We start from the raw sequence: 144179 nt of genomic DNA on the forward strand, positions 1-144179 counted from the left end.
GTTAGTAAGCAAATAGACAAACTAAAGCCTAATAAGTCACCTGGTCCCGATGAGATATTTGCCAGAGTATTAAAGTAAGGAAAGGAAGAGCTTAGTATGCCCTTAGCAAAGTTGTTTAACATGTCATTAAAAACAGGTGTAGTACCAGAATCCTGGAGGATAGCGAATGTAATACCGATTTTCAAGAAGGATAGTCACTATCCTCTAACTACCATAATCAGTCTAACATCAATAGTAGGCAAATTACTGGAAGCAATCATTTCAGCTCTATTCAGAAAGAATCACCTGGAGAAGCATCGATTGATCAATGATTTAGCATGACTTCACAAGCGGACGTTCTTGCCTAACTAATCTATTAACATTCTTTTCATCAGTTTTCGAATCGGTGGACGAGGGCACAATTATGATGTGGTATATCTCGACTTTAGCAAAGCCTTCAACAGAGTCCCCCACGAAAGACTAATTAGAAAGGTAGAAGCACATGGCATCAAAGGTAATATCCTTAAATGGATTAGGGCGTGGTTACAGGACAGGAAACAGAGAGTGAGCATTAATGGCACTAAGTCCCATTGGAGCAACGTCACAAGTGGAGTTCCCCAAGGCTCAGTACTTGGACCATTATTATTTATTATATGCATAAACGACATAGATATCGGCATAGACAGCAACATAAGTAAATTTGCTGATGACACTAAAATAGGGCGTGTTATCAAATCTGACGAGGACTCGGCAAAACTACAGGAAGATCTAAACAAATTTTTCGAATGGTCTGAAAAATGGCAGATGAAATTCAACGTCGACAAATGTAAAGTACTCAGTATAGGAGATGTAAACAGGAAAACCAGATACCAGATGAACAACGATGCCATAGAGAAATCCGACTGCGAGAGAGATTTAGGAGTAATGATAAAGTGAACCCAAAAGCCAAGTAAACAATGTGTTTTAACGTAACAATGCTTTAATAAAAGTGCGGGTTCATACAAAAGGAGTGTTAGTTACAAGACTAGCGAGTCATCCTAAAAGCATATCTTGCTCTTGTGAGAGACCACACCTGGATTACGCCAGTTCAGTTCTGGTCACCGTATTACAGAATGGATATAGAATCCTTGGGAAAGAATTCAGAGAATGACAAAGACTAATCCCGGGCATTAGGAACCTTGAGTATAGAGACAGGTTAAAGCATCTTCAATTTGCACTCCTTGAGAGACGTAGAGCGAGGGGCGACCTGATAGGGGTGTATAAGTGGAAGGTAGGGCTAAACAAAGGGAGGCATTACAAAAGGTACTCAAACTATCCAACCAGGAGCGAACTCGTAACAATGATTTTAAATTAGAAAATAGGTAAATTTTGGTTTGGAAATAGAGTAGTGGATGAATGGAACAAGTTACCAAACATCACCATTAAATCGAACACGCTGGATAGTTTCAAACATAGGTTGGATGGATATAGGAGCAATAAGGTTGGATGCAAATGGGACTGCCCAGTATGGGCCAATAGGCGTGCTGCAGTTTCCTCCATTCTTATATTCTAATGTTCTTATGATGAATGGGACGGTTATACTCCGATAACCCCATCATATACATACAAAAAATAATCAATGCACCTACCGTGTGAGGGGGCAGGACAGGCCTACCCCACCAATGTGAGGGGGCGGTTTCTTTCTCTGTTTCTACACCACCCTCATCTTACTTACTTCTCTTAGTTCTTACTCTTACTCAGTTCCGTCACCTATTCTTGGGTAGCATGGACATTCTTTTGGTAGTATGGTCATTCTTTTCGTAACATGGTCGAGGGTCTAGGCACGTGAGTATGGTAATTTTGGTATCAGGTCACTTGGATGGAAATAAAGGTAAAATACTGTGGGAGAAATGAATACACCTAAAGTACTTCTAAAAACAAATTTATTAATATGCAATCAATGGGGGAAAGATATTGTATTAATCATATAATTACCCGCTCACCTCCTGGGCTTAGTGCAAACTCAGTTCCTTCTTCTTTATCTCCTCACAACATTACTGGTGTTACATTACATGGCACTCATCGTAGATTACACTGGGCTGCATTTGAAAAAAAAATTCATGAGGTGCGGGGTTTCTTAGCTGATTCTTTATGTATTTTGCGTGCTGATTCCAAAAATGCCATTCATTTTGCCCAATCAGGTCAGATTTTTATGCTATGGGAATTAGGAAAAAATCGAAATTCTTAAATATGATGTCAAAATTTTTATGCAAAATATATCATAAGAAATGTAACCACAACACATAGGACCAAAATATGTCAACTACATAGATGCCTTTACAGTTAGACATGCATAAATGGCTGTCGCAGAGAATTTCTTTGGTGGTTGGTGTCTGGGGCGTCCCGTTTCAGACACCAACAGTAGTCGGCGAGCATGTTGATATCCCAGCGACCCTGGTACCGCTCCTCCATTACACGGATATCTTGATGGAAGCGTTCTCCTTGTTCCTCACTCACATCACCACAGTTCTCTGGAAAGTAGTCCAAGTGGGAGCTGAGGAAGTGCATCTTGATGGACATGCGTGCACCAAGAACTTTGTAGCTCAGAAGTAGGTCCTCAACAACTCGTCCATACTCTGGACTTCTGTAGTTGCCAAGAAAATTGGAGACAATAGACTTAAAGGCATGCCAGGCTTTCTTCTCATTTACATCCATGCTGCAATCAAACTTGGGATCTTTGAAAAGCTCTCTGATCTGAGGGCCATCAAAAATTCCTGCATTCAGCTTTGCCTCACTGACTTTTGGAAATTTTTCTTTCAGAAAATTGAAAGCCTGGCTTTTTTTGTCCAGTGCCTTTACAAAGTTTTTGAACAGACCGAGCTTGATGTGCAGTGGCGGAAGAAGAATGTTCTGCGGATTCACCAGAGCATGGGCAACAACATTGTGAGAACCTGGAGTAAGTCCACTTCTTGCAGGCCAGTCACATTGCATGTAGTGCTGCTTGTCTGCTCGACTATCCCACAGACAGAGGAAACATGGAAACTTGGTGTAACCACCTTGTAGGCCCAGCACCATGGACACAACCTGTGGAAAAAACAGATTAAAAATATGTTTAGCTGAATAGTTTTATTATTAAAAATATTAACACTTCATAATATGACAGTATGTCGGCAGACATAATTACCTATTAGAAAAACTGTCAACAAAATATCAATTTTTGAAAGCAACTGTTTTTGGTGTATTAAATTACCTTCAAGTCTCCACAGATCTTCCAATTGTGGTCTTTATACTTCAGAGCAGTTAACAGATACTCCATGTTGTTGTAGTTCTCATCCATCTGCACTGAATGCCCCACCGGAACAGACGCGACCTGGTTTCCATTGAACAACAACACAGCTTTCAAGCTTCTTTTTGATGAGTCAATGAAGAGCCGCCACTCTGATATATTGTATGATATTCCCATAGCTGCAATGAGTCCACTGATATTGTTGCAATACACCAATGAAGTTTCCTTGTCAAAACTGAAGAACTTGCGAAATTCCTTGTCACGGTTACGGTACCAGGCAAATGTTGTTCCTGGTGCTAAGACATTGTGTTCGCAAAGCCGTGATCCTAGTAGTTGAGCTGACTCCTTAGACAAGCCATGTACCACCAGATGAAAAAGAAATTTAATTGTGAAAAAAATATGTAAAAAAAACACGGACATACTGTATACTCTTTTCCTTTGCGTCACGGCGGACATTTAAATGGCTGGCGAGCACGTGGGTGTATTTAAATGCATCGTAAGGGCATTAAAACTGACCGAAATCTTTTCTGTGAGGCTTGCCAATGTCTCGGATGATTTTTTTAATGAACGAATATGAGGACCCCATTTTGAGCGAAAAATGCCAATATTTTACCTGAATCTCCGCTTAAAATGCTATAGCACAAAATTCTGACCTGATTGAGCAAAATGGATAACATTTTTGAGATCAGCATGCAAAATACACCCAGAAAAGCTTAATAATACACAAACCTCAAAAACTATGCAGGGCAGTGTTATTCAACATATCAGTAAACAATGACACTAGTATATGCAGGGTCCACTACCCAACATGGGATAATTATTTCCAACTAATTATCCCTAACATATCTTCTAACACTCTCTGGACATTCACTTCCAAGGAGTAACCCAGGGCAGAACACTAGGGCCCAGACCTTTGTTATTGTGGGGTAGCCAGACACATGGCGGGTCTGGGGTCTGGCCCAACGAACCTGGGGCACATTAATCAGGCATCCGTGCCATCTTTTCATATATGATCCTGGCTGGCCATCTACTACATCCGAGGCCGTTGTTGGATGGTAGAGAGGATTCAAGAATCACAAGGATCTGGAGACAAACGGGAAGCAGCGTCAGGGGACTGAGAAACATGACAACGCCAACAAACTCTCTTGTCTAGACGACAGACGTATTTACGTTATATTACTTCTACACTGGGTGAATGACAATTCAACTGTTAAATCATGAACACTGGTGAACACTGATATTCACTACAATTGACTGAATTAACTGAATGGCTAGGAACACAGAACATACCTGGAGACAAACGGAAGCGCGTCAGGGGCGCTCTCCTGGCCATCTTGAGTTTCCCTGAGTTGCCAGTGATCGCTACTCACAATGACAATAATTACAAACAAACTAACTGTTACTCATTCAAAATGACCCTCAGTTGACAAAGGTCTGGCATTACTTGGGTTGATTTACAGACTAATTCAAGATTGAGCTTCCCAGGAGAAAGTGGAATAAACAACGTATTGACAACTGTGTCGAGGCGGGACTTACTGGGAGGGATCGCGAGGTAAACACGCTCCTTCTAGGGGTCGCTAACTCACTCATGTTTTGCAGGCGTGGAGTTTAATAAGAATCATTAGTTAAATAGATCAGCAGTCAACGTGACCATGACAACCGGATGAGTTACAGGCTTACTTCCATTGTATTCAAAACATTGTCGGACGTTTACTTTACGAAGAAGTGGCAAAGCTCCGGGCTAAGCGATCACAGAGGTCTACGAATGTGCAGCTGGGTGCCCCCTCCTCGATTTTAATTCCAGTTTATTAATGGCATCCTGCACCAGACATCTTGCCTGCAGTTAGCTACCGATTCTCGGCAGTGGCAACAACACATACAGTGCCTGGTAGACGAGGAAGAGCAATGAAGTCACATGAAATTCAAACACAAATTTCACAAAATACATCTGGCAAGGAAACAGATGGTACTCAACGCATTGGATACTCGGTTACGTTACGGGATTACTTGACACATGATAAGATATTGAACTATGTTAAAACAGGAACACTTATATATTTAACAAAGTTCAATTGGGTTAAATACTTAACATGATGGTGAGACACTGTACATACCGATAGACGAGGAAGAGCGGTAGAAATGAGCTCCCTCACTCGTACATCAGTATATTATATGCAATGATACCGTAACAGAGACATATCCATTGTCTCATTCACAGTACTTATCAGGTTGTGAGAATGAGGCTATAGGTGTACATTAATTTCTTAAGACTATTTTTTTAATTTAATCAGCGTTTGAGTTTGTAATGCATCAATAAAATTGATATCACAACTGAGACTGGCAATCACATTTCGTGTTGACTAGGTTCGGATATGAACAAGTTCCATTCATGCCCAGCCGTTACATTTCAGAGAATTTGAGCAACTGACAGTACAGTAATTTCAATACAGTCATCCGCCTCTCTAATGACTGTGAATCAAAGCAATTTAGCTTCATTGTTGAATAGACAGCTCATCGTCTCTCAAGAACGGAAGAAGGATTCTGACAAACCTCACTCCCACTCAAAATATGACAATTTCACTGCAAGTTAATGTACTTGTATAAGGGCAGAATTTTCTTCTTCTCCCTTATATTCTTATTCTTCTCTCTTTGTCTTAGTTCCTTCATTTGTTCTGTCTAAATATTTCATTTCAAGGTTACTTCATAACCTCAGTCCTTTGGTAGCATGGCGAGGTTAGGGCACATGGCTGTAATTCTGGCATCAAATCATTGGATAAAAATAAGGTGGATACTGAGGAAAATGATACCCTAATATACTCTAAGAAATGGTTTATTAATATGAAATTAAATTAGGTAAAGACGTCATTAACATGCAACTACAAGGTTCAACTCCTTGCCTTTACTCATCTGCAATTCCAATTAGATACTCTTGCTTCTCACAACATTACTGGTGGTACATTTCACTACATACAGCTACAAGGATCAACTCCTGGCTTCTCATCTGCAATTCCAAGTGGATACTCTTACTTCTTAGACATTACTGGTGGTACATTACATAGACTACACCATGACAAACTTACATATGGTACCTTCACTAGAACTGTTGGCAGTACATATGGAGGATGCACTCATAACACATAACACGTTATTACTATTCTAAAAATTTTATGGTTCACTACCCAACGTGGGATAATTATATTTCGATTAATTATCTCCAACCATATATAACAAATACTGTGGACCAAATAACTGCAGGTGTCCCAGGGCATAACACTGGCGTCTCAACAAATAAAGATCGCTGTTTTGGTCGGTTGAAGTCTGACACGGGGCGAGAGTCTGGGGTCTAGTTCCCAAGATGAGGACTGGAGCAGTTTAATCCTGCCGAATCAGCGACATCGTCCAAGACAGCTAACTGTTAGGTATCCACCGAACCCGGGCAGCCGGTGGGGTGTTCAAATAACCACACACTGGACCTGGGATAATTTGGAGACGTCAAGGAAGGTTGTTTCGCCTTCTCGCACAAGTTTATATACGGCCTGAGTTGCCAGAGATGTCCTCACGCAATGACAGAAATTATATTCAAATCAACTGCTACACATAAGATGACCCTCAGTTGATACGGGTCTGGAGAATTTCTAAGGTTGATTTACACAAACTAATTAGAATTGAGCTTGCCAGGAAAAGTGGAATATATACGTTGACAACTGCTAGTTCCCCAAATGGGCGGGACTTATGGACAAGGACCTCTGTGTATATACGTTGAGATCTTTGAGAAAATGGCCGGCACCTAAGAGAGGGAAAACGCGTTTCTTCCTCGGATAGCTCACATTATCTACATGTTTGGGCGTGGAGCATAATATGAATCATCAGGTTTCAAACAGACCAGCCGTCATTGTGACCATGACAGTTGAAACGTTTAACATCACTCTCAATGAATCTTGAATGTTTCAGAGTTAAGCAGGTATAGATATCTTACGATAATATGCATTCCTTCGAAATTTAAATTATACAAACATCAACATGGGATTCTTCAGATTCCTGAAACGAAGGATGAAGAAAATGTACGTCTCAGGAGGAGTCAAGAAACAAGTTATCTACATGTTTGTATTATTGAATGCAATATGAATCTTCTGATTATAAGCTAACTAACATGTATGACTGTGGTCAGTACTTGCAGACGATGTAACTCAAATAAGCAGATACACCGGAAAATCAATACAAATTATGGTCATACGAACAATCCAAGAAATAGAATTACTAAACATGTATGAAAAGGAAGGAAATAAAACCAACATTGAAAAACTAAATCATACATAGCAAAACAAACCCTTACCCCATAGTTAATAACTAAAATACCATATGCTGCCAACAGAAAAATACTATGAATCAAAGTAACAATAAGGAATAATCCCCCTCATCAAGAAAAAATGGCTATAGAAAGGCACAACTTACAAAGCTCAGAAGATTCTGAAAATCAAACTTTAAAACACAACTGCACCTCTACAAAGCTCTGGTCAGACCTCATCTACATTACCCTCCGGTACCACTATAAGAGCTTGGACTCTTATAACCTACTTACTTTAATACTCAACCTCTGCTGTGAATACTGCAGGTGAACAATAGACTCAACATACAAATACAATGTTTATTAAAGACACAAAATGGTTATTAAAATGACGTTATATGCACGAAATAGGAACTCTTTGTACTAGCCCTCAGGCTCAATTTGCTTACACCATGACTGGGTGTACATACACAATAACATTCATAAGCTCTCACAGCACCATTAAAACGGCAGTTCCAGTACAGCACTCAACAGCCCCAGGTGATACTCAAACGGCCGCCATGGGAGTCTCATCATCACGTGGCACCTTCCAACAAACTCTGATAATTCCGGAAGAATACAACCACAAAAGAGCTCAACTGAGCCATGGACTCGTCCACCAATGATGGGGCTGGTAGTTGTTTGTGGGGCCTGCTGATTCGGTGTCACCACGTGGGCAGAGCGTTAGGGGAAGGCTGGCCAGCTAAGGGGCCCATAGGTGGTAGTGGAGCTTCTGGCGGTCAGGATTCACAGAGATAACCGATTCTACTGGTCTTCAGACATCTCCCCAGACTAGTGGATGCGTCATCCACGCTACAGACAACCTAGGCTGTGATAGGGACCTGTGGGTGAGGATCGTGGTGGCTTACTGATGGTTGAAAGCAAACTACAACGTTCCAAAGGGACGTTAAGGACGTAAAACACTTCACTAAGCACATCAACTACGTTACTGTAACACTTGCACAATCAAACTATTAATTAGGTCAAATCACTTAAAATGGCGAGTACAATACGGAGAAGGGTGGAATGACTTACCTGTGGGTGAGGATCGTGTTGGCTTACTGACGGTTTGAAAACGAACCACCACCCTCTCCCCACGCCAGGTCACAGATTCCTTACTCTAATTCACTGTATTACGTTACTATACACTCTGACGTTTGAAACTGAGACTACGAACTCAGTTTCATTCCCTATATTCTCTTTGCAAACAATGCTCTGACTGAGCTATCAAAGGCAAAATTAAATTGATCACAAAGGTCTTGGATGGTAATCCCGGTGAGCAAGTTCAAACACGCAGCGTCTGAATGTTCCTATCAGGAAAATTAACTAATTCCATAGTTAACATCACAACAATTTCACTATGATTATCAGGGTCTCTGATAGTCATAGGTGAAAAAAGTTACAGGTCTCGATGAAAGAGTTTACAAACTCGGTCAACACAAACACGACATCTCGATGACGTCATCAAAACAGAAAGAGGACGTTTCCACTGGGGGACTCAGAAGGTTTTGTGGACGTTTAGTGTAGCCCTAAGAAGAGCAGCAAAACACAGACCAACATATACAAACAGTCCAGACAAACACACAGAACATAACATAACCACTATCAACATATCAACATCAGAACACACAATCAAGCAATAGAAATGCGGGAAAAACTACAAGAATCAGTGGACCCCATATTACAACAACGAATACAATAACATAATAACACAACACACAGCTGGTGGCCCAAAACAAAAAAAATATGATATGGAACCAAAACTATTGTGCAAACACTGAAAATTAAAATACACAACCTAATCAACGAAAATTCAATTACCCCCTCCAAAATGGTAAATGAAAAGATGGCGATATCTCTTCAGATACACATGGCTCTGGGAAGCTCCAAACAAAAATATAAGGCCCTTGTCAACAGTACAAAATTAGCTTTACTTAGCTTAGATTAGCATGCTTACTCTTGCCAAAGTGGACCTGTGGAGTGCTATCGTGGCAGGTAAAAACCCCGTCCCCACAAAGTGTGTATATCCTTATCAATCTTCCACTCTATTTCCTAACTTTACCTTCTCTTACACCTCTTGCATCTTCAGAGCCTACAGCTCTCTTTTATACATATCTGCTACTATTACAGTACTTACTGTTTTCTCTGAAGGTGAGTTCTGTGCAACGAAACGTTAGAAAAAATCAACTTCGCCTTTGTTTCCCTCCCACCCATCAAATATATATCTATATATATATATATATATATATATATATATATATATATATATATATATATATATATATATATATATATATATATATATATATATATATATATATATATATATATATATATATATATATATATATATAAAACAAAGAAGTCTGTCTGCCTGTTTGTATATTTTTGTGTGTCACGAGAATCTCGACTACTTACGATCTGCAGTAATGATGGATGGTGTTATATGTACTGTAGTGATGGATGATGTTATATGTAGTGATGATGGGTGGAGTTATATGTAGTGATGATGGATGGTGTTATATATAGTAATGATAGATGGTGTTATATGTAGTGATGATGGATGATGTTATATGTAGTGATGATGGATGGTGTTATATGTAGTGATGATGGATGATGTTATATGTAGTGTTATATGAAAAGTATCCTCTGTTGTCATTGGTAACATGGATAAGAAATGTGAATACTGCGGTGCAAAAAAGTACAAAGGAGAATCTGCTGGACTGTCCTGCTCTAATGGGAAAGTACGACTTCAATTTGGAAAAACACCACAACCATTGAAGACTCTCATGCTGGGAACAACACCAGAGTCAAAACACTTCTTGGAAAATATACGGAAGTACAATTCATGCTTCCAGATGACATCCTTTGGAGCTACCAGAGTAGTTCGTGAGCACGGATACATGCCCACATTCAAAGTCCAGGGTCAAGTCTATCACAGCACGATCCATCTTACCACTGGAAGATGAGCAGGCAAAGTTCCTCCAAATCTACTTCATGGGAGATCATGAAAAGCAGACTACCATCAGGTGTGGCAACGTTCAAGGTGTCAGACATGACATTGTCCTATCTTTCCAAGAAATGTTGCATGAGCGCAACACGTATGGAAAACATGCCTTCTGACGAGTACAAAGTCAGGATCAGCAGACACCTAATGCACTACAAAAGCCCTGAGGTGGCGCACTGTCAGCCTATATATATATATATATATATATATATATATATATATATATATATATATAGCAGAATCGCTGCCTCCGGGCTGCCTACTTACGCCATAGTAGGGACGACCTCCGGGAGGCTCCACATTATCTCACTGTTCAGTCCCCAAAACGTCTTCTTCCATCAATAGTTCATTAACGGTGTATGTATCACCATGTTTTCACTACAACGGTACAGCAAAGTATGTTTTTTAGCATTAAACTGTTATTATTTTATTGTCTAATCATCACTACATATAGCACCACCCAGCATCACTACTTATAACATCATCAATCATCACTACATGTAACATCATCCATCATCACTAGATATAACACCATCCATCATCACTACATATAACACCACCCATCATCACTATATATATAACACACACAAACATACAAACAGACATACTTCTTTATTTTATATAGATAGATCATCACTACATAAACACCATCCATCATCACTAAGATATAACATCATCCATCATCAATACATACAACACCATCCATCATCACTCTTCGGTAGGTTACGGTAGAACGCCACCCTTCGAGGCTCCACATTGTCTCACTGTACATTAAGGTAGACCACATTTTTGGTTTTGCCATTAGCAGCAAGTATGCACAGATTTTTACGGTTCCCACTCTGGAGCATCCAACATAGAAATGTCCATGAGAGAAGCAAGGAAACACCAGGTTTAGGCCAACCATCTTTAGAGACTGTCCCTGGCTTTTTGTAGATGGTCAGTGGAAAAGCCTACCTAACTGAACTGAAGTTGCTTTCTGAACTCAAATGGCAGGTCAGTGGTGATGAGAGGTATCCTTTGTTAAACGTCCTCCTTTTGCTTTTCCTGTCAGTATTGTAGCTTCAAGTACATGTGGTGATCATGTTCTTCACCACCAGTCTTGTGCCATTGCAGAGCATTTCAGGATCAAGATTTCTTAAGAGCATTATAGAGTTCTAATCTTGAGAGTGAGGTGGTGAGGAGGTATTCCAGAAGTGGACTCCAAAGAATTAAGCACCGCAGGGTACTGGACTGCTTGGTCCTGGTCGATTATTGTATCAACAGATTTGAAATTATGGCCCCACTGCCTGGAAGCTGTCTGAGAGAGCTTCAATGCTTGATTTCAGCCACTGTTTTATTCTTTGGTGCCAGAATTGCGCGTTCACATAGCCACTTTTGCGGATCCCCTTTGTAGTGTGACAACATTTAGTGACCATGCTTCTGTGAGCTCAGTCGAGACTTACAACATTTCCACATCCTGAGAAATGATTATTTATCCTTCTGAATCAACAGGGAAAGTTCCATTCCCAATCTGTAGTAGAAGGTTTGCAAACCGCCCAGCATCCTGATCTCCTTTGTAGATGTACTCTCATGGTTGTGGGATAGGGTGAATGTCTGAACTTCTCCAAAGGTATGATGCCTTGAGGCACGCATTCACAGTTCATCAGCTGGAGTGCTTCTTGGAATGACAGGTAGGGTCTGGCGAAAGTCTCCAGCAATGACCATTGTAATTCCACCCATGAGCTGGTCATTTTCTCGTATGTCTTGCAAGGTCCTGCCCAATGCTTCAAACACTAAATCTCAGAGACATAGGCATTCATCCCATCATGAGGCTGCATTTGTCTAAGAGTTTTCGGCTTTGCCGATCCTTTTTCGACGTTGCACACCGGATTCTCACAGAGCGAGTTGAGAAGCAGTTTAAAAGTTGAAAAGTGCAGTACGTCCTTTTCAGTAGTGTTTACGCTCAGCATGCCAGCAAGAGCAATCTTCCCCTGATAACGTAATTTGGCTACAACAGAAAGTTGATCAGAATGTTTTTCCTGTCCCGCCAGGTGCATCAAGAAAGATCATACCTCCCTCACCTGCTTGTATCGTTTGCACGATCTGTTCATAAGCATTTTTTAATCATATTCAGGTGAGGCTCATTTTCTTTTAAGAAAAATTACCAGAACTTCAACTGAGTAGTCTGTCTCTCTGAGCAACTCCCTGTTTGCAGATACTAGCTCTCAGTTTGCAAGCAATCCAAAAATCAGATTTTTTCCCACATAGCTCCATCACTTTGTCCTCCAGCATGATCAGAACCCCGTTGAACATGTCATCCATGAACTCAATCTCTGACCAGGATGCCCTTCTTGCTTGATGGTAGTTGTGATCCTCTGAAAGACCTTCTTGGTGGTTTTTTTCCAGAGCTGACTTTAAATTGGAAAGTCCACATGTGGCAATCATGATGGCAACAAGTTCCTCATTCTCATTGGCGTAATGAGTAGCTGCTGCCTCTTGTAATGTGCTTGGCTCCAGTGACCATCATCTTCCAGTAGGTCAGGCTGAGATTACACGCCTCCTCATAGGTTCTGCAGACAATGTCCATTCACTCTTCAGTGCTGCATATGATGTTGGGCCACGGATGTGGTAAAAAGTAGTCTCCAAACAAGTATTCAAAGTTGTTGGGGTGGAACCGTGTAAACACGTCCCAAAGCATTGGGTTTCAAAGGACTTTATCCCTGGATATCCTTCAACATCGGATCCTTGAGCTCTTCTCTGGAACCTTTTTCATTGAAGTCTGCCATATATGTAGAACTTGGGTACGTCAACACATTGGTAGTTTTGAGCAAACTCATCTCCCTGTGAAAGCTTGAAGAATGCAGTGAGGGTCGTATCAGCAGGATTTTGCCATTTGATTTTTGAGGGGCTCTGTGAAGTATATACTCTTTTGTCCATTTTGTGCGAACAGCCATGAACTACTGTTGATATCGTTCGTGTATGAAAAATTATAAATTCTCCATAGGGCTTCATTGCTGCATATATAACGGCCCTGCAGAAACTGTGTCACCATCATGATTTCCATCCTTTCCAATGCAAAGATCGCTTGGTCAGAGCCTTTGTTACCATATTTGCAGACATTCTTGGATGGACTTGACTGAATTGCAGAACTCCACATTGATGTGCGCATTGAATTTTAGTCAAAAGAGGATTGTGAACCCATTTGTTGTCTATTGTTATTTCACTGTCTGTTCCAGGTCGCAACACTCAAAACAATGCTTGGCGCTCTCTTCTTCCTGTACTGAGGATAGCCATTCCTCGAGCATCTCTTTCAGGTCTTTTTAGGAAGTTTTGGGTGCAAATCGTCCATCTTCCATGCAGGGAGAGTGTCTGCTGAATGGTCCACATGGCCCATGAATCCATTTGCTTTTTGATAACTTGCAGAGAACGGATTTTCTTTCTGGATCAAGAAACTCTGCTCGTATGCAGTTGTCAATCATGGTCGGTCGAGGTTTCTCTTTCAGCCAAATCAAGATATGGGCATGTGGTAGATCTCGTTTCTGCCACTCAATGGAGTACATGTAGCACCGTGTAGGGCCAAAGATTGATGCTTTTGTAAGCAAGTCCATGAGTTTGATCACTTTCTGACGAAATAATCTCGCTATAATGTCATGCCGATCTTGTCCTTTCTGGCCTTCCATTAGAGCTTCTGTTATGTCAATCCATACAGGGTTGCATGTAAAAGTAATGAAGAGATCTGGTCGTCCATAGTTTCTGACGTAGGTCATGGCATCCTAAGTCTTTTCATGCATGTATTGCGGACCTCCAGTGAAGGAAGAGGGGATAATCACCAGCTATCCAACATTGCCCACATGTCCATCCCTTGCTATCGCATCTCTCAGATGAATGTAGTCATCAACCCTGAGCTCCTTTTGGTTGAGTCGTATGAAGGTGAGTCTTTCTGTTTCAATTTTGGCATACATGTCCACTACAAACTGGTGAAAGAGGTTCCTTGATCTTAGTATCTGGTTGAAACTGTCTTCTGTAATTATGAATCTGTATGAATAAAAGTCATTGGATGAGACTTTCGTACTTACTTTTGCCGCACCAGTCACTGGATCTGTGTGAGGAATATTGAAGTGATATCCGCCTTCACCTTTCCAGAAGATGACAGGATACTGCAGTGCATCATAAGATCGATGTGTCTCTGATATTCTTGTGAGCGACTCGTCTCTCATTTTGAGTATGATGTCTCGTTTCTCAAACTCTTGACAGACAATCAGGATGGCTACTTCATCAACTACAGGAACATTGAATCTTCTTTCATGTTCTCCCTTAGGGGTCGTGTCTGCTTTGATCCTGACTTTGTATACGACAGGAGGCATGTTCCAGGGCATTTTAAAATGACTGTACATACTTGTTGCGCTCATGCAGCATTTCTTGGCTAGAGAGGATAATATGTTTGACACCTTGAATGTTGCCACACCTGGTAGTAGCCTACTTTTCATGATCTCCCATGAAGTAGATTTGGAGGAACCTTGCCTGCTCATCTTCCAGTAGTAAGAGGGATCCTGTTTTATGATAGACTTGACCCTGCAGTGTCAAATGGTATAGCATTAAACTATTATTATTTTATTGTCTAATCATCACTACATATAACACCACCCATCATCACTACATATAACAACATCCATCATCACTACATATAACATCATCCATCATCACTACATATAACACCATCCATCATCACTACATATAACACCATCCATCGTCACTACAGATCTGTAATGTAGTTTCCGAGATTCTCGTGCGGACACACAAACAAACACACAGACATACTTCTTTATATATATATATATATATATATATATATATATATATATATATATATATATATATATATATATATATATATATATATATATATATATATATATATATATATATATGGGTGCGCGTGATACATGTAAATGCTGATAACCACACAGAAAACAAGTAAACACAGTTCCTAAGCCTTTTCGTGTAATTCACATCTTCGGGGTGAGTACAGACTAAGGAGTAATTATTAACAAGGTTAATATATACAGTAAAGGAGAGCGAGTTCAAGTCCTAGGGACAGCAGGTGTCCACCATACTCAGGTCATAAGGTAGTGAGTGATCCACCCCTTTCACCTGGTTATAAATATTGTTAATCACAAAATTGTCCAATTTGTACAAGCCATTACTGAAATTCATGTTGACAGATTCGGTATGTTTAATGAGACTACTGCCATACATGTAAGGTCTTATCAAGACTCACAAGCCAAATAACCCAGCAAGACCCATTATTAACTCAGTTGGTCAATCATTTATAAGTTGTCTAAATGGCTAGTTCTAAACTAAACCCCCTAGTTGGCAACATATCAAACTCTAATATTAAGAATGATATGGATTTAGTTGATAAACTCAATAACACATATATATAATTGACGGGTGGACAATATCATTTCTGGTAATGGGAACAAACCATTTTCTGCCTCGGTGCAGGAGGCAATGATATTGGCCGGTGTAGGAGTGAGGGCTTTTGTTAAGTTCAAGACGGCTATTGACCGTATTAGGGTGAGGAGGGTCCTTATCATAATTGTTGTCAAGGGCAGTTGGTGTCACAACGGCCGTCTAGACAGATATTGCAAGTCAATATCAGTCCCATTCGTTGACAACTGGGACAACTTTTACGGCAGAAGGGACCGTTATGCTAGTGATTGGGTGGCAGCCTTGGCAGCTCTCGAAAGGGCAGTTCAAAAGATGTCGAAGTTTTTAAATTGCTGGGAACATAATTCTCACTGTTCCTTCATCGGTATCAATGTTCCCAGAATGATGATGTCATTTCCTTAGATGTGCTAGATCGTATGGGTTGAACCCCATTTACCCATGGTGTCGACACAATACTCCCTCATATCGATCCTGATGCCTTTCTACAAAACTCACTGGGTTACACCAACCCAAACTGTAACTATTACTTTCTGACTCTCGAGTTTAGTTCTAGTCTCCTACTACCTCATTCCTTCTCCTTGATTAGCCATAACATCAGCAGTATTCCCTTCATCTAGAGACCTTTTAGATCAGTGTTCATCTTCTATTGCCCACAATTAGATGTACTTGGGTTCTGTGACACCAAACTCACTAACGATATTGAAAAATTCCTAATTATAATACGTCAACACGACAGTGGTGGTGTCGCCCGATATGTTAATATCAAGTATAACACTTCTGTAGAGATGATTTAAGGTTTAGGAGGAGTATATGGAGAGTGTTTTCAATGAATTACGTAACGACACACGAAATATCTAATATCTGAAGACCCCCCTAATATCACTTTCATAAGTTCAGAGAGAAACATTGCTACATAACAGGAGATTGCAACTTTGATCTATTAAAATCAGAATCCGACACCTCAGTATTAGACCTTCTTGGTACCTGTCATTCTAAACTCTTCTTCAACACTATAACAAACCCACTAGAGTAACTGCCACCTCTGCCACTGTGATAGATCATATCTGGACTAACAACACTCCAAACAATCTTGCAAGTGGAATTATTTATAACAATATCTCAGATCACTTCCAGTTTTACCTGATAAAACAGCCACAAGACCTGAAAGGTCGAGTAGAGTCTCAATCAAATAACGAGATTACTGCACCGACAACATGCTCTTTTATTAAAACAACCTAATGAATGCTAACTGGGATCTTGTCTATGCCTCCGACAACCCTAACGTGAACAGCTGCAATTTCTCTTCCATCTTCAATGCTTTGCTTCCTCAAGACAAAGTCAGTGAAAACTGTATCCATTTCCAAACTAGATCACAAGCGAAATTAAGATAATAAAAGAAAAACACAAACTCAAGGGAATTTGAAAAGACCCATAACTTTCAGTGATGCTAACCGAAGTATCAGAATTAACGGGACAAATTCATTGCGATAGGGCAGTCAAAATATTCTTAAGTGTAGGAATTTGCGTTTGAGTAGAATGAAAGATTTTTTAGCCCTTTTAAAACAATGATCAACAAACACAGAAGGGTACCCAAGTTTTGTAATGGATTGAATGTGTTTCAATTCTTCATCAATAAATCAGCGTCACAAATACGCAAACATCTCGAGAACATAGCAGAAAAACTGACGTTTTGGTAGGCAAATTCCTACACTTAAGAATATTTTGACTCTGCCTATCCCAATGAATTTGTCCCGTTAGTTCTGTCCCTATATTACTAAATATTAATGTTGTTTTCAAGTATGACTCTCGCTCTTTCTTTACCAGTAGTGGTGTCCCACAGAGTACTGTTCTTTCTTACTCTCTTCCTTCTTTTATCAATGATTTACTTCACACTATAATTCTATCCATTCTTACGCTGATGATTCTATTACTCTTCTTCACATTTTCTCCTTCCTCTTAAGTCTCAAACTAGATCTGTTTCTAGAACTGATATCATTACTTCTATCAATGCGGATCTGTGCAGCATCTCTGAATGGAGGTACAAACTTGGTTAAGTTCAATAGTAATAAAACTCAATATTTACCAATTACACTTTGTAAATTAGACGATCTCCCATCAATTACATTTGGACGCTATCATCCTGCAAATTCTGAAATAAATATGTTAGGCCTCACCATTTCCTCCAATATGTCCTGAAATCACACTTCCTTAGTATAACTAAAGCTGCCTCGAGTTGGGAATGCTGTACAGGTGCCGCAGCTACTTCACTCCTGAGCAGTTGCTCCAAGTATATAAGGGATTCATTCGTCCTAAATTGGAGTACTGCTCTCATATCTGGGGTGGCTCTTCTTCTGTCCAACTATTAGATAGGGTGGAATCAAAGGCATTTCGTCTTATTAACTCCTCCTTTAGTCGACAATCCCTCTTCCCTTTCTCTTCGCCTAATGTTGCTTCACTCTCTCCAGGTACTTTAACGGGCAATGTTCGGTGTGATTAGCCTGTGTCGCCGGCAAGGCCGTGGGCTCACGTCTTGCCAGCGGTGCACCGTTCTCTGTGGATGTCGGTCACACGAGAATATCCGTTATAGTACCTCCTTCTTTCCTCACACAGGCAAACTGTGGAATGCTTTGCCTTCTTCTGTGTTCCATACTTTTACAATCTGTCTCACTTTAAAAAGCTCGTTGTCCGGCATCTTCGTGGTGTAGATTAACACAGGATAACCTTTTCTTATTTTCAATTTCTTTCCGTTCTTTTTTTTTCGTCCCCAAGGCTCCGTTGTGGGTCGTTTGACCTGTGCCCGGGTGGGCTAATTCCGTAAAAAAAAAATATGTAATCAAAATAGCCCAAGTCTGAATGTAAATAGAAGTGTTTATTGTATTCCATGTAGCAAATTTAATGGTAATTATGTAGGACAGATAGGAAAAATATTGCAGCTCAGAATCAAACAACGTAAGTACAAGATCAGAACATCATCTGAAAGCGAATCCAGGTAAAAAGTCACGGAAAAAGTCAAGAAAAAATCACAGAAAAAAAAGTCAAAGAAAAAGTCACAGAAAAAAGTCACAGAAAAATGTCACAGGAAAAAGTCGCCCCACACCTATGGAATGTGCATGGCCTACCATGAACAACAATGCTCGTACCAACAACATTTGTGAAGGGTGGAATAAGTTCTTCAACCTCGTCGGTCACTACCATCCCTCAATCTGGCGCGTCATTGAATGGTTTCAGCTTGAAGAAGCGACAGTGAGCACCATTATCAAGCAGGATGCTGTTGACAACCCACCTCAAGAAAAGAGTCCGTCAACGCTATGTGCACTGTGCAGCTACTAAGAAAGCCTTCGCAACATGTATGTTGCTCGACGAAAGGATCACAAAACAGTAACAGATTTTCTTCGTGGCGTCGGTTGGAATATTCGTCTTAATCATCAACACTAAATATACATGTAATGCCATGCTATTATGATTGTTTTCAATGTGTACATGTCATGTAAGTACTTCAATAAATGACTGTTTTAAAGGTTTCTAATAAACTGTGATTTGTTTCATTGCCTTGTATTGTCAGTACTTCAATAAATGACTGTTTTAAAGGTTTTAATAAACTCTGATTGTTTTCAGAGTATTTATAATGCTATGACATTATGTATGTTGTTTTCAATGTGTACATGTTATACAGTATATTGCCAATAAACGACTGACATAAATGTTTTTGTTTTATTGCCTTGTATTGTCAGTTAATAAGTGACTTAAAATACTATTTGTTTAATAACTTATTAGTATCTATGGTGTTTAAACAACTATAGAACAAAGGTCAGACAAAGTTGGGCCTTTAAAGTCAGGAGGAGAAAGTGATAAATGGCAGTGAAGAAATAAGCAAAGCATTGAACAGCTACTTCTTATCAGTTTTACAGAAGAAATTCGAGATGAAATTCCAAGGTGGAACTGATATTTAGAAGGAAAAAGTTAAAAATATCACTATCAGAAAAGGATGTTCTTAAGAAGATAATAAACTAAAGAAGACAAAATCCCCAGGGCAGGATGAAATTTTACCTCGATTCTTGAAGAGTGTAGGGAACAGATTGCGGACCCTTCGTAAACTTATTTACAAAATCATTAGACACAGGAGTTCTGCCAGACTTGTGGAAACAGGCAATGTTGTATATTCACAAGAGACAGAGCATCAGCGTCAAATTACCGGCAGATCAGTTTGACGTCAGTAGTGGATTTCTTGAATCAATTATAGCAGATAACATCCGATCGCATTTGGAGAAAAGCAAATTAATCTAAGACTCTCAACATGGGTTTACAAAGGGAAAATCTTGTCTAACAAATCTGCTGACATTTTTAGGAAAGTCTTGAGGTAGTAGATAATGACGAAAATTACGATGTTTTACTTAGACTTTGCAAAGCATTTGACAGAGTACAGCATCAGAGGCTTCTGAGAAAAATTAAGGCTCATAGTATCGAGGGAAAGTTTTAAATTGGATAAAATCATGGCTCACCGATAGGCAGAGAGGGTCAGCGTGATGGTGTTAAATCTGAGTGGGGTCGTGTAACAGTGGGGTTCCCCATGGGTCAGTACTAGGCCCACTCTTGTTCATAATCTACATAAATGATCTAGATACTGGGATCAGCAGTGACATAAGCAAGTTTGCAGATGACACCAAAATAGGGCGGCAGATTAATTCAGGGCAGGATGCAAATGCATTACAGGAGGATCTAAATAAACTGCAGGGGTGGTCTGAAAAATGGCAAATGAAATTCAACACCAGCAAGTGCAGCGTGCTTAATATTGGAAAAAAATACTGTCAATGTATACAACCTAACAACATCAACCTAGAAGTCGACTTTTGAAAGAGTATTATGTTTTATATCTAGAAGTGCAAGTAAAAAAGAGTGCGGAGGTCATATTGCAACTATATCTTGCGCTAGTCAGGCCGCACCTCGATTATGCTGTTCGGTTCTGCTGCCCTTATTATAGAATGGATATAAATTCACTGAGTCAGGTGCAGCAGAAATAAGAAAAAAAATGATTTCAGGACTTAGAGGACTTGCTGAGGCGGTTGTATGTACCGAGAATGTAGACGTCATAGCAATCACCGAAACTTGGATGAATCTGGCGAGCAAAATTTTTTTTTTTGGAGTACCACATAGAAGGGTACAACCTTTGTCACAAGGAATAATTGGAAGGGGAGGGTCGCACTCTTGTCAGGAATACATTAAAATGTTGTATTAATAATACAATAAAGGGTGAAATAGGAACCAAGTCTGTATGGGTAGAAATCACGGAAGGAAGAGAAAACCTAATTATGGGAGTGATTTACAGGCCCCCAAGTCTTGGGAAAGAAGCAGCTCAGCCCATATGGCAGGAAATGAGTAGGGCAGCAAAATATAACAACCTGTGCATTATGGGGGATTTCAACTTCAGAAATATTGACTGGGACAACATTGTAGGTAACTATGAATCTGAAGACTTCCTAGACGCAGTACAGGACAATTTTTTGAAACAACTAATTACAGAACCTACTAGAGGTGACAATATATTAGACCTAGTATTAACAAATAAAGAAAATATTATCAGAGATATCACAGTAGGGGAAGAACTAGGCAACAGTGATCACAGAGAAATCAGGTTCACCCTAAATTGGGAAACGAAAAACAATGACAATATGGTCAGAGTCCCAAACTTTCGGTTGGCGGATTATCAGGGGTTAAGAAGGCACCTAGGTGAGGTCACCTGGGACCAGTCACGTCAGTCCCCAGTAGGAAGGGGTGAGGTCATAGATGACACAACAATTGATCATGACTATAATATATTCACTAGTATACTACATAAAGCACAAGAACAAAATATACCATACAGAAAAATTAGGTCAAATAAGAATGAGCTAAGGTGGATGACCAGAAAACTTAAACATGACATAGGAATAAAGAAAGGAATTTAGTTAAATTAGCGAGGAGGACATCTCAGAAATGTGACGTCATAAGATGGCGGTTATTTTGTTATAAGTATTGCTTCAGTGAGGACTTACAACCCAGGAGAATTCAACTTGCTTAAGCATACATACTGTGTAGTCAGCTGGGAGATACAATATTGTAATTCCCTTGAGTATCTTGGCCCTGGCTCCTTTATTTCTCGATTTTCGTTTTTACGTGTTCTTCTGCAGGCATATATTGTTTTTCGGTTCTGGCTTGTCTGTGTGTTCCTAAATTAATTTGAAAACAGGTAGGTTTGATCTACTTGTATTCAAGGTCTATATGATAAAATTCCTGAAATTGCTCAAAATTGCATAGTAATATTAAGTTTCTGAGAATTAAGGAAAAAACAATGTTTTTGGGGAGATTACAGAAAACGATAGGTTGGGGCTTGAAGAAAGCGATAGGGTTTTTCGAGGTTAAGGAAAACGATTTTTTTTCAGGAGTGACCAGCAATCTTTATTATATCTTTCCGGGTTGTCTGAGGCATGATTATCTGATTTACTTCCGACCAAGTATCTGTATTAGAGTTTTATGAAGATCTTCTGCATCTCATACGGTTCCCTTTGTGATAATAAAACTCAGGATCTAATGCCCCCTGGAATTTGCAGCGAGTTCATTGAACCGTTGTATGGGATGTCTCGACTATGAGCCGTGACTAAGTTTCCTTTGACATGATTTGGTTAGGAAGAGCAAATGGAGAAATAACCACTATCGGAGTTGGTGCACGAGTGAAGGCACACACTGGGAGGACATTAATTTTGAAGAATTCTGGTCTTCCATGACCATTAACCTTTGAGTCAAGGGAATTTGGTCGAAGTCAATTTCAGGGACAAATTTAGAAACTGAAAGGTAACGCCAGACATCTGAAAACAGATCACACTCAAAGTAGACAAGAGCGATATCTGCTGTTTCGCGGAAAGATATATCATGATTGTATGATCACGTGACTACCAGCATAGTTTTTCTCAATACCAGGCAGAGCACTTCTTACCATAAGGCTTTGGGCTGCTGCTGTGACTCTTAAAATGGTTATAAGTTATTGTCTGCCTTTAGGGGTCAAATAAACTCTACCCTTTGATTTAAAAGCTTTAAAAAGATCTGTGTGAGAATTTGGAGACTGGTCGGCGATAGAAAATGCTGGCTTATAATTAATCAGAGTAGGCTACTCTCAATTTTAAATGGGTTTTGATTTTTCCAAAATGAAAAGATTTTTCGACAAAGTGGGTGCCTACACTGGGAAATTGATAACCCTCTTTCTTCCAATATGAACAAGTGACTTTGTTAGGCGAAGGACTAGGAATGATATTTGATCGAGCCCTAGGTACTGGTCTGACAACTGGGCTGATTTCACCTCCCTAGACATCTAAATAAAACATGATCTGCAATGGAATTCGCCCCCTTAACTCCTGACCTACAATCAACTGAACGAGATCATCAAACGTAGAAGTTTTAGTGGTTTCCAACCATTTTTGAACCAACCCAGTTTTTCCGTTACAAACCCAACGTATGTTAGTTAAGGGCCTTTTGTAAGTTTCTAAATTTATGTCGATAGGACTCTGCTGTAAATGAGTATGCGTCGAGGATAGTTGTTTTAGCAAATTGGTAGGAAGTGCAATCTTCAAGGCTGTTAAGGACTCCAGTAGCTCTTTCATTAAGTTTGCTCTGAATGAGCCACACCCACTCACTTTCAGGCCAACTCAGATGCTGAGCATTTCGCTAGAACTGGCGAAAGAAATCATCGGGAAAGAACTCCGGACAATTTGGTACCAAACCAATTTGTTGGGACAACTGAAAAGGTAGTACAGTTGCTCCCATATAAACGTACAGCCTCTTTCATTTCCAGTAGATGAAATCAATGTTGTCAATCCACCCTGGCAGTGTGGTGTGAACCCTAGGAGTATCGACTCTTGAATTCTAAACATTGACCAGCACGGGAGAGAGGGCGGCCAGGGAAGGATTGGAGCCAGAGTATGAGTGGGTGGCGGGTACTACGGGGGTTGAGGAGGTCAGAGTGTAAGGGGACTTGAGGGGTGGGAGAAAGTTAAACAGTTTACCTGTGTAGTTGCAACGCAGGACATATTAAGCAAGGATATATACGTAGGACAAAACACATATTATAGTTAAATGTGTTACCTAACATTAGGATGGTATTCCTAGCTTGTGCCACAGGTCTGAAACATTTATGCACATTTCCTGTCCAGAATTTACGAAATAATAGGCCATTGTGATAACAGAACAACCCCCCCCCCCCAAGTTGCATACACATGCATCAGTCATGCTGTATTCCTCTATGTCCTTCCTCCTCATGCTGAAACCTAAGCAACTGTCACTTACTCCAGGGGTGATGGAGGGATGGGATGGGGCCTCTACATATAGACATATAGAGTCCGTTTATGACGGGGTTACATTTATGACCCAATGAATAGCTGATGCATACCCAGGAAATTGTCAGACACAATTATTTTAAATAACTATACCATGAAAATAATACATCAGTGTACAGGAGGTCCATCTGTATTTCGTGTTTTTGTTGTATTTTTTTTTTTAAATACAGATCACTTATTTATCTGTTGTCTACTGGACGGTGAGGTGAGGTGAGGTGACTTCGGAAGAAAGGAGTAGAGTGGGTGTCAGCGCCTGGCACACTTTAGGGCACAGGTGCACAGTGTTTAGTAGACAGTCCTCATCGTGTGAAAGCAGATACTTAATAATTTCTAGTGTTTGTTTAAGTTGGGAAACACCAACAACACTTTATTATCCGCTGTATTATGTTGACATACAACACTGCTTGTTAACTTTTGCCAATATCTGCATAGGGGATGAGAGTGTGTGCCGTTGTATGGGGAGAAACGTTATTTGTATAAGTTTGTTGTGTGCTAGAATACAATATTAAATCATCTCATAGATTAAATGATATGAGGGTATTGATAAGAGATTATGCAATAGGAATATATGATAAAAAAAGGTAAAATGGTGAGAAAAAAAACCGGCTGGCCACTCAATGGACATCGTGAATGGAGGAAACTGCAACGGGCCTATTGGCCCATACTGGGTAGTCCCATTTACACCCAACTCCTATTGCTCATATGAGCATCCAACCTATGTTTGAAGCTATCCAGCGGATTCGAGTTAATGATGATATTTGGTAACTTGATCCATTCATCCACTAATCTGTTACCAAACCAGTGTTTACCTATTTCGCTCCTAAATCTAAATTTGTCTAATTTAAAACCATTGTTACGAATTCGCTCCTGGTTGGATAGTTTGAGTACCTTTGTAATGTCCCCTTTGTTCAGCCCTGACTTCCATTTATACACCTCTATCATATCGCCTCTCACTGTACGTCTCTCGAGGGAGTGCAAATTAAGATGCTTTAACGGGACTGCCCAGTATGGGCCAATAGGCCCGCTGCAGTTTCCTCCATTCTTATGTTCTTATGTTAACCTGTCTCTTTACTCAGGGTTCCTAATGCCCGGGGACTAGCCTTGTCATTCTCCTCTGAATTCTTTCCAAGGATTCTATATCCATTCTCTAATAAGGTGACCAGAATTGAACTGTGTAATCCAAGTGAGGTCTCACAAACGCAAGATATAGTTTTAGGATGACCTCGCTAGTCTTGTAACTAACACTCCTTTGTGTGTACACAAGTACTTTGTTAGCCTTGTTTCGAGCAAATACACATTGTTTACTTGGCTTAAGGTTCCTACTTATCATTACTCCTAAATCTCTCTCGCAGTCGGATTTCTCAATGGTATCATTGTTCATCTGGTAACTGGTTTCCCTGTTTACATCTCCTATACTGAGTACTTTACATTTGTCCACGTTGAATTTCATCTGCCATTTTTCAGACTATTCGAAACATTTGCTTAGATCTTCCTGTAGTTTTGTGGAGTCCTCGTCAGATTTAATAACATGTCCCATTTTGGTGTCATCAGCAAATTTACTTATGTTGCTGTCTATGCCGTTATCTATGTCGTTTATGTATATAATAAATAATAATGGTCCAAGTACTGAGCCTTGGGGAACGCCACTAGTGACGTTGCTCCAATGGGATTTAGTGCCGTTAATGCTCACTCGCTGTTTCCTGTCCTGTAACCACGCCCTAATCCATTTTAGAATATTACCTTTAATGCCATGTGCTTCTACCTTTCTTATTAGTCTTTCGTGGGGGACTCTGTCGAAGGCTTTGCTAAAGTCGAGATATACCACGTCATAATTGTGCCCCTCGTCCACCGATTCGAAAACTGATGAAAAGAATGTTAATAGATTAGTTAGACAAGAACGCCGCCTGTGAAACCATGCCTCTTCCTTCATCCTCGCCATCTCTTCCTTTAATTTCAGGTTCTCCAACGTGGCCCTCTCTAATTCTTCCTTGGCCCTCTCCAGCTTGGCCAACAAACTCACACACCCCAGACCACACATAGCACTGGCCATATCTGATAATTATCCCTCGGGAGCTAACCCTGCCTTGACCTTTCCCCTAGTGAGGTGAGAACGATTTATTATATTAAATGTGAGTAGGTGGGTATAATGACGTAGGGTAGCTTCCATATGTTATGTCTAAGCCCACCAGGTGACCTAATACAAAGTTTGATATCTGTATGAACGAGACCTGATGGCTCTAAGGTATTTATATGAGCACCACCACCACAATCCCTCACTCAAACTACACTCACACTCCATTCATGATGAAGCCTAAAACTATATACAGAATTTCGAATAAATATTATGGTCTCTTATGCCTCGTAGCTAGTGAGTGGTTTTTGCATGCACTCACTTACAGGGAATCAATAATATTTCCTTCATGTATATAAGACATCCACGGGATATGCTGTATAAGCACGTATGAAAAAGCATTTTTAAGGAGTACACTCATGCATAGGACCAGTCAAATAACACTCATATGATGGTAATATGCTATGTGGTGTAAAATTTTTCATATTTTAATGAAGTAACAATTTGATTAATCAAATATCACAATCTTACAGTTGCTTAGTACTAGGGCCATACTATAAAAAAAATTAATTGCAATTATAATAAAGCATGATACCATTTGCAGGTTGAAACAACTAAGCCACAGCAGAGCAAAGTAGAGGGTGGCTGTAGCCTCGCCCAGGTCATGACGATGGTGTGCAGGTTAGCGATTAGCAAGGCATCACTGAAGTGTCATATTTCAATATTTCAACACATCATCCACGAAGTATACTATATAATTTCATTAGAAATGCCTTTTTAAGAGTAAATATATGTATATACATACATATATATATACATATATATATATATATATATATATATATATATATATATATATATATATATATATATATATATATATATATATATATATATATATATATATATATATATATATACTAGCAGAATCGCAGCCCTCCGGGCGGCTCATCCGCTAGGCAACAGTAGGACGCCACCCTCCGGGAGGCTCCACATTGTCTCACTGTTCAGTCCCCAAAACTTCTTCGTCCATCAATAGTTCATTAATGGTGTATGTAAGTTCCACCATGTTTTTCACTACAACGGTACAGCAAAGTATATTTTTTAGCATTAAATTGTTATTGTTTTATTGTCTAATCATCACTACATATAACACCACCCATCATCACTACATATAACACCATCCATCAATGCAGATCGGTAAAGTAGTTTCTGAGGTTCTCGTATGACACACACACACACACACACACACTCTTTCATCACCTTCGTTTACAAAGACGCGGAGGGGGCGTTGCCCTCTTCTGTCAAGATGACCTACGCCCGTCACGCCTGGATGTTCAAGTCCCAGCAGATGTGGAAGCATTATGGGTACGTGTCGTGCTACGGGCCCACCCACGCAACACTGCTTCCATTATAATCTGTGTGGCATACCATCCGCCTCGATCACCCACCAGAGACACTCTTATCAATCATCTCATCACCACCTCAGACCACCTCAGAGTTAGGTACCCATGTGCCAAGTTAGTATTATGTGGGGATTTAAATGAAATTGACACCACTGATATCCAGGACCAGCTATCACTATCACAAGTTGTGACCTTCCCCACACACGGTCAAAATACCCTTGACCTTATCTTAACTGACTTAGCGGACCAGTACCAACCACCTCAACCAATGCCTCCTATCGGGTGTAGCACACACTTATCAGTGCTCTGGTCCCCAGCTGCCACTCCCACTCAAGTACAGAGACCCTACATCAAGACCTACAGGCCGATTACTGACTCTGCAGTGCGCCTCTTCGGGCAGTGGATAGTTCACCATCCCTGGACTGAAGTACTTAGCGTGGATGACGTGGAAACCAAATGGATAAATTATACCAACACCACCACGGAAGCTCACCACCACTTCTTCCCCGAGAAGTCCGTCAGATCTCACCCAGCTGACTTGCCCTGGATCACATCTCGGATCAAAAGACTTATGCAACAGAGAGACAGAGCCTTTCATCTCAATGACCACATCCGCTACAGGTCACTTCGCAACCGAGTCATCCGCGAAATACGCACTGCAAAGAAGTCCCACTACCCAACCAAATTACAACACCTGAAGCAGACCAACATCAGTCAATGGTATGGTAAGCTTAAAGAACTCTGTGGACTAAACAATAAGACACACCCCCTCCCCTTCCTTAGCCATCTCACTAATGTTGACGCAGCTGAGCAAACAAATAACCATTTCGCTACTATATGCCAGACGCTCCCACGGCTTGACACAACCACTCTCCCTGCTTACCTACCAGCCCCCCTTCCCACTGACTTAGTAGAAGAATTTGACGTAGCAAAACGCCTGGACAAACTAAAATTAAAACGCTCTACCACCCCCATTGACTTACCAATGAAACTCTTCAAGGAGTTCTCCCCGGAGCTTGCTAAACCCCTCTGCTCCATCATCAATGCTTCTCTCAGTCAAGCCAGATGCCCAGCTGACTGGAAGACCTCTTATGTATCACCAGTGCCCAAGTCAACCAGCCCACAATCCTTAAATCAGCTACGACCTATTGCAATCACCCCAATACCCAGCCTAATCTGTGAAAGTTTTGTGTTTGACTGGGCTTATGCTGATATTGCAGGAGTCGTAGACCCTCAGCAATTTGGCAACATGAAAACTTCCTCCACCACTCACTGTCTTGTCAGCTTTCTCGATTACATATACCGCCATCTCGAGAAACGAAAAACGTCTGTAGCTGTCGCCTTCATTGATTTCACTAAAGCGTTCGACCTAGTCGACCACAATATAATCATCAACAAAGCTATTGACCTCGGGCTTCGGAGAAGTCTTATACCATGGCTTACAGACTTCCTCAGTGACCGACGCCAAGCTGTACGCTTCCGGGAGGGCTGTCTCCACCTTTCAGTCACTCACCTGTGGCGTCCCCCAAAGCACCAAGATGGGACCACTTTGCTTCCTTATGCTTATCAATGATGCCCTAAGAGAAACCTCTGCTCGCTGGAAATATGTCGAAGACTCCACCATTGGGATCAGTGTCAACAATTCTGCTCCCGACTATACCGCCCTTCAGGATTTATTGAACAGTCTCCAAAACTGGGCCACCAACAACCACGTCACCATCAACCATACCAAGACCATGGTTATGCACATCAACCTCTCCTCCGACGTTGTCCCACCTCCTTCCATTACTCTAGGTCCGAACACACCCAGGTTGTAGATTCCACGAAGCTTCCTCGGCGTCACCACAGACAACAAACTAAATTGGAAACCACACGTCAGTGAAGTTGTCAAATCTCCACTTCCGCCTCCACCTCCTCCGCGACCAAGTCCCTCGGAGTTCCTGCACGAGCTCCTCAGTGTTTACACAATGACCATACTTCCCAAGCTCACCTATGCCTCCCCCACCTGGTCTTCCTCCCTGAATGCCACACAACGTAAACACCTAGAAAAAGTGCAAAAGAGGGCATGCAAGATTATTCTCTCCCCTTCCTACTCCACATATCAAGAAGAGCTCAACACACTGACCCTTTCGACTCTCACTGACCATCACCACGACCTCATCTGCAAATTTGGTAAGAAGCTTCTACACCATCCCCGACACCGGCTCCTACTACCACCTGAGATCCCTTGTCCGAGAATTGCTGTTCGACACCACAACCGCATCCAGCCCATACGTGCACGAACTGATCGCTATAAGAACAGCCCAGTCCCAACCATTGTAAAAATTATCAATAACTTGTAATAAATCAGTGTATTCACTCCCAGTAAACACTGCTCCTTACACTGTCACTATGTTGAAATGAACTGTAGTTTGAGCTTTTCCCCATCTAGTTATTATATGTCTTATTTGTATCACTTATGTTACTTGTATATTATTTGTAATTCGAAACCCATTCCCCAAATATGTAACTGTATATTTTCAGCCTTCTGGCTGCTGCTCTTTCAATAAACCGTTAATTATTATTATTATTATATTATTATTACAAACACACAGACATACTTTCTTTTTATATATATATATATATATATATATATATATATATATATATATATATATATATATATATATATATATATATATATATAAATATATCATGCTAAGAATTGCTGGGAGCAGCCCAAACAACTCACTCACCCTCCCCCACAGCGCAGGGGTTTGTGCTCCCACTACCATCACCTCCTATCCACCCCCCTTCCCCACATGGTGATTCGACCTCTGCCTTCAAACTCATTATTTACTCTTGTCTATGATCATTAAAAAGTTGTATATAACCAAGTCTCCAGAAACTTTGCATCCGTATATTTCCTACCACTGACACTAATAAACGTTATAGTGGCCAACAAGTATACATTCCTTTTGTCAACTGTTGTCCCAATCTTGGGCATGACCGAATATTCCATTAACCTTATTTTTGGTATGTTTACTTGTTAAAAGGTATTCAACTCTTCAGATTTATAAGTCCACATTTTGTTTTAATAAAATCAAACTTTTGTGTATCTCACAAAGCTCTGTCAGAGTGATCACACAACACCACTGTGCAATGTATATTTTACTCAGGTGTGTATGATTAGCTTATAACTTTGACAATACATTAGTATTTAAATTACAGGTCACATTCAATATCCTGTCTAGCTTCCTTATCCAGCTTCCACAAGGAGAGGGTGAGCTGATAACGCTGATTGTAACAGTTGGAAGTGGAAGAGATTTTACAACGGACTGGGGATGTGTGAGGGCACAGGTACAAGATGTGGCAACGCAGCACCAAAGTCATGGGCGTGAATCCATGGATTAACCTGTTTGCCGGTACCCTGTAGTTCATCCTTGTCACTCAGTTGTAGCTGAACAACAATGCTGCATAACACGTATTACAGGGTTCGTTTATCTGTTTACCTCCTTTATTGTTTGTATCTTATAGCAAATGTTGATGGAATGTATTGAAATGGTGTGAAAGATATTATAAAATAATTTTTATATAAATATAAGGTATAGTTATGGTAAGTGTTCTGCTGTGTTTATTGCCAACAAATGGTTAGAGAACAAGCATTGTCATAATATATTTGTTTGTGAAAATTGTATTTCTAAATAAACACCTGACATATTAACGTACTTATTTACCTAAAGCCGAGGGAAGGGGCCAGTGGCCTGCAAGGGATCCCTCCACTGTTGTTGATAATTTTGTTTCATATGCAGTACGACACTATAAATAATAATAATAATAATAATAATTAACGGTTTATTGAAAGAGCATAGCAGCCAGAAGGCTGAAAATATGCAGTTACATAATTGGGGAATGGGTTTCGATTTTCAAATAATATACAAGTAACATAAGTGATACAAATAAGATATATAATAACTAGATGGGGAACGCTCAAACTACAGGGCATTTCAACATAGTGACAGTACAAGAAGTAGGATTTTCTGGGAGTGAATACACAGGTTTATTACACGTTTTTGATAATTTTTACAATGGTTGGGACTGGGCTGTTCTTATAGCAATCAGTTCGTGCACGTATGGGCTGGATGCGGTTGTGGTGTCGAACAGCAATTCTCGGGCTAGGAATCTCAGGTGGTAGTAGGAGCCGGCGTCGAGGATGGTGCAGAAGCTTCTTACCAAATTTGCAGATGAGGTCGTGGTGATGGTCAGTGAGAGTCGAAAGGGTCAGTGTGTTGAGCGCTTCTTGTTATGTGGAGTAGGAAGGGGAGAGAATAATCTTGCATGCCCTCTTTTGCACTTTTTCTAGGTGTTTACGTTGGGTGGCATTTAGGGAGGAAGACCAGGTAGGGGAGGCATAGGTGAGCTTGGGAAGTATGAATGTTGAGTAAACACTGAGGAACTCGGGTGCAGGAGCTCCGAGGGACTTGAGTCGGCGGAGGAGGTGGAGACGGAAACTGGAGGATTTGACAACTTCACTGACGTGTGGTTTCCAATTTAGTTTGTTGTCTATGGTGACGCCTAGGAGCTTAGTGGAATCTACAACCTTGAGTGTGTTGGGACCTAAAGTAATGGAAGGGGGTGGGACAATGTCGGAGGAGAGGTTGATGTGCATAACCATGGTCTTGGTATGGTTGATGGTGACGTGGTTGTTGGTGGCCCAGTTTTGGAGACTGTTCAATGAATCCTGAAGGGCGGTGTAGTCGGGAGCAGAATTGTTGATGCTGATCCCAATGGTGGAGTCGTCGACATATTTCCAGCGAGCAGGGGTTTCTCTTAGGGCATCATTGATAAGCATAAGGAAGCAGAGTGGTCCCATCTTGGTGCCTTGGGGGACGCCACAGGTGAGTGACTGAAAGGTGGAGACAGCCCCTCGGAAGCGTACAGCTTGGCGTCGGTCACTGAGGAAGTCTTTAAGCCATGGTATAAGACTTCTCCGAAGCCCGAGGTCAATGATGTTTAAATTGTGGTCGACTAGGTCGAATGCTTCAGTGAAGTCAATGAAGGCGACAGCTACAGACGTTTTTCGTTTCTCGAGATGGTGGTATATGTAATCAAGAAAGCTGACAAGACAGTGAGTGGTGGAGGAAGTTTTCATATTGCCAAATTGCTGAGGGTCTACGACTCCTGCAATGTCAGCATAAGCCCAGTCGAACACAAAACTTTCACAGATTAGGCTGGGTATTGGGGTAATTGCAATAGGTCGTAGCTGATTTAAGGATTGTGGGCTGGTTGACTTGGGCACTGGTGATACATAAGTGGTCTTCCAGTCATCTGGGCATCTGGCTTGACTGAGAGAAGCATTGATGATGGGGCATAGGGGTTTAGCAAGCTCCGGGAAAAACTCCTTGAAGAGTTTCATTGGTAAGTCAATGGGGGTGGTAGAGCGTTTTAACTTTAGTTTGTCCAGACGTTTTGCTACTTCAAATTCTTCTACTAAGTCAGTGGGAAAGGGGGCTGGTAGGTAAGCAGGGAGAGTGGTTGTGTCAAGCCGGGGGAGCGTCTGGCATATAGTAGCGAAATAGTTATTTGATTGCTCAGCTGCGTCAACATTAGTGAGATGGCTAAGAAAGAGGAGGGGGTGTGTCTTATTGTTTAGTCCACAGAGTTCTTTAAGCTTACCATACCATTGACTGATGTTGGTCTGCTTCAGGTGCTGCAATTAGGTTGGGTAGTGAGACTTCTTTGCAGTGCATATTTCGCGGATGACTCGGTTGAGAAGGGACCTGTAGCGAATGTGGTCATTGAGATAAAAGGCTCTGTCTCTCTGTTGCATAAGTCTTTTGATCCGAGGTGTGATCCAGGGCAAGTCAGCTGGGTGACATCTGACGGACTTCTCGGGGAAGAAGTGGTGGTGAGCTTCCGTGGTGGTGTTGGTATAATGTTTCCATTTGGTTTCCACGTCATCCACGCTAAGTACTTCAGTCCAGGGATGGTGAACTATCCACTGCCCAAAGAGGCGCACTGCAGAGTCAGTAATCGGCCTGTAGGTCTTGATGTAGGGTCTCTGTACTTGCGTGGTAGTGGCAGCTGGGGACCAGAGCACTGATAAGTGTGTGCTACACCCGATAGGAGGCATTGGTTGAGGTGGTTGGTACTGGTCCGCTAAGTCAGTTAAGATAAGGTCAAGGGTATTTTGTCCGTGTGTGGGGAAGTTCACAACTTGTGATAGTGACAGCTGGTCCTGGATATTAGTAGTGTCATAATACTAACTTGGCACATGGGTACCTAACTCTGAGGTGGTCTGAGGTGGTAATGAGATGATTGATAAGAGTGTCTCTGGTGGGTGAGCGAGGCGGATGGTATGTCACACAGATTATGATGGAAGCAGTGTGGTGCAGGTGGGCCCGTGGCACAACACGTACCCATAATGCTTCCACATCTGCTGGGACTTAAACATCCAGGCATGACGGGCGTAGGTCATGTTGACAGAAGAGGGCAACGCCCCCTCCGCGTCTATGTGAACGAAGGTGATGAAAGAGTTGATATCCCTCAATATGACACGTTTCAGGTACAATTTGCCAAGCCTCACATATGGCAACGACGCTCGCGGCGGCTGACCTGACTGTAGTTGCCAGCTAGTCAAACTTGTTAGCTAGGGAAGTGACGTTGGATAGCAGTAGAGACGGGAGATCATACCATATCCGTGGAACTTCAGTGTAATGGTACGGTCTGTCATGGGTGCGTTTCTCCGGTTTCCTAGTGGAGGTTACGGTCCTAACGGCCCTGTCTACGGCTGCACGCATGGAATATGTTCAGTGACTTGAGTCGCGCTATAACACTGCCATCAGGATAACCGTTCCCACGCTTTAGATGGTACAGAGTGCGTCGGGAGTAAGTGATTGGAGGCCATCTGATGATATCTGCTGTGGACGGACGGAAGTGTTTGTCCCCGGTGGCCATAAACTCACTGGCGGCACTTTGAGGGCCACTGACGCTGGTAGACATCTGTTAATATTTGTCAGTCGTAAAGACCGCGGGTCCTTGTCCCTGGCGCTTGGGGTCGCCGACACAGTTTCCAAGATATATGTAAACACCGCGTGGCTTTTCCTTGGGATGCACTATCGGAGCACTGTATGATAATCACTTATGCACTGATCACTTGAATGTTTTGCTGAGAAAGTCCCGGTGTAGTGAGGCTGGTAGGGCGTTGGGATATACCAGGGTGCAGGGCCAACCGGCTCGGCCTGCACGCTAAAACCCGGAGCCCCTACAGGGCATGTCTTGTCTCACTGGTGGTTGCAGGTGTGTGTCCACGTGGCCAGGACAGTAGCTTGGGGCGATGCAGGTGTGCTCCAGCCTTCAGGTTAGGTCAGACCTCACTCGGTTGTGTTCTGACCTCACTTGGGGAAAGGTCACGGCAGGGTTAGCTCCCGAGGGATAATTATCAGATATGGACAGCGCTATGTGCGGTCTTGGTTGTGCGAGTTTGTTGACCAAACTGGAGTGGTCTATGGAAGAATTGGCGAGGGCCAAGGAAGAAATTGAGAGGGCCACGTTGGAGAACCTGAAATTAAAGGAAGAGCTGGCGAGGTTAAAAGGGGAGGCTGGACAGGGAAAGCCAGTGTCTGACGAAAACTCAAGCGACTGGAAGATTGTGAGGAGTGGGAGGACCAAGCTGGTGGTGAAAAAGTACACCAAGGATCCGACAACAACGACATCAACAGCTAAGTGTACCAACTCGTTCAGTCCCTTGATAGACGAATTGGACGTTAGTACAGTCAGGGACAGGGATGACAAGGAAGGTATAAAAACTTTAATTGTTGGTGACTCACAGGTAAGGTACTTGGACAGGGCCTTTTGTGGTAAAAACAAAAATAGGATGAGGGTGAGTTTGCCAGGAGCTGGGGTGGGGGATATAATTGACAGGATGGACAATATCTTGTCTGGTAATGGGAACAAACCCATTATCTGCCTCAGTGCAGGAGGCAATGAAATTGGCCGGTGTAGGAGCGAGGAGCTTCTTGATAAGTTCAAGGCAGCTATAGATCGTATTAGGTCTAAGGGAGGGATCCCTATCATATGCTGTGTCCTGCCTAGAAGGAGAGTTGGCAATGAATGGTTGTCAAGGGCGGTTGGTGTCAACGACCGTCTTGACAGATATTGCAAGTCAATATCGGTCCCATTCATTGACAACTGGGACAACTTCTACGGCAAAGGGACCTTTATGCTAGGGATGGGGTGCACCTGTCTCAGGATGGGGTGGCAACCCTGGCTGGGTCTCTGCAGGGGGCAGTTCAAAGGATATCGAAATCTTTAAACTGCTAGGGGAACATATGGGCACGGGGGTGGGGGAAACTGCAGTGGGAGCGGGTGAACAAAGTGAAAGATTACAGGGAAGTAGTGTTAGGAATGATGACAAAACTAAATTAAACAGGGAGTTTAAAACTAAAACTAAACGCGGTAAAGGGAGGACTCAGAACACGACTAACTTAAATGTCTACTACGCGAACAGTAGAAGTATGAGAAACAAAATGGAAGATATTTGGGCCTTGGTATGTACCGAAAAAATCGATATAATAGCATTCACTGAAACATGGATCAACCTAGACTCACGTGAGTTGCCGGACGAATACCAAATTGCGGGTTACAAATTGTTCCATACCGATAGGCAGACCAGGAAAGGAGGAGGAGTAGCAATCTATGTTAGGGATAATCTGAAGTGTGAAATAAATAAGGAAATAAAAACTGAGCGGAATACAGAAACAATCTGGATAGAATTAATCGACGGTAGGGAAAAATTAATCACAGGAGTAATATATAGACCTCCCAATCTTGATAGAGTCAATGAGCGACTTATCTGGGATGAAATGCGCAGGGCTTCCATACACAACAAAGTCTGTATAATAGGCGACTTTAACCTTGGCCAAATAGATTGGACTAACCTTACAGGTAACTCAGAATCAGAGGATTTTCTCGAGACGATCCAGGACTGTTTCCTAAGTCAACATATAACCGAACCCACACGGGGTAATAATATACTCGATTTAGTTCTGTCGAACAGAGAAAACCTCATTACCAATGTCGAGGTAGGGAACGAACTTGCAAACAGCGATCACAAAGAAATTAGATTCCAGTTGGATTTTCAGGGCAGACGTAAGGAAAATTCCACTAAAGTACCAGATTTCAGAAGGGCAAACTTTGACAGCTTAAAGAGGCAGCTGAGAGAGGGGGTGTCGCGCTTGGCCGTGAACGTGACAGATGACTCGGACCTGATAACGAGATCTGAGATTGCCGAGTTCCACGACAATTTAAATAATGAGTTACTTAATGCACAAAGGCAGAACATATCATACAAAAAACTCAGATCAAACAACAATGACCCTAAATGGATAAACAATTATTTAAAGAACATCATTGGCCAAAGGAAGGCTATAGGTAGAAGGATAAAGCGGGGCGAAATTTACCTCCACGATTATTACAAGATATTGGCGAGTAGGGTTAAAACCGAGATAAGGAAAGCCAAGAGGAATAATGAGGTAAGGATAGCAAGGGAGGCGAAGACAAACCCCAAAAGATTCTACCAAATGTATCAAACTAAAACACGAGAAAAGATTGGACCAATACGGTCAGATACCGGCGAGCTACCTGATAACGACGGAGAAATAAGCAATAATTTGAATAAATATTTTTCAACAGTTTTCACCACCGAATTTTAAACATGATACCCGAGGCACCGACTCTATTCAGAGATAGAGAAGAAAACAAATTAAGCGAGATAGTAGTGACTAGTAACGGTGTTAGTAAGCAAATAGACAAACTAAAGCCTAATAAGTCACCTGGTCCCGATGAGATATTTGCCAGAGTATTAAAGGAATGTAAAGAAGAGCTTAGTATGCCCTTAGCAAAGTTGTTTAACATGTCCTCAAAAACAGGTGTAGTACCAGAATCCTGGAGGATAGCGAATGTAATACCGATTTTCAAGAAGGGGGATAGATCACTATCCTCTAACTACCGCCCAATCAGTCTAACATCAATAATAGGCAGTGCTGGAAGCAATCATTTCAAACTCTATTCGAAATCACCTGGAGAAGCACGGATTGATCAATGATTCCCAGCATGGCCTCACAAGCGGACGTTCTTGCCTAACTAATCTATTAACATTCTTTTCATCAGTTTTCGAATCGGTGGACGAGGGGCACAATTATGATGTGGTATATCTCGACTTTTAGCAAAGCCTTCGACAGAGTCCCCCACGAAAGACTAATTAGAAAGGTAGAAGCTCATGGCATCAAAGGTAACATCCTTAAATGGATTAGGGCGTGGTTACAGGACAGGAAACAGCGAGTGAGCATTAACGGCACTAAGTCCCATTGGAGCAACGTCACAAGTGGAGTTCCCCAAGGCTCAGTACTTGGACCATTATTATTTATTATATACATAAACGACATAGATATCGGCATAGACAGCAACATAAGTAAATTTGCTGATGACACTAAAATAGGACGTGTTATTAAATCTGACGAGGACTGCAAAACTACAGGAAGATCTAAACAAATTTTTCGAATGGTCTGAAAAATGGCAGATGAAATTCAACGTGGACAAATGTAAAGTACTCAGTATAGGAGATGTAAACAGGGAAACCAGATACCAGATGAACAACGATGCCATAGAGAAATCCGACTGCAAAGAGATTTAGGAGTAATGATAAGTAGGAACCCTTAAGCCAAGTAAACAATGTGTTTTTGCTCGTAACAAGGCTAATAAAGTACTTGGGTTCATACAAAGTGTTAGTTACAAGACTAGCGAGGTCATCCTAAAACTGTATCTTGCTCTTGTGAGAACACCTGGATTACGCAGTTCAGTTCTGGTCACCGTATTACAGAATGGATATAGAATCCTTGGAAAGAATTCAGAGGAGAATGACAAGACTAATCCCGGGCATTAGGAACCTTGAGTATAGAGACGGTTAAAGCATCTTAATTTGCACTCCCTTGAGAGACGTAGAGCGAGGGGCGACCTGATAGAGGTGTATAAGTGGAAGGCAGGGCTAAACAAAGGGGACATTACAAAGGTACTCAAACTATCCAACCAGGAGCGAACTCGTAACAATGGTTTTAAATTAGACAAATTTAGATTTAGGCGTGATATAGGTAAACACTGGTTTGGAAACAGAGTAGTGGATGAATGGAACAAGTTACCAAATATCATCATTAACTCGAATACGCTGAATTGCTTCAAACATAGGTTGGATGCTCATATGAGCAATAGGGGTTGGGTGTAAACGGGACTGCCCAGTATGGGCCAATAGGCCCGCTGCAGTTTCCTCCATTCTTATGTTCTTATGTAGTAGACGCCGTGAGGTGAGGTCAGGTAAAGCCGGGAGGTGAGGTCAGGTTAGGTCGGGTCTAGTCACACTCAGTATTACACTACTGTGCTTTTGTGCTTTTCCTTGAGTGCACTATAGGAACACTGTTCGGTAATCAATCGTTCACTAATCACTTGAATGTTTTGCAGAATAGATCCCGGTGTAGTAAGGCTGGTAGGACGTTAGGATATAGCAGGGGGAGGGGGCAGGGCCAAACAGACTCGGCCTGGCTGCTAAAACCGGGAGCGCCTTCAGGGCACGTCTTGTCTCACCAACGGTTGACATGCGCGCACACTGGGTGTAAACATCTTGGCAGTGGTAAGATACAGTACACATAAGAACATAAGAATGGAGGAAACTGCAGTGCGCCTATTAGCCCATACTGGGCAGTCAAATTTACACCCAACCCCTATTGCTCATAAGTACATAAGAACATAAGAAAATAAGGAGTCTGCAATAGGCCGGTTGGCCTGTGCATGGCAGCTCCTGTCGAGAGTTACTACCACTCTCTATCATCCATGAATCTATCCAGCCTCCCTTTGAAACTTTCCAGCGTTCCAGCACTTACTACAAAGTCGCTAAGCTTGTTCCACTCGTCCACCACCCTATTTGTAAACCAGTTCCTATCATATGAGCATCCAACCTATGTTTGAAGCTATCCAGCGTATTCGAGTTAATGATGATATTTGGTAACTTGTTCCATTCAGCCACTACTCTGTTACCAAACCAGTGTTTACCTATTTCGCTCCTAAATCTAAATTTGTCTAATTTAAAACCATTGTTACGAGTTCACTCCTGGTTGGATAGTTTGAGTACCTTTTTAATGTCCCCTTTGTTCAGCCCTGACTTCCATTTATACACCTCTATCATATCGCCTCTCACTCTACTTCTCTCGAGGGAGTGCAAATTAAGATGCTTTAACCTGTCTCTGTACTCAAGGTTCCTAATGCCCGGGATTATCCTTGTCATTCTCCTCTGGATTCTTTCCAAGGATTCTATATCCATTCTGTAATACGGTGACCAGAATTGAACTGCGTAATTCAAGTGAGGTCTCACAAGCCCAAGATATAGTTTTAGGATGACCTAGCTAGTCTTGTAACTAACACTCCTTTGTATGAACCCAAGTGCTTTATTAGCCTTGTTTCGAGCAAATACACATTGTTTACTTGGCTTAAGGTGTCTACTTATCATTACTCCTAAATCTCTCTCCCAGTCGGATTTCTCAATGGCATCGTTGTTCATCTGGTAACTGGTTTCCCTGTTTACATCTCCTATACTGAGTACTTTACATTTGTCCATGTTGAATTTCATCTGCCATTTTTCCCATTCGAAAAATGTGTTTAAATCTTCCTGTAGTTTGTGGAGTCCTCGTCAGATTTAATAACACGTCCTATTTTGGTGTCATCAGCAAACTTACTTATGTTACTGTCTATGCCGATATCTATGTCGTTTATGTATATAATAAACAATAGTGGTCCAAGTACTGAGTCTTGGGGAACTCCACTAGTGACGTTGCTCCAATGGGATTTAGTGCCGTTAATGGTCACTTGCTGTGTCTTGTCCTGTAACCACGCCCTAATCCATTAAAGGATATTACCTTTGACGCCATGTGCCTCTACCTTTCTAATTAGTCTTTCGTGGGGGACTCTGTCGAATGCTTTGCTAAAGTCGAGATATACCACATCATAATTGTGCCCCTCGTCCACCGATTCGAAAACTGATGAAAAGAATGTTAATAGATTAGTTAGACGAGAACGCCCGCTTGTAAAGCCATGTTGGGAATCATTGATCAATCGGTGCTTCTCCAGGTGATTTCGAATAGAGTTTGAAATGATTGCTTCAAGTAATTTGCCTACTATTGATGTTAGACTGATTGGGCGGTAGTTAGAGGATAGTGATCTATCCCCCTTCTTGAAAATCGTTATTACATTCGCTATCCTCCAGGATTCTGGTACTACACCTGCTTTTAAGGACATGTTAAGCAACTTTGCTAAGGGCATACTAAGCTCTTCCTTACATTCCTTTAATACTCTGGCAAATATCTCATCGGGACCAGGTGACTTATTAGGCTTTAGTTTGTCTATTTGCTTACTAACATCGTTACTAGTCACTACTATCTCGCTTAATTTGTTTTCTTCACTATCTCTGAATAGAGTCGGTGCCTCGGGTATCATGTTTAAATTTTCGGTGGTGAAAACTGTTGAAAAATATTTATTCAGATTATTGCTCATTTCTCCGTCGTTATCAGTTAGCTCGCCGGTATCTGACCGTATTGGTCCAATCTTTTCTCGTGTTTTTGTTTGATACATTTGGTAGAATCCTTTGGGGTTTGTCAAAGCAGTCACAGTGAACCGGTAACACAGTTTGATGAATGTAGAAAAATATTTAATTGTGGTTGGGAAACTTACATCTAGTAGTCTGTATATATATATTTTTTTTTGTATAAGCCTGACAGTAGTCCTGGACTTAGAGGCCACCACCAAACAGTTCTTAAATTATATTTTCCTGTTCCTAGACCAATAGTTCTACAGATATCTTACTCATAGATGGTATGAAATGAAAGATGGTGTAAAAGAAACAGCTTGGGACTAATCTGCAAAAGGTTAATTTGGGAGTAAAATAGCCTACAGTTGAAGAGAGGATACTGTAAAACGCGTTCACTTACCTCCGTAATTACATTCATCTCATAGAAGCCATTGCAGTTCATAATGAGATACACACATCATTAATATCATGTGATTTATGTCTACCACGGATTTAAGTGTATGGGGGTGCAGACACATAGTACTGTACTGCAGTTAAATTGATATTCTCTCAGCTTTGTTGCTTATATAATTCAATTGTCACAAGCACTTTAAACTAAAGTAGACAATCAAATACTATCAAATAATTATGGAAACACTAGATATCTTACCACTAATTAATTATCAACCAACACAGGCGAACAGTTAGACCTTATTATCATAACACAATGAAAATATTAAATGATACATTTCATAAATATTTGCAGTAATATAAAAACAATAATAACATAAGCAAATAACGTATCCACGTGATAAGTGTTCTTCAGCATTTATGTGGAGCCACACAAAACGAGTAATTTCACTGTCCACGCCAATTCATTCAGCCCCGACTAAGGTGCCGCACTGCCACATCTTGCATCTGAACCCTCACACACTCCCTGGTTGTGGTACGTTCAGAGGGAAGCTTTTTTTTTGTGGTAATATTACCTACGCGGACCTTAAGCTAAAATGCTGGTCCACCCACTGCTGGGATAAAACACCAGCATCTTTTTAGTTAACTGTACATCACCACTAGCGTGGGGGTGGATGCTCGGTAAGAAACTGTAGAGTTTCTTGAGAGTGGTTGTTGGTTAGCATTTTGGCAACCTTCTCCACTGTGATAGGGGGTTGTATGTTTCTCCTAGCTAATTGTGTTCCAGGGCATTCTATGAGGTAGTGCTGCAGTGAGTTTTCGGCTCCGCTGTCGCAGGTCTTGCACATGCGCTGCTCTGCTGGTACTTGTACAATGATTTCCCAAATGCATGGGTATCCCAGTCTTAGTCGGTGGAAGTTGACTTCTTCCCTTCTTGTTATATCCTTCATGAGTGGTGGTCTCTCATAATTCGTGATCAGATAGTACCACCTAGCCGATCGTGATACTGGTGTTAATCTTCTATGTTTGCCTTTTTTCCACTGGGCAGTTCGTGTTATTGTGGTCTTCTTTATCTGCTCCTGACTGGGCGGGATGTTCATCTCAATATTTCGCTGTCCTAACGCTGCCTTGGCAGCAGCATCAGCTCGTTCATTCCCTAGGATTCTGATATGACTGGGCACCCAGTAAATGATAACTTGCCGATCTTGTAGTTTTAACCCTTGCAGTAGGCCAACAACGGATGTTATGAGATGAATGTTGTCTCTAGGCTCTCTGCATTATAGTGTTTTAATAGCACATCGAGAGTCAGTGTGTATTACAACGCCTTGTTGACTGTTTATGGAAGCGTGTCTTAGGGCTCCAAGTATGGCAGCTAGCTCAACTTGCAAAGTAGAGCATCCATCCGAGGTTCTCCAAAAGGACGTGTTACCTCCTTTTATGGTGAAGGCTGCACCTGCCTTCGTACTGGTGGGCTCTACGGAACCGTCTGTGTAATACACTGTACTATTGTGTGGTGTTAGAGCCTTCATGTTTCTCTCTGCTACCTGTCGGAGCTCATGTGGGTTACAGTCGGCCTTTCTTGTCCCAGTTTGTAGAATGTTGAAGACTGCTGGCGGGGACTCCCACGGTGCTGGGGTGCTGTAGTCTGGACTCATTGTATCAGGTCCATTGCTGAGGATTGTGTCTTTCAATTTCAGTCGATTTACAGCGTCAGCTGCGCACAATAGCCATGTTTTCTTGTTAAAGACATCTCTGTTAAGGTTCAGTGCTCGTAAGAGTCCATTCTTGATGTCACTTTCCCGAGCCCTGGTAATCAGTTTTGTTGAAAAGCAAGCTGTTAATCGTTCCGCTCTGGTTTGGAGAGATGTGAGACCTCTCTCCATGTGTAAGTTTTAAATTTTTGTTCACATAGGTGCCTTGACAATAACTCTCATAGCGTTATTCTGGGCAACCTCCAATTTCGCCCACTGCCACTCAGACGGTGTGTTAAGAGCCGGTGTCGCATAGTCTGTTAATGATCGAATGGCGTGTATATACAGTGTTCTTAGGACTACATGTCCCGCACCCACTTTGGGTCCTGTCATGGCTCTCATCATGTTGACTCTCTTGCCTATTCGGTCTCTTAGATAGTTTATCTCAGTGTCAAATTTGAGGCCGTTGTCAATCCAGATGCCCAGGTATTTGTATACATTGACCCATTGTAGGGCAATACCTTGTATGTGCAGTTGTGTCACTGGCTCATTGTGTCCAATCCTCATGGCTTTCGATTTTGGGATTGATATCTTGAGCCCGAGACTCATACATTCTTAACTGATGAGTTCTCGTGCTCTTTGGACTTTGCTGATTTGGTTTCTGCCTTTTACTATCAGTGCTAAGTTGTCAGCATAGCATAGCAGTTTGGTACCCTCATGAAAGGGGAGCCGACACAAGTTTTCCATGAGGATGTTGAAGAGAGTTGGACTAAGAACTCCTCCTTGTGGTGTGCCATTTTCCAGTCTTTGGTGATCTGAGACTTGTCCTTGATAGGTAACTCTTTCTGTTCTGTGGTTACAACGGCCTGTGCATTTGCCAGCTCAAATGCTTTCTCTAGATCAAGGAATACTACGATTGCCTTATTTTGACCAATCGACCCCAGGAGAGTGGCCAAGCTGTGTGCACTGGTGAGACTTTTGGTGAATCCAAAGATATTGTGGTGAAATGGTTCAGTTTTCCAGAGGAGTCGTGTAAGGACCATCCTTTCGGCGGATTTGCCGATGCATGCTGTTAGTGATATTGGTCTGAAATTCTGGTGGTCATTGGGTTTGGGAATAGGAACAATGTTTGCTCTTTTCCAAGCTGACGGGAGTTTGTCTGCTGACCATGATGCGATGATAACTATTAGGAGAGCAAGTTCACCAGCAAGTACTGCATTACTGAGCAATGAATAGGTTATACTATCACTGCCAAGAGCGGTGTCTTTGCTTGTTTTCCTGGTCAAAATGATTTCTTCTATAGTAAACAGACAGTCTGTAGTGTCAGTTTGTTCAATTGCATGTCTGACTACTACTTCTCCCTCCAGTTGCACTTGCTGTAGATGAAGTCTTATTTCAGGAGGTAGTTGAGCTGATGACGAGCGTTCTGCAAAGTGCTCTGCCAAGCGATTTGCTTCCTGTAGTGGCTGGGGGTGGGCTGGAGCTCTGGGCAGTTTTCCAGTAGCTATCCTGACTTTTCTCCAGAGTTCACTCAGGCTGGTGTGTGCATTAAAGGTTGCACACCACTAGAGCCATTTGTAATCCCTAATTTTCTGAGTAATTTGACGATCATGTTGGACAGCAGTTCTCAGGAGTTTTACTCCCTCAGGAGAAGGGTACTGTCGGAGGTGTCTTCTGAATGTGTTGATTCTGTGATTCTGTTCTCTGACTTCGTCATTGTAGAACCAGTAGTCTTTGTGGTGTCTATTTGTAGGGTTTGCTTTTGGTATTGCTTTCTGTGCTGCGTGTTGTATGGCATCAGTAAGGTCCTGGTTTAGTTGGTCAATATCTTCTGCGGGTTCATAGTTCGAATACCATTTTTGGAGTTCATCTTGATATAATTTCCAATTTGTTTTCTTGGAATTCCATCTGGGTGGCGGACGTGGGGGAGGAGGGAGTAGCTCCACCCTCAAAGTAGTTGTCGTTGCAAAGTGGTCACTGGAACGAGCCCAGCGGAGATGAATGTGAGGTCCAATGTTTCTCCCAGTATGTGTGTTGTTCCCCACTATTAATGAGCGTTATTTCTGGAACATCTGTCAGCAGTTCCACTAGGTGATGACCATCCTGGTTAATTGTTGTGGTCGGATTGATCGTTGATGGTGGGCATTGAAGTCCCGAGCAATGAGCACAAGTTCCTGTGTTGCTTGTGTCAGTAGTTCACCGGCTTCTAGTCGTTTGGGTGGCGGTTTATAGATATTGTATACTACAATACTGTCGTTTGCCAGGTGTATCCGAACAGCTTTTGCCTCTACTCTACTTCTGAACTGGGGATGGTCGCCCTGACGAGAATCATGCTGCCATGGGAGTTGGGCCCCTTTGGTACAGAGTACTGTTGGTATACAGGCAAGCGGAATTGTTTATCTTTGGACATCAGGGTTTCTTGCAGAGTGAAGACGTCAATATTTTTAGCTATGGCTGCTGCTTGTACAGTATGCCGTTTGTTGGACAGGCCTTGTACATTCCATTGTATTATCTTGAGATGACAAGGAGGTGGCGCTATTCTATCATTATCTCCTCGTCGCTGGTGCTATAGTTGCTCTCGGCGTTCATGGTTAAGTCGCTTTCCTCCTCGTCCGTTAGGAATGGTGGCTGTTTCTTGGGCACTTGCTCTAAGGGAGGAGCAGGAGGTGGAATTCCGCTTGTTTTGGGAGGTATCGCAGGAGTTTTTTCTGCTCTCCTCAAGGTGCTGTCGCTCTTGCCTGTGATCGTGTGTTTGCTGACGGTCTGTGCTTGTTGTTCTATTCCTCGTGATCTGTTGCAAGGGGCTTGAGATTTCACGGTTTTGAGTGATCTCTCGGATGGCAAGTTCTTCTTCTTGTCTGATATCTGACTCAAGGGCGTCGTCTGTTCCACTTGTAGTTGTGGAGTTTTGGGGGTCTGGTCTTCCTGCATCTTTTCTGTGAGCTGTGTCATATCTGCATTTATTATATTTTCGGTGCTGGTATCTTGTTTCTTTATTATAGTAGAGACAGTCACTATCATAATGGTGATCATCTGTTTTATTTATTCTTCGGTGAATGCCGCTTGTAGATTGGCAGGCTGGGGTGTATTCAGTTGGGTGGTCGCCTGAAGGGGCTGCAGTGTCCCAGACAATATGGTGTTCTCCACCAATACTGGAGTGTTCTGTCCTTTTACTGCTATACAGCTCCGGAGCTGCGGTTGTGGAGTCCACTGATTTGTCATGGTTTCCTGCATGGACTGATTTCATCCCGGTGTCTTCAATTTTGTCCTGTCGCCTGGTGGAGGAAGTGCAGGGAAGGAATCCTCTGACAGTTGGGGCGGAGTGGGTGTGGGGTTGACTGTTTTCTCTCGCTGTTGACCCCACACGAATGTGCTCTGAGGTGCTTCTGTTGTGTTTTGTGGTTTAATTTTTGCCATTGCAACTTTCATTCGCTCTCTCCTCTCTGGGCATGATGTGCTCCAAACGTGATGTTTCTTTCCACAATTTGGGCACTTGGCTGTCGTGGTGGATCCTTCCTTGTGTTTTTGAATACACATTTCTGTCTTGTGGCTTCGGCTGCAGTTGCCACATCTCACTTGTTTGTGGCATCTGGATTGGTGATGTCCAAATTTCTGACATTTGTAGCATCGTAGTGGTTCTGGGACAAAAGGATGCAACTTGTAAGTCCCCCAATTGCCTAGGTCTGCCTCCTCTGGGACTGTCCCCTTGATGTCCACTAGCACTTGCTTTGTCTGTGCTTTGTCCCGAGTCGTAACACAACGCTCTGCCTTGGTCACTTTTGAATGTCTTATGATGACTTCTACAGGTAGTTCCAGAAGATATCGTAGTAGAACCATTCTGGTTGTTTTCTCCTCGGGGTATAATGGTATTATCTTGAACGTCTTCCCGCTGAGGTTGGTGACCTCGCTGAGGATCTTGGCTGTGTTGTGGTCTTGGGGGGAAAGTATCAGGTCTCCAACTAGATTGGGCTTCACACTGAACTTGATGTTCTTGTATTCTAGTTCCAGTGCTACCACTACCTCGTATGCATGGTTGAATTCGGTTTCTTTAGAAATCTTGTACTTCATCACAGTCGGAATCGCGAAGGTGGGTGGTTCTGTCACGGGGTGGATTGCTGGGGACATATTGTCTATGTCGGAGATGTTGTTTTCCTTCCGAGGCCTCTTGTGGCATTTTCCTTCCATTGGTTACATCTCTCTCGCTCGTCTTAAATCAATTAAATGACAATGAAGGCTCACTACACCTACCTACTTCCTTGTTGCCCTAGGACCACTGCCGTAGCCAACCCCAACCCCTAACGGGGGTCGTAGGTTGGTGGCTCTGGTTTTGCAACAGGACCCCCCCAAAAAGGTGGAGGTTACTCTACCCTATCAGCTAAACTCACTGGCCCATCTCACACCCCTCTAAGGGGCCTCTTTGTGGCCTGTCGTAACGACAGTTCTCGCAGGGTTCGTTCATACTGGGAGAATCGGTGAGGACACTAAGAAATGTGAGCATAAAACACAGAGCAACAAGCAAGGCAATTCAACAGAGACGAGATATCCACGTCAAAGTGAGAGTGGCGTGTGTGGCGACAGTAAGTCTGGCCAGACGCCGACGTGAGCAAGTGGAAGCACGTGGGTCGGGAGTAACTGCGACATGCGTCTTCTCACCTCATTGCTCAGCTGACGTCGTGCAGATGGAAGCAATTGTACATGTTCCTGGGCGAAATGATCTTTTTCCCTAATGATTCCAAATTCGTGAACCTGATATAATCTTGCCATTTCTCTCTCATGTTCACGACCTTTCTCTCTATGTCGAGGGTTTAGATGTTAACGACCTCGGGTTCTTTTAAAGATTACTGTCAGGTGGAACACTTTCGTTTTCAACAAGGATATTGAACAAGATTATGGATATTTGTAACAAAAGATGTTTATTTATAAGTATTTACACTGATAATCAGTATGAATACAGTACAGAGCAACATAAACATATGTGGTATTGAAGTGCCAGACTGACGGCCGGAACAAATGTCAGGATTGTAGACACTGGATATCAAGCGTGTGGTCTTGTATATACACACGGCACAGGTGGTAAATTGGCGTCTTCTCAGCAACTTCACAGATAAAGTATTCACCTAACCAGCACTGGTAATGGACCCAGGAGGAACAGCACAGTGCCCTAGCTGGCGTGCTGACATACAAATCTAGAAGTGCAGCAGTTCACACCAACTGCGTCAAAGGAAGGGAGCCAATGGACCAGCCATACGGTTACACCCCGCACTATGACTCGGTTCGAACTACCCATGAGCAACACCTGCTTCAGATACAGAGAACAAACCCAACACTGAACAACACAGTTCCAACAATCATTGGACTGGAATACAAACCCCTTACACTCTCTCCTCTTCGTTCTCTCTTTTTTCCCTGGACTAGTGGTATTCGCTCTCCCTCTCGTTCTTTTATCTCTACTGTAGGTCTCTCACCTTTTCACTACGATCTTGCAATTCTCTCTGACAAGGTTTTTTCCCTCTTTCAAACTCAAGTCTTTCAATCTCAATACTTGATATTTTGTCCATTGGAATTGACGTAAAGTCACTCTCGATCCGGGACATTTCCTTTCTCTGTTCTTCGCCAAAACTGAAGTTCACCTCTCCAACAGGATTACTCTGATCCAGATTTAATTCTGGTGTGGGAAGGAGACGGTAGGCCCCTTCAGAGATAACCTCCAGGTAAATAAGTCCTTTAACCACAACCTCTGTCAGCAGTTGTTTCATCAAACACGAAGGAGCACAAATTTCGTAATTGTTAGCTAGTTGACACCAATCGAGTTTCCTTAAATTACCTTCCCCAATTTGCCAACCGAAAGACTGTCGACAAAACTATGGAGATTAAATAAAGCCAATTTGCTTTACCTTTTTTATAATAGGATTTAATTGAATTTAAGATTAAAGTAGACATAATCTCAATGATCTAGTTTTGAAAATTAAATTTAGTTAAAGTTGAGTCATATGTAATAAGGGAATAGGTTACGACTCGGCGATAATTTACCATAGACTTGACTTTAATATTTGAATTCCACTCTGCTAAATTGTGTGTTTCTCCAATACTTGTACAGCTAATCACATAAGTAACTCCAAAGAAAGTTTAACTGTCAAGCAGGTAGATATTAGATATCACAAACAAAATTAGACATCATTTACAGAATAAAATATGAGGTTAGTTTTACTGCAACTTAGAACCTATGCCAAGAGACTATTTCTTGACGTTTGCTTAGTTATAATAGTTCTAGCTCTCATGAAATTCACCCAATTTTGCAAATTAACTACATGCAGTTAGGTTGTAAACTTAAAGAATTGATGTCGCCTCATTAGTTTAAGCACATAGTCTGAAACACCAAATAACATTAATTTAAAAGCACAAAATGGGTTTTAGGTACTGATGGGAGAAAGTAAAATTCTACCCTCCCATACACTTAAGCTCAGGGCCGGATTCAGGAGTGGGCAAAGTGGGCAGCTGCCCATGGGCCTCCACAATCTGGGGGCCTCCACATATTACAATATTTTATTTATTTGTTTATTCATTTGGATTATTTTTATTTTCATTCTATAAAATTCATGTTTATCTATTCCATCACGTAAAACTATGTTCAGCAAGAAGCGTTATAGCCACCTGTCTTTCATGAGTATCGAATATGACATCCTCTGAGAGATTGACTTCGAAAAGTTGATCAAAAACTTTGCAGCGGCCAGGTCACGTAAAGTGCCTGGTCTGTAAATAAAGGTAATGTTTATTTTCTATTTTGCAATTGATCAATGTTTGTGTTCAACTTATCCATTATCCATGGTCGATGGCAGTTATTTTTATTAAAATTCTTGTTTGTTTTTTTCCAACGTGTTCATACTTTTGTTATAATTTATCAAATTCATTAAATTGTTTATTTGTTTTACTATTGGATGCAAAACTTCAATTTTATTTATAGTTGAGTTAATACTTATTCTGAATCTATCTGACCTTGGACTTAAAGAAGCCTATACATGCATTCTTGGACAGAACCATTATTTGAGTAGAGGTTTATCTGATTAATAATGCAAAGAATCATCTCTCTGTAATAACGAATAATATATTCTTTTCTGTGAAGTCTCTTGAAAATTTTTGACATGTGCGGTAGTAGCCGACCCTTCTTCCTTTGGATGGTGAGATCTTCCAACATAGGACTTCAAACACATCTAACGAAGCCCGTGTTGACGTCAGTGCTCGTGGATTCTGGACGCGGGGACAGCGAGCGTTCTTCATCAGGATTTTTGATCCCATGGCCGAATGTCACCGTAACCTAGCTCTCGATGCTGCACACAGGAGGAACGAGAACGACAAGATAAGGGCATATGGGGAGAGAATTCAAAACATTGATCAAGGCAGCTTCACTCCTTTAGTGTTCACAACCTCTGGTGGGATGGGACCAAGTGCAAGATGTTTCTACGTCAGACTCGCGGAGGTGATCTCCGAATAGAAGCAGCAGCCCAGAAGTTATGTTTCAGCCTGGATGAGATGTTGACTGTCTTTCTCTCTCCTTCGGTCGGCTTTGCTCTGCCTCAGGGGAACGAGAGCTTCTGCCCCAATGCCGACAACTGCTGCTGATATTGACTATGAATGCCGCATAGATCTGCGGCTCAACTAATTCAACACAGATAGGATAGCTACTTATGTATTAGGATATTTGATATTAAGGTAATAAAATGGCGGCGAAGGTGTGGCTATTGGGGGAGGCTGGAGGCTATATCAGGGCTGGTCGACTTGAAACCACATGAATGACTCCAGTCATGTCTCACTTTTGTGTGTGTGTGTGTGTGTGTGTGTGTTGGGAATTTGTACACTATCAATAAATATACAGTAAATTAAAAATTTCTCAATGTTCTAATTTCCTCAATATAACTGCATTTGGCTTCAAAATTCCCCAAAGAAGTGTTCAAATTTCAACATTTTCCCGGTGGGCTTACAGCGCTCCCCGGAACTCCTAGATGTTTAGACTCGCTTCACTCGCCACCCCACCCTCTTGGGTAGTTATAATGAGGGGGGTGGCCTCCACAAGGAGGCTGCCCATGGGCCTCCACAGATCTAAATCCGGCACTGCTTAAGCTCCCTAAGAAGTGCTGCAGCCAGTAATTTTAGGTAGGGACGACTGTTAGCTCAGATTACATATATACATATGTGAGAAAGGGACACTGTGTATAACTGAGGGGGAGAGCTACGTTATTCCTGAGTTAGTAGTTCTTCAATGTATCAGGGCTTTAAAATTTGTTTGGAGTTTTCCACATTCTCATTAGGTAAGAGTGAGTTGCCCTGTATATTAAGATCCTTGTAAATTAAATGGGATGGTCCAACAGGATGATTTCCAACAATTCAAGTTCACTAAACGTACGTGAAATTGAGATGGAAGATTCAGCAGAACGCTTCCCCAGAATGCAAAGTCACATTGTATAAAACTAGGATACTTTATATTGATTAACTGATCGTAAATGGCAATAGTGTACACTATTGTTACTAAGGTCAAGACTCGTTCAGCAAAATTATCAGGAGATATAACAACTTAGAAAATTGGTCGTCACAAAACACACTTGTATATAATTTAAAAAAAAGTACCACCAGTTAAGCATACAACGTAAAGGAAGTACTTTATGGTGTGAAATATAAGTTTAAGAACACACAAAAATATGAGTTTGCACTATTGTCACTAGAACACTGAGTTAACAGCAGTAATAACATCACAAATTTGTGCAATCTGACTTGATCATATGGATTTGTAAAAAATAATTATTTTCACTAAAGTTTCTGAGGTTAAGTATATAAATTTTCAATAATGACGTTGCTCTTTACCTCATATTGTTTGAACAAACAAAAAACACAAAAAATCTTAGAAAATATGTTAAAATTCAAATCTCTTTACTTACATGCAAGATTCTGCAAAGTGTACACTGAACTATGAGAACAAATTGCTTTAGATTAGTCGGAAAATGGTTTTACACACACACACACACAGACACACTCACATGAAAACTCTTTTTCCTAAATGGAGTTGTAGTGGAATGGAATAAACTGACGAGCTCTTTAGTTAGCAGCACTAACCTCGCTATGACGGTATAGATACAATACTAAGCCTACGGTATACAAGGAGACAGCGTGGCAAACACTGCATTCTATAGCCTTCATTTCCACAGGGTTTTTTTAGGTATCCCCATTTACAGCTGGGTGGAGTACAAGTGCTGTATCCACCCCGTAATATTGTAGCCATAAGTAAACAATTACACTGGGTAAAATAATTTGTGCGAAATATGTGTTTATCTTATTGTTTTTGGGTGCGATGATTTAAAAATTAAGTTACTTTTTTATAGCATCAATATTTTTCATAAATTAGCAATCTATCATACCCAAGGGGTTCAACAGAAATTAAAAATTGCGTTGCTTATGTAAACTTATAATATTATTGCCTTTGCTTATGAAAGGTTATTTAACTAACAGAACTTAATCTATAAAACTACTAGCAGAATCGCCACCCTCCAGGCGGCTCATCCGCTAGGCCGCGGTAGGACGCCACCCTCCAGGAGGCTCCACATTGTCTCACTGTTCAGTCCCCAAAACTTCTTCTTCCATCAATAGTTCACTAACGGTGTATGAAAGTTCCACCATGTTTTTCACTACAACGGTACAGCAAAGTATATTTTTTTAGCATTAAACTGTTATTATTTCATTGTCTAATCATCACTACATATAACACCACCCATCATCACTACATATAACATCATCCATCATCACTACATATAACAACATCCATCATCACTACATATAACATCATCCATCATCACTACATATAACAACATCCATCATCACTACACAGAGCACCACCGTCACTACCATCACTACTTCCACCATCATCACACCACCACTACTACCACCATCATTACCACTACTATCAACCAGTCTCTACCACCATCACTATCACCACCACTACCACTGTCACTACCACCGTCACGACCACCACTACATATAACACCATCCATCAAAACCACATATAACACCATCCATCATCACTACATATGACACCATCCACCATCACTACATATAACACCACCCATTATGACTACATATAACACCATCCATCATCATTACATATAACACCATCCATCATCACTACATATAACACCATCCACCATCACTACATATAACACCATCCACCATCACTACATATAACACCACCCATTATCACTACATATAACAACATCCATCATCACTAACACATAACATCATCCATCATCACTACATATAACAATATCCATCATCACTACATATAACATCATCCATCATCACTACATATAACAATATCCATCATCACTACATATAACACCATCCATCATCACTACATATAACATCATCCATCATCACTACATATAACACCATTCATCATCACTACACATCGGTAAAGTAGTTTCCGTGATTCTCGTGCGGACACACAAACATACAAACAGACAGACTTTTTTGTTTTATATAGTTATACTAGCGGAATCGCCGCCCTCCGGGCGGCTCTTTCGTAGGCCACAGTAGGACGCCACCCTCCGGGAGGCTCCACATTGTGTCACTGTAGTACATTAAGGTAGACCACCACATTTTTGGTTTTGCCATTAGCAGCAAGTATGTACAGATTTTTGCCAGTTCCCACTCTGGAGCATCCCACATAGAACTGTCCATGAGAGAAGCAAGGAAACACCAGGTTTAGGCCAACCATCTTTAGGGACTGTCCCTGGCTTTTGTAAATGGTCATGGTAAAGCTCACTTTAACCGGGAACTGAAGTCGCTTGAACTCAAATGGCAGGTCAGTGGTAATGAGAGATATCCTTGGTATAAAAACGTCCTCTCCTTTAGCTTTACCTGTCAGTATTGTAGCTTCCAGTACATGTGGCATCATGTTCTTCACCACCAGTCTTGTGCCATTGCAGAGGAATGGTGGTTCAAGATTTCTTAAGAACATTATAGGAGTTCCAATCTTGAGAGTGAGGTGATGAGGAGGTATTCCAGCTGGCTCCAAAGAATTAAGGAATTCTGCAGGGTACTGGACTGCTTGGTCCTGGTCGATTACTGTATCAACAGATTTGAATGAGGTCTCACTGCCTGGAAGCTGTCTGAGTAGAGTCATGTTGATTTCAAACACTGTTTCATTCTTTGGTGCCAGAATTGCGCGTTCACTCAGCCACTTGTGATCCTTGTAGTGGTGGATAATATTTGGGTAGACCATGTTAGTGAGCTCAGTTGAGGACTTTACAACATTTCCACATCCTTGAGGAATGATCATGTGTCCTTCTGAATCAACAGGGAAAGTTCCATTCCCAATCTGTGGTAAAAGGCTTGCAAACCGCCCAGCATCCTGATCTCCTTGTAAATGTACTCTCATGGTTGTGGATAGGGTGAGTGTCTGAGCACTTCTCCAAAGGTATGCTGCCTTGAGGCACGCATTCGGTTCATCAGCTGGAGTGCTTCGAGGAATGACAGGTAGGGTCTGGCGAAAGTCTCCAGCAATGACCATTGTAATGCCACCCACGAGCTGGTCATTTTCTCGTATGTCTTGCAAGGTCCTGTCCAATGCTTCAAACGCTAACTTGTGAGACATAGTGCATTCATCCCAGACTATGAGGTTGCATTTTTCTAAGAGTTTTGCCTTTGCCGATCCGTTTTTTATGTTGCACACTGGATTCTCATTGTCAGCGAGGTTGAGAGGTAGTTTAAAAGTTAAGTGTGCAGTACGTCCTCCTTCTAGTTGTGTTGCAGCAATGCCTGAGGATGCCACAGCAAGAGCAATTTTCCCCTGATGCAGTACTTTGGCCAACAGAAGGATGATCAGGAACGTTTTTTTGTCCCGCCAGGTGCACCGAGAAAGATCATACCTCCCTGCTCCGCTTGTATCGCTTGCAAGAACTGTTCATAAATATTTACTTCATCAGGCACCAGGTGAGGCTCATTTTCTTCAAGAAAATTCACCAGAACTTCAACTGAGTAGTCTGTCTCTCTGAGCAACTCCCTGTTTGCCACTACTGGTTCTTCTCGGTTTGGGGAAGGCAATCCAAAATGAGTCAGGTTTTTTCCGCATTGCTCCATCACTTTGTCTTCCAGCATGATCAGAGCCCTGTTGAACATGTCATCCATGAACTCAATCTCTTGACCAGGATGTTCTTTTCTTGCTTGATGAAGCAGAACCTTTGAAAGAACTTCTTGGTGTTTTTTCCAGAGCTGGCTTGGGTTAAAAAGTCCACATGTAGCAATCATGATGGCAAACAGGTTCCTCATTCTCATTGGAGATTGAGTAGCTTCTGCCTCTTCTAATGTGTCATTCCAGTGATCATCATCTTACAGTAGGCCACGGAGATTGCACCCTTCCTGATAGGCTCTGCAGACTTGTCCATTCACTGTCTTGAGTGCTGCATATGATGTTGGGCCACGGATGTGGTGCAAAAGTAGTCTCAAACAATAGCATTCATAGTTGTTGGGGTGAACCGTGTAGACACGTCCCAAAGCATTGCCTGACTTTATCCCTGGATATCCTTCAACATTGGATCCTTGAGCTCTTTTCTGGAACTTTTTCATTGAAGCCTGCCATATGTAGAACTTGGGTACGTCAACATACAGGAGTATTTGAGCAAAATCATCTTCCTGTGAAAGCTTGAAGAATGCAGTGAGAGTCGTATCAGCAGGATTTACCATTTGATTTTAAAGGGACTCTTCTGTGAAGTATACTCTTTGTCCATTTTCCAGGTAAACAGCCAGATGAACTACTGTTGGACATCGTTCGTGTATGGGAAAATTTAAAATTCTCCATAGGGCTTCATTGCTGCATATCATCACTATATATAACACACCAACCATCACTACATATAACAACATCCATCATCACTACATATAACATCATCCTTCATCACTACATATAATACCATCCACCATCATCACTACATTTAACACCATCCATCATCACTACAAATCGGTAAAGTAGTTTCCGAGATTCTCGTGCGGACACACACACACCCACAGGCATATTTCTTTGTTATATATACAGTATATATATATATATATATATATATATATATATATATATATATATATATATATATATATATATATATATATATATATATATATATATATATCATGTAGATCCACAATGAAAACGTGGATAAGATAAATCTTGATAAAATCACACGGGAAAAGGGAAACAACGGAGCACCTTAGCTTTTGTCTTTATTCAAGACATATTCAGAGGCAACTGAATTACATGGACAGAGAGAGGCTTAAATATACAGGGTGACCTTATTAAACATGAGGTCAGGTCATAATGAAGTCATCCACTAATCCCCACACCAACACCAACACACGTAGAGGAGCTTAAGAGAGAAGGGGGCGACGGGACTAGTCAGGTCAGGTCAAAAATAAGGGACCCACTAAATAACTATCCTTTTGTGTGTGTGGTGGTGTTGGTGTGCGGATTAGTGAATGTCATGTTTATGAACCTGACCTCATGTTTAGTAAGGTAACCCTGTGTACTTAAGCCTCTCTCGGTCCTTGTAATTCAGTTGCCTCTTAGCTTTCGTCTTGAATAATGACGAAAGCTAAGATGCTCCATTGTTTCCCTTTTGCCGTGTGATTTTATCAAGATATATATATATATATATATATATATATATATATATATATATATATATATATATATATATATATATATATATATATATATATATATACACACACACACAGTAGATAGTATGTACATTGTACATCACAGAGCAAAATATGTTTTCAACATTTGTTACAAATAAAAATCAACTACAACACTTAATGTTGGAAATGGACATTTGAATGAAATTTTCTTTTGTGATTCTTGTGGTTATTTCGAACCAAACTCCAAGCGTAGTCAACCTTCATTGCTTCATTCTATCGCCCCTGTTATCTTTTATCCGTGGTTTGATATCCCGGTGAAAACGTTCACCATGCTCTTTATTAACTTCACCCAAATTTGCTCTAAAGAAGTCCAAGTGTGAATACATAAACGTTTACGTTCAGGGACATTCTCCACCCAAGTTCTCTGTATCATACATTGAAATTTTCGATTTACTCTATGTAATTTTCGCACTTCTTTTTGTCTAGAAATCCATGTACTGTACTGTACTGTACTGCTTGGCAGGCATGTACCATTCTGAGTACATTAAATATCTCCCCCTTTCTCTTACCAGCGTGACTATGAGGAGGGGAGGTGAGGTAGTAAATGGACGTACCAACAAGTGATGGCCGAGCGAGTCAAGGGTGATACGAATCTCTTCTAAAGACGTAATAAACGTACCGACCAACAAGTGGTGGTGGGTGTGTGAAAGTGTAAACGTGCTGACGTGCAGGTGTACGGACGTCTATAGGCGTGCGGTCCTAAGGGTGTGGCGTGGGGTTCATCTGAGGACGTAGAGTACGTCATAGCATCGTAGGAAAGGTGGAAGAAGCGATCGTTATCACTGAGGGAGCGCTGCCAGCTGCCTGGCCTTGTCACGGCGTCATGCTGCAACGCCCCCTCCCACTCACCCCCCTCCCTCCTAGCTCCCATTTACTCCTCTTCCAGTCCGTCCCTCTCTCGTCCCTCTCTCAGCGCGCGCACGGTCGATCACTGACACTGACGTCACGAACACACCGATTCCCTGCAAATGCCAAGTATAAAGTCCTCTCACCACTCGAGAATATTCACCACAGATCAATATTTGCACACCTAACATTCCAAGTCACTTGCCTTCATAGGTCTTCTTTCACTTTTATTTAGCACTGATTAAAATTTTTAAGGAAATAAGTAGTTTTCGCCGACGTGAGGAGCATCGGAAGTAATATTGTTGTGACCGCTGCCTAGGGGAGGGAAAGGGACGGGAGGGGAAGAAGAATGGGAGGGGGTGACTCATACCGCATGGGATGTGACGCAATCACTAATATCATCCCTTATCTTTATACCTGTGGTTGTAGCAGCTCTCGAACCTTCCATTACCGTGACACTTTCGACGTGACAGTAGAGTGAAACTTGAGGTGTTTGTTGTAATTGATTGTTTTGTTGTGAGTGTGGTGTGGAAGTGTTGCAGGTGGTGGTGTGTGGCAGCGAACCAGGCAGGCAGTCCAGCACTACGGCACCAGCTGGCCTCTAGTCCGCACCGTGTACCCGGGCCAACAAGACAGCCAGTCGCTCCCACCCACCCGTGTTATGTAGTGTTCTCCTTGTCGTCCCTTCTACCAGGCAGGTTTCCTCGTCACCACGTCCAAGTGATCCCTGATTGTTGTTAGCTGTGTGTGTGCTCAGACACGCCCCATACATATTCTCCTTAACTTCTTCGTGATCTTCATCTTCACGTCAACGTCTACTGAAATCTTGGGCCACCTAATGTTAGGCTGGTCGGCATAGAAACTAACATTCACGCATTAACCTACTGAGTCAAGGGTTGATTAGCACTGCGTTCGTTGCTGGTAGAACTTAGTGACAGTATGGTTACCTGGACCTGCGTATAAGATGGGTAACAAGGCCTTCATATTAACACTCGGATGTTAAGGCAGCTGACGAGTGTATCCAAGGGAGTAAAAACATTAGATGTGTGTCAACAAAATACGTCACTCACCTGTGTGTCTCAGTCACGCCCTCTGTCATATTCCTCGCCCTAGGTGTCGCAGTCGTCCTCACATAGTGTCTCAACGACGTCCACCACCAAGAATTTACAAACACCCAGAAAAGTTCTCCTATAAACAGGAAACAAAGGGCACCAGGGACTTTCTTCCTCCAAGTTTACAATACTCACAAACGTTACTTATGGCCATCACCATCACCTGAAGGCTTTCTCACCCACGAGTCCCCAGGAAGCCCAAAACTACCCCCGTGGAGTTTAGTTCCTATTTCCCTTCTGAGACTACTGTCCTCTGAAGGATCTGGGGTCCTTTTTGTCACCTGTCGCACGAAGTTCTTTCCTTACCCCTGGAGCCTCTCATTAGTGCAGGACTCTAGTAAATATGTACGTTTTTATCTTCTGAATGAGTGAGTGTTATTTTTTTGTATGTGTATGTCTGTCTGTCTGTCTGTGAGAAAGTTAGGTGCAGCGCTCAAAGACCTGTAGGCAATACAAACATGGTGCAAGACAACCTTCTGTCTTTCAGTCTCACATATTGGAATTCACTAACAAAGCGATACAGTTTCTACATTGTTTAATATCAAGTAGAGAAATTAGTTGGTGGTGAGTATCTGACTCCTGCCGAAAATAATCGAGCCAAATCCAGGTGAATTAAAACTGTGCAATACGGCAGTTGATCCCTTGCTGAGATTAAATCACAGCAAAATGGAAATATAAGTAGAGGGTTGGTACAAGCCTGTCAGAGTTGAGCTGTCAATCCAATAACCTACATTCTTGACTTAACTTATTGAATTGTATCTTGTAAATTACTGTACACTTGTCGACTCTACCGCCCTTCTATCCCTAGAAGGTAAATCATCTCATGAATATATTGGTATCGGAAACGTCTGCTATGGGCGGATTATTGATATGAAATTGACCCTGAGAATTCATGAGGCGTCAGCAGGATATTAATAGTCCCTCAGTAACAAGAAGTAGACAAACGCTAGCATGAACAAGGGGCATTAATAATCCTGGTAAGAAGCAGTGCTCTGGAGACCTAATCACAAAGGAGATGGTCGGTGTGTTAGCTGTTTCCTTCAACTACTCAAGAGGACCATCTACTAGAACAATCACCGCGTAATGGTGATGTTAGCTGGAGACGCTGAGGTCAAGCTTACTGTGAAGACAAGCAATACAAAGGGGTAAACAACGTTGAATTATTTCATCAGACAACAAGAAACCTTAGCGAAGACAATTTGCAGACCAAAACATTGTGCTGTTTCTCATCAGTCCCGGACTATCATAAAAGCCAAGATACGACAGAAAACAATCTACTGGAAAATCACACAACGTAAAAATGTGTTTTTAGAGGCTCACGCTGCGTCGAACACAATCTACAAAGGGAAACACCTTGATTTTTATTTGTAGTTGGGACAAAACACAAAAGCCAAGCTGCAGCGACGACAGTCAACGTTCGTGCCCGGTATCGAGGCGTACGACGATACGATGGCCTCGCAGGGGGCCCACCCAGCGTGCCTCTTCCTGGCCCTGACGCTGCTGATCACGGGCGCCGCCACCGCCATCCTGTGCTCTGCTATACTAACCAACCACTGGGAGGTGATTACCTTCGACAAGACGCGTGTAGCGTCCATCGCTGCTAAACATAACGCCACACACACACTCACTTGGCTGTGGAATGGCAAGGTCGGCAAGGTAAGTGTCCAACCCTGATTTATATACTCTTGTGACCCACAATCACTGTCCTATATGTACCGTCATTATGTCACTATGATCAGTATACAGTATTTGCATTTTTGCTTGTCCGTCGCCTTTTTTGTATACCAGTATATTTCTTCTGTTAGTCACTTAGTTTACGCTACACCCGGGAGTTGGTTAGGTTAGGTTAGGTTTTGTATGAAACTATTCATTATTTGTATCTTTCATGGCCAGTAAGAAGCTTCAAAAAGATAAATACATTAGGGTTATCACTAATCAGCAGTTATCCCGTATTGAATGTAACACACACACACACACACACACACACACACACACACACACACACATCTGAAGCTGTCTTAAATAAAGACGAAAGATAAGATGCTCCATTGTTTCCCTTTTTCTGTGTGATTTTATCGATATGTATATATATATATATATATATATATATATATATATATATATATATATATATATATATATATATATATATATATATATATATATATATATAATCCTATAAATATAATATACAATATATACTAATGAATAGTTTCATACAAAACCCAACCCACCACAACCCAACCCAACCTAATCTAAGTTAACCTAACCTAACCTAATCTATTTTGCTCTCTTATGATGGTAAAGGACGTCTTTTGTCAAACAAGGCAATTAATACCATGTACGAATTAATTTCTGTTCAGTTATAGCAATGAAAATAAAAAGTTATCTCCATTCGGCAAAAACTTGAGTTGCCTCTCAAGGCGGGAGCTGATGTACAAGAACACCCCCATTCACTAACTTGTATTTATATCACGTTTACTGTACTGTCGCCTCTTTCTTCATCTCCACTGTCTTACTGCTAGTCGTTGAGGCCTAATTGCAGTCTATTAGGCTGTATTGGCTTATAACTATAGAACAAAATTCTAATAAATATATTATGTAATAGTAATAAGAGGAAGATAAAGTTTAGTATGAAGTTACTTACTAGTGAACCACTGCTCCTTATTAGGCTGATTACATTATTCCTGAGAATAGAAGTGCAACTTTATTCTGCTGTTGTTATCATAAAGTTCATCTAAAGAATAAACATGATTAGATGGTACTGTAGTTTCTGTCGTTTATATAAAGATGTGTATTGTATTAAAATGTTTATATACAAACGTCTTTTGTCCTTCATCAGTACAAAATTAATGATGTATTAACTTTAGTTTTCTACGAGTTAAACATTAACATTAATTATTTACCTATATATTTTTTTAATTACCATACGATCTAATTTTATTTGTGGATGACTTAAATAAGAATAAAAATCCTCTCATATTTTTCTTGTGCCGTCGTTGTCATATCTAATGTCTAGAAATGTGTTGCTATGAGTACCAGTTGATAGAGGATATTTTACGGAGTAATAATAGTATTCGGCAACTGTTTTTGTTGTGACCTCGTGTGTAAACTTAACTCGATGAATCACCTCCAATACTTTTTATTTTCCCAAACAAACTTTCAACCCTCGTCCACTGTTCCCAGCAGGTAATTAAAGCAACTTTTTAGGGAGCAGAATTTTTGCCTTGTTAAGAGAAATGTATATTATTAGCCTTATACCGCAGTAATAGAGGGTTTAATAATGTACTGTGCACGGTGATACTGGCCAGACATCATTCGTGGCAGCTCTTGAGGTGTAAGAAGTAAACAGTGTATCTTTGGTATGTTGGTCACTAGTTGTTAAAGCCCAACGATTCACTAAAACAGCAACGCAATAGTAATAATAAATACAATAATTTTCCTTCTATTTTCTCGCTGTTTGTTGTGTAGAAAAGTTACAAACTATACAACACAACATGAGTATTGCCTCAACTCTTTTACAAGATTGTTTAGATACTGAGACACACTTAATGCTGCGAGTCGTGTGAGGAACATTCACCAATGTGAAATAATATCGCTGGAAGGTAAGAGGAAATGTGAGTGAAATATTAATTATGATCAGTGTCTATTAATATTGATATCTGTAGCACTGGCAGATATCTCTCTCTCTCCCCCATTTCCCGAGATCTTTCCTTCTTTCTCCACTCTTCATCGGAGAAAGGAGTTAAGGCAGAAGCACTATCCTCTCAATGATTGGTGGATTGAGGGATAAGGGATTCGGTACAAGAAGGTGATTGGTTTGATGGATTCATGGGTAATGAATTCGGGACAAGGTGATTGGGGAGCTTTGTTAGAAGGAGATGGAGTTGTGTGATGATGGAAGTAAACAGTAGAATAAAGAGAACACCGTAATCAAGTTAGTGTTTGGGGTCAATCACACTAAATTTGATGTTAAATCCATTTTTGTTTTCTGCTGATGAAGTTGTAAGACAGTGTTTGTTTTGTCTTTTAGCATCACTGCGCTTATGTTTCTTTAGCGTGTGTATGTGTATACTTTCGTCTCCTGATTACTGTATGTGGATCGGAGGAAAGGGAAGTTAGGAGAACAGGTAGAAATCCTACATATAATGTCCAGCTTTTTTTTTACTCTGTAAAGGCGGGTTGGTGATAGGAAGAGCATCCAGCCATAAAACTTGCTTCACATTATTCTGATAGCAAGCGGGACACCATGCTCTAAAACGGTGATGATGATGATGATGAGGAGGAGGATGATGATGATGATGATGATGATGAGGAGGAGGAGGATGATGATGATGATGATGATGATTACTGTGATGGCATTCTGCTTTCTTGTTTGCATTAATGTCTGGAAATCGGATGATATCTGCTGCTGGGAAACCAAGTGTGTTTATTTTTATATCTCATGAATTCTTTTATTAACGTGTATGTCTGTGTATTAGTAGCATAGATCTTTAAAGACGTACCCCAAGTAGTTCCATACACTGGGCAACAACTAACAATAATCAACGAAGATAAGTCTTTTTCAACTAGGAGTTTAAGATTCATAAATTGTAGACTGCCAGACTGCCAACATGCTTGACAACTGTTAGTAAAAGATTATTGTGTGGGTAGGACACCGGGGTGCCTACCAGCATAGTAAACACGCCTCCGCTGACTACCAACACCCTGCCACCCTCTGGAATAAAGTGTTAAAAACTGCGTGGTAAACATTTGTTTGATATATAATGTGTTGAAAATATATGGAATTTTTTTGTTGTCGTATTGATTTAATTGTTAGTTTTATTTTTACTTATTAGTCATTCATCTCTTCATTCCTGACTATATCAACCATTTAATACATTCAGTTCATTTATATTTTATCGTATTATTTATTGGTATAAATACAAGCCCACGCCTCCCACTTCTTTCATTGTCAACAAAAAACTCATTCGTATCTTAACGATCAGTGTGTCTGCGACGCGTGTATGATAAACAATTTTGGAGTTAACTGAAACATACATACATACATACATACATACATACATACATACATACATACAAAATCAGATAAATTGACTTTATAGGTACATACCAGCAGTTGTTGATTTATTTCAGTCACTCGGTTAATATGTTTGGTGTACTAGTGGTGCAGCTGTCGCTAACCCCTTACCTGACACTCTCTTACCACAGGTCATCATAACTCGTGTTTAGGTTTAACACTGTCCCTCATCATATTCTTATGAGTGAGTTAAGTTTTATGTACTGAAATAATGCCATTTACTGTGTTACTATCACCAAGTCGAAATCATTGTCTCTACACCTGCACTTGTAACTGATGTTTCTAATTTAATTTTAGTACAGCGGGCGCTACCTGCCGAGGAAGTGTTGTCCACATACCATCATTTACTAAGAAACAGAATGGTATACTAGGGGATGTTAGTGAGCAGCTCCAGGAATGACCCCCTCCTCCCTGACTCCTCTTTAACCCTCATGAAAAGTGTCCTCTCAGGCTCCAGTTCATATTGTTATTGCAGAAAAAAGTAATCCTCTTAACCCTCTTCACCTAACACACCCGGTGACGCAACATGGCGGTGTGATATAAGTGATCCTAAATACCCCTAAATTGAGCTCATAACTTTAATGGCGACGTTTATATCCACCTTAATGATTCCGCTGTGCTGTACGTTAACAACAATGTAACAAAGCGAAGAGAGAATATAGTTAAGTGTGGTAAACTGTACCCATGGTCGACTCTTCTGGATTTGGTGTCAGACTAAAATTCAGATTTAATTTTTTTGTTGCTTAGTAATGATGTTTTAATATTATGATCATGCTTATGAGTCAACTAATGTTTTAGTCAGCTGTTACGACTAACTAAATAGGGGCTATTTAGTTAATCGTAACAGCTGACCTTGAAACGGGGAATGATATTACTGTACTTTGTTAATATAAGAGAATTGCTAGAACCAACTACCGTAAGTTTGTATTCCTTAATGTTATTTATTTTAACTTACCGAATATTAGGACAATGTCCTGAACAAGAAACAGAGCACATTGACATATAAATGCTCTCTCACACAAACACACGATGACGAAGTCTAGTGAAACCTGGTGTTCGTTCACCATAGACTGGAAATACTCTTGGTGGCCAAGTCTCCAGTAATACTGTAGTCATAGTGTATACATTCTTTACAAGAGCACAAAGTATGAGTTTCTTGAAATTAGACAATATATTTATTTTGCGTAATCGTAGTTGTTGTCTAGACTCTAAAGAACAAATTGTCCTCGTTTTCTTCCTTAGTGAACTAAGTTGTCGAAGCACATAAATAAATAAATAAATAAATAAATATATATATATATATATATATATATATATATATATATATATATATATATATATATATATATATATATATATATATATATATATATATATATATATATATTATTATTATTATTATTATTATTATTATTATTATTATTATTATTCAATTTCAATTTCAATTGTTTATTCCTTGATAGAGGAAGCGGGATCCTAGTGCTGTCACTAGGTACCCCTGTACAATGACACCAGAATCATCTGGCAAGTGTGAAAAGTATATACAGTATAAATATTATAAAGGGGCTTACTAAAGCCTAAGGAAGGAAGGATGTTCCTTTAACACATAATTAATATTATTTACAAAATATCTGGCCAGTATTGGGAGGATCATCGTGTCTCCGTCAGGGGGTCGTGGAGTGGTGGTCCAGCAGGCGTCACGGAAGCGTTGTGTGTGGGGACATCTTAGGAGGTAGTGAATAAGGGTGCGGCTGTCGGGTCTTCTGCATAACGCACAAGAGCGTTGCTCAGGGGATGTGGGGATACCAATCTCCCAAGCAAAGTCATACCCAATGATGATACGAGCAGCAATCACGTCCCCCTTCCGCGACCCTTTCCCGTAGACGTACGAGAAGTCAGGAAGTTTACGGAGGACATCGTACCATGTGGGCGGGGAGTCCAGGGGGATGGCTGCTTCCCGAGCTTCTCTCTGTTTGCGGCGGATTTGGGTCCTAATCTGTAAGAGTGTTCGAGGAACAACGTAGTCAGGTGTGGCCTTGTTGCAGCCAGTCTTGGCAAGGTCATCTGCTGCCTCATTCCCCAAGATACCGACATGACTAGGTATCCATCTGAGAGTCTACCGTCCGGCTCCTTTGTTTGGAGTCACCGCGTTTTCCTCAACGTGAGGTCACGAAGCAGGTCGTCCTCATACAAAGATTCGCATCTGATCCTGGCAAATCTTCTGGAACAGAACAGTGACCTGTGTAATCAACCAGGATTTAAATATGTCACGCAGACCTTCAAAAGAAATAAATTTTAATCATTGGACCATTGTTCACTTACTGCAAAACATAGGTTCTTTTACCAACTGGATTTTATTGCGTACAATGACTTCTGCCTAAATTTGCATAATATATTAATCTGCCTGGCGGGTTCTTTAAAATATATGAGTATATAAGCATATATGTCACCTGTGGTCTTGGGGAGGGATGTCCTCTAGGTGGACGAGGCGCAGTTAGACCATTTTTGGATGCGTTTGTTCAGTACAGTTTCCACCGTCCCTGATTAAACTGAGGAATCTTTTCCAGGCTTGAGGGAATTTAATTTAAATGCAAATAAACCTTACCAATGACCAGTTCCTTGTCACTCTTATTGTATACAGTATATATGGTTTTTTCTCGGTGTAATCGTTCTTTTGGTCGTATTTCTAGTTGTACATTGTCATCACTTTACCTCATTAAATCCATTGTAGCATATCTTTATTTTCACCTTGCATAAAATATTGTTACCTTGCTGTTGCTGTTTCGCCTCCATTAAACACTGTTCACTTGTGTACTTAGACATACCCCCAGCCGTTCATGCAGATAACAGCAAAAAATTAGCTATCATAAACCTGACACTTCGTTTAGGACAACGAGGCAGTGAGGCTGACACAGCACTTTTCCGCTTTCACTTCCCCAACCAAAGAGATAGGTACCCATTTACAGCTGGATAAATTAGGGCAGTGGTCCCCGTGTTAGGTAGTAGGTAGTAGGCAGCTATCAAACTGGGAGGTACTACCGCCTGGGAAGATACTGGAAGCATAATATGTTGTCTAATGGTAGACCCTGCTGCCATATGGCATCACGAAAATTATAACCAAGTCCCAGGTTGCTGATCTGACTTTCTGCCTCATTTACACACAATTGCAGGGTCTCGATTGTTTCTCTTACTATTGCCAACACAACATACATATATTGTTTCTCACTCTTGATTTATTTTTTATTTTTTTTTATTATTATTATTATTATTTTTATTATTATTATTATTATTATTATTATTATTATTATTATTATTATTATTATTATTATTATTATTATTATTACAGTATTATTATTATTATTATTATTATTATTATTATTATTATTATTATTGTTATTATTATTATTATTATTATTATTATTATTATCATTATTATTATTATTATTATTATTATTATTATTATTATTATTATTACAGTATTATTATTATTATCATTATTATTATTATTATTATTATTATTATTATTATTATTATTATTATTATTATTATTATCATTATTATTATTATTATTATTATATTTTCGCCCCCAAGCCCTGATGTGGGTCAGTGACCTGTGCTTGGGTGGGCTAATCCCCAAAAAAAAAAAAACCTGTAGTTCGGCGCCCGTGAAACCATATTATGGAGCCAGCAAGGGTTTATTAGAAAGAGAGAGAGAGCGGGAGAGAGATATTGTCCCGAATCTGTAGTGTACAGGACGTGTGTATTACTCCAGAAAGGATATCTCGCACAAAAAAGGTGGAGATAGGCAGTTTAGGACACAGTATCATGGGAAGGGTCAACAGAACCAAATGTAGCCAGGTACTAAACAGCACAATCAAGGGGTTAGGTAACTTTGAGGAACAAAGCAGCCAGTGGTCAGGCAAAAATATGACTGAACTTCCTCACCGTCAGTCACAAGGTAATTTTTATAAGTCACAGCATGGAAATAATAATGTAGGTCAGCAATGAAGACCACCAGTCAAATTCTATAGTCGTGGGAAGTTGGTCATTTTAAATCTCAGTGTAGAACTACTCAAAAGCAGCAGAGTTAACCGTGCCTTGAGAAAAACCTGAGGGCTTTCACAAAGATGTGACAGGTGCCAGACACTGTGAGGTTACGAAGCCTGCTAGAGACTTTGAGGCATCTGTAACTGAAGGGAAAATCTCTGTAGAAGGAGGTCCCAAGAGGAAAATTACAGTATTAAGAAATACTGGGGCAAATTAGAGCATAGTCCTCAAGAGATCACTGGAGTGGACGGCAGAGTCTCGTTCAGGTGATGAGGTGAAAGTGAAAGTGTTAGGCTAAAAATTGACCATTACCATACATGTAGTGAACCTTGAGACCGACCTTGTCGTTGGTAAAGTTAAGGTTGGTGTAACGGATGAATTACCGCTTGACTGAGTGAATATGTTATTGGGCTATGATCTAGCAGGGTACCGTGTGGTTCCGGACCCTAAGATGGTGGAAGATCCTCTAACTTGTGATGGGAATGACACTACTGAGGTATCTATGAGTGACATAAATAATGTAAATGTTAAATGTGATGCACTGAGAAAGGAAGTTGAAAATTTTTACATTTTTCCAGTGTGTGCTATTACTGGGTCTATGGCTAAGAAAGACCCATATGGGGAGGACATTGATTTAGGTCAGTTGTTCATGGAAGGTGACAAGTATGATGAGGTAATAGTGGTAGAGGGAGACAAAAATGGTAAGGTAGAGTTGGAGGTAGATTTTTGTCCAGATTTTATTGTTGATAACGGTGAATTAATCAACTCACAGCTTGAGGATGACAGTTTAAGAGAAATCCGGTGTGAGGCTGAGAGAAATGGTAAGCCTGATGATAACTCTGTGGGATTTAACTAACCAAGGTGGTGTGTTGATAAGGAAGTGGAGATCTCCAATGGTCCCAGCTTCAGATCATTGGGAAATGGAAAAGCAAATTGTTCTTCCGAAAGAGTATCGGAAGGATATGAGAGCTTTATCCCACGATTCTAGTTTGGCAGGACATTTAAGTGTTAGGAAAACCACAAGCAGGTTGCTGATGCACTTACTCGTACATTGGCCTGGTATGAAAAATGATGTGGCAGCATTTTGTTGAACCTGTTTTGTGTGTCAAAAAGTTGGTAAGCGAAATCAAATTATCCCACCTGGCATTTTGTAAGCCCTTAAAAATTTTTTTAATAGACTGTGTAGGACCTTTGCCAAAGACACGGAGAAGAAATCAATATCTGTTTACCATTATGTGTGCATCTACGCGTTTCCCAGAAGCTATACCTTTGAGGAGTATTCACAGAAAGAATATTGTAAGAGAATTATTTAAATATTTCTCATGGGTAAGACTGCCTGAGATTATCCAATCAGATCAGGGAAGTAACTTTACATCCGGTACGTTTAAGAAAATTCTGAATGACTTGCAAATTAAACAGAAGTTGTCAAATGCATATCATCCACAGTCACAGTGATGTTTAGAGAGGTTTCACCAAACACTTAAGAACACACTGAGAATGTATTGGGAAGAGATGGGAATAGATGGGGATGAGGGTGTGCCTTTGGCTCTTTTTGCTCTGAAGAATGCTGCACAGGAGTCAACAGGTTTCAGCCCATTTGATTTAGTGTAGGGCCATGAATTGAGGGGGCCTCTCAGTATGTTAAAGGAAAAGTAGCTTGGAAATAAGGACCCCCGAAACTGGATTGTTAAAATATGTGTCTTATTTTACGAACAGATTGATGAGAGCCAGGGAAATAGCTGCTGAGAATTTGAAAAGTTGTCAGAGTGACATGAATGTGTGGAATGATAAGGATGCTAGGGATAGAAACTTTGAGCCTAGTAAGAAGGTGTTAGTGCTGTTACCATTGCAAGGAAATCCATTGAAGGCGAGGTTTAGTGGTCCATGGATGGTTAAAAAGAAAATCAGTAATATGAATTACAGTATGTAGTTAACACCCAAGACAGATGCAAGAAAAAACAGCTGTGTCATAAAAATTTGATGAAACCATACCATGAGAGATGAGTAGAGAGTGAAAGAGTAGCTGAGACAAAAGTGAAGCACAATGTGGCTGTTTGCAAGTAATTGGGGAGAAGATTGATGAACCTGATGATGTTAAACTCGGTAGATGTGAGGATAAAGTTCTGCAGAATTCTCTTGTAATGGGTATGTTAAATAGTAAGCTTGACTATTTAAGCCCTGAGAAGAGGTGTGAAATTATAGAAAGCATAATTGAATATAAATCTTTGTCTCCTGATGCTCCAAGGAGGATCAATGCAGTCGTCCATGGTGTGCAAGAGGAGGATGTTGTCTCTATTAAACAACATCCTTACAAGGTTAATCCAAAAAAAGAGGGAAATCATGAGCAAGGAAGTAGAATATATGCTTGAACATGATTTGATAGAGCCCAGTAACAGTCCTTGGAGCTCACCTTGTGTTTAAATTCTGAAACCTAGTGTTGTTTCTTGCAGATTTTGTACAGATTATAGAAAAATTAATAACATAACTCAGTCAGATTCCTATCCCATTCCCAGAGTTGATGATTGTATTGATCATGTAAGGGATGCCAGGTTTGTGATTAAGTTAGATTTATTAAAAGCTTATTGGCAGGTAGGTTTGACTGCGAGGGCAAAGGCTACCTTAGCATTTGTAACAATGGATGGAGTGTATCAGTATAAAGTATTACCATTTGGCCTGAAAAACTCTGGTGCATGTTTTCAGAGATTATCAAATGAAGTACTGCATGGCATTGAAGGTTGTTCTGTAACTATAGATGATCATATTGTATTCTAAGGAGTGGAAGGATCATTTGTCACTTATCAGAAGAGTGTTTGACAGACTGGATTTGATGAAGAGTGATTTTGTAAGAGCTCAAGTTAAATATTTTGGTTATGTGGTAGGCCAAGGAAAGGTGAGACCAATTGATGCAAAAGTTGAGAGCAATGTAAAATTCCCTGCTCCCTTGAGTACAAAGGAGTTATTAAGATTTCTAGGGATGAGTGGGTATTATAGAAGATTTTGTAAAAACTTATCCACCTTTGACAAGACTGTGTCAATGAAAATTAAATTTGTATGGAATATCCATTGTGAAGATGCTTTTACCAAGATTAAGTAAATGTTGATTAATGCCCCAAAGATGCCAACTCCAAATGAGGATAAACCATTTAATTCGTAAATTGATGCAAGCAATGTTGGAGTGGGCGGGGTCTTGATGCAAGAGAAGCAAGGGTATTGATCATCCATGATGTTATTTTTCAAAGATGTTTCTGCCATACCATAAGAACTATAGTACTATTGGGAAGGAAACTCTTGCTTTGATTTTGAGTTTGAACAGTTTTCATGTGTATTTGCTGGGTTCTGGAACCCCAGTTCTAGTTTTTACAGAGCATAATCCTTTGGTATTTTTGCAAAAGATGAGGGAGGCGAATCAACATCTTACACGAGTATAATTTAGTTATTCAATATATCAAGGGGAAGTTTAATATTGTGGCAGATGCCTTGTCTCACATTCCAGCTAATCATGAGTCAACCTGAGAGATGACTCATGACTTTTTTGGGAAGGGAATTGTTACGTATGGCTTTATATTTACATACCGTTAATTTACTAAGATGCGTGTTGTATGTTCTTTTTATATCAGTCACCAATGCAAGAGAGGTTTGGATTTCTATGAGAGGAGAGAAAATATAAAAAGATGTATGTCCTTTTTATTAGTTTATTTTTTTGTATATAATGTGAATTATATTGGTTCAGTGTAATATATAATATTTTGTAATCATATAAAATTATGTACTTATTCAAAGAAGTTTTGAGTTAATATTCTAATTGTAGAATATGCATTGTTTGTTTATGTGTACACTTTCTCTTCCTCCAGGGATGAATACAGGGTGTGAATGTGAGATTAGGAAAGTGATTGTAATTTTGTTTCATCCATTCCATTGTATATCCTGCATTTTAGTATTAATTTACTTACTAGTATTTAGGGTGTATACTAAGTGATTCTTCATAGGCAGTAGGTAGCTACCAAACAGGGAGGTACTACCGGCTAGGAAGATATTGGAAGCATAATGTATTGTCTAATGGTAGACCCAGCTGCCATATGGCATCACGAAAATTGTGACCAAGTCCCAGGTTGCTGATCTAACTTTCTGCTTCATTTACACACAATTGCAGGGTCTCAATAGTTTCTCTTACTATTGACAACACAACATACATATATTGTTTCTGTCATGATCTTTTTTTTTTCATTTTTGTATTTCTTATAGCTCTTTATTATTATAATTATTATTATTATTATTATTATTATTATTATTATTATTATTATTATTACAGTGTTATTATTATTATTATTATTATTATTATTATTATTATTATTATTATTATTATTACAGTGTTATTATTATTATTATTATTATTATATTACATATTTTCCCCCAGGCCCCTATGTGGGTCAGTCACCTGTGCCGGGGAAACCTAATCCCCTTAAAAAAAAAAATGGAGGAAGAGCCATATTGTGAAATTAAGATTGATATGTTAACTAAATCAGTTGGGTCACAAGGCTATGCAGTGTCAATGTCTGTACTCTTGTTTTATTGTAAATATAATGGTTGTTAATTTGTATAAATTAGATATTTTTCAGTCCTGCCTCAATTTGCACAGTATAGTGAATAGTTTCCTTGGATGTATTCTCACAGTGTATTTATATTAAATGTCATATTCATTTGTCTGCCAGAGGTAGCAAGGACTGTCTACACGATCCTGGTCTGTTAAACTAAGCCGTTATTTCAAAACGTGAGTCTGATTAGTGGGCCATGGAGTTGGAGCACTGCTGAAAGAGGAAGGTTATTCAGTAGTGGCCGTGACATCATTTTATTATTATTATTATTGTTATTATTATTATTATTATTATTATTATTATTATTGTCATTTCTTAATTTATTAATGTTATTATTGCTATTCGTACGAAAATACTGTTGTTGTGGGAATTAATTGAACTTTTCCTATTGCAGCAAAAGTGCTATAATATCTGTTTCAATGAGTTCTTTAAAAGCATCAGACGATTTTTAATGGTTAATAGGGAAACTTATCTACCCTCTCACTCTTATATACATAATATTTGGAATACTGTAGTACGACTCATACTTTAAGTTTCTTATTTTTCTTCACTTTCGGGACAGGAAGACAGATCTTCTCTAATTTCTAATCGTTGCAGGCAATTGTCTGAGCCGAATCATTTAACGTGCCTCATAGCCCCAGTTGTTGAACCATGGAAATACATGGAAACAACACCTCTCAAACAAATAGTCTTTTTTTATGTCAACGGAGCAAATACTGCATCATGTAAGTATCATCATCATCATCATCATCATTACCATCACCGTTTTACGTCCAATATTCACGCTTACGGCTGAAGGTCGTTCTTATCGCCCATCCACTTTTACAGAATGAGAACTGAGCATAATAATTATGTAGGACTACCGAGTGCCCTCTTGGCTAGTAAAACAGGGTCGCTACTCCCTGAGATAATCAAAAGAGTTCCCGCCTACCTGTAAAATTATATTTTACTCTGGCTAATGAATCCTGTACATTTAAGTCTCTTATCTGAAGGCTAATGAAAGGGGCTTTAAATACATTTACGAGTATATATGAGCAAACAATCAGAGCTACCAACCCGACAGACCCAAACACCAAACATTGTTTACTGTGCAACATATCATAGGTTGTGGTCCATGATGAGGCTTTGCTCGGCTCTACAGCACCTTCTGGATGACTTTTGTCCCATCACCTTGGCCATATAGTCGTGTATCTCCACCTATACATCGTTTTTATTTTCGTGTTCTGAAAACTAGACTAAATTGACTTAATTTGGGAGGAATCACCGATATATTTGTAGAGGATATATAAAATACACATTAAGTTATAAGATTTAATATAGTCTCTGTAACAGGGATTTCACGTGAATAATCAGCTAATAATACCAGTTTTTTGGTTGTTCTGGTGGTAGTGGTAGTAGTGCTCCTGGTCGCAGTGGTGGTGGTAGTATTGGTGGTATTAGTGGCGATGGTGATAGTGATGGTAGTGATAATGGCATAGTAGTGGTGGTAGTAATAGTGGTGGTAGTAATAGTGGTGATAGTGGTGGTGTTGTGGTAGTAAAGGTAGAATATCGTAACATCAAAGAAGGCTCGCTGTCCCCGCGTCCAGATCCTCGAGCGCTGACGTCCACACGGGCCTCGTTAGATGTGTTGGAAGTCCTGTGACGGAGGTCGGTTCCACCGTGACGTTGTGGCAGATTTCCTTCTGTAAATTTGCTGTGAGATCCCATACTTCGTCATGCCTCATACATACGACGCCCCCTTTCTTACACACCATGGCATGGTCAACGTCGCAGGATGAGCCACACACGCATTGGGAGGGCAAGCCTTCTAATGGCCTACCATACCTTAAGGCAATGACATCTGTGAATTCTTGTTTATTAAGGCTGAAACCTTTTGCCCTTATCGGTAACGTTGTTAGCCAGTTCGAGGTGCCCACCTCCTGCGCTATAGCTACTTTTGCGGTGATAGTGGTGGTGTTGTGGTAGTAGAGATGGTAGTAGTGGTGACAGTGGTGGTGTAGTGGTAGTAGAGGTGGTAGAAGTGTTGGTAGTAGTGGTAGTGGTGGTAGTGGTAGAGTAGTGGTAGTAGGAGCCAGCGCGGTGTGGTTGTGGTGGAGTACGGTGAATATCGGATATCACCCTAAGCATTGTCACCGAAGGTTCTTATCATCCCTTACGGCATTAATCGCAAATATTTCGTGTGTTCACCGGTGATCACCAAGCGATTTTGTGAGTATTTGGATGGTCGGCTACTGCAGGTGCCAGGTGCCAGTGCCAGTGTCGATAGGCCTACTTTGGCAGGGGTGGCATCGATACTTTCGCCCTTATTGGGCCAAGTGCCTTACGCTTGCGGTCGCCCCACCCCCAATTAACGGTCAGTCCCTGTGGAATGGCATGTCGATGGAAAATGCAGACATATGGGTTAAAGAAATTTACTCTGAAATTGTCAAGTGGTCGCCAGCTAATCTGTTTGAACCACCCAAGTGTGCGGTCACCAAAGAAATGATTCGGGCGATGACTCGCCTCATAACTGAGTACACTCAAGACTGCTTCCTTGCCCCTTTGGCTCTTCAAATACTGGCAATAATACCACATCTATTCTGTCAAAGGACACACACAAAGAATAAGCACAAAGCAAATGCGGCAGCAATGAAGAGAAGATTGACAATGTGGCAGAATGGGGCCCTCGATGATCTCCTATGTGAAGCAAGAACACTGCAGGAGAGACTAAAATTTACAGGAGACGGAAAGCAAAACACCGATGACGTTGCAAGAAAGTTTGGAAACAAAATGCGTTTGGGAAAAGTGTCTTTGGCGGTAAAATCTCTCACAGAGGAATCCTCTTGTGGGGTTCTTATAATAAACAGAGAGACATTAAAATAACTGAAAGAAAAACATCCCCCTGCAATTGAAGATGAAGGCATCAGGTTCCAGGGTGGCTATATCCCACCAAATGCTGTCCTGTTCGAGAAAATAACAGGAGGGATGGTGTGGAGAGAGGCACTGAACACTCAGGGAGGTGCCGGCCCTTCAGGTCTGGATGCAAACGGTTGGAGAGTCGTCCTCAGCACTAACAAGTTTGGCCCCGTAGCAAGTGATCTCTCCACGGCCATTGCCGTCCTTGCAAGAAAGCTGGCATCCTCGTGCTGCGAACACCTCCATGCTTTGACAGCCTGCCGCCTCATTCCCCTGGATAAGAATCTAGGATGTATGCCTATAGGGGTGGGGAAAGTGCTGAGGCGGATCATCGGAAAATGCATAATGGAGGTGGTAAAGGATGATGTCTGAGCAGCAGCAGGGAACCTACAAGTGTGTGCTGGCCACCAGGCTGGTGGGGAGGCGGCCATTCACGCCATGAGAACGATATTTGAGCAGCGCGATTGTGAGGCCGTTCTTCTGGTGGACGCTTCAAATGCATTCAACATACTTAACCGCAAGGCCGCACTGCACAACATTAAGATCAAGTGTCCAAGCTTTGCAATGTATGTTGAAAACACCAATAGGAATCCATCAGACTTTTATATAGTAAACAACAAGGCTCTAAGAGGGGATACCATCATACAGTCAACCGAGGGAACAACGCAGAGGGACCCTGTTGCAATGGCAATGTACGCAATAGGCCTATCCGTGCTCCAACACACAATAAAATTTGAAACAACTGGGGTCAAGCAAGTGGCGTACGCTGATGACCTTACAGGAGCAGGAAAAGTGGAGGACATCAAAAAGTGGTGGGACTTGGTTACATCACGAGGCCCACAAATAGGGTACCACCCAAACGCCAGTAAGTCCTTCCTCATTGTGAAGCCAGAACATTGTGAACGGGCAATGGAGGTGTTCGGTGGAAGTGAGGTCAAAATAACAAAGGATGGCTAAAGACACCTAGGTGCAGCAATTGGCACGACGGACTTCAAGACCGAGTATTTAACAGGAAAGGTGAATGAATGGGTTAGGGAAATCCAAGCTGTGTCTGAGATTGCTAACACAAAGCCACATGCGGCTTCTGCGGCATTCACCCATGCAGTTAAGCATCACTGGAACTACCTGATGCGCACTATCCCTGATATTGGTCCCCTCCCCCACCCGCTGGAAGAAGCTATCAGTGTCAATTTCATTCTCAAATTAATGAAACACCTTCACTTAACCCCAGCAGACAGATCACTCCTTGCACTACCACAGAGACTGGGAGGAATGGGACTGACCAATCCAGAGGAGATTGCTGCCAGCGAACATCAAAACTTAGTTAAGCTCACAGCAGCCCTCACGGATCACATAATAGCTCAGAACGTAAAAGGGGAGATGGATACCAGTGAAGTAAACAGGATTCGAAGGTCCATTACGACAAAACGACAGCACGGCCAAAGTGATAAGTTGCAGCAACTGTTGCTGCAAGTACCAGAGAATTTGAAAAAAAAGTAGCTATAGCGCAGGAGGTGGGCGCCTCGAACTGGTTAACTACGTTACCTTTAAGGGCAAATGGTTTCAGTCTCAATAATCAAGAATTTACAGATGCCAATGCTCTAATGTACGGTAGGCCAGTAGAAGGGTTGCCCTCCCAATGCGTGTGTGGCTCTTCCTATGACGTCGATCATGCCATGGTGTGCAAGAAAGGGGGCTTCATATGCTTGAGGCATGACGAAGTAAGGGATCTCACAGCAAATATGTTGATGGAAATCTGCCGTGATGTCATGGTAGAACCGAACCTGCTTCCATTGGACGGTTAGATCTTCCAACATGGGACTTCAAACACATCCAACAAAGCCCGTGTTGACGTCAGTGCTCGAGGATTCTGTACGCCGGGACAGCGAGCCTTCTTCGACATCAGAATTTTTGATCAGATGGCCGCATGTCACCGTAACTTAGCTCTCGATGCTGCACACAGGAGGAACGAGAACGACAAGATAAGGGGATATGGGGAGAGAATTCAGAATGTTGATCAAGGCAGCTTCACTCCTCTAGTGTTCACAACCTCTGGTGGGATGGGACCAAGCGCAAAATGCTTCTACGCCAGACTCGCGGAGGTGATATCCGAACAGAAGCAGCAGCCCAGAAGTTGTGTTACAGCCTGGACGAGATGTCGACTGTCCTTCTCTCTCCTTCGGTCGGCTTTGCTCTGCCTCAGGGGAACGAGAGCATCGGCCCCAAAGCCGACAACAGTTGCTGATATTGACTTTGAGGCCACAGTCAATGAATGCCTCATAAATCTGCGGCTCAACTAATTCAACACAGCTAGGATAGCTACTTATGTATTAGGATATTTAATATTAAGGTAATAAAATGGTGGCGAAGGAATGGCTATTGGGGCAGGCTGGAGGCCATTAAAAAAAAAAGTGGTAGAGTAGTGGTGGTAGTAAAGGTAGTAGTAATGGTGGTGATAGTGGTAGAAGTGGTAAAAAGCAGAGTAGTGGTGGTAGTAGTGGTGGTAGTAATAGTGGTGGTAGTGGTGGTAGTAGAGGTGGCAGTAGTGGTGGTAGTGGTGGTGTTATGGTAGTAGTGGTGAGTGTCCCCAGAGAGGTGTATTGTCAGGGGCAGTTGTCATTTGTGGCTGGTAGTTGACAGCTGTTATTTTGCCGTGAAATGTGAGTAAAACGTACTCTCTCTCTCTCTCTCTCTCTCTCTCTCTCTTTTTTAATGGGAATTAGCCCACCCGGGCACAGGTCACTGACTCACATTGGGGCCTGTGGGGTGAAAATGTAATAATAATAATAATAATAATAATAATAATAATAATAATAATAATAATAATAATAATAATAATAATAATAATAATAATAATAATAATAATAATAATAATATAATAATAATAATAATAATAATAATAATAATAATAATAATAATAATAATAATAATAATGTCATTAATAATACACACAATAATAATAATAATAATAATAATAATAATAATAGGCAGTGAAATTTTGCTCAAAGCTGCACTCTTCAGGCATTGTTCCTTATACATATCTAAGACTCCATGCCAAATTTGAAGTTGATATGTCGAGGTTTAGTCTGCCGCATTTTCTACTGAAATTTTTAAATTTACCTACAGTACTAGCCAAACAGCCGCTGTGGCGGTGCAATGTTCTGTTCAGTGTTTATCAACTTTTTTTCATATCTCTTATTTCATTTAAGTTGTCTTGTTGCAGATGAGTATGGTGCTATGTCTATATTGATTATCAGCCTTTTATCATTTCATTTCTCAATGTTGTGTTACTGTACTGTAATGTAGGGAAGACCGCCACTCGTGTGATGATAAAGAATGAGAAGACCGAGAAATGGAGTTCGAGGATGATGGTGAAAGATCATTATGTCATCATGGTTGAGCCTGGCAATGAATATCTCACACATGTGACTCCCAAGACTGGACACGGAAAGCAGATTGCCAAAACTATTCATGAGTTTCTGGTGGAGAAAAATCTAACCCAGCAGCCCATTGTGTGTGTTGGTTGTGATGGAACCAATGTAAATGTAGGATCAGAAAATGGAGTCATTCATCATCTTGAAATGTTACTTGGTCACCCGCCCCATTATTTCATATGTCAGCTTCACGGAAATGAGCTGCCTTTCCGCGCAGTTTTTTATCACTATGATGGTAAACCAAGTGGTCCTGAGCATTAGTGTGGTCCCATTGGAAAGCAGATCAAGGAGTCTTTGTCTGAGCTTCCAGTTGTCGCCTTCCAGCCAGTCAGTTTCCCTGATTTCCCTGTGTTTAATGATGAAGTGGAGAAAGATCTGTCCTGGGATCAGAAATACCTGTATAGGATTTGTAAAGGAGTTATCACAGGTGTTGTTGAAGATGACTTGGCTGCTATTGAGCCAGGTCCTCCCTGTGTGTCAAGGTGGAACACCTTATGGAGTAGAATCCTCAGGCTGTATGTAGCAACATCAAGACCCAGCCATGAGTTGAAAAGAATTGTCATTACAATAATAAAGTTCAGTGCTCCAATGTGGTTTTACATCAAGATACACCCTTACGTAACACACGGCTCAAGGAACGTATTCCAGTCCCTGCTATATATGAAACACCTGAATAGTGAGGAGGAGACGATAGTGAAGAAGGCTGTCCAGAGAAATGCATACTTCGCCCACACAGATCAACTTCTTCATGGTATGTGTGCAGATGAGGACATGACTGTTAGAGAAAAAGCTGTCTCAATGATAAGAAAAATTAGAGAGGAGAATCAGCAAAAGGAAGAATGCACTGACAGATCTGAAGAGGAGGAGGAAGATTCTGATGCTGCTGTTGACGAGAATTTGTTAAACTATACTGATGAGGAGGGTAAAGATGGAGATGGGAATGAGGATGTGCCTCCTGTAGTCAACATGAGAAAGGTGGTGACTCCGAAGCTAAAGTGGCAAGCAAAAAACTATCATTCCATGATTAACTGGAGGAATGAACTCAAGACTGAGCCTCCTTACATTGCTTCTCTGTCAAATCTACAGGTTAATGACATTCTTGAGACACCATTAGTGGTGCCCAAGTGGCCAAACAGCACTCAGGCGGTCGAGAGAGGCATAAAAGTGATGACTGAAGCTTGCACTGAAGTGACGGAATACGAATCGAGAGATGGATATATTAGCCAAAGATTATTGTCTAGGAAAATGATGCCAAGGTTCCGCACAAAAAAGAATTTCAATATGAACTTGTAATGATTTTCTATACGGTGTACCTGTAAAATAACATGTGAATTAAATCGATGTCACCCATGTAAAATTTATCATTATCCTCGAAAACATTAAATGACACCTAATTTTTGGTATACACTAAAAGTTGACAAAAAGTCGTTCGCGATGCGGCAGGGTAAGTATGCATGAAATGGCATGAAATTTTGCACAGGTGTTTGTTACAGCCATACAAACGATGCCTGAAAAGTGCAGCCTGCAACTCAAATAAGTGTTTTTTTCCTGCCCCCAAATACATAATAAATAATAACAATAATAATAATATTAATAATATTGGCTAATAATAATAATAATAAAATAATAATAAACATAATAATAATAATAATAATAATAATAATAATAATAATAATAATAATAATAATAATAATAATAATAATAATAATAATAATAATAATAATAATAATAATAATAATAAAGAACCATAAAGAAATACAAAAATGAAAAGAAAGATCAAAAGTGAGAAACAATATATGTATGTTGTGTTGTCAATAGTACGAGAAACAATTGAGACCCTGCAATTGTGTGTAAATGAGGCAGAAAGTCAGATCCTCAACCTGAGACTTGGTAAAAATTTTCGTGATACCATATGGCATTTGGCTCTAGTAAAACTTATTTATTCGGGCAAGACACCTTTGAGTTTTCAACGATATATATTCGATTTTTACGGTGATAGTTGATTTTGGACACCATCTTTGATTTTTGACAAAACTTGTTAGGTTTTTGCAAGGATTTTTTGGTTTTGGGGAGCCATTGGGAGTTTTTGCATTCGTCCATATTTGGATTTGGCTAAACTTACTTGATTTTTTGGCAACGTATTTTAGTTTTTAGTCATGGCATTTGTTTTTTACGAGGGATAATTGGTTTCCGCTTGCTATAATCAAAACAAATTTCGGTAGTTTAGTTTGAGATCTTATCCACCAACCAAGTTACCAAGACATAAAAACAGACAAAAACATATAAAAATAAAGACAGACAGACATACAGACCCGGCACAAACACAGAAAAAGACATACAACAGAGAAAGACAAATAAACAAACAACACAGACTGATATATAGACAAACACACGCAGACATTTTAATACACACCAACAGATAAACACACAGACAGACATATGCACAATCACAGACAGATATACAGACACAAACAGACAGGCATACACACAAACACAGACACACACATACACAAACATAGACACAGACACACACAAACACAATAATAACAATGGATGCCCATCGAGATCGAGGATGGCCGGCCCTAGGGCCACCTAGGCGTGAATTTGTTTCAGGTGTAGAAGCTGTCGCCAACACAACAACCACACCCTAAGTTAACGAGCTGCATGACCCAGTGTCAAGGAACAATCCGAGAAGACCGGACAACTCGCCAACAGAACTGGCTAACCATTACCCCAGAACAAGATCAGCAAATCGATTAACATCCAGGTTCCCAATTACTGCTGGGTAAATAGAGGCAAATGGCGTAAAGAAACTTGCCCATCGTTTCACCCTGCCCGGGGATCGAACCCGGGTCCACTCGCTTGCGAGGCAAGCATGCTGACCATTACACCACAGGCTCACTTGAACTTGTCGGCCTGGCTAAACAAGGTGCTGGTGATAGTGAGGTTGTGTTCAGCACACTTACTGAAGAGGAGTAGGCCGTTAGCATCTCTGCCACTAAGGGACAATCTCACAGAATGGGTCAGGTTATATTAAGTAAGTTCCTGGTAGCTCTCTATGTCTTCCTGTCAACCTGTCTCTCTTCTCCCTCTCTCTCTCTCTCTTTCTCTCTCTCTTGCTTCCCCGTCCACAGCTTTACTTCTCTTTGTGATGTCCCAGTTTCTCCCATCTTCCCTCAAACCCACATCATCCTCTTTTTCCTCTTCCCTTTAACCCACATCCTCCTCCCCCTCCTCTTCCCTGTAACCCACGTCCTCCTCCTCTTCCCTTTAACCCACATCCTCCTCCTCTTCCTCTTCCCTTGAACCCACATCCCCCTCCTCTTCCTTCTAACCCACATCATCCTCTTTTTCCTCTTCCCTTTAACCCACATCCTCCTCCTCTTCCCTTTAACCCACATCCTCCTCTTCCTCCTCTTCCCCTTAACCCACACCTTCCTCCTCTTCCTCTTCCCTTTAACCCACATCCTCCTCCTCTTCCCTTTAACCCACATCCTCCTCTTCCTCCTCTTCCCCTTAACCCACACCTTCCTCCTCTTCCTCTTCCCTTTAACCCACATCCTCCTCCTCCTCTTCCCTTTAACCCTCATCCTCCTCCTCTTCCTCTTCCCTTTAAACCACATCCTCCTCCTCTTCCTCTTCCCCTTAACCCACATCCTCATCTTCTTCCTGTTCCCTTTAACCCACACCTTCCTCCTCCTCCTCCTCCTTGTAACAATGTCATGAGTGTTTCCCACCAAGCGTGAGCTAATTTCAGTGACATCTGGGGGTGAATGCCTTAGTCCTGAGCCAATAAGAGCCCCTGTGAGACGTGACGTCATGAAGATGTGGCGCCCTTCTGGGCGATGCCTGTGTTTGAAAAAGACAGTCTGGTTTTGGAGAGAGTGCAGTGTGGGTGTGTGTGGGTGTCAAGTTACCCCATGGCGGGATCTATATGTGTGAACACCATTAAGGTCTTATCCGTTTCTCGAAATGTATTGTGATTCATGTGACCCCTGGTTAACTAGCTAGGAAGATAGGTTATCGTTTTGAAGCGTAACTGTTCATTTCCAATAACATCGTTAATAAACGATGAACCGTTATGATTAGTTCTCAATTCCCTTGTGTATGGAGTAGAGTATTGTCCTTTTCAAGGTTTTTGGTGTATGCAGTAATACAGTGAGTCCTAAGTAATAACTATTTCATATTTCCCCTCTCTCTTAAGTTGTTGTATCTTATTCCTATTCCCCAGTTATAAGATTTCCTCTACTTCTCCCCCATATAAGATTACCCTCTGGTGTGAGGGACTACTGTAGACCCCCCTCACTAACACCATCCCCTCAAACATAAACAAGTTTCCCTCTCTCCCTTTCTCACTCTCTCTACACTCCACCTCCTCCATCTCACAAGTATACAATACAAAGTTGACATACAGAGAAGGAAAGAGAATTAAAGAATAAAGAAGAAGTAAAAAAGAAAAGAAAGAAATAAGAAATTAAAAATTAAATAATAAGAAAAGGTAAAATAAAAACATTGATTGTTACATCCTCCTCTTCCTTTTTCCTTTAACCCACATCCTCCCTTCCCTCCTCTTCCTTTGAATCTAGCCTCCTCCTCCTCTTCCCCCTAACCCACATCATCCCTCCTCCCTTCCCTTTAACCCACATCCTCCTCCCCTCTTCCCCCATCCCCATCCTCCTCCTCCTCGTCCTCCTCCTCCTCCTCGTCCTCTTTCTTAACCCATATCTCCCTCCTCCCTCCTCTTAGCTTTAAACCCACATTATCCTCCTCCTCCTCCCCCTTCTTCCCTTTAACCCACATCCTCCTCCTCCCTCTTCCTTTAACCCACATCCTCCTCCTCTTCCTCTTCCCCTATCCCACATCCTCCTTCTCCTCCCTCCTCCTCCTCTCTTCCTCTTTCTTTAACCCACATCATCTTCTCCTCCTCCTCCTCCTCCTCCTCCCTCCTCCTTCCCCTTTTAACCCACATCCTCCTCCTCTTCCCTCTATTCCACATCTCCTTCTCCTCCTCCTTCTTTCCCTTTTTAACCCACATCCTCCTCTTCCTCCTCCCCCTCTTCCCTAACCCACATTATCCTTCTCTCCTCCCTCTTCCCTTTAACCCACATCCTTTTCTCCTCCTTCTTCCTCTTTAACCCACATCCTCCTCCCTCCTACTTTTCCCTCCATTATCACCAACCATCCTCTACCTCACCTCCCTTTTTCCTCTCTCTTCTGCTTCTACCATCCTTCACTCCATCTTCCCCACCCTTCCTCTCGCTATGTAAGGCTAACTATAGTACCAGCACCCTATAGGTGATCATCAGGTGAGGTAAGGTGAGGTGGGAAGGGTTCATCTCACTCATACAGGTACAGGTGAACAGTGGGTGGTGAAGGATCATGTTAATCCTCGCGTTCCATGATTGATGATCAATGTGTGTGTGTGTGTGTGTGTGTGTGTGACCAAAGACAAATAAATTTATATTTTGTAAGTGCACATGTAAGCTTGTGTTAGTTTTAATCTACAAGTACGTAAGTTAGTATGTTTACTCTTCCTTTTCTATACATCCTCCTATATATCCTATGCATCCTTCTATCATAACACTGAGGATATTGACGACCACGATCAACAAACTTCACCACATTCTTTTCTTTACTTAATAGTTATTGAGCGTGTACTTTCAACTAAATCTGTTTGCTCGTGGTTTTTCTTCCATGTGTTTTTTCTCATACAGTGTTTATTGAAGTCGAAGAACCAGATAGCTGGAATTAGTTTACCGTGACAATGTTCTGAGTTTCTTAATTTCTGCATTGAATTGTGATTTTTTCTGGTATTTATAATGATCCTTCTCTTACTTTTAAACATTTTATGTGAAATTGTAACAAATCTACAGTGAAAAGTAAGATATGCGAATAACTAATTTGTAAAGATTTTTTAATATAGTTAGTTTAACAAATTTATTGGCAGAGCTTGTAGCACAGTTTGCCTATTCTTGAGTACTGTCAGGTCTTGACACTGAGGGTGGTATCACTTTACCGCCGCAGGACAGAGGTTCATACAATAAAGAAATACATCATATTCATTAACAGCTATAAAATGTATAGAGGTTGGGATTCATATGGGTAATGTCACTGTTCACTGCCATGCAGGACAGAGGTTCGTACACAAAGAGATGCATCATGTTCATTGACAGTACATATGCATATATGTACACACACACATACACATATACATATAATATGCACATATACATATTATTATACACATATACATACACATATACATGTACATATATATACACATATGCACACATACACACCTACACATATACACACATACATACATATACGTCGGTCAGACTCATGTGGTAAAGTCACTTTCACCGTCATACAGGACAGAGGTTCGTACACAAAGAATGCATCATATTCATTGACACTATATAAAGGTCAGATCCATGTGGTAATGCCACTGTTCACTTGCCATGCAGGACAGAGGTTCGTATTAATAAAGAAGGAAATACATCATATTTCATTAGCAGTATATATAGTCTGTGGATCACATACATTGAGTCATATTCAATTGAAGACTAATCAGTGTGGGCTAGTTAAATTTGGGATAAACAGCAAGAATGTCCCCGCTATCACCTGATTCAACGAAGGCAATTACAGTTCAAGATACAGTAAGTCAGGTGGCTCTGAAGCTCGACAGTGTTACATTCAATAATATAGTGTTCAAGTGTATGCTTTAAAGGTTTATCACAAAGTTTACATGCTGAGTGTTCCGTATGGGTGTACAGCGTTACTAACTTGCCAGATGTGTTCGTATCCTGTAGCCTAATTCTGCCACGACTTGCATCACATTGTCTGGTTCTGTCCTTATGCTGGCCATACCGGTACCCTTGTCACAAAATTTTTCATATTTACTAATGCAACAACTGTCAGGTCTCTCTGCATTTCACTTCTTCTAGATCAGAGTTCATGATTCTGACTTGAATGTTTTAATTACAGCATTGACAGGCCAAGGTCACGGTCAACATTTTCTTTCATACGCCCCATTGGCCAGTCTATCAGCACGGTCATGATAATACCTGATTCCAACATGGACGGAATCTCAATATTAAATTGATACGAAAGTTGTTCTCATTGGCAGTTATCACATTCCTTTTAATATCACATACAATCTCTTTAGACATAGAGCCCAAGCTGTTCATTATTTTCAAAGCACTTTGAGAGTCACAGAATATCACCCCACCTCCATTTCTTTGAGGTAGTCTAGGCTAAGTAGATTCCAGTTAGTTCAGTTTGTGTTGTGCTGGCCCAGTTGTTCAGCCTTTGCTTGTTTGACACTATCATCTCTTTTTCTTTATATATTACAATTGCACAGCCTGTTCTACCTGTGTTTGTCTGCACAGAACCATCAGTAAAGCATAACATCCACTTGATTTAATACTCTCTATGTGTCTGTTAATAGTTTCTAGTGTGACACATCTCACCACATCAGTGTTTAACATTTGCTTACTACCAACAGGAGTGTATTTAATAGGAACTGATATATCCAGCCAAGGAGGAATGGCATTAATAGGTTCGTCTGGGGTGATTGGGACATTCAGTTTCAAAGAGATCTGCAACACTTTTATGAAGCCACGCCCAAAGAGAGTCTTTGTGAAGGTTGGCGAGATGGTCGGGATTACTTAGATAGAACATCAACTCAGTTTGAGCTGTAGCTTGAGAACCATTGTTCTTCAAAACTTTGACACAAAACATGGTATTAAGTAGAGCTATCCTCTCAGATAGGAGGCAGTCCGAGCTCTTTTCCTCATTTTACAATTTGCTGATTTTGCAACCTAGGATGATGCCGCGCATGGCTTCATTTTTGCACGACCTCGCTGTTGAGTTGTTGAAATGAATAGTCACAAGATGGAGAGCATGATAGTCAACTACAGAACGAATGAAGTGAAGATAGAAAGTACGAAAGCATAGATGCTGTTAATTCCACAGCCCTTGCCAACAAGAGTTCTGAGGGGTTTACGCGCTGCATTAGTTTGTCACGAAGGTTGCTGACAAAAGTTTGCACTGGTCTACACAAATTCCAAGATATTTATAGGAGCCAAGCATAGTTCCAAGGCATGCTGTTAATGTTATAGTCAAGTGGCAGAGGGTGAGCAGGATGAGATTTGGAGGACCCCGCCTTGTCAACAGATAATATGAGACCACATCTCAACAGTTTCTCGAGCAAATACATCCAGCAAGGCTTGAAGCCTGAGTTTGCTTGTGTCATAATGCAGATATCATCAGCATAGCATATTACGCTTCGTTTAGCTGAATTGACCGTCAGCAATAAGCTTGTGCATCAGTATATTTAAAGAGTTATAGGACTTACCACTCTCCCTGAGGCGCCAAGCGCAAATGATCTCATTCTGGTACTTTTAGCTCCCCTAAACAGAACACTGCCATACTGTACCTGTTGGACAGATAACCTTTATCCATGCTCTTCGTGAGGTTACCTTGGATGCCAAAATTAGCTAGCGTTGCTCAAGTATAATGTCTCTATTAGCTACATCAAAGGCCGATTTGGCTCCTTTGAAGGCTGTTTGTGTCTTTGAGTGAACAAGATATTCTGGTAAAGCATGCTCCGTGTGCTATGCCCGGGCATAAACCCATACAGATTAGGGGCCAGTTTGTCTTTGACTTGAAACATGATACGGTTGAGAACAACTCTTTCAAGTACTTTACACATACAGGATGTGAGTGAAATTGGCCTGAAGTTTGGAGAGTTAGCTTTAGGGATTGGTGCTATAAGCTTCCATGAGTCCATTTCTTAGGCAGAATGCCCTGTGCCTCGGACACTGTCTGATATTAAGTTTTTGTTTCACCATTGTCTGCAGCTTTAAATAATTTGAAGTACTGTATATGATAAGTCAGGCTCTTAGAAAAATTCACTATACCGCTAAGATACAACATGTATGGAGGGAAACAGAATACCGTGTTGATGTCTACAGAGCCCGCAAGGAGCTCATATTGTACTTCTAGTCTGAAAATCAAATCTTTTGGGTTCTTCTTTATCATTTATCTTTTTGTTGTAGAGTTGTTATATTTTTTCATAATAAAGGTTTAAAATCGGAAAGATCATTTGTAATCACAGGGGTATGTGTGAACTGCTAGGGTGTTCAAGCAGGGCTAACTAAGTATAGTACTCGCTACACAAAACAATTATTTTTAGAATTTCACGTAATATTTTTTTTGTTCACGTCGCTCACCACTCAGTCCAGCACATATTAAAAAACAGCTTTTACAAACCCAATAGGATTCTAGAGGCCTAAAGACCTTGGTGCTTGTTAAGTGAAAATGAATCGTACATTACTAAGCAAAAAAGAACGGAGACATTACTTTATGTTGTTGTTGCTTCTTCGCAAAAGATGGAAAACATATTATCTTTTTGAGTTAATATATGAAATAATTGCCTTGAAGATACTTTACTCCAAAGCAGAGCACAATCACCAGATGAACTCATTATATTTAGTTATTTCGTTAACATGTAAGTAATTAGCTACGGCTCGTGCCTCCTAAACAAATGATCTGTCAAGGTATTCGTTAAAGGTTGTCAGATCTTCACACCATTTATGATTAACTCTGCATTTATCTCTCAATTATGAATGATTGTATCAAAGGAAAGGTAAAAACAAATATAAAACAAAAATGTATTAACAATAATAAATTAAGAATAGTGGCAGCACACTAAGGAGGCCATACAAAATATGAATCATGGCTGGTAGAGGTGGGGCCTGGTATTACTTGGGCCAACTAGACTTCATAAGAACATAAGGACAAGAGAAAATAAGGAATCTGCAATAGGCCGGTTGGCCTGTGCAGCAGCTCCTGTCGAGAATTACTACCACTCTCTATCATCCATGAATCTATCTAGCCTCCTTTTAAAACTTTCCAGCGTTCCAGCACTTACTACAGAGTGCTAAGCTTGTTCCACTCGTCCACCACTCTATTTGTGAACCAGTTTCTTCCTATCTCCCTCCTAAACCTAAACTTATCCAACTAAAATCCGTTGCTGCGAGGTCTATCCTGCTAGGATACTATAAGAACTTTATCTATATCTCCTTTATTGATTCCTTTCATCCACTTAAATACTTCTATCATATCTCCCCGCACTCTTCGTCTTTCTAGGGAATGCAAGTTTCTAAGTCCCGGAATCATTTTCGTCATTCTTCGCTGCACCGACTCCAGTGAATTGACATCCATTCTATAATAAGGGCACCAGAACTGAACAGCATAATCGAGGTGCGGCCTGACTAGAGCAAGATATAGTTGCAATATGACCTCTGCACTCTTCTTACTAACACTTCTAGATATAAAACCTAATACTCTGTTTCTCTTATTTCGAACATTAACGCAATGTTTTCTAGGCCGTAGGACCGGGCTCTAGTACTCCTAAGTCTCTTTCACAAGTCACGGGGTTACACTGGAGGCTGCACTATGTTGAAAAGTTACTGTAGTGGGCTAATGGCCCAAATCCAACTACACTGTAAAAAAATGTACCGTAAATTTTATGGTGGAATACTGGCAGCCCAGTTGCGGTTCCACCATTACAGTGCGTCCGTAAATGTCATACCAGACGACGACGGTGTGTCACTGTAATACGCGGAACTAACAGAAAATCACCGTAAAACAAATACGGTGGCCAACCTTAGATTTTTTACAGTGAACCACTGTAATATTCACGGTAATATTTTCCAGTGTAGGTCACTAGCGGCAGGACACACAGGTCGCCACACCACCACACTGCAGCAGCTTCGCCACTCCCTACATAAAAAGATGGGCGACGGAACTAGTCATGTCAAGTCAGGTCAAAAATATGAGACCCACTAATCATAGATCCTACATCCACCTCGTTTGCGGTGGTGGTGGTGTGTGGATTAGTGGATTCCTGTTACTGACCTGACCTTATGTTTTGTAAGGTCACCCTGTGCAAATATGCCTCTCAGTCCCTGTAAATTCAGTTTCCTCTGAAGATGTCTTGAATAAAGACGAAAGCTAAGGTGCTTCATTGTTTCCCTTTTCCTGTGAGGTTTTACCGAGATATATATTTATCAAATTGATATACCATTCCCCAAAGCCATTTCCAGTAGTGGGACCAAACTGTTCTATATTTCCATTACCAACGTCAAGTCATTTCTCCAATAATCAACTGGACTGTACTCCAACGAGGTACTCACCCAGTTCAAATACTCACTGACCCTACCACTTTGAAGCTTTCGACCTCAGGAACACGGCATTTCTTGAGGGTGGCAGTAGAAACTGGTGCAACAAGTTCGAACAATCTGATTTTTACTGATGAAAGGTTTACGATGACGTGTAGTTCGGTGAAGTCTACTGACTTTTCTTAATACTGTGATTTTTATAGTATTTTTTTTCACATTTGGGAAATCGAGAGGAAAAATATTTCAGCGTGGCAACTGCGGGGACTGTAGTACCCCAGTTGACTGGCGTCTTGGCACAAGACGGCGGCGCTACGTGCTGGGCCTCACGATGGTGCCAACCCTTTGTTGTCTTGTTGATGCTTGGCGCGCGGAAACTGAGTCCTCTCACCCTTCTGCCGTCTCTTCTACCTAGTTCTCAGCCTCCTACTGTCTCTTTATTAGGTTCCCATTCGTCCTGCCGTCCATTTGTTTCCCATCCATCCTGCCGTCTATTGTTTGGTTCATCCTTCTGCCGTCTCTTGTTTGGTACACATCCTTCCTGCCGTCTCTTGTTGGATTCACATCCTTCCCTGCTGTCTCTTGTTAGGTTAACATCCTTCCTGCCGTCTCTTGTTTGGTACACATCCTTCCTGCCGTCTCTTGTTTGGTTCACATCCTTCCTGCAGTCTCTTGTTTGGTACATCCTTCCTGCCGTCTCTTGTTTGGTACATCCTTCCTGCATCCTCTTTGTTTGGTACACATCCCTTCCTGCGTCTCTTGTTTGGTTCACATCCTTCCCACCGTCTCTTGTTTGGTTCACATCCTTCCTGCCGTCTCTTGTTTGGTACACATCCTTCCTGCCGTCTCTTGTTTGAGTTCACATCCTTCCTGCCGTCTCTTGTTTGGTTCACATCCTTCCTGCCGTCTTTGTTGGGTCACATCCTTCCTGCCGTCTCTTTTTGGTTCATCCTTTCTGCCGTCTCTTGTTTGGTTCATCATTTTCCTGCCGTCTTTTGTTTGGTTCACATTGTTCCTGCCGTCTCTTGTTTAGTTCATCCTTCCTGCGTCTCTTGTTTGGTTCACATCTTCCTGCCGTCTTAATTGGTACACATCCTTCCTGGCGTCTCTTGTTTGGTTCACATTCCTGCCGTCTCTTGTTTGGGTTCCATTTTTCCTGACCGTCTCTTGTTTGGTTCACATTGTCCTGCCATCTCTGGTTTGGTTCATTGTTCCTACCGTCTCTTGTTTGGTTCCTCCTTCCTGCCGTCTCTCTTGTTTTGGTTCACATTTTCCTGCCTCTTGTTTGGTTCACATTTTCCTACCGTCTCTGTTTGGTTCATTCTTCCTGCCGTCTCTTGTTTGTTCCACATTGTTCCTACCGTCTCTGTTTGGTTCATTGTTCCTGCCGTCTCTTGTTTGGTTCCACATTATTTCCTGCCGTCTCTTGTTTTGGTTCACATTGTTCCTACCGTCTCTTGTTTGGTTCATTTCCCCGTCTCTTGTTTGCCATTTTTCCTGCCGTCTCTTGTGGTTCACATTGTTCCTGCCGTCTCTTGTTTTGGTTCACATTGTTCCTGCTGCTTATTTGGTTCATGTTCTGCGTCTCTTTTGGTTCACATTATCCGCCTCTGTTTGGTTCATCCTTCCTGCTCTTGTTTGGTTCACATTGTTCCTGCCGTTCTTTGTTTGTCTTCACATCCTTCCTGCCGTCTCTTGTTTGGTTCACATCCTTCCTGGCCGTCTCTTGTTTGGTTCACATTGTTCCTGCCGTCTCTTGTTTGGTTCACATTGTTCCTGCTGTCTCTTGTTTGGTTCACATTGTTCCTGCCGTCCCTTGTTTGGTTCACATTGTTCCTGCCGTCTCTTGTTTGGTTCACATTGTTCCTGCCGTCCCTTGTTGGTTCACATTGTTCCTGCTGTCTCTGTTTGGTTCGCATTGTTCTGCTGTCTCTTGTTTGGTTCACATTGTTCCTGCCGTCCCTTGTTTGGTTCACATTGTTCCTGCCGTCCCTTGTTTGGTTACATTGTTCCTGCCGCTCTTGTTTGGTTCACATTGTTCCTGCTGTCTTGTTTGTCCACATTGTTCCTGCCGTCCCTTCCTTGTTTCACATTGTTCCTACCGTCCCTTGTTTGGTTCACATTGTTCCTGCCGTCTCTTGTTTGGTTCACATTGTTCCTGCCGTCCCTTGTTTGGTTAGTTATTAGTTATTATCACATAAGGTAGATGGCTATCCAGATGCTGATTAAACTGGATTTGTTTTGACAAAAGCTGGACCCTGGAACATTATTTATGTGGATCTTGACTGCCTCCAACTATGTAAATCTAGACGAGTTTTATATCATAATTATTTTTTTCTGAGATGTTACAAGCCTAGAGCTGTATTGTTTCTAGAGGTCATATTAGTATTTAATACTAAACTGCCTTCTAATACTCAGTGCTGCACCCTATTGCTTAGCAATGATCCATACCACTAAATATTGCTCCCTACCACTAAATATTGTTCCTTGCCACTAAATATGCCCTTGCCACCAAGAACTGCTCCCTAATATTTATTATTACTCCCTATCACTAAATATTGCTCCCTACCATTAGTACTGTTCTATATCACTCAGTACTGCTCCCTACCACTTAGAACTGCTCCTCACACTTAGTACTACTCCTACCACTTAGTACTACTCCTACCACTTAGTACTACTCCCTACCACTTAGTACTGCCCCAATCTTTAGTACTCCTCCCACCACCAGTACTGCCCCTACCACTTAGAACTGCTCCCACCACTTAGTAACTACTCCTACCACTTAGTACTACTCCTACCACTTACTACTCCCTACCACTTAGTACTGTTCCCAACTTTAGTACTGCCCTACCACTCAGTACTGCCCTACCACTTAGAACTCCTCCTTCCCACTTAGTACTGCTCCCCACCACTTATTACTACTCCGTACCACTCAGAACTGCTCCCTACCACTAGATACTGCTCCCTACCACTTAGTACTGCTCCTTACCACTTAGTACTGCTCCCTACCACCTACTGTGGCAGCTATTGACCATCGTGTTGCTCACACCCAGACAACTTTTACACAATAAGAACACAGGACTTGCCGGCCTGAGTTCCTGTTGCCTTAGCATAGTGCCTGGAATTAAATTCTGGCGGAGGCACCACCCATGTTCCCAGGCTGGAAGCTTTCATGGTTCACTCGGGCTGTAGTGTGTTGCCTGCAAACTGAAAATTATTTCGCTGAAGATTTTAGGGTCGAATCCTCTCCTATTTTATTGCTGGTGTGAGTTTTTTTTTTATTTTTTTGTGTCCCCGGTAAAAGCTATTGAATTTATGGGAATAGTTTAGACGTTCCACGTGTTAGGTGTTTTGTCAGTGTGTTTGTTTGTATAAGGTTTTGGTCATAAGGTTAGTTTGAGCTTTAATTTCGTGCACACACCTTAGATCACCCGGTTAAGGTTCCCTTCTAAAAATTATAATTTTCAGGTGCACGAGGCAAGGGGGTGGAGCCGAATGTAAGTGATCGTGCAGGAGGGATGACACATATGATGGTTACCGGTGTCCAAGAAAACATACTATCGGGGATACGTCTTTGTAATATTCTATACAGTACATTAATCATAAGTTTTTATTTTTGTATTTTTAGGAGCTGTTTAAAAGAAAATGTCTTCCTGAATTATTATTTTAGGTATTCATTTGTTGTTTGTGGTATACCCTGTGCAGTATGCCCTAAAGGCACGACTAATTCGCACCAAATGATCATTTGATATATATATATATATATATATATATATATATATATATATATATATATATATATATATATATATATATATATATATATATATATATATATATATATATATATATATATATATATATTTTTTTATAGTCCTCAATTCTAAAGTGTCTAAAAAACCGTCGTGTTAGGAGACGTGGTAGAAAACTGAAAATAAAGTTTTGGTTAAGAATCACAGCTGATTCGTGTGGCGGAAGTGCGACGCGGCGGTGTACCAAACCACTGGAGCTCGGCGCCTGTTCCAGCCCAAAATTAAAAACCGCTCTGGCGGGAAACAATGACTGCGAGGAAATGTTGGTGGAAGTTATTATTTTGGGGCTTATAAGATAGAAAAATGCTGGTGAGAACGTGATTTGGAGGTTTGGAAGAATGAGAGGAATGTTGGGGGAATGTGTGCTAGGAGGAAGGAATAGATGGAATTAGGAAGTGTCTGCTAGGAGGAAGAAATGGATGGGATTTTGGGGAAGTGTCTGCTAGGAGGAAGGAATGGATGGAATGTTGGGGAAGTGTCTGCTAGGGGGAAGAACTGGACGGAATGTTGAAGGTCTGTTGAGAGAAAAGGATGAGAATGTTGAAGGCTCCTAGAGGAGAAATGGATGGAATGTTGGGGAAGTGTTCCTAGGAGGAATGAAATGGATGGAATGTTGGGGAAGTGTCTGCTAGGGAGGAAGAAATGGATGGAATGTTAGCGAAGTGTCTGCTAGAGGAAGAAATGGATGGAATATTGAGGAAGGGGTCTACTAGGAGGAAGAAATGAATGGAATGTTGGGGAAGTGTGTGCTGTGCTAGAGAAAAGAAATAGATGGAATGTTGGGAAGTGTAAGCTGTTAGGAGAAAGAAATAGATGGAATGGGGAAGTGTTTGCTAGGAAGAGAAATGATGGAATGTTGGGGTGTCTCCTAGAGGAAGAAATGGATGGAATTGGGTAAGTGTCTGCTAGAGAAGAAAAGGATGGAATGGCAGAAGTGTCTGCTAGAGGAAGAAATGATGGAATATTGAGGAAGGCTCACTAGGAGGAAGAAATGAATGGAATGTTGGGGAAGTGTGTGCTGTGCTAGAGAGAAATGGATGGAATGTTGGGGAAGGTTCTCAGAGGAAGAAATGATGGAATAAGTGGGTTCCAGGGAGGAAGGAATGGATGGAAGAGAAGTGTTCCTAGAGGAAGAAATGGATTGATGTTGGAGAAGTAGTGCTGTTAGGAGAAGAAATAGGTGAATGTTGAGAAGTGTAAGCAAGAGAGAAAGAAAATAGATGGAATGTTGGAAGTGTCTACTAGAGGAAGGAATAGATGGAAGTTGGAGAAGTGTCTCCTAGAGGAAGAAATGGATGGGATGTTGGAGAAGTGTCTGGCAAGGAAGAAGAAGTGGATGAAATATTGAAGTGTCTGCAGGAGAAAGAAATGGATGGAATGTTAGAAGTGTGTGCAGTTAGGTGACAGAAATAGATGGAATGTTGGGGAAGTGTCTACTAGGAGGAAGGAAATGGGATGTTGGAGAAGTGTCTACAGAGGAAGAAATGATGAAATATTGGGAAGTGTCTGCTAGAGAAAGAAATGGATGGAATGTTGGGGAAGTGTCGCAGGAGGAATAAATGGATGGAATGTTGGGAAGTGTATACTAGAGGAAGAAATGGATGGAATGTTGGAAGTGTCTGGTAGGATGAAGAAATGGATGGAATGGGAAGTGCCTAAGAGGAAGAAATGGATGGAATGTTGAGGAAGGTGTCTACTAGGAGGAAGAATGGATGGAATGTTGGGGACGTGTGTGCTGTGCTAGGAGAAGATCTAGATGGAATGTTGGGGAAGTGTCTACTAGGAGGATGGAATGGATGGAATGTTGGAGAAGCGTCTGCTAGGAGGAAGAAATGGATGGAATATTGGGGAAGTGTTCACAGAGGAAGAAATGGATGGAATGTTGGGGAAGGCTCAAGATGAAGAAATGGATGGAATGTTGGGATGTGTCTGCTAGGATAGAAATGGATGGAATGTTGGGGAATGTGTAAAGAGTAGAAGGAATAGATGGAACGTTGGGGAAGTATTCAGAGGAAGAAATGGATGGGATTTTAGGGAAGTGTCTAGAGGAAGAAATGGATGGAATGTTGGGGAAATGTGTGCTTGAGGAAGGAATGGATGAAACGTTGAGCAAGTGTCTGTTGGGAGGAAAAAATGGATGGAATGTTGGCGAAGTGTCTGCTAGGAGGAAGAAATGGATGGAATATTGAGGAAGTCTTCTTAGGAGGAAGAAATGGATGGAATGTTGGGGAAGTGTGTGCAATAGGAGGAAAGAAATAGATGGAATGTTGGGAAGTGTTTGCTGTGCTAGAGAAAGAAATATATGGAATGTTGGGGAAGTGTTCTGGGAGGAAGAAATGGATGGAATGTTGGGGAAGTGTCTGCAGGATGAAGAAATGATGAGATGTTAGAAGTGTTTGCTAGAAGGAAGAAAGGGATGGAATGTTGGGGAAGTGTCTGCTAGAGAAAGAAATGGATGGAATGTTGGGAAGTGTCTGCTAGAGGAATAATGGATGGAATGTTAAGTATACTAGAGGAAGAAATGGATGGAATGTTGGGAAGTGTCTGGTAGGAGGAAGAAATGATGGAATGTTGGGGAAGTGTCTGTTAGGGATGAAGAAATGGATGGAATGTTGGGATGTGTCTGCTAGAGAAAGAATTGGATGGAATGTTGGGAAGTGTCTGGTAAGAGGAGGAAATGGATGGAATGTTGGGAAGTGTCTGGTAAGAGGAAGAAATGGATGGAATGTTGAGGAAGGGTCTACTAGGAGGAAGAAATGGATGGAATGTTAGAAGTGTGTGCTGTTACTAGGAGAAAGAAATAGATGGAATGTTGGGAAGTGTCTACTAGGAGGATGGAATGGATGAATTGGAGAAGGTCTACATGAGGAAGAAATGGATGGAATATTGGGAAGTATCTGTGAGGAAGAAATGGATGGAATGTTGGGAAGTGTCTGCTAGATGAAGAAAATGGTTGAAATGTTGAAATGTGTCTGCTAGAGAAAGATATGGATGGAATGTTGGGGGAATGTGTGCTAGGAGGAAGGAATAGATGGAATGTTGGGGAAGTACTACAGAGGAAGAAATGGAGGATAGGGGTCTGTTAGAGGAAGAAATGGATGAATGTTGGGAAATAAAGGAGGAAGGAATGGATGAAACGTTGGGAAGTGTCTGCTGGAAAAAATGGATGGGATTTTGGGAAGGTGTCTGCTAGAGGAAAGAATGGATGGAATGTTGGGGAAGTGTCTGCTAAGGGAAGAACTGACGGAATGTTGGGGAAGTGTCTGCTAGAGGAAGAAATGATAAATGGGAGGCCTGCTAGAGAAAGAAAAGGATGGAATCTTGGGGAAGTGTCTACAGAGGAAGAAATGGATGGAATGTTGTGGGAAGTTTCACTAGGATGAAGAAATGGATGAGATGTTGGAAGTGTCTGCTAGAGGAAGAAATGGATGGAACAGAGATGTCTGCAGAGAAAGAAATGGATGGAATTTGGGGAAGTGTCTGTAGAGGAATAAATGGATGGAATGTTGGAAGTGTATACTAGAGGAAGAAATGGATGGAATGTTGGGAAGTGTCTGGTAGGAGGAAGAAATAGATGGAATGTTGGGGAAGTGTAAGCAAAGCAGGAGAAAGAAGGATGAATGTTGGGGAAGTGTCTACTAGATGAAGAAATGGATGGAATATTGGGAAGTGTCTGTTAGAGGAAGAAATGATGGAATGTTGGGAAGTGTCTGCTAGATGAAGAAATGATGAGATGTTGGAAGTAAAAAGGAGGAAGAAATGGTTGAAATGTTGGGGAGGTGTCTGCAGGGAGAAAGAAATGGATGGAATCTGGGGAAGCTGCCTGCTAGAGGAATAAATGGATGGAATGTTGGGAAGTGTATACTAGGAGGAAGAAATGGATGGAATGTTGGGGAAGTGTCTGGTAGGAGGAAGAAATGGATGAATGGAAGGTCTGTTAGGATGAAGAATGATGGAAGGATGTGTCTGCTAGAGAAAGAATTGATGGAATGTTGGGAAGTGTCTGGTAAGAGGAGGAAATGGATGGAATGTTGGGAAATGTCTGGTAAGAAGAAGAAATGGATGGAATGTTGAGGAAGGGTCTACTAGGAGGTGAAATGGATGGAATGTTGGGGAAGTGTAAGCAAAGTAGGAGAAGAAAAAATAGATGGAATGTTGGGGAAGGTTCACTAGGAGAATGGAAATGATGGAATGTTGGAGAAGCACTGTTAAGAGGAAGAAATGATGGAATATTGGGGAAGTGTCTGCTAGGGAAAATGGATGGAATGTTGTGGAAGTGTCGCAGGATGAAGAAAGTGGAATGTTGGATGTGTCTGCTAGGAGAAAGATATGGATGGAATGTTGGGGGAAATGTGCTAGAGGAAGGAATAGATGGAACGTTGGGGAAGGTCTCTAGGAGGAAGAAATGGATGGGATTTTAGGGAAGTGTCTGTTAGAGGAAATGATGGAATGTTAAAATGTAGGAGGAAGGAATGGATGAAACGTTGGGAAGTGTCTGCTGGGAGGAAAAATGGATGGGATTTTGGGGAAGTGTCTGCTAGAGGAAGGAATGGATGGAATGTTAGCTGTGTCTGCTAAGGGAAGAACTGACGGAATGTTGGGGAAGTGTCTGCTAGGAGGAAGAAATGGATGGAATGTTGGGAAGTGTTTGCTAGGAGGAAGAAATGGATGGAATGTTGGGGAAGTGGCATGCTAGGAGAAAGGAAATAGATGGAATGTTGGAAGTGTGCTGTGCTAGGAGAAATAGATGGAATGTTGGGAAGTGTCTGCTAGGAGGAAGGAATGGATGGAATGTTGGAGAAGTGTCTGCTAGGAGGAAGAAATGGATGGAATGGGGAAGTATCTCTAGAGGAAGAAATGGATGGGATGTTGGGGAAGTGTCTGCTAGAGGAATAAATGGATGGAATGTTGGCAGAGTGTCTGCTAGGAGGAAGAAATGGATGGAATATTGAGGAAGGTCTACTAGGAGGAAGAAATGGATGGAATGTTGGGGAAGTGTGTGCTGTGCTAGGAGAAAGAAATAGATGAAATGTTGGGGAAGTGTGTGCTGTGCTAGGAGAAAGAAATAGATGGAATGTTGGGGAAGTGTCTACTAAGAGGAAGAAATGGATGGAATATTGAGAAGTGTCTGCTAGGAAGAAATGGATGGAATGTTGGGGAAGTGTCTTATAGATGAAGAAATGGATGAGATGTTGGGGAAGTGTCTGCTAGAAGGAAGAAATGGATGGAATGTTGGGGAAGTGTCTGCTAGAGAAAGAAATGGATGGAATGTTGGGGAAGTGTCTGCTAGAGGAATAGATGGATGGAATGTTGGGAAGTGTATACTAGAAGGAAGAAATGGATGGAATGTTGGGAAGTGTCTGCTAGGAGGAAGAAATGGATGGAATGTTTGGGAAGTGTCTGTTAGGATGAAGAAATGGATGGAATGTTGGGATGTGTCTGCTAGGAGAAAGAAATGGATGGAATGTTGGGAAGTGTCTGGTAAGAGGAGGAAATGGATGGAATGTTGGGAAGTGTCTGGTAAGAGGAAGAAATGGATGGAATGTTGAGGAAGGGTCTACTAGGAGGAAGAAATGGATGGAATGTTGGGGAAGTGTGTGCTGTGCTAGGAGAAAGAAATAGATGGAATGTTGGGGAAGTGTCTACTAGGAGGATGGAATTGATGGAATGTTGGAGAAGTGTCTGCTAGGAGGAAGAAATGGATGGAATATTGGGGAAGTGTCTCCTAGGAGGAAGAAATGGATGGAATGTTGGGGAAGTGTCTGCTAGGATGAAGAAATGGATGGAATGTTGGGATGTGTCTGCTAGGAGAAAGAAATGGATGGAATGTTGGGGGATTGTGTTCTAGGAGGAAGGAATAGATGGAACGTTGGGGAAGTATATGCTAGGAGGAAGAAATGGATGGGATTTTAGGGAAGTGTCTGTTAGGAGGAAGAAATGGATGGAATGTTGGGAAGTGTATACTAGGAGGAAGAAATGGATGGAATGTTGGGAAGTGTCTGGTAGGAGGAAGAAATGGATGGAATGTTGGGGAAGTGTCTGTTAGGATGAAGAAATGGATGGAATGTTGGGATGTGTCTGCTAGGAGAAAGAATTGAATGGAATGTTGGGAAGTGTCTGGTAAGAGGGGGAAATGGATGGAATGTTGGGAAGTGTCTGGTAAGAGGAAGAAATTGATGGAATGTTGGCGAAGTGTCTGCTAGGAGGAAGACATGGATGGAATGTTGAGGAAGGGTCTACTGGGAGGAAGAAATGGATGGAATGTTGGGGAAGTGTGTGCTGTGCTAGGAGAAAGAAATAGATGGAATGTTGGGGAAGTGTGTTCTGTGCTAGGAGAAAGAAATAGATGGAATGTTGGGGAAGTGTCTACTAGGAGGAAGGAATGGATGGAATGTTGGAGAAGTGTCTGCTAGGAGGAAGAAATGGATGGAATATTGGGGAAGTGTCTGCTAGGAGGAAGAAATGGATGGAATGTTGGGAAGTGTATACTAGAAGGAAGAAATGGATGGAATGTTGGGAAGTGTCTGCTAGGAGGAAGAAATGGATGGAATGTTTGGGAAGTGTCTGTTAGGATGAAGAAATGGATGGAATGTTGGGATGTGTCTGCTAGGAGAAAGAAATGGATGGAATGTTGGGAAGTGTCTGGTAAGAGGAGGAAATGGATGGAATGTTGGGAAGTGTCTGGTAAGAGGAAGAAATGGATGGAATGTTGAGGAAGGGTCTACTAGGAGGAAGAAATGGATGGAATGTTGGGGAAGTGTGTGCTGTGCTAGGAGAAAGAAATAGATGGAATGTTGGGGAAGTGTCTACTAGGAGGATGGAATTGATGGAATGTTGGAGAAGTGTCTGCTAGGAGGAAGAAATGGATGGAATATTGGGGAAGTGTCTCCTAGGAGGAAGAAATGGATGGAATGTTGGGGAAGTGTCTGCTAGGATGAAGAAATGGATGGAATGTTGGGATGTGTCTGCTAGGAGAAAGAAATGGATGGAATGTTGGGGGATTGTGTTCTAGGAGGAAGGAATAGATGGAACGTTGGGGAAGTATATGCTAGGAGGAAGAAATGGATGGGATTTTAGGGAAGTGTCTGTTAGGAGGAAGAAATGGATGGAATGTTGGGGAAATGTGTGCTAGGAGGAAGGAATGGATGAAACGTTGGGTAAGTGTCTGCTGGGAGGAAAAAATGGATGGAATGTTGGCGAAGTGTCTGCTAGGAGGAAGAAATGGATGGAATATTGAGGAAGGGTCTACTAGGAGGAAGAAATGGATGGAATGTTGGGGAAGTGTGTGCTGTGCTAGGAGAAAGAAATAGATGGAATGTTGGGGAAGTGTGTGCTGTACTAGGAGAAAGAAATAGATGGAATGTTTGGGAAACTAGGAGAAAGAATAGATGGAATGTTGGGGAAGTGTCTACTAGGAGGAAGAAATGGATGGGATGTTGGGGAAGTGTCTGCTAGGAGGAAGAAATGGATGGAATGTTGGGGAAGTGTCTGCTAGGAGAAAGAAATGGATGGAATGTTGGGGAAGTGTCTGCTAGGAGGAATAAATGGATGGAATGTTGGGAAGTGTATACAAGGAGGAAGAAATGGATGGAATGTTGGGAAGTGTCTGGTAGGAGGAAGAAATGGATGGAATGTTGGGGAATTGTCTGCTGGGATGAAGAAATGGATGGAATGTTGGGATGTGTCTGCTAGGAGAAAGAAATGGATGGAATGTTGGGGAAGTGTCTGGTAAGAGGAAGAAATGGATGGAATGTTGGGAAGTGTCTGGTAAGAGGAAGAAATGGATGGAATGTTGGGAAGTGTCTGCGGCAGGCTGGGCGCCACACAGCGTCGCACTGATTGGCTGAGAAAAAGAAGTTACTTGGTGTATTCAAAACCGAGAGTGTTTTAAATATCTTCCCTCATCCCATATCTCTTTCTTTCCTTTCTTCCTCCTCGTGTAGAGGTGCACAGTAGAGTTACTAAGGTTAAACATGATCAAAAAGATCATACTTCCATCGTCATAAATATAGTGTGCTAAGATGACCTAAGTAGCACCTATAATTAATCAGAAATAATTTTCAATTTAAATTAACTTTTTCAGCTCATTAACTTTCAAAGTAATTCAGGAAAACAGTGTCATGTCGTCAAAACTCGTGGTGAGATGGATGTGGTACCTGCCAACTTTAATGAGCAATTATGCTATATGTTGCAATAAAACTATTTGTACTATACTGTAATAGAATACTGTTAAGGTAAATTAAAGTTAATTTTATGGTTGCTCATGTTTCGGTACACACTCAGAGTTATATTCCAAGCATTTCATAAGGAATGAATTGCACAGGCAATAATGTAAGAACCAACTGTAACATAAAGTGCATTATGGACAGCAATATTCCTTAGCATTCCGGAAAAAACATTATTTTCGGCAGTAATATACCCAACCATGTCCGGAAAAGGACATCATGGACAGCAATATATCCAACAATGTCCGGAAAAGGGTATTGCGGACAGCACTATACCAACCATGTACGGAAAAGGGCATTATGGACAGCAATTTACCCAACCATGTCCAAAAGGGGGTATTTTACATATCAAGAGGTATTTTGTAGTAAATAATCTCTTTTTTTTATAAAATACCGTTTTTATACCCTGCAATTTTTACAATGTTTCACATTGCTTTGTATTTTATTTTATTATGCCTTAATCTAAAGACGTCGCGTTGCTTTATTTTGCCGATTGCATTAACCTACCAGCTGTTGCCGAATTCTTAAACAGCTGTCCTCCACGCAGATAATGACTGACACACTCCAGCTTACCTTACTCCATGGTAAAGTACATCGCACGGTCGCTACTCTCACCTCCAGTTGTTTCCCCCCATTCACTGAAAACAAATTATTCTAGTACTGTAAAAAGGATGATAGAAAATTAATGGACGAGGAAGAATTTATATCGTGAGGAAGTTGAAGTAATGGCTAGTGAGACAGTAGATGGCTACCTTGTTACTGACGAGCTAAGCTGAGTATATAAGTCTAAGATAATGTATAATGTACAAATGTACCTGGAGGTATGTTACTGGATGACCATTGATAATGTGTGTGGATAGTTTAAAATGTCTGATTGGTTCTCACACTGGCTGAGGTTAACTACTGCCTTACCATTAAGTGAGGATGGCGTTGGTCCCCTTGAGGTTTGGTCGGCAACTTTCACGAAAAGATTTACGGTTGATTTCGTTCTCTGGCGGGAGCTTCTGTGAGAATTCTAGATCCTTACTGAACATAGCCCACACACACACACACACACTCCATACACAGAACCGGAGAATCTTCAAAATCAAATAAAAAAAACGATGTCTGAGCCGAATTTTTTGTCTGGAATATGTTCATAACTTGAGTAGTTAATTTGTTTATTTTTATCGTCTTCACTTCGGGGTATGTAATGAACCAAAAGTTAAGTGTTGATGCTATAGATAGTCTTCTGATGATGTGTTGTGCCTGACACAGTAACACAGTAGAGGTCTAACATGATAGTCTCTGTAAGGGATGGATTCATCAACAAGTTATTTCGGACCTCGTGTGCCAGTCATCCAAAATTGTCACAATTTTTTTTTGGTTGAAGAAGGTAGTTAACCCCTTTTTTTTGTTGGGGTCACACCATAGCTGCTGCAGTCAAAGTTCTTTTACGACACCGCTCAGGTCATAAAATGCTTGACACACAATAACACTACAAGTTATGAGATACAACTATCTTTGATATTTTTCCGTAAACATCACTCACACTTTTTGTGTACCTCTAGCTGCTGGTCAATTTGTCAAAGTTAATAAAGTTACCCCTCACTAAAGGTCGTATCCCTCTGCTTTATCCTGATTTATAATAATCAAAACATAAGGTTACAATATAAAGACATAATTCACTTGGAGTTAAAGAGAGACACCCGTTATTAGTTAGTTACTGGTGATCCAGAAGACATTCGACGAATCCGAGGCTGGTCAAGGTGTGATACATTAGCGACTATAAGTCCAGCTGGCAGAGACCAAAACCCTCTCCCTCCTTGCCTGTTTTACTAAGAAGTATTTATAATAAGGTAGGACCCAAGGCAATATGAATCCACTTGTTAGCACTCCCCAAACTAAATATTTAATGAGTTGTTTATCGAAACTGATTTATTAATTCCTAAAATAGCTCTTAAATATAACCAACGATGAAAAATTGACGCTAAAATTTGAAATTACTTATTTTCAATTTTTCCCACACCAATGTTTTAAGAGCTGGCATTAATGATATTCCAATGCTTGCCACGAGTCAAATGGGGTAGGGTTGACTTTGTGACTGATTCATACCATCCACTGAGCATCAAAATATCATGAAAGAGGAACCCGCGGTTCAGGAAAGGGATTTATCATCAGCGGACCATTGACAAGGGTCTCCACAAACTGGAAGAATTTCTTAAGCGTAACTAGAAATAAAATACAAGTCTCTGACCTACTCCTCAAAGAGTGGTTCAAACATGACTATTCAAATAAACTCCACGAAGTTCAACTGTACTTCACAAACAAAGACAAATGCTTCATTCTATCTAGTCCAGATGGGAAGAGAACTGTGGTAAAAGGATGTGAAGACCTGTGTTCAACACATGAAAAGACAGACACCCGCATGATACTACATCTCATGCATGCCGTCAAGCAGTCTGGTAAAACACCTTTGATAGTCAGCTCATCTGACACAGATGTGTTATGTGTACTGGTCCATCATTACCCTGCAAACAATCTCAAAACCCAAGTCCTGAAGGATTCTGGAGCAGGCGATAAATGGGTAATGATAGATATGAAGAGCATTGTCACTAATATTGGGAGAGAATTAAGCCTATCTCTGCTTGGCCTCAAAGCATTCACGGACTGCGATAATGTGACTGCCTTTGCTGTAGAGGTAAAGTTTGTCTAAAGACCTACCTGGTGAAACATCCAAACTTCATGGAATGTTTTCAGAAAATTGGAAAACGTACAGATCTAACTGATAAATAATTTAATGAATTGGAGGATTTCACTTGCAAAATTTATGTATATCAGAATGACCACCTGGTAAACAAAGTTAGATATAAATAATTGGTGCAGTCCTCGTCTCCCAATAGTTCCTTCATCAGCAGCTCATCTGATGTTTATCCCCCCTTGTCAAACATCATTATAGCAACACATTCTGAAGGCAAACTATCAAGTTTTTATTTTATATGGGAAAATGCCACCCATGCACAACCAGATATCCCTGATGCTTCCAATAATGGCTGGCAAATGGATGCATTCGGCCACCTCGCTCCAAAATGGAGCGTCGAAAGTATGCCAACTGGCCTGGCCGATTTATTGGTCACTAACAAACGCTCAGATGAGCAGAGCTGTGAGTTTGAGCGAATGAATATTAGGTGATGATAATGATGATGAAGATTATGAAGAGTTTGAATTCAGTAGTTTGCTAGACGTTGTCAATGATGATTTTGATGATTGAGCTCTATTATGTAATTAATGTAACAAAGTTTTCATTGATGTTATGTTTAATACAAAGAATATATTCTTCAAGAAAAAAATGTATTTTCTCACAATTTGAACAGATGTATTTATTTACTTAATCTATGCCACACTTTTGTTAAAAATATAAAAACACACAAATAACAGCAATTATAAAAACTGTAATTAGCATTTAATTACCAGTTACCATAACACATTATTTTTTAATAAACTGGCTATTTTACAGCAATCTGATTTTAATTTCCCTCTAAAAATGTCCGTAAAATATAACCATGATCATCATTCACCATACAGTATATATCACAGAAATTTGTATTATGTAATAATGGCAGCCATGATGGACATCCATAATTTTTAATTTAGTATAGTAAGTTTTAAGATTGTTGTTATTGACATTAGAAATGGACCTGTTATAGTTGTCATATTCAGAAATACGATTTTACAGTAGTTTCATGAAGTGATTGATATAATGTGTACGCTCTCGCTGTATGGCCGCCATTTTGAATATGATTATTTTCCTGAAACTCATATTTAATTGCATAAATGACTTATTGAAAGTAAACTAAATGCAAAAATAATGTAGGGCATGAATCATTTCTGAGAATGTTAGATTGCTTTGCATTTTTATTTTTTAGGATTTTCGTAGTTAGCTATATTAAACAAATAAACATGTTCCCATGACTTACTCCACCACTTTTAGAGGTGCGAACCAGCCTAATTCTATTTGTATATGCCTAAGTTATAAAATAATTGTCATTAGCAAAATAGGCATGGGGGGGGGGGTTATTGTGACCCCACGATCGAATAGTCTTGAATATATGATTTAGATCCTCGAGGCCGTCCGCTGTAGCATCAAAAAGCGCAAGAGGAAAAGATAAAGAACTGAACATGCAAGCGTAGATTCTTAGTTAAGATAACTACTAAGTGGAATAATTATTTAAACTGTGTTGCAATAACGTTGTCGCATGGAAACATTAACGACTCGGAGGATAACCAACCAAAGTTAATTTTAGACATCATGATGATAACATTCCAAATCATAATGTAAACTCCTTGGTTAATGATAAATGCTAATGCTCGGTGACCTCAAAATAAGCTTTATGGGATGTCCTGGCATGACACCGGTGCCGTCTGCGACGGTAAGTAGGAGACCTGGCGCCGCGGAGGCCCGGGAGAAGGTGGGCCAAACGCCTACCCGCACATGCGGAGGTGGGGGGCGACCTGCTGGCGCCAGGAGGTCGACAACCTAACAATTGTCTCGTGTTCTATAGTGGTGGTGGAGGTAAGTTAAATGAAGAAAGATGGTTGACATCAATCGTCCGATTGACTATACTAATAATGCGTGAAAATTGTTGGATAAGGATATATGTTCACCAGCATTTAACACTGAACTATCTTATGGTGTGAGTGGCTAGACGGTATTGTATCTCATAGCCACAGCAGCTCAATCCAGGGAGTCACGTCATGGGCCGGTCAAGTGCGAGGCACCACTGGTACTGCAACACAAACACCACCGCCCCCATAACGTAAGACCCTCACCAGTTTATACCATCTCAACGAACTTGGGATTCCCTCTCCAGCCGGTTATAACCAGTCTTGCCTCGCTCAATATCAGCCGTGCACTCACATATTTTATGTTTAGTTTCGAATAACAGGAAGTTTTCTTTCTGTATCCTTTGTTTAACAATTAAATGATCAAATTACATCAACACCACACGGAAGCCTTTTATCTCAATGTCATCAACCACTATAGTAACAAAGTAACACGGTCATCCTCAAAATACGAGCTGCAGAGAAGTCTTGCTATCCTGCCAAGCTGCAACACCTGCAGCAGACCAACATCAGTCAGTGGTATGGTAAGCTCAAGGAACTCTGTGTTTTAAACAGTAAGATACACCCCCTCCTCTTCCTTAGCCATCTCACCAATGATGACGTACCTGAACATGCTAATGATCATTTTGCTACTTTATGCCAGATGCTTCCCCGGCTTGGCACAACCTGTTTCCCAACTTACCTACCAGCCCCTCAGCCACTGACGGAACACAAAAATTTAAAGTTGCAAGGCGATTAGACAAACTGAGAATCAAGTACCTCACTATTCCCATTGACCGACGAATGAATTTCTACGAGGAGTTCTCCTCGGAACCAACCAAACAATGCTTCTCTCATATAAGCAAAATGCCCATCTGATTGGAAAACCTTATATGTTTCACTAGTACCCAATCAAATGATCCCATAATCTTTAAACGAGTTACGACCCATATCTGTTACCCCAATACCCAACCTAATCTCCGATGGTTTTGTAAGTGAATGGACTTATGCAGCCATAGTAGGCGCCACAGATCATCATCAATTCGACATTCTGAAAACCTGCTCCACCACCTACTATTGTTTTGTCAGCTTTAGTGACCTTATCTACCGTACGATAGATGAACATTTGACTTCGTCAATCACAGCATAATTAACACCAGAGCCATCGATTTCGAGTTTCGGAGAAGTCTCATATCATGGTTAACAGACTTCCTTAGTGACTGACACCAATCTGTACGCTTCTGAGGTGCTGTCTTCACCTTTCAGACACTCAGATGTGGTGTCCTGCAAGGCACATTCCTCATTCTCATCAAAGATGTCCTAAAAGATACCCATGCTTGCTGGAAATATGTCGACGACTCCAACTTTTGCTTCAGTGTGAACAACTCTGCGCCAAACTACAGCGCCCTACAGAATATAGTAAACAGTCTCCAGGATTGGTCCATCCTGAACCATGTTACCATCAACCATACCAAGATCTGGTGATGCACATTAACCTCTTCTCCCCACGTGGAGGCCCCGGGTTCGATTCCTGACTAATGAGGTAATGTTCGTATATTGAGGTCAGTGTTCATTAGGACTTTATATATATATATATATATATATATATATATATATATATATATATATATATATATATATATATATATATATATATATATATATATATATATATATATAAACGGACAAGAAAACACCAAGGCAAACCCAAGTTAGACTTCATCGACTACGAATAGGGTACAAGTGTACCTGGCAGACGATCGGAAATGTCAGGAGCCAGCGGCCAACCCACTAGAACACTATCTCCTACTCTGCGAAGTCACACAGTCTCCGAAACCGAATTCGAAACTTCCAAAAAGAAAACATAACACCAGCGGCCACTCTAACCCGAAAGGCCAAACAAACCACATTCACCACTTTCTCCGGGTCATCACACGATACCCACCACCCAGATAACTGAGGAAGTATCCTCCCCCAGCAAGTGCGGACCCCGGTTGGGGGACCGCGCCACTCTGAAACTGACCACGTCCAAGAGTGAGGGTTGGTGGTAAGCGTTCACTGACCGAGGGTCCGCTCACAATTACAAACCTGCAGTCCAAGAGTGAGGGTTGGTGGTAAGCGTTCACTGACCGAGGGTCCGCTCACAATTACAAACCTGCAGTATCCTTTCATATCTGCAGGTAACATAAGAACATAAGAAAATAAGGAGTCTGCAATAGGCCGGTTGGCCTGTGCATGGCAGCTCCTGTCGAGAGTTACTACCACTCTCTATCATCCATGAATCTATCCAGCCTCCCTTTGAAACTTTCCAGAGTTCCAGCACTTACTACAAAGTTGCTAAGCTTGTTCCACTCGTCCACCACCCTATTTGTAAACCAGTTCCTACCTATCTCCCTCCTAAACCTAAACTTATCCAACTTGAATCCGTTGTTCTGAGTCCTATCCTGCTCGGATAATATAAGAACTTTATCTATATCACCTTTATTGATTTCTTTCACCCACTTGAATACTTCTATCATATATCCCCGCACTCTTCGTCTTTCTAGGGAATGCAAGTTTAGTTTCTTTAACCTATCCTAATATGGAAGGTTTCTAAGTCCCGGAATCATTTTCGTCATTCTTCGCTGCACCGACTCTAGTGAATTGATATCCATTCTATAATAAGGGCACCAGAACTGAACCGCATAATCGAGGTGCGGCTTGACTAGCGCAAGATATAGTTGCAATAAGACCTCTGCACTCATATTACTTACACTTCTAGATATAAAACCCAATGCTCTGTTTGACTTATATCGAACATTAACGCACTGTTTTCTAGGCCGAAGGTCCGGGCTTACAAGTACCCCTAGGTAGGACACCTTCCATCCCCTAATCCCCAATCCTGTCTGGCTGCTCCATTAGCTCCAGCTGGAACAACCACAAACATAAGAGAAGCTTAAAAGAAAGGGCAAACGTAACTAGTCATGTTAAGTCTGGTAAAAAATATGAGACCAGGTTTACGCCAACCATCTTTAGGGACTGTCCCTGGCTTTTGTAGAGGGTCATGGCAAAGCTCACTTTAACCGGGAACTGAAGTCGCTTGTACTCAAATGGCAGGTCAGTGGTGATGAGAGGTATCCTTGGTATAAAAACGTCCTCTCCTTTAGCTTTTCCTGTCAGTATTGTAGCTTCCAGTACATGTGGCATCATGTTCTTCACCACCAGTCTTGTGCCATTGCAGAGGATTGGTGGTTCAAAATTTCTTAAGAGCATTATAGGAGTTCCAATCTTCAGAGTGAGATGGTGAGGAGGCATTCCAGCGGGCTCCAAAGAATTAAGGAATTCTGCAGGGTACTGGACTGCTTGGTCCTGGTCGATTACTGTATCAACAGATTTGAATGAGGTCTCACTGCCTGGAAGCTGTCTGAGTAGAGTCATGTTGATTTCAGCCACTGTTTTATTCTTTGGTGCCAGAATTGCGCGTTCACGCAGCCACTTGTGATCCTTGTAGTGGTGGATAATGTTTGGGTAGACCATGATAGTGAGCTCAGTTGAGGACATTACAACATTTCCACATCCTTGAGGAATGATTAATTATTTGTCCTTCTGAATCAACAGGGAAAGTTCCATTCCCAATCTGTAGTAGAAGGTTTGCAAACCGTCCAGCATCCTGATCTCCTTGTAGATGTACTCTCATGTTTGTGGATAGGGTGAGTGTCTGAACACTTCTCCAAAGGTATGATGCCTTGAGGCACGCATTCGGTTCATCAGCTGGAGTGCCTCAAGGAATGACAGGTAGGGTTTGGCAAAAGTCTCCAGCAATGACCATTGTAATGCCACCCATGAGCTGGTCATTTTCTCGCATGTCTTGCAAGGTCCTGTCCAATGCTTCAAACACTAACTTGTGAGACATAGTGTATTCAACCCAGACTATGAGGCTGCATTTTTCTAAGAGTTTTGCCTTTGCCGATCCTTTTTTGATGTTGCACACTGGATTCTCATTGTGAGCGAGGTTGAGAGGAAGTTTAAAAGTTGAGTGTGCAGTACGTCCTCCTTCTAGTAGTGTTGCAGCAGTGCCTTAGGATGCCACAGCTAGAGCAATTTTCCCGTGATGACGTACTTTAGCCAACAGAAGGTTGATCAAGAATGTTTTTCCTGTCCCGCCAGGTGCATCAAGAAAGATCATACCTCCCTGCTCCGCTTGTATCGCTTGCAAGATCTATTCATGAGCCTCACCTGGTGAGGCTCATTTTCTTCAACAAAATTCACCAGAACTTCATCTGAGTAGTCTGTCTCTCTGAGCAACTCCCTGTTTGCAGCTACTGGTTCTTCTCGGTTTGGGGAAGGCAATCCAAAATCAGTCAGGTTTTTTCCACATACATCCATCACTTTGTCCTCCAGCATGATCAGAGCCCTGTTGAACATGTCATCCATGAACTCAATCTCTTGACCAGGATGTTCTCTTCTTGCTTGATGAAGTAGATCCTCTGAAAGACTTTCTTGGTGGTTTTTCCAGAGCTGGCTTGGATTGGAAAGTTCACATGTAGCAATCAGGTTCCTCATTCTCATTGGCGATTGAGTAGCTGCTGCCTCTTCTAATATGTCATTCCAGTGATCATCATCTTCCAGTAAGCCAAGGAGATTACACGCTTCCTGATAGGTTCTGCAGGCTTGTCCATTCACTGTCTTGAGTGCTGCATATGATGTTGGGCCACGGATGTGGTGCAAAAGTAGTCATAAAAACATAAGAACATAAGAAAATAAGGAGTTTGCAATAGGCCGGTTGGCCTGTGCATTGCAGCTCCTGTCGAGAGTTACTACCACTCTCTGTCATCCATGAATCTATGTAGCCTCCTTTTGAAACTATCCAGAGTTCCAGCACTTACTACAAAGTTGCTAAGCTTTTCCACTCGTCCACCACCCTATTTATGAACCAGTTTCTTCCTATCTCCCTCCTAAACCTAAACTTATCCAACTTGAATCCGTTGCTCCGAGTCCTATCCTGCTCGGATATTATAAGAACTTTATCTATATCCCCTTTATTGATTCCTTTCACCCACTTAAATACCTCTATCATATCTCCCCGCACTCTTCGTCTTTCTAGGGAATGCAAGTTAAGTTTCTTTAACCTATCCTGATACGGAAGGTTTCTAAGTCCCGGAATCATTTTCGTCATTCTTCGCTGCACCGACTCTAGTGAATTGATATCCATTCTATAATAAAGGCACCAGAACTGAACCGCATAATCGAGGTGCGGCCTGACTAGCGCAAGATATAGTTGCAATAAGACCTCTGCACTCTTATTACTTGCACTTCTAGATATAAAACCCAATACTCTGTTTGCCTTATTTCGAACATTAACGCACTGTTTTCTAGGCCGTAGGTCCGGGCTTACAAGTACCCCTAGGTCTCTTTCGCAAGTCGACTTCTCTAGGTTGATGTTGTTAACACTGTATACATGTCAGTATTTGTTCTTCCAATATTAAGTTCGCTGTACTTGCGGGTGTTGAATTTCATTCGCCATTTTTCAGACCACCCCTTCAGTTTATTTAGATCCTCCTGTAATGCATTTGCATCCTGCCCTGAATTAACAATAGCATTCAAAGTTGTTGAGGTGAACCGTGTAGACACGTCCCAAAGCATTGCATGACTTTATCCCTGGATATCCTTCAACATCGGATCATTGAGCTATTCTCTGGAACTTTTTCATTGAAGTCTGCCATATGTAGAACTTGGGTACGTTAACATACATGAGTATTTGAGCAAAATCATCTTCCTGTGAAAGCTTAAAGAATGCAGTGAGAGTCGTATCAGCAGGATTTGCCATTTGATTTTGTAGAGACTCTTCTGTGAAGTATACTCTTTGTCCATTTTCCAGGTGAACAGCCAGTTGATCTACTGTTGGACATCTTTCGTGTATGGGAAAACTAAAAATTCTCCATAGGGCTTCATTGCTGCATATATAACGGCCCAGCTGAAACTATCACCTCATCATGATTTCCATCCTTTTCCAATGCAAAGATCGCTTGGTCAGAGCCTTCGTTGACGTATGTGCAGACATACTTTATGGACTTGACTGAATTACACAACTCCACATTGATGTGCACATTGAATGCTTTACTCAAAAGAGGATTGTAGGGGACCACCCATGTAACATATAACAACATCCATCATCACTACATATAACGTCATCCATCATCACTACATATAACAACATCCATCATCGTCACTACATATAACACAACCCATCATCACCACATATAACACCATCCATCATCACTACATATAACACCACCCATCATCACTACATATAACACCACCCATCATCACTACAGATCGGTAAAGTAGTTTCCGAGATTCTCGTGCGGACACACATACACAGACATACTTCTTTGTTATATACATATATATATATATAAATATATATATATATATATATATATATATATATATATATATATATATATATATATATATATATATAATATATATATATATATATATATATATATATATATATATATATATATATATATATATATATATATATATATATATATATATAATAGATATATATGGGCAAATTAAAAATAAATGGAACCTCGTGTTTTGAAGCCGGATTTGGTAAAACATTACTCTGATCACCTAAGAGGCACGGATGGTCCCCAATTGGAGGTTCAAGGAGCCATAAGCTCGATAAACAGGCTTTGTGTGAAATATAACAAAGTCTAGGACTGCTTTTAGTGTCCTGGTGGTCTAGAGGTAGCATTGCCTGGTCACACACATAAGATCATGGGTTCGAGTCCTGGCGGGGTGAGGTTGTTGATTATATGTAGAAGTCCGTGCGCTTTATGGGCTAATGAAATATATATATATATATATATATATATATATATATATATATATATATATATATATATATATATTGAAAATATCACACAGCAAAAAGGGAAACAATGGAGCATCTTAGCTTTCGTCTTTATTCAAGACGAAAGCTAAGAGGCAACTGAATTACAAGGACCGAGAGAGGCTTAAGTACACAGGGTTACCTTACTAAACATGAGGTCAGGTTCATAAACATGACATTCACTAATCCGCACACCAACACCACCACACACACAAAAGGATAGTTATTTAGTGGGTCCCTTATTTTTTACCTGACCTGACTAGTCACGTCGCCCCCTTCTCTCTTAAGCTCCTCTACGTTGGTGTGGGGATTAGTGGATGACTTCATTATGACCTGACCTTATGTTTAATAAGGTCATCTTGTATATTTAAGCCTCTCTCTGTCCATGTAATCCAGTTGCCTCTGAAGATGTCTTGAATAAAGACAAAAGCTAAGGTGCTCCGTTGTTTCCCTTTTCCCGTGTGATTTTATCAAGATTTATCTTATGCACGTTTTCATTGTAGATCTACATGAAATATATATATATATATATATATATATATATATATATATATATATATATATATATATATATATATATATATATATATATATATATATATATATAAAACAATACCCTAACAATTACCCTAATCCTGCCACATAGAAATGTACATAAATATTATAAACTTACATTACATTCTAAGCCAGAGTTCCATAATTTGCTATCAACCACAACCGGCTCCGCCGACCAGCGACCACCAGCTCCTCCCTCGTGCACCGCTTCATTACAACTCCGTTCGAGATTTGAACAACACAGATACGGAGCTCCGGAGAGCCTAACCATGAGCCCAAGCTATATATATATATATATATATATATATATATATATATATATATATATATATATATATATATATATATATATATATATATATATATATATATATATATATATATACCTAAAAACGTTAACACACACAGACACCTATAAGCATAAACACACACACTCCAAAAACACACACACACACACACTGTAATAAACGCACACACATACACATACTGCAATAAACACAATAAACACCTGCACACACACACACTCACATATGCACACACACACACACATGCACACACACACACTTCAGCAAACAAACGCACACACACTCCAACAAACACCTGCACATACACAGTCTAACACACACACACACACTCCGACAAACACCTGCACATACACAGTCCGACAAACGCACTCACACTTACTTCAGCAAACACACGCACACACACTCCAACAAACACCTGCACATACACAGTCCAACAAATACACTCACACACACTTCAGCAAACACACACACACACACTCCAACGATCACCTGCACACACACATTCCAACAAACACCTGCACACACACATTCCAACAAACACCTGCACACACACACACACACACACTCCAACAACTACATGCATATTCCTAAAACACACACACACACACACAAAAAAAACATGATTCACAACAAATCACCAGTGAACGGTGTAATACTAGACCGTCGGCAGTACCGTGGGTACTGTGTCGGCGACCCTCGAAGTGCCAGAGACAAGGACTACCTCGGTGTTTACGACTAGACAAATATTAAAAGATGTCTACCAGTGTACTACGCCACGGAAACTCTGTCGGTGGCCCTCAAAGAGCTGCCATTGAGTTTAGGGCCACAGCGGACAAACTCTTCCGTCTGTCCACAACAACAGACGTCAACAGATGTCCACCAGTGATGCACTCCAGCCGCACCCTGTACAGTTTAAAGCGAAGGAATGGCTATCCTGATGGCGTTGTTTTTGCGCTTCTAAAACACCTGTACATATTCCATGCTTGCAGCCATACACAAGGAGGTCATAAACAGAAGCCCATCAGGACTATCACCTCAACTAGAAAACCATAGAAACTTACTCCTGACAGATTGTACCAATTCACTAAAGTTCTCCGAATGTGGTACATTTCTCCCCTCATTACTGCTCTCCAACGTAGCTTTCCTCGCTGGCAAATATGACGAGCTGGCAACCACATTCAGGTCATTCGCTGCCAACGTCGTCGCCAGCTGTGAAGCTTGGCAAATTGTTCCTGAAACGTGCCACATTGAGGGATATCATCTCTTTCATCACCTTCGTTCACATGAACGTGGAGGGGGCGTTGCCCTCTTCTGTCAAGGTGAACTACGTCCGTCACGCCTGCATGTTTTAATCCCAGCTGATGTGGAGCCATTATGGGTATGTGATGTGCCACGTACCTGCCCTCGCCACACTGCCTCTACCATATACTATGTGACATACCACCCGCCTCTCTCACCCACCAGAGATATCCTTATCAATAACATCATTGCCACCTCAGACTACCTCAGAGTTAGGTACCCATGTGCCAAGCTAGGACTATGCAGGGATTATAACGAAATTGACACCACTAGTATCGAGGACCAGCTACTACGATCACAAGCTGTGAGCTTACCTACACACGGCCAAAATACCCTTGACTTTACCTAAACTGACATAAAGGACCATTACCAACCACCTCAACCAATGCCTCCTATCAGGTGAGGCACACACCTACCAGTGTTCTGATCTCCAGTCCCACTACCAGGCAAGTGCAGAGACCCTACATCAAGACCTACAGGCCGATTGCTGACTTTGCACTGCGTCTCTCGGGCAGTGGATAGTTCACTATCCTTGGACTGAAGTACTTAGTGTGGATGACATGGATACCAAATGGATAAATTACACAAACACCACCACTGAAGTTCACCACCACTCGAGAAGTCCGTCAGATCACACCCAGCGACTTACCCTGAATCACACCTTGGACCAAAAGACTTATGCAGTAGAGAGACAGTGTCTTTTACCTCAAGGACCACAACCACTACAGGTTCCTTCGCAACCAAGTCATCCGTGAATTACGCGCTGCAAAGAAGTCTTACTACCCAACAAAGCTGCAACACCTGAAGCGAACCAACATCAGTCAGTAGTAAAGTGACGCAGCTGAGCAATCAAACAACCATTTCGCAACTATATGCCAGACGCTCCCCATGGCTTAACACAACCAGCCTCCCTGCTTACCTACCAGCCCCCTTTCCCAGTGACTTAGTGGAAGAATTTGAAGTAGCAAAACTTCTGGACCAGTGGTTCTCAACCTTGTTTGCCCCATGCACCCTTTTCACCATATGTCAGAATGTCATTCCCCCCTCCTTTCCAAGATTGTCTGCCTCAAAAAGTGCATTCCAAATAATATGCATATAATACTGAAAATCCTTTATTTTTTCCATATTAGTACATATACATTTACAATTTTACATGGATTATTTTTATAGTGGAGTTTTACAAATTAAATGCCAATTGAAAATGTTGATGGATTTATAAAACTTGAATAAAAGTAAAATAGTTTTTTTTTTTTATAATGAATTACTTAACAGACCAAACTGAAGCATAATGCAATAAACAAAAAGTTCAATAGAATACCAGGATATTGTAAATTTGTAATTAATTTTATTCAGATGAAGATTACAGTCAATGAGAAACCTGTGATTGTTTTTCTTCGCCAATTCTGGGATACGCGGAGGAGTGCTTGAAAGGGCACAACGCAGGTCATTTTCTACCTCTAATCTACTACGTTGCTTCGTTTTAATTTGCAACAGAGTTGAAAAGCCTGACTCACAAAGATATGTCGACACAAACGGAAGCAATGCACGGATAGCTCTTTCTACCACTTTTGGGTAGGAATCGCACATCAAGGGCCAAAATTCTGTGATTGATTTCTCATCGAACATATCTCTTGCTCCCGAATCAGTTTCCCCCCCCCACCCCTGAAAACCTGAATTCCCCCCCTGGGGGGAATTCCCCCCTGGTTGAGAACCCCTGGTCTGGACAAACTGAAGTTAAAGCACTCCACCACCCCAGTGACTTATCAATGAAACTCTACAAAAAGTTCTCCCTGGAACTAGCTAAACACCTCTGCTCCATCATCAATGCTTCCCTCAGCCAAGCAAGATGCCCAGCTGACTGGAAGACCTCATATGTGTCACCAGTGCCAAAGTTAACCAGCCCACAACCCTTAAATGAGCTACGACCCATTGCCATCACCCTAATACCCAGCTTAACCTGCGAAAGTTTTGCTTTTGACTGGGCTTATGCTGATATTGCAGGCGCCATAGATCCTCACCAATTTGGCAATATGAAAACTTCCTTCACCAATCAGTGTCTTGTCAGCTTTCTCGACTACATATACCGCCATCTGGAAAAACGAAAGACGTCTGTGGCTGTCGCCTTCATTGACTTCACCAAAGTATTTGACCTAGTGAACCACAATTTATTCATTAATAAAGCTATCGATCTCGGGTTTCGAAGAAGTCTTACACCATGGCTTACAGACTTCCTTAGTGACTGACGCCAGTCTGTACGCTTCCGAGGTGTTGTCTCCACCTTTCAGACACTCAGATGTGGTGTCCATTTCTCATCCTCATCAAAGATGCCCTGAAAGATATCCACGTTTGCTGGAAATAAATCGACGACTCCAACTTTGGCTTCAGTGTGAACAATCGGCGCCAGACTACAGCGCCCTCCAGAATACAGTAAACAGTCTCGAGGATTGGGCCACCCTCAACCATGTCACCATCAATCATACCTAGACCATGCTTATGTACATCAACTTCTCCTCTGACTTTGTCCCACCTCCCTCCATTACTTTGGGTCCCAACACACTCCAGGTTGTGGACTCCACCAAGCTCCTCTGCGTCACTATAGATAAAAAAAACTAAATTGGAAAACACACGTCAGTACAATTTAATTGTCAAATCCTCCAGTTTTCGTCTCCACCTCCTTAGTCGACTCAAATCCCTTGGAGTTCCTGCTCCTGGGCTCCTCAGTACTTACGCAACATTCATACTTCCCGAGCTCACCTATGCCTCCCCTGCCTGGTCTTCTTCCCTAAATGCCACACAAGGGAAACACCTAGAAAAAGTGCAGAAGAGGGCATGCAAGATTATTCTCTCCCCTTCCTACTCCACATATCAATAAGCCCTCAACACACTGACCCTCTAGGCTCTCTCTGATCATCCTGCGACCTCATCTTCAAATGTGGTGAGTAGGTTCTGCACCATCCTCGACACCGGCTCCTACTTCCACCTGAGATCCCTCACCCGTGAATTGCTATTCAACACCACAACTGCATCCAGCCCATACGAGCACGTACTGATCGCTGTAAGAACAGCCCAGTCCCAACCATTGTAAAGATTATCAACAGCCAGTATTCAACAATGGTGTTCACTCCCATCCAACCTTACCTTTTTGCACTGTTTCTATGTTGAAATGCCCTGAAGTATAACTCATGTTAATTGTATATTATTTGTCAACTAAGTAACCTATTCCCCAATTATGTAACTGTATATTTTCAGCCTTCTGGCTGCTATCCTTTCAATAAACTGTTAATTATTATTATCACACACACACACACACACACACACACACACACACACACACACACACGGGATTAAAGCAGACCAAGATAACCCAATCACAGTGGGCGTCGCTGTATATCTGGTCTCCCGTCCCTGTCTGCATATACCTCTAGCACGTTCCTGGAAGTGAGATATTGATGCAAATTCTCTCTCTCTCTCTCTCTCTCTCTCTCTCTTACAAGTGACGTATTGATGCAAATTCTCTCTCTCTCTCTCTCTCTTAGAAGTCAAGTATTGATGCATATTCCTTCTCTCTCTCTCTGCAGAAAGTTCTTCCAGGTAATAAACACTCCTATACTCCACGAGATATGAATTAATACTGAAGTAACTTCCACCATAATAGTGATAGTGGGCGATGATTGGTTGGCGTTTTCCTCTAATTTTTTGGCGGGATAATTGGCGCCACCTGCAGCGTCTGTCCTCGATTTCCCGCTATTTTCATGCGTCGCCGAACTCTGGTGTTTCGGTTTCCTTTTTAGTTACATTTTTCTTTCGTTTTTCTTTCTACTTTATTTCGTGTTTGTCTTTCTAAACATTTATCTCGTTGTTTCCGTCTGCCATGACTTTGTTTTACCATTTCTCTAATTTTTCCCTTCTTTCTCCCTTTTCATATTCATGAAAAATTTCCTTTCCTTTTTAGTCTATTTTCTGTTTTGTATCGTAAACAGTTAATATTTTCGTACCATATGTCTTATTTATTTATATTGTTTAAGTGTTTTTCTTCTTTATTTCCCTTTCTTTCGTTTATTTTTTTATCTCATCTTCGTTTATATTTTGTTTCTCTTCTTCATAATTATTTTTTCCTGTTTTGCCATTTATAGTTGTTTATTTTATTATTTTTATAATCTCTTAGTTTATTTTTAGTTAATGTCTCTCATATTTCTCTTTCTCTAGTTTGTCTAATTTGTTTCTCTCATAAAATTTTATATTTTTATTTTTTCATGTTTTTTAAGTTTAGTCTTATTTTTATATTTTCATTTCTCTTTATCGTAATTATCCCTTGTTTCTCTTTATTGTTCACTAGCAGAATCGCCGCCCTCCGGGCGGCTCTTTCGCTAGGCCACGGTAGAACGCCACCCTCCGGGAGGCTCCACATTGTCTCACTGTAGTGCATTAAGGTAGACCACATTTTTGGTTTTGCCATTAGCAGCAAGTATGTACAGATTTTTGCCAGTTCCCACTCTGGAGCATCCAACATAGAACTGTCCATGAGAGAAGCAAGGAAACACCAGGTTTAGGCCAACCATCTTTAGGGACTGTCCCTGGCTTTTGTAGATGGTCATGGCAAAGCTCATTTTAACCGGGAACTGAAGTCGCTTGAACTCAAATGGCAGGTCAGTGGTGATGAGAGGTATCCTTGGTATAAAAACGTCCTCTCCTTTAGCTTTTCCTGTCAGTATTGTAGCTTCCAGTACATGTGGCATCATGTTCTTCACCACCAGTCTTGTGCCATTGCAGAGGATTGGTGGTTCAAGATTTCTTAAGAGCATTATAGGAGTTCCAATCTTGAGAGTGAGGTGGTGAGGAGGCATTCCAGCGGGCTCCAAAGAATTAAGGAATTCTGCAGGGTACTGGACTGCTTGGTCCTGGTCGATTACTGTATCAACAGATTTGAATGAGGTCTCACTGCCTGGAAGCTGTCTGAGTAGAGTCATGTTGATTTCAGCCACTGTTTCATTCTTTGGTGCCAGAATTGCGCGTTCACGCAGCCACTTGTGATCCTTGTAGTGGTGGATAATGTTTGGGTAGACCATGTTAGTGAGCTCAGTTGAGGACTTTACAACATTTCCACATCCTTGAGGAATGATTATTTGTCCTTCTGAATCAACAGGGAAAGTTCCATTCCCAATCTGTAGTAGAAGGTTTACAAACCGTCCAGCATCCTGATCTCCTTGTAGATGTACTCTCATGTTTGTGGATAGGGTGAGTGTCTGAACACTTCTCCAAAGGTATGATGCCTTGAGGCACGCATTCAGTTCATCAGCTGGAGTGCTTCGAGGAATGACAGGTAGGGTCTGGCGAAAGTCTCCAGCAATGACCATTGTAATGCCACCCATGAGCTGGTCATTTTCTCGTATGTCTTGCAAGGTCCTGTCCAATGCTTCAAACGCTAACTTGTGAGACATAGTGCATTCATCCCAGACTATGAGGATGCATTTTTCGAAGAGTTTTGCATTTGCCCACTGGATTCTCAATGTGAGCGAGGTTGAGAGGCAGTTTAAGAGTTGAGTGTGCAGTACGTCCTCCTTCTAGTAGTGTTGCAGCAATTCCTGTGGATGCCACAGCAAGAGCAATTTTCCCTTGATGACGTATTTTGGCCAACAAAAGGTTGATCAAGAATGTTTTTCCTGTCCCGCCAGGTGCATCGAGAAAGATCATACCTCCCTGCTCCTCTTGTATCGCTTGCAAGATCTGTTCAGAACCATTTGCTTGATCAGGCACCAGGTGAGGCTCATTTTCTTCAAGAAAATTCACCAGAACTTCAACCGAGTAGTCTGTCTCTCTGAGAAACTCCCTGTTTGCAACTACTGGTTCTTCTCGGTTTGGGGAAGGCAATCCAAAATCAGTCAGGTTTTTTCCGCATAGCTCCATCACTTTGTCTTCCAGCATGATCAGAGCCTTGTTGAACATGTCATCCATGAACTCAATCTCTTGACCAGTATGTTATCTTCTTGCTTGATGAAGCAGATCCTCTGAAAGACTTTCTTGGTGGTTTTTCCGGAGCTGGCTTGGGTTAGGAAAGTCCACATGTAGCAATCATGAGGGCAAATAGGTTCCTCATTCTCATTGGCGATTGAGTAGCTGCTGCCTCTTCTAATGTGTCATTCCAGTGACCATCATCTTCCAGTAGGCCAAGGAGATTGCACGCTTCCTGATAGGTTCTGCAGACTTGTCTATTCACTGTCTTGAGTGCTGCATATGATGTTGGGCCTCGGATGTGGTGCAAAAGTAGTCCCAAACAATAGCATTCAAAGTTGTTGAGATCCCCACATGACACTTGCCATCCATGCCAAGTTTGGTCCGGGCGGCTCATTCGCTAGGCCACGGTAGGACGACACATTGTGTCACTGTTCAGTCCCCAAAACTTCTTCTTCCACCAATAGTTCATTAACGGTGTATGTAAATTCCACTACATATAACACCACCCATCATCACTACATATAACATCATCCACCATCACTACATATAACACCATCCATCATCACTAAATATAACACCATCCATCATCACTACATATAACACCATCCATCATCACTACAGATCGGTAAAGTAGTTTCCCAGATTCACGTGCGGACACACAAACACACACAGACATACTTCTTCTTTGTTTTATATATATATATATATATATATATATATATATATATATATATATATATATATATATATATATAGAGAGAGAGAGAGATTTCTACTCTTTCTCTACCCGTTTCTCAATTATCTCTCTATCTCTCATCTCTTTCATGATTTATTTTCTTTAAACACTTCTCTTATTAGTTTTAGTTGCGTCAGGTAGCCCAATGCCCACCTTTCTTAACCAACTAACCCAGTGTTTATTTTTCATCTTGTGAGTGTTTTGTTTTGTTTTGTTTGATTTGGTTTGGTTTGGTATGGTTTGGTTAGGTTTGGTTTGGTTTGGGTTGGTTGGTTTAGGCTGCATATTAGCACATACAGTAATGCACGTCTCATATATACGCTGCCAGACGTACGACCAACCTCCTCACTAACACACCTATGGTGAAGCTCTTTCTAATGCCCAATGGTATGTGTGTTTTTCTGGTTATATACGGTATCAAAGTCAATTTCGGTTTCAAAATAAATAAGAGGCGGAGAGTTTGTTTATACAAACCCTTACCACTTGGGTGGGAATGACCACGAGAGTGGGCCTCTAGGGCACCTACACACACCACAGTGCTCAAGCCACGTGTTATATCACTTGTTATACAGGCAACAGATTTGCAGTTGTTGTCCTATTGATTAAGGTAATCCTTCAAGTGACTGTGTTAGGTACGACACCAAATATTCAGCAACACACCTCCCAACTACCGCTGAATTCTTAGCAGGCATATAGGGTCGAGTCCTGTAACTCCACCATGTCTGAGTTAACTGGAGACCTAGCTCCTCTCTGTAGCTCTCCTGGAGCTGACACCAATCTAGAGGATGACTTTCAACTTGTGCAGTCCACAAACAAGAGGAAGGCAGCAAAGGCAGAAAACCTTAGTGATCAACAACTACAACCTCAATCCCCAATGAGAGAAAGATTAAACCTCCCTGTAGGTACACCATCTGAAGTCAAGTATCATGTTCTGCTTGGAAACGACCCGACAATCATAAAGGATCTCCTCTCCATTAACATAATGGGAATAACCATGGAAACATCATCCTGACCATCGAGCAGGGAAACTATCTTAATCATAGGGCTCGACCAGTACCAGACCACTGAACTACTAGAAGCTCATCCCAACATCAGAAGGATGAAGCGACTCGTGGGCAAGAACGCAGTCATTGCAGACTGGGTTGACTCGGGGGACCCACCCAAGACCCTTCGAGTCCGTGGGTCATCGACCCACAACGGGGCCTGGGGGCGAAAAAATAAAAGTGAAAGTAAATTCAAAATAGAAAAGATAAAATTATATTAAACTAACCACGAAGATACCGGAAAACCAGCTTTTTGAAGTGAGACAGATTGTATGAGTATGGAAACACAGAAAAAGGCAGAGCATTCCACAGTTTGGATGTGAGGAAAGAAGGATGTACTATAACGGGTTATTATAGTGAATCTAGTGGTGAATCTAGTGTGACCGCGGGCAAGACGAGTGTTACGAGCCCACGGCCTTGCCGGCGGTACACAGGATGCTAAATCCACCGAACATGCCCGTTAAAGTACCTGTAAAAGAGAGAGAGTGAAGCAACATTGCGGCGAAGAGAAATGGAAGAGAGATTATCAACTAAAGGATGAGAGTTAATAAGACGAAATGCCTTTGATTCCACTCTATCTAACAGTTGGACAGAAGAAGAGCCACCCCAGATATGAGAGCAGTACTCCAAGTTAGGACGATTGAATCCCTTATATACTTGGAGCAATTGCTCAGGAGTGAAATAGCTACGGTATCTGTACAGCATTCGCAGCTTTCGGGAGGCAGCTTTAGCAATGTTGTGGATGTGTGGCTTCCATGACATATTAGAGGAAATGGTGAGACCTAGCATATCTATTTTAGAATTTAACAGAATGATTGCCTCCTGAAATGTGATTGGTGGGAGATCGTCTAATTTGGAAAGTTTAATTGGAAAATACTGTGTTTTATTTCTATTGAATTTAAACAAGTTTCTACCTCCCCATTCGGAGATGCTGCACAGATCCGCATTGATAGATAAAATGATATCAGCTCTAGAAACAGATCTAGTTTGAGAATTAGAGGAGAGGGAAAAATGTGAAGAATAGTGAAGAGTAAAATCATCAGCGTAAGAATGGGTCGAATTAGTCGTAGTGTGAAGTAAATCATTGATAAAAAGAAGGAAGAAAGTAGGTGAATAAACAGAACTCTGTGGGACACCACTTTTAGTAGAGAAAGAGCGAGAGCTCGATCCCTCGACAACAACTGCCATGGATCGGTTCTCATGGAAGCTTGAAATTAGAGAACAAAGTGTGGGAGAGAAACCGTAAGAGGGAAGTTTAGAAAGCAAAGACTTGTGCCATACCTTGTCAAATGCTTTGGAGATGTCGAGAACCATGACGAAAGTTTCCACATTATCCCTAAGAGAGGATGACCAAAGATGGGTGCAGTAGGAGAGCAGATCACCAGTAGATCTCGCTTGGCGAAAGACATACTGGTGATCCGAGAAAAGAGAAAGTCGCTCAAGGTGACGGAGAAAATGAGAGTTTAAGATAGTTTCGAAATTTTTAGAGAAGGATGAAGTTAGGCCAATGGAGCGATAGTTAGAGGGATTGGAATGGTCATCCTTCTTCGGGTTGGGCTGAACCAAGGCATGCTTCCAAGAAGAAGGAAAAGTTTGGGTTTTGAGGCAAAGGCGAAAGGGGAGAGCAAGCATAGGGACCAGAATTTCAGTACACTCCCTCAGAACACGAGGGTGTATTCCGTCCGGTCCATGCGCCTTACTCACATCCAACCTAGATACCACACCGGCATCCATACGAGTGGAGATTATAGGAAAGTGCATAGGTTCAGCAGGAGAAGCAGAAGTAGGAGGGATAGAGTTGGAATCATCTAAGGTGGAGTAAGAGGAGAATAAGGTGCCAAAGAGATTGGCTTTATCAAGGGGAGAGTTGGCTATAGAGTTATTAGGTCGGAAGGGAGGAGGAAAAGAGGGAGGAAAGAACTAGGTATACCCAGTGTCAAAGACAGAATAATTGAAGTCAACCTCATGATAGCCCTGAGGCTTTTGCGTGGTGATCCTGATAATATTATTTCCTTAAAATTCCTATAATGTATGAAACATGGGACTAGTGAATCTAAATGTATTCAAACTACAACTACACATAGGAAAATGTTTGGACTAGACCATCTGTACAAAATTGAGACGAAACAGCACTTCCTACCACCCTAGCGGACAGTTCCCTTTGATATCACAATACCGACATATTCGCCTATTAATTATACAAAATATGTATCGCCAACACACTGCCAAAGTGAGAGCTCTTGAACTCATACACACCCTACAGACTGATGATAACATCACACAGACCATCTACACTGATGGATCTCTTAACACTGCCTGTGGGAGGGCTGGAAGTGCTATCGTTGTGACTCAGCCTAACGGTAATACAATTGAAAAAAAAGGTAGAATTAACAGCTGGGCATCCACTCTACAAACTTAATTAATTGCCATACTCACAGCCATTAAATTTATTTAAACAATTATCACTGACAGTCTCATCATCACTGATTCCCTATCCTCACTACTTCCCCTTGACACCCTCAACTTAAGTTGTCACGCTCTTGTCTCTGAAGCCAGACACAAATATGCGTACTGTACCTTGTTAACCGGGGTGTCAAGATCAAACTGTTGTGGATCCCCTCTCACATAGGCCTCAGAGAACATGACAGAGTTGATGCCCTCGCCAAACTCGCGTCTAACAAAGACTCTGTTGAATACAATCTGGGTTTGTTAAAAAGAAACCTTTAAACTGTAATTAGGAAGAAACTTATTGATGAATTTGACGCAAACAGACAAGTGCAAACAGGCTCCATTATTTAACATAATCAGATGCATCAAGTGAAACATGTACAGTATATGGAGCAAGTAACAAGATCACTAGATTACAAGATGTTGTAACAGCTAGATTAAGGTTAGGATATAAGTACCTCTGGCAGTACATCCCTCAAGCAGATGTGAACAAAACTAAATGTAAAGTGTATGGCCAGACCTTTGGCCACACACTCGAATGTGTGAAGATAGAACCTTTTGGGGATAGATCCAAGTACGCTGTATGTGAAATGACACAGCATTTTATCTCTGTAATGACAAGATAGCTGACATATTAAGAGTGTATCCACTCTTTTGCACTTAGTAGCTATAACAGTTCCCATGTCTGGAACCAAGCGCACAATATGCTTGAATATCTCTCACGCAAATGTGAATAACAAAGTGTGCGGCCAGAAATATAGCCTCACACTCTTATACTCACGCAGTTGCGATTAGGTTACCTTCTAATGTATGGAACTAAACAAAGAATTTATTTGAAATACTCTGTAACATTCATTGCCATAATATCCTGCCCACGGGGATTAGTTATACTGACCCTTTGTGAACTCTACTCTGTAATCTTTTTGCGCTACCGCTCACAGGATGAGTATGGGGTGCACAATAAACTAGCCGATGTAAATGGCAAAATTTAAAAAAAATGTAATGCGCGTTGTCTGGTGTTTTCAGGTTATTTTATTATTTTTCTATTATTTTCTTGCAATATTTATCACTTCTTCTTTGCTATTCTCCTTGCTATTACTGTTTATTTGATTTTACAGTGAGAGAGAAAGAGAGAAATAGAGTAGAGGGAGGTTGAATGACATGGTAAGTGAGAGAAAGAGAGAGAGGAGGTGGAGGTAGTGTGAGATGGAGAGACTTAGAATGAAAAATGGAGAGATAATTAAATGAGATAAAAAGAATTAAAGAATACAGGGAAATTATAAGATATAGAGTCAAAGAGATAGATAGATAGATAGATAGATAGATAGATAGATAGATAGATAGATAGATAGATAGATAGATAGATAGATAGATAGATAGATAAATAGATAGATAGATAGATAGATAGATAGATAGATAGATAGATAGATAGATAGATAGATAGATAGATAGATAGATAGATAGATAGATAAATATATAGATAGATAGATAGATAGATAGATAGATAGATAGATAGATAGATAGATAGATAGATAGATAGATAGATAGATAGATAGATAAATAGATAGATAGATAGATAGATAGATAGATAGATAGATAGATAGATAGATAGATAAACTGAAGGGGAAAGAAAATAAAAGATGGCACGATAGGTTAAGCTGATGGTACGAAGGGGTGGTCGACGGGGAGATCGCCTCCTCCCTCCTTGAGCTAACAAATTATCCCAGATAAACTATTTAACAAAAATAAAAAATTAAATATTAACGATAAAATAATAGCATCACTAACAGAAGCATCTTTCATTGTACGGTTCATCATGAACGTACAGAAAAATATTAATTATCACGTGTATTTACCTCGGTTTGTTTCGTCCAAAGTTCTCCACCCCCGCCCCCCTTGGCAAATTTCTGGGTTCGCCACTACTGTAGGGTTTTTCGGCAGGACATGGCCAGCCTCTGTAACCCACCAAAATGAGGCTATAAAGGCTGTGCTAAGACCAGCCAGTAACCTCAGGGTCCTGGCAACCTCCTTGTGAGTCAATCCCAGGAAAGATGGCAATCTTAGGACTCTAGCAACCAACCCTTATAAGTTGGCTGGCAACTCTACGATTCTAGCAACCTCCCGTTAAAGCTGGCTGGCACCCTTGGGACTCAGGCAATCTCTTCCGTGAAGCTGACCGGCAATCTTAGGTTGGAGTTCACGGTGTGTAGGGTTGGGTGGGAGAATGTGGAGGGGTTGTGGAGAGATAGATGGTTAATTGTGGGGATTTACACAGTTGTGGAGCTCTGGGTGATTATTTGGGGGATGCAGAGCGTCACAGAGATTTTTTTTTAGGAATAGTTGGATTTAAGCGATTGATTTGGAGATGTGGAGGATTATAAGGATGTGGATGTTTAAAAAAATGTGTGTGCGTGTGTGTGTGTGTGTGTGTGTGTGTGTGTGTGTGTGTATCTGTTTCTGTCTGTTTGTCTGTTCTTCTCAATGGTGACTTTAAATAGTGTTCTAACTCTTAACTCTTCCCAGTTTTTATAAGTTACGGCCTGACTACTTACCCAACGCCTATTCCTTTTCATCCCAAGATAAAGTTTTGAAAGGGTTTTAACATTTAATTTTTAAGTTTATTCAGAAAATGTGGGCCACCTATTATTCTTATTTAGGGGACTTGTGATGATGATGCCTCCTTATACCAGGGCTCAGTTGATCAGCTGAAAGTCATGTCTCAGAGTAGGAAGAGGAGGGAGAAGCATTATTGGCTCAGCAAGACGTCTTTTGCTTTGATGTACTGTCTGGTAACACATTACAACGCATTTCTTAGTCAGAGACCTTCCAATGAAATAGAAGACAGCATTTTCGTTTCTATTATTAGTGTAAGTTGGGGGAATTCTTGATTAACATTTGTTTAACAGCGCATGTGGCATTTAAAAACTCATGCACTGTTAAACAAATGTTAATCAAGAACCCCCCCAACAATACACTTGGCTGCATTTATAAGGTTCTTTGCAAGGAATGTAATATGTTTTACTTAGGCCAGACAGGTAAAGATCTTGTAACTAGACTTAAACAACATAAATATAGTGTTAGGGCAGGCCAGGAATCCAATGCTCTGTTTGTTCATTTGAGGGATAATGAGCATTGCATTGAGTGGGATAATGCCTCCTCAATATTACCTTGTAATTCAATTGACAGTAGGAACATTATAGAATCCAGTCTCATTAAACATACCGAATCCGTCAACATGAATTTGAGTAATGGTATGTACAAACTGGATAATTTCGCAATTAAGAAGATTTGTAACCAGGTGAGAAGGTTGGGGCATCTTACCCTCTGACCTGACAACCGACTGCTGCGGTGCTTTTTGAAAATTAGTAGGGTCATTACCTAATACCTGACCATTGTAGACTTGATCTCACCCTCCTCTGTATATATATATATATATATATATATATATATATATATATATATATATATATATATATATATATATATATATATATATATATATATATATATATATATATCTACCTTGTTATGTACTTCTCCTTAGTCTGTACTCACCCCTAAAGATGTGAATTACACGAAATATATATATATATATATATTGTCTGTGTGTACATACACATTTTCTTTTATAAAACAATAGCACTGGACACTGACTCCAGCTCCAGATCACCACTGTACCATGGAGATAATAAAAGCTTGTCAAACAATAACGCAGTGTAGGAGTGAACTTTTAAAACTGAATGTAGGACAGGAACAATAAGATGGAGACTGGTTCTACTGGCTGTGAGCCAATTCACCAAAGACAATGTTGGCAGTAGTGTTGTTAATGTGAACGTCGAGGCATTGGTGGTAGTGGTGGGATTGTTGGCGATGGAAGGGTTTTGGTGCTGACGACATGAATGGTGTAGAGGATTAGGCAAATGGAATAGAATCATGTTACATTCTGACATTTAATATTGATATTTTAATAGATTTGTTAATTATGAAGGATAGTTTAGATGCTATTAGAAAAAGTTTAATTAAGTGAAATGGTTAAGATAGTGGAAACGGGGAATGGAAGACACGTGAAAACACTAAATAGGTGGTGAAAACATGTCATAATTGAATCGTTTACTAAAGGGGATATACCAAATATTCTCCTTCTATTTTCGTATTGCTTTGTTGCTCAAGTTGCTTCACATTAAGTTCAATTTGTTCTTACTTGTAATTGTGTGTTTTGGACCATACTTATACCAGGAATCATTAACATGATAAATGTGCTTTAAAATTCTTGGAACCCGAGACATTAACATTCTTCAGTTGTGCCTCGTTAAGCTTTATTTAATATCCATAATACCTTGTTAAACATAATTGATACATAAGTATTCTTTATAAAAGTAGATCTGATAATTTTTAAACGAACTTAACAATATATATAAAAAGAGTAATTTGTAGTTTGAAAAAGAACTTAAGGTTAATTGTATATCCAGAAATAAGTTTAGAAAGGTGGAACATTTTTCTCTTTGCTAAAACAAATCAGCGAATAAATGAAATAAACGAATAAATGAATAGATAGATAACCCAGTGAATAAATATAAACGGAAACTCGATAAGTTCAATATAAGACTGTCTTCTGACTTCCCTGAGATGTTGAAAGACCGGACGATGGAGAGAGGTAAATGAGGAAGGGTGGTGAGATGAGTGAGGGCGGTGAAGTGAGTAAGGGAGGGCGGTGAGGTGAGCAAGGGAGAACGGTACAATGTAAGTGAGGACGAGGTTATAGGATTTCAATAAGAGGTACAGTGACGGAGGACGTGTAGACGACCTTCCTGGTTCTGGTAAGGTCATGTGGACTTTACACCCAAATCAAACGTTTATCTGAAGGGGGGGTGTCTATGTGAAGAGGGTGCCTGGTAAAGGCAATTGTGCTTACTGAAGAAGTGTACCTTATCATTTAGGTTAGGTTAGGTTCGGTTAGGTTGGAATTATCATGCATTACCTTTTAATGTTTTAATGCATTTAAGGTGTCTCATTATCCAGGGTCTTTATCCTCCATTCCTTAACATTTAGTTTATACACCAAACAACAACTTTTAGATATCAAGGATGTTTTTGCAACGTCTCTGTAGATTATAGATTTTTTAATCTCCGAATATCGTATAAATTGCCTTTAACCGGTCTAACCGTATACCGAGTAAAACCTACTCCTCGTAGTGTTGTATTTTAGTTTGTTCGTGTTCACATTATCTTATGTTTCCCCGCCACAAAACCCTGGGAGCTTAAACGAAAAATATAAGATAAATCAATCTCTTGCGGGAGGGAGGAGGCCCGAGGGTTAGAAGCGTCCACAACATTTTTGCTGGGATTTGTTGTTTGAGAAAATACTGTGACAGGATAACAGAATAAAAGCAGCCTTTGGTGACATGGAGGAAATGTATCATTGAGGGAGCAGCCTTTGAACCTTTGATATACTGGAAAGTTGTATTATTAATGACTAGCTGGTTTTCCTAGAGGTCCAGTGAGGGCCATCCTACTTGTGTCCAGTGTTGGTACAGGAGGAAGCCAGAGGACCTGTAGAAAGCCGGGAAGGTTTAATAGGGTCACATCTAATAACACCCTTCTCACATCCCACCCAAGCGGGAATCGAGCCTGAGTCGCAGTAGTGAGAGGCAAACGCGCAACTGCAATATCATTTTGTTTGTTATTTATTATTTAATTATTTTTTACAACTCAGGGGGCGACCAAGATGTCACAAGACCATGTGGTCAGACACAAATTCATTTTGCGTGAAGTTCTGATATAATTCTTATAACCATGCATCATTATACTGCGCACACATCATTACGCACACAAAAGTATTCACACAAAAATACACACAAAAGTTTACTCAAAAGCATCATGATAGAAGCTCTGTACACTTCGTTATATCTCTAATAGGAACGCAAATAAAAGGTAGTCAACCTGTGCCACGGTCTTGAAAGCACAGCAGAAGTAGGTTAAGAATTTCTTATGAATATTTGAACCGAGTGCATGAAGAGGGAGGCGCTGAAGTAGGTGCTGAAGGACGAACACACTGACTGGCTGTCCCGGCCCGAAAGTAATGAATGAGGGATAACTTTTTAGAGTTTCTAGGAGGTTTGGTGAAGGACTCTTGGAGGTGCACTGGATTATTGGAATTTCTTAGAAAGAGAGGACATGGTGGTAGTGTGTGGCGGTGAACATGGTGGGAGTGTGTGGTGGTGGACCTGGTGGTAGTGTGTGGTGGGTGGGTGGTAGTGTGTGGTGGTGGACATCGTGGTAGTGTGGCGGTGAACATGGTGGTAGTGTGTGGTGGTGGACATGGTGGTAGTGTGTGTGGTGGACATGTGGGGAGGTGGTGGTGACCTGGTGGTGGTGTGTGGCGGGAACATGGTGGTAGTGTGGCGGTGAACCTGGTGGGAGTGTGGTGGACCTGTGGCACTGTGGTGGTGGATATGGTGGTCGTGTCTGGTGGACGATAATGGGTAGTGTGGTGGTTGATATGGTGGTGTGGTGATAGACAGTTTGGCAGTGTGTGAGGTGGACATGGTAGTAGTGTAGTGGTGATTGGTGATAGTGTATAATGGTGATGGTAGTAGTGATTGATGGTGGCGATGATAATGTATAGAGGTGGACATGGTGGTATGTGTATAGGACATGGTGGTAGTGTGTGGTAATGGACATGGTGGCAGGTGTGTGGTGATGGACATGGTATTAGTGTGTGTACATGGTGATGGTGTGCAGTGGTGGACATGGTATTAGTATGGTGGTGGACATGGTAGTGTGTGGTGATGGATGTGTGGTAGTGTGTAGTGGTGGACATGGTGGTGTGTGGTGGTGGACATGGTGGTGGTAGTGTGTGTGGTGGTGGGTGGTGGTGTGGTGGTAATGCATGGTGGTATGTGTGGTAGTGAATATGTATAGTGTGTATTGTGGACATGGTGGTAGGTGTGGTGGTGGACATGGTGGTAGTGTGTGGTGATGGACATGGTGGTAGTGTGTTGCTGGACATGGTGGTGGTGTGTGGTGGTGGACATGGTGGTGTGTGGTAATGGACATGGTGGTGGTGTGTGGTGGGACATGGTGGTGTTGTGTGGTAGACAGTGGTGGTAGTGTGTGTTGGTGGACATGGTGGGTGTGGTGTGGACATGGTAGTGTGGGGTGACATGGTGGGGTGTGTGTGGTGACATGGTGGTGGTGTGTGGTGGGTGACATGGTGATAGTGTGTGTGGTGGACATGGTTGTAGTGTGTGGTGGTTGACATGGTGGTGTTGTGTGTGGTGAGACATGGTATTAGTGTGTGGTGGTGGACATGGAGATAGTGTATTGGTGGACATGTGTGTGTAATGGACATGGTGGTAGTGTGGTAATGCATGGTAGTAGTGGGAGTGGTGTGGTGACATGGTGGTAGTTTGGTGGTGGTGGACATGGTGGTGTGTGTAATGGACATGGTGGTAGCGTGTGGTAATGGGACATGGTGGTAGTGTGTGGTGTGACATGCTGGTGGTGTGTGGTGGTGAACATGGTGGTGGTGTGTGGTGGTGAACATGGTGGTAGTGTGTGGTGGTGGACATGGTGGTGTGTGATGGTGAACATGGTGTTAGTGTGTGGTGGTGACATGGTGGTAGTGTGTGATGGTGAACATGGTGGTAGATGGGGAACATGGTGGTAGTATGTGTGGTGGACATGGTGGTAGTGTGTGATGGTGAACATGGTGGTAGTGTGTGTGGTGGACATGGTAGTGGTGTGTGATGGTGAACTGGTGGTAGTATGTGGTGGTGGACATGGTGGTGTGTGATGGTGAACATGGTGGTAGTGTGTGGTGTGACATGGTAGTGTGTGATGGTGAACATGGTGTAGTGTGTGGTGGGACATAGTGGCTAGTGGTGGTGGACATGGTGGCTAGTGTGTAATGGTGGTAGTGTGTGTGGTGGGTGATAGGTGTGTGGTGGTGAACATGGTAGTGTGATGGTGGACATGGTGGTGTGTGGTGGTGGACATGGTGGCTAGGTGTGTGGTAATGGTCATGGTGGTAATGTGGTGGTGGGAAGTGTTGATAGTGTGTGGTGTGAACATGGTAGTGTGATGGTGACATGGTGGTGTGGTGGTGACATAGTGGCTAGTGTGTGTGGTGGTGGACATGGTGGCTGTGTGTGTGGTAATGACATGGTGGTGGTGTGATGGTGAACATGGTGGTAGTGTGTGTGGTGGACATAGTGGCTAGTGTGTGGTGGTGACATGGTGGCTAGTGTGTGGTGTGTCATGGTGGTGGTGGTGGAAGTGTTGATAATGTGTGGTGGACATGGTGGTAGTGTGTGGTGGTGACATAGTGGGTAGTGAAACATGGTGGTAGTATGTGTGTGACATGGTGGTAGTGTGTGGTGGTAGACATGGTGATAGTGTGTAATGACATGGTGGTAGTGTGTGGTGTGACATGGTGGTGTGTGTGGTGAACATGGTGGGTAGTGTGTGATGGTGGACATGGTGGTGTTGGTATGGTCGTGTAGTGTGTGTGGTGGACATGGTGTGTAGTGGTGAACATGGTGGTAATGTGTGGTGGTGACATGGGGTAGTGGTGGTAGGATGGTAGGTGTGATGGTGACATGGTGGGTGTGGTAATGGACATGGTGGTGTGTGTTGGTGATTGGTAGTGTGTGGTAATGGACATGGTGGCAGTGTGTGGTGGTGGACATGGTGGTAGTGTGTGGTGGTGGACATGGTGGTAGTGTGTGGTGGTGGACATGGTGGTAGTGTGTGGTGGTGGACTTGGTAGTAGTGATTGATGGTGGACATGATGATAATGTATAGAGGTGGACATGGTGGTAGTGTGTGGTGGTGGACATGGTGGTAGTGTGTAGTGGTGGACATGGTGGTAGTGTGTGGTGGTGGACATGGTGGTAGTGTGTAGTGGTGGACATGGTGGTAGTGTGTGGTGGTGGACATGGTGGTAGTGTGTGGTGGTGGACATGGTGGTAGTATGTGGTGGAGGACATGGTGATAGTGTGTAGTGGTGGACATGGTGATAGTGGATGGTGGTGCACATGGTAGATAGCAGAACATAACAATAAATTATGGTATAGAGACATGGTGGTATATCATGACAAAAGATCATGATGGAAGGACGTGACATCAGAATATCGTAACATGACGAGGTGACTCGATATCAGGGTGTGGGAGGTATGAAGACAGGTGAGCTGACAGTCCCTGAGGTTACCTTAGGTCGTTCACCTTTTAAGTGCGTGTTCTTGTATAGTGTATGGTAAAACTGCAGAGGGCGGGGAAGAGAGAGAGAAGATACTGAGGGATATACTGTTGAGAGATAGGGAGAGAAAGAGAGAGAGAGGAGACAGAAGAAAATGAGAAAGAAAAAGGAGGGTTATGAATGTAAGGTATTTCCGGAAAACAATATATTTGTGATAAGTGTGATAACTTGATTCCACATATAAACAACGCCGCTCCCTTGTTTTCCGGAATGTAAACACCAACTGACTATTACTGACCATATTTTAATTAATATTTTTATCGAAGGAAAAAAATCACTAACACCTTACGAACAGTACCTGCTAACACGTGTGAAGTTAAAATTTCGCAAGCAATAAATAAGAAAATTTTTTATTTACATAACCTCGAATCCCTCTATTTCATGATAAAATTCTCGTAAAGGTCGTTATGCATATTTCACCAGGAAGCAGGTGAACAGGACCTGGGCCTGCGGTATTTTGGTTGCGTTGCGCAACACACTACCACCAGGGACCGTGTTCAGGAGACACGCTACCCTTGGTCGATAACTCCTAAACTCTCCAGAGGTTTCCTTTGCTCCTTTGAACTCTGCTGTACAGTTCACGGTCGTCATCTTTAATTCTTTAATACCTTTAAATCTTAATGTAATAATAATATATTTGTATGTATGAATAAAGTTCTTGTGGTCTAAATTTACGTTAGCAAGTTAAATAATGCCTTTTGCCAGCAGTGGTATCTTGATTAATTAAAGGTTTTAATTTACGTATTGAACTCAACTAACGTGTTAAATATAATGGCATGGGTACTAACTTGACGAATAGCACGGACATTAGTCCAGTTGCTTAAGGCTCATTTTGGGGTTAATCGTGCACTTTTACATACAAGTATGAGACTTGGAATACAGTTACTATGACCCGCAGGGGTCAGTTGATGATTGTACCCCAACCGGATTGGGGTGTGGATAGCGGTGGGGGCCATTTTTCAAAATGGTCGCTTCGCCCAAATGTGATCGGCAATATCTCGCTTAATATGTAAGCTACAAACTTACTTTTGGTGTTAATACTCAGGTTTTAAGGGTCAAGAAATACAATAAAGCCAATATTTTTCATATAGGTTATATCAGTCATATGTTTTTACAAGATTTCTGCCCTTTATATATATATATATATATATATATATATATATATATATATATATATATATATATATATATATATATATATATATATATATATATATATATATATATATATATATATATATATATATATATATATATATATATATATATATATATATATATATATATATATATATATATATTTCATGTAAATCCACAATGAAAACGTGGATAAGATAAATCTTGATAAAATCACACGGAAAATGGAAACAACGGAGTACCTTAGCTTTCGTCTCTATTCAAGACATCTTCAGAGGCAACTGGATTACATGGACAGAGAGAGGTATACAGGGTGACCTAAAACATGAGGTCAGGTCATAATGATGACATCCACTAATCTCACACATATATATATATATATATATATATATATATATATATATATATATATATATATATATATATATATATATATATATATATATATATATATATATATTCATTTATTTATTTATTTATTTATTTATTTATTTATTTATTAGACTAGTTGACAAGGGTTCGGTAACATGGATCAAATACACTGCACTTTATTAATTTTGGGGTGCTGATTTAAAATATATCAATAAAAAATGTCAGTAACGTAACATTTTTATGATATATGTGTATATGTTGTGTAGGAATATAAGATACGTATTTGTCTTAGTAGGGGTATATTAAATGCAAGGTTAGCAATACTGAACAGGAGAATGGAGAGAATACAACGCCGAGGCTGTGTTAACTCACCAAATTGAGTATCCAAATGTACAATCAAAGACAAAAGTCGTATCGCGGTTTTGTCCAAAGATTAAATATAACTCGTGAAACATTATGAGAGCCCCCTACCACAAGGCAGAGCGCACCAAAAGTTTAGCCCTACGGCATATGTTTTCACCAAATTTCACGACACGACTTTTGTCTTTCATTGTACCTTCGGCAATAAGGCCCGTTCCTCACGGAGAAGGCCTCCCTATACCTACACCACCAGCTAATTTGGAAGAGCTCTCAACTTCGGATGAGGAAATTGAGCAAGAAATACCAGAATCATCCCATGACCCCCCTTTCATTGACCAGACTTCCAATGAACCACATCTTATAGAACAAAATATACCATACAGAAAAATTAGGTCAAATAAGAATGAGCCAAGGTGGATGACCAGAAAACTTATACATGACATAGGAATAAAGAAAGGAATTTATAAGAAATTAAAGGGAGGGGAGGAGCAGCTCAGAAATAGGTATAATGAACTATCTAGGAATGTTAAGAAAAATGTAAGGAAAGCAAAGAGAGATTATGAAGTCAAAATAGCAAGAGAATCCAAGGCAAATCCCAAGGGATTTTTCCAGGTATATGGAACAAAAGTCAAGGACAAAGTTGGGCCTTTAAAGTCAGGGAGGGGGGAAGTGATAAATGGCAGTGAGAAATAAGCAAAGCATTGAACAACTACTTCTTATCAGTTTTCACAGAAGAAATCCGCGAGGAAATTCCAGAGATGGAACCGATATTCAGGGGAAAGGAAGAAGAGAAATTAAAGAATATCACTATCAGAAAAGAGGATGTTCTTAAGAGGATAAATAAACTAAAGAAGACAAAATCCCCAGGGCAGGACGAAATTTTCCCTCAAGTCTTGAAAGAGTGTAGGGAACAGATTAGCGGACCCCTTGTAAATTTATTTACAAAATCATTAGACACTGGAGTTGTGCCAGACTTGTGGAAACAGGCAAATGTAGTACCCATATTCAAAAAGGGAGACAGAGCATCAGCATCAAATTACCGGACGATCAGTTTGACGTCAGTAGTGGGGAAATTTCTTGAATCAATTATAGCAGATAGCATCCGATCACATCTAGAGAAAAGCAAATTAATCTACGACTCGCAACATGAGCTTACAAAGGGAAAATTTTGTCTAACAAATCTGCTGACTTTTTTAGGAAAGTCTTCGAGGTAGTAGATAATGACGAAAATTTCGATGTTATTTACTTAGACTTTAGCAAAGCATTTGACAGAGTACCGCATCAGAGGCTTCTGAGAAAAATTAAGGCTCATGGTATCGAGGGGAAAGTTTTAAATTGGATAAAATCATGGCTCACCGATAGACACTCTTGTTCATAATCTACATAAACGATCTAGATACTGAGATCAGCAGTGACATAAGCAAGTTTGCGGATGACACCAAAATAGGGCGGCAGATTAATTCAGGGAGGATGCAAATGCATTACAGGAGGATCTAAATAAACTGCAGGGGTGGTCTGAAAAATGGCAAATGAAATTCAACACCAGCAAGTGCAGCGTACTTAATATTGGAAGAACAAATACTGACAATGTATACAACCTTAACAACATCAACCTAGAGAAGTCGACTTGTGAAAGAGACCTAGGGGTACTTGTAAGCCCGGACCTACGGCCTAGAAAACAGTGCGTTAATGTTCGAAATAAGGCAAACAGAGTATTGGGTTTTATATCTAGAAGTGTAAGTAATAAGAGTGCAGAGGTCTTATTGCAACTATATCTTGCGCTAGTCAGGCCGCACCTCGATTATGCTGTTCAGTTCTGGTGCCCTTATTATAGAATGGATATCAATTCACTAGAGTCGGTGCAGCGAAGAATGACGAAAATGATTCCGGGACTTAGAAACCTTCCATATCAGGATAGGTTAAAGAAACTTAACTTGCATTTCCTAGAAAGACGAAGAGTGCGGGGAGATATGATAGAAGTATTTAAGTGGGTGAAAGGAATCAATAAAGGGGATATAGATAAAGTTCTTATAATATCCGAGCAGGATAGGACTCGGAGCAACGGATTTAAGTTGGATAAGTTTAGGTTTAGGAGGGAGATAGGAAGAAACTGGTTCACAAATAGGGTGGTGGACGAGAGGAACAAGCTTACCAACTTTGTAGTAAATGCTGGAACTCTGGAAAGTTTCAAAAGGAGGCTAGATAGATTCATGGATGATAGAGAGTGGTTGTAACTCTCGACAGTAGCTGCCATGCACAGGCCAACCGGCCTATTGCAGACTCCTTATTTTCTTATGTTCTTATGTTCTTAATGATCTTGTACGTGATCTCCGTCTGTCAAAACAACAGGCGGAACGTTTAGCATCAAGACAGCAGGAATGGAACTTTCTACCAAAACAGATAAGAATTTATGTTTTTAGGAAAAGAAATATTACATTATCTTCATTCTACAGTATGCAGGATTCCCTCTGTGTGTGTACTGATGTAGATGGACTGATGTCAGAGTTGGGAGAAAAACATGACCCAAAGGAATGGCGGCTTTTCATAGATTCCTTCAAGTTTAGTTTGAAAGCAGTATTGTTGCATAATGGGAACCAGAAGCCCTCAGTTCTAGTAGCGCATTCTGTAGGTTTGAATGAAACGTATGATAGTATGGAGAAAATACTGACCGCTATTAAATACAAGGAATATAGATGGCGGATCTGCGGCGATTTGAAGGTTATAACCCTTCTACTCGGCCTTCAAGGAGGGTTCACGAACTATTGCTGTTATCTGTGTTTATGGGTCAGCAGAGCAACAGAAAAACATTACAACACAAAGGACTGGCCAAAGAGAGGAGAGTTTGTTCTAGGAAAATGCAACGTTAAATATACTACATTGGTAGACCCAAGCGATGTACTTCTACCTCCTTTACACATCAAGTTGGGACTAATGAAGAATTTTGTGAAGGCTATGGACAAACAAGGTGATGGGTTCGTGTACCTGAGGGGAAAATTCCCACAACTCAGTGATGCTAAAATCAAAGAGGGTATCTTTGTTGGCCCACATATAAGAAAGTTGCTTCGTGATGCCGACTTTGAAGACAAACCGACTGAAAATGAGCTAGTTGCATGGAAATCCTTTACATCTGTAGTCAAGGGGTTTCTTGGAAACAAGAAGGAAGAAAACGATTGCCACTTGTAGAGGAACTCTTAAAAAAACTACTAAAACTTAGGATGCAGGATGTCCCTGAAAGTCCACCTCCTACACTCACACTTGGACTTTTTCCTGAGAATCTGGGGGCTGCTGGTGATGAACAGGGAGAGCGATTTCATCAGGATATTAGACGTATGGAGGAAAGGTACCAGGGTAGAGGTGATCCTGCCATGATGGGGGACTATTGCTGGTTTTTACATTCGGAGGACAATACAACACAAAAAAGGATGAAGTAAAATAGCAAATGGCCATACAGTGGCTAATTTAATACTTTTTGTGTCTTCTTATGATTGTTTTCATTCTTTATTGAATTTCAGTGTGATGACGTGAAAAAAAGTAACAGGAAAAAGAGTATTTTTCAGTTTTGTATTTGTAAGAGTTAATATTTTGTATAACACATAAACTGTACTTGCCAGAGAATTTTTATTGCCAGATTTGAAATCAGTACCTCAAAATTACCAAAAGGAAGCTGCTCTGAACCATGTTACGGATTTTTTTTTATTTGTTGCCTGTTGTAATTAATCATGTTTTCGTCACAATGTTAAATGTAGCGTTATGATATACATATAAATATAGTTAAAGTGCATTGTTAAATTAAGAAATTATATGATTGGTATTTAATTCTAACAAATAAATAAATAAAAACTTGCTCTTATTACAAATAATGAACAAATTTACTTGAGATACCTAGTTAGTGACTAAAAAATTATTAATGGAATCAAAACAGATAAAACGAGTGGTGCTTAAGTAAGTAAAACACACTCCTGTGGCTGGGAACAAAGTACACATAAAACACGTTGCATATGAAATACTCGAATTACTTCAAACATTATTATCATTCTGTCACATAAATAAAAAATCCTATCCGTAAGTATCGTGTGAAGAAATAACTAGAGTTAAACTAAAACTTTGTTCTGTGGCTTGGAACAAAACACATATAAAACATGCTCATTTGAAATATTACTTCAAAATGATTAACATTTTGCCATTGACATAAAAAATCATCAGGATATAGGGGCAGAAGTGCACTAGTTGCTGCCTGTCAATGATTACAGTTAGTGTCCAAGTCATGACAAAGACTACTGGCATGGTGTGCAGCCCACGATACATGTATGTTTTTATCTTCTTGTTTGGATTCCTCATTTGATGATTCTGAATGTGCTGTAATTGTTTTGCTGACATGTGAACACCACGGACTTTCTTCTGCTAAGGCTTGTTTTACTAGGTCAACGCTGGCTTTAGTGAGACCAGGCAGCTCAGATCCCCTGTTGGTAAGGGCTATGGAATTAACATCACCTATGCTCGTACTTTCTATCTTCACTTCATTCGTTCTGTAGTTGACTATCATGCTCTCCATCTTGTGACTATTCCGCCTTAACAACTCAACAGCCTTTAGGTAGTGCAAAATGAAGCCATGCTCATCATTCTAGGATGCCCAAAATCAACCAGACTTGTAAACATGAGGAAAGAGCTCGGGCTGTCCTCCCTATCTGAGAGGATAGCTCTACTTAATTCCATGTTTTGTCTCAAAGTTTTGAAGAACATTGGTCCCCAAACTACAGCTCAAACTGAGTTGATGTTCTATCTAAGTAATCCCGACTATCTCACTAACCTTCCACAAAAGACTCTTTTGGGGCGTGGCTTCATAAAAGTGTTGCAGATCTCTTGAAACTGAATGTCCCAATCACCCCATTAATGGGTTCCATTAATGACATTCCTCCTTGGCTGGATATATCAGTTCCTATTAGTTACACTCCTGTTAGTAGCAAACAAATGTTAAACACCGATGTGATGAGATGTCACACTAGAAACTATTAATAGACACATAGAGAGTATTAAGTCAAGTGAATGTTATGCTTTTACTGATGGTTCTGTGCAGACAAGCAAAGGCTGAACAACTGGGCCAGCACAACACAAACTGAACTAACTGGAATCTACTTAGCTGCAAACTGCCTTAAAGAAAATGGAGGTGGGGTGATATTCTGTGACTCTCAAAGTGCTTTGAAATCAATGAACAGCCCGTCAGGTTCTATGTCTAAAGTTGTATGTGAAATTAAAACAAATGTGATAACTACCAATGAGAACAACTCTCTTATCGAATTTGTGTGGATTCCGTCCCATGTTGGAATTAGGTATCATGACTGTGCTGATAGACTCGCCAATGAGGAATGTAAGAAAGAAAATGTTGACCTTGGCCTGTCCAATGCTGTACTTAAAAACATTCAAGTCATAATCATGAATTATCCAGTTTGTACACTCGGAAACCATAATCTCTAGCCCACCTGGGTCGGTGCTGGAGGTTAGAACAGTGTCCTTTCTGGACGGGGGCCCACTCAAACTATCACAAAGCAACACACGCACGAACACACACAGTCATAGTACAGTTGTATAGATGACATTATACAGTGGTACCCCGATTTAAGTGGTCAATTGAACCCACAGGGTACGGCGGAAAGTGAAATCTGCGTAAAGTGAACAACAGAACATATGGGATTAATTCCAATAGAGACTGGCCCGACCCCCAAACTCCACTTTTTGACGACACAAAACTATGTTGTAGTAAAAATATTATCTTAACTTTATGATGGTATGCATGCACAATTAATATAGAAGAGGTTAGGTTAGGAAAAATAAAGGTTAAGTTAGGAAAAATCAAGGTTAGGTTAGGAAAACTAAAGGTTAGGTTTAACACTTAAGTTAGTAGAAGAGATGGGTCGGCATACGGGGATGGAGGCTGGTTCCGAGGCAGAGGGCAGTTTACTGGCCCTCAGGTGACTCACCATCACTATCCACCATAGTTGTCAGGGCCTCCCTGACAAATCCGTCAAAGTCACCTTCACTGTCACTGTCACTATCACTGGCTCAGGCTGGCTGTGGTGGGTTGCGGGTGAAGAACTCGGTAATGCTTTTTTGACGGCTAGTGTTGATGTTGTCTTGATACACCTTGATGTATGGCTCCATAGCCTGCACCAGCCGGGTATGGAAGACTTCATAGCGGTCATCGTCATGGTCGTTGGAAGGGAAGAGCTTCAATTTCTCTGCACACTCGATGGCACCCTTAATATTACTATGAGTTAATTTGTGTTCTTCTGGGATTGACGCACCACCTTCATCTTCACTGACGTGATCATCTTCCAACATCTCGCCGGCAGTCATTTCAGGATCTCTGAACACCTCCAGGATGTCTTCGTTGGTGGTCTCGGAGAAGCCTTCAGCTGTAATACTGTGCGCAGCTTCTCTTGCAAGGTCCAATGCCACTGTCACAGACTGAACCTCACCAGTCACAGGTTGACTCCGCCTCTCACCTGGTATACCATGCAACACATGCCTCCATGCGTGCTGAATCGTAGCTATAGACAGCTGATCCCATGCCTCCACCAAGAAGTCCACAGCTTGTTTGACATTAAATTTTTTTCCAAAACTGTTTGACGAGAACTTCTTGATTCACCACCTATTGTTCCTTGTCCTCGTCCTCGACCTCGTCGCTTTTGCTCTCACTATCGGTGTCACCCAGCTTACGCAACTCAGCCTTGGTGTTGGTACAGTCGTTCAGGAGCTTAA

Source organism: Homarus americanus, unplaced genomic scaffold (genome assembly GCF_018991925.1).
Source record: "Homarus americanus isolate GMGI-L3 unplaced genomic scaffold, GMGI_Hamer_2.0 scaffold51859, whole genome shotgun sequence".
Lineage (NCBI taxonomy): Eukaryota > Metazoa > Arthropoda > Malacostraca > Decapoda > Nephropidae > Homarus > Homarus americanus.